We start from the raw sequence: 117,500 nt of genomic DNA on the forward strand, positions 1-117,500 counted from the left end.
CCACCCTGTATCCCACTGATGGCCTCTGAAGCTAAGCAGGGTTGGTCCTGGTCAGTCCCTGGATGGGAGACCACCCTGTATCCCACTGATGGCCTCTGAAGCTAAGCAGGGTTGGTCCTGGTCGGTCCCTGGATGGGAGACCACCCTGTATCCCACTGATGGCCTCTGAAGCTAAGCAGGGTTGGTCCTGGTCGGTCCCTGGATGGGAGACCACCCTGTATCCCACTGATGGCCTCTGAAGCTAAGCAGGGTTGGTCCTGGTCAGTCCCTGGATGGCAGACCACCCTGTATCCCACTGATGGCCTCTGAAGCTAAGCAGGGTTGGTCCTGGTCAGTCCCTGTATGGGAGACCACCCTGTATCCCACTGATGGCCTCTGAAGCTAAGCAGGGTTGGTCCTGGTCAGTCCCTGGATGGGAGACCACCCTGTATCCCACTGATGGCCTCTGAAGCTAAGCAGGGTTGGTCCTGGTCAGTCCCTGGATGGGAGACCACCCTGTATCCCACTGATGGCCTCTGAAGCTAAGCAGGGTTGGTCCTGGTCGGTCCCTGGATGGGAGACCACCCTGTATCCCACTGATGGCTGGCCTCTGAAGCTAAGCAGGGTTGGTCCTGGTCAGTCCCTGGATGGGAGACCACCCTGTATCCCACTGATGGCCTCTGAAGCTAAGCAGGGTTGGTCCTGGTCAGTCCCTGGATGGGAGACCACCCTGTATCCCACTGATGGCCTCTGAAGCTAAGCAGGGTTGGTCCTGGTCAGTCCCTGGATGGGAGACCACCCTGTATCCCACTGATGGCCTCTGAAGCTAAGCAGGGTTGGTCCTGGTCAGTCCCTGGATGGGAGACCACCCTGTTTCCCACTGATTGCCTCTGAAGCTAAGCAGGGTTGGTCCTGGTCAGTCCCTGGATGGGAGACCAGATGCTGCTGGGAGTGTTGTTGAAGGACCAGTAGGAGGCGCTCTTTCCTCTGGTAAGGAGTAAAAATTACATTATTTTCTTTGTGAATATATTGAAGTAAAACTAAAAGTTGTCAACAATATAAATAATAAAGTAAAGTACAGAAACCCCAAAACAACTACTTAAGTAGTACTTTAAAGTATTTTTTACTTTTAAGTACTTTAAACCACTGTGGCCACCTCATCATCCGCAGCTTCCAATTGATCTCCTCTTCCCTGTAACTATTCCCCAGGTCATTGAACGTGTTCTCAGTCAATTTACCTGATCAAATAAATAGCATTTTACTGGTTGAAGTGTTTAAAAAAAAAAGTATCATTCAATCAATAATGACAAAATAATTATATTAAGCAAATTACGTTCCCCAGTTTCTGTGTTGTGGTTTAGTATGTGTGTGTTTCAGGGTGGCTTCTTGAAATTCCCCGAAACAGCTGATTGGTCGGTCCCATTGCTAATTGGAGCTGACCCCGCCCTCTCGTAGAGGATACATGTGTATATAATGACAGACTCCTTCTCTAGCTGTATATAATGACAGACTCCTTCTCCAGCTGTATATAATGACAGACTCCTTCTCCAGCTGTATATAATGACAGACTCCTTCTCCAACTGTATATAATGACAGACTCCTTCTCCAGCTGTATATAATGTTAGACTCCTTCTCCAGCTGTATATAATGTTAGACTCCTTCTCCAGCTGTATATAATGTTAGACTCCTTCTCCAGCTGTATATAATGACAGACTCCTTCTCCAGCTGTATATAATGACAGACTCCTTCTCCAACTGTATATAATGACAGACTCCTTCTCCAGCTGTATATAATGACACCTACAGTCCCATACCTCTTAACCTCTTAACCTCCACCTACAGTCCCATACCTCTTTACCTCCACCTACAGTCACATACCTCTTTACCTCCACCTACAGTCACATACCTCTTTACCTCCACCTACAGTCACATACCTCTTTACCTCCACCTACAGTCACATACCTCTATACCTCCACCTACAGTCCCATACCTCTTTACCTCCACCTACAATCACATACCTCTTTACCTCCACCTACAGTCCCATACCTCTTTACCTCCACCTACAGTCACATACCTCTTTACCTCCACCTACAGTCCCATACCTCTATACCTCCACCTACAGTCACATACCTCTTTACCTCCACCCACAGTCACATACCTCTTTACCTCCACCCACAGTCCCATACCTCTTTACCTCCACCTACAGTCACATACCTCTTTACCTCCACCCACAGTCACATACCTCTTTACCTCCACCCACAGTCACATACCTCTTTACCTCCACCCACAGTCACATACCTCTATACCTCCACCTACAGTCACATACCTCTTTACCTCCACCTACAGTCACATACCTCTTTACCTCCACCTACAGTCCCATACCTCTATACCTCCACCTACAGTCACATACCTCTTTACCTCCACCTACAGTCACATACCTCTATACCTCCACCTACAGTCAGATACCTCTATACCTCCACCTACAGTCACATACCTCTATACCTCCACCTACAGTCACATACCTCTATACCTCCACCTACAGTCACATACCTCTTTACCGCCACCTACAGTCACATACCTCTATACCTCCACCTACAGTCACATACCTCTATAACTCCACCTCCACCTACAGTCACATACCTCTATACCTCCACCTCCACCTACAGACCCATACCTCTTTACCTCCACCTACAGTCACATACCTCTATACCTCCACCTACAGTCACATACCTCTATACCTCCACCTACAGTCACATACCTCTTTACCTCCACCTACAGTCACATACTTCCACCTACAGACCCATACCTCTTTACCTCCACCTACAGTCACATACCTCTTTACCTCCACCTACAGTCACATACCTCTATACCTCCTCCTACAGTCACATACCTCTTTACCTCCACCTACAGTCCCTTACCTCTATACCTCCACCTACAGTCACATACCTCTTTACCTCCACCTACAGTCGCATACCTCTATACCTCCTCCTACAGTCCCATACCTCTATACCTCCACCTACAGTCCCATACCTCTATACCTCCACCTTCAGTCCCATACCTCTATACCTCCACCTTCAGTCCCATACCTCTATACCTCCACCTACAGTCACATACCTCCACCTTCAGTCCCATACCTCTATACCTCCACCTACAGTCCCATACCTCTTTACCTCCACCTACAGCCACATACCTAATACCTCTTTTTGCAAGGTGTTGCGTTCCCTCTTCCTAGAGGTGTTCATAACAAGCAGGACGTTCATACCAGCCTTACACTACATTAAGCAGGACGTTCATACCAGCCTTACACTACATTAAGCAGGACGTTCATACCAGCCTTACACTACATTAAGCAGGACGTTCATACCAGCCTTACACTACATTAAGCAGGACGTTCATACCAGCCTTACACTACATTAAGCAGGACGTTCATACCAGCCTTACAGTCCATTTGTAACCCAGTAGTAGTGTGAGCTGCTCTCATAAAGCGACATGGAGGCTGTTTCTACAGTCTGAAGTCCCCTGTGTTTTCCCACGCGGTGGAGGAATTGTGCGCACCGACACGGAGTGTGTGTGTGTGTGTGTTTTTTTTGTTGTTGTTGTGAATGTGTGTGTTCTGTGTGTGTGTCTTTGTGTGTGTGTGTGTGTGTTTGTATGTGTCCTTAAGGTATCCCTCCATACCTCAGAAGGCTCCCTGAGTAACATACCTCACATTCCTGGCAACAATGGCTCTGTTTTCACTAGCCTGTTTTATAGAGGGTCTTCAGAGCTGTTTTCACTAGCCTGTTTTATAGAGGGTCTTCAGAGCTGTTTTCACTAGCCTGTTATATAGAGGGTCTTCAGAGCTGTTTTCACTAGCCTGTTTTATAGAGGGTCTTCAGAGCTGTTTTCACTAGCCTGTTATATAGAGGGTCTTCAGAGCTGTTTTCACTAGCCTGTTTTATAGAGGGTCTTCAGAGCTGTTTTCACTAGCCTGTTTTATAGAGGGTCTTCAGAGCTGTTTTCACTAGCCTGTTATATAGAGGGTCTTCAGAGCTGTTTTCACTAGCCTGTTTTATAGAGGGTCTTCAGAGCTGTTTTCACTAGCCTGTTATATAGAGGGTCTTCAGAGCTGTTTTCACTAGCCTGTTTTATAGAGGGTCTTCAGAGCTGTTTTCACTAGCCTGTTTTATAGAGGGTCTTCAGAGATGTTTTCACTAGCCTGTTTTATAGAGGGTCTTCAGAGCTGTTTTCAATGGACACTAGTTTTACATTGAGTTGTATTGACAGTGAGTTTGTGTGTTTGAAGTCAAAGTTAACTTTAAAGACATGATTCTAAAATTGTTTCAGTAGTTATTTATTAACTGTAAAAATGTCAGATAAAATGGAATGGAATGGAATCAAATGGAACACTAAACCCTATTCTCCATGGGCCCTGTGGTCTAAAGTAGTGCACCCTATTCTCCATGGGCCCTGTGATCAAAAGTTGTGCACCCTATTCCCTATGGGCCCTGTGGTCTAAAGTAGTGCACCCTATTCCCTATGGGCCCTGTGGTCAAAAGTAGTGCACCCTATTCCCTATGGGCCCTGTGGTCAAAAGTAGTGCACCCTATTCCCTATGGGCCCTGTGGTCTAAAGTTGTGCACCCTATTCCCTATGGGCCCTGTGGTCTAAAGTAGTGCATCCTATTCCCTATGGGCCCTTTGGTCAAAAGTAGTGCACCCTATTCCCTATGGGCCCTGTGGTCAAAAGTAGTGCACCCTATTCCCTATGGGCCCTGTGGTCTAAAGTTGTGCACCCTATTCCCTATGGGCCCTGTGGTCTAAAGTAGTGCACCCTATTCCCTATGGGCCCTGTGGTATAAAGTAGTGCACCCTATTCTCTATGGGCCCTGGTCAAAAGGAGTGCACCCTATTCCCTATGGGCCCTGTGGTCTAAAGTAGTGCACCCTATTCCCTATGGGCCTGTGGTCTAAAGTAGTGCACCCTATTCTCTATGGGCCCTGGTCAAAATTACTGCACCCTATTCCCTATGGGCCCTGGCCAAAAGTAGTGCACCCTATTAGACCAACAAGGTATCACGGTCCCACTTCAGAGTCAAACGTTTCAGATGGGGGGAGGGAGGCTAAACGTTTCTGTGTGAAATGAAACTAAACATAGATTTAAGTTTTAGTCATTAAATTCAGAGTGTTTAAAACTTCTTCGGGACGGTTGAGCTAACGTAGGCTAATGCGATTAGCATGAGGTTGAGCTAACGTAGGCTAATGCGATTAGCATGAGGTTGAGCTAATGTAGGCTAATGCGATTAGCATGAGGTTGAGATAACGTAGGCTAATGCGATTAGCATGAGGTTGAGATAATGTAGGCTAATGCGGTTAGCATGAGGTTGAGCTAACGTAGACTAATGCGATTAGCATGAGGTTGAGCTAACGTAGGCTAATGCGATTAGCATGAGGTTGAGCTAACGTAGGCTAATGCGATTAGCATGAGATTGAGCTAACGTAGGCTAATGCGATTAGCATGAGGTTGAGCTAACGTAGGCTAATGCGATTAGCATGAGATTGAGCTAACGTAGGCTAATGCGATTAGCATGAGATTGAGCTTACGTAGGCTAATACGATTAGCAGGAGGTTGAAAGTAACATGAAAATGAAGAGGCTAAAAGTTTTGTTTTTATTTAATATTTTATTTAACCTGGCTGGTAGTGTCATTGGGGGATGCAGGGACAGACTGCCATTGTGGCTTTCCATTTTTAGTACCGCTGTCTCCTGGACAACCTTACTGGGACTAAATACACTGCCAAGATTCTTGAGATACACACATACACACCATGCAAACACACACACACAAACACAGACCTGAAATTCCTCAGACAGCTTCCAGTAATAAGAGAGACTTCTCTCTGACGTCACAAACTATAAACCAAGAGGTCTTTACATTTAATCCACCCGTTCAACACACACGGTAGGACATGTTCCTCTTTTGTCTTCCCGCCAACACACACACACACACACACACACACACACACACACACACACACACACACACACACACACACACACACACACACACACACACACACTGGATGTCTTCTGTAATATGATCTACTGGAAGAGTATTCTCCTGATTTTCCTGGCTGTGGGGGTTCAGGGAGAGAGACGGAGAGAAGAAACGTTTTTCAACTGTGAGGTAGGAGAGAGAGTGACAGAGAGACAGAGAGAGAGAGACAGGGGAGAGGGAGAACTTTAGAGAACTTTTTAATCTGTGGGAGGTAGGAGAGAGAGACAGGGGAGAGGGAGAGAGAGAGACGGAGAGAAGAAACGTTTTTCAACTGTGAGGTAGGAGAGAGAGTGACAGACAGAGAGACGGAGAGAGAGAGACAGGGGAGAGGGAGAACTTTAGAGAACTTTTTAATCTGTGGGAGGTAGGAGAGAGAGACAGGGGAGAGGGAGAGAGAGAGACGGAGAGAAGAAACGTTTTTCAACTGTGAGGTAGGAGAGAGAGAGACGGAGAGAGAGAGACGGAGAGAAGAAACGTTTTTCAACTGTGGGAGTTAGGAGAGAGAGAGACAGAGAGAGAGAGACAGAGAGAGAGAGACAGGGGAGAGGGAGAAAAAACATTTTCATCTGTGGAAGGTAGATTAGAGAGAACTTTTTAATCTGTGGGAGGTAGGAGAGAGAGACTGAGGAATTTAATCTGTGGATGGTAGGAGAGAGAGACAGGGGAGAGAGAGAGAGAGAGAGGGGGGAGAGAGAGACCGAGGAATTTAATCTGTGGAAGGTAGGAGAGAGACAGGGGAGAGGGAGAGAGAGGGGGGAGAGAGAGACCGAGGAATTGAATCTGTGGGAGGTAGTGTAGTGTAACTACAGAGTGTATAGCAGACCTGCTCCACTCCGTACCAAGCCTGCCACATCACCATGGACACAACGGAATATAAGACATGCTTAACCGTTTTTACCCTCTTCGGTGTCCTGTTGATATGCTGGTGTGCCCCTCAACGGTTCTGCGAGCCTGGAGGCGACAATTCGGGTAAGGTACCACTTGTATTCATTCATCATCCTCATGGCTGGTTACGCATCACGGAGCTGTTGAAGGAAGTTACGAGTTTCTGAGACGATTTTCTTTTTTTCTTTTTTTTCATGTGATTTTATAAAAGCGTTTAGTGTTTGTTTGCTACAGCCTCGCGGTCCATCCAGATTAGCTACTCAGTGCTTCTACATCTGCATGGCTTCTTGGGGTTTTAAGCTTTAGGTTTCTGTATAGAAACGTTAAGGTGCACTGTCCCTTTAAAAATATAACATTTACTCAAACTCCGTATGAGTATTTCAAGTCAGGTTACTGGTATTTCAAGTCAGGTTACTGGTATTTCAAGTCAGGTGACTGGTATTTCAAGTCAGGTGACTGGTATTTCAAGTCAGGTGACTGGTATTTCAAGTCAGGTGACTGGTATTTCAAGTCAGGTGACTGGTATTTCAAGTCAGGTGACTGGTATTTCAAGTCAGGTGACTGGTATTTCAAGTCAGGTTACTGGTATTTCAAGTCAGGTTACTGGTATTTCAAGTCAGGTTACTGGTATTTCAAGTCAGGTTACTGGTATTTCAAGTCAGGTTACTGGTATTTCAAGTCAGGTTACTGGTATTTCAAGTCAGGTTACTGGTATTTCAAGTCAGGTTACTGGTATTTCAAGTCAGGTTACTGGTATTTCAAGTCAGGTTACTGGTATTTCAAGTCAGGTTACTGGTATTTCAAGTCAGGTTACTGGTATTTCAAGTCAGGTTACTGGTATTTCAAGTCAGGTTACTGGTATTTCAAGTCAGGTTACTGGTATTTCAAGTCAGGTTACTGGTATTTCAAGTCAGGTTACTGGTATTTCAAGTCAGGTTACTGGTATTTCAAGTCAGGTTACTGGTATTTCAAGTCAGGTTACTGGTATTTCAAGTCAGGTTACTGGTATTTCAAGTCAGGTTACTGGTATTTCAAGTCAGGTTACTGGTATTTCAAGTCAGGTTACTGGTATTTCAAGTCAGGTTACTGGTATTTCAAGTCAGGTAACTGGTATTTCAAGTCAGGTAACTACTATTTCAAGTCAGGTTACTGGTATTTCAAGTCAGGTAACTGGTATTTCAAGTCAGGTAACTACTATTTCAAGTCAGGTTACTGGTATTTCAAGTCAGGTTACTAAAAAATTTAAGTCCAAACCACAGTATCCGTTTATAAGAGCAATGTAATTTTAGAAAAAATGTCAAAGTAAATGTCATCACAGATGTTGATTCTTCGTCTGTGTTGGTGTCTGACGTTCTACAGTGGCTTGCGAAAGTATTCACACCCTTGGCATTTTTCCTATTTAAGTTGCCTTTACAACCTGGAATTAAAATAGTTTTTAGGGGGGGGGTAATTAATAATTAGTAATTAATAATTAGTAATTAATAATTTGATTTTACACAACATACCTACCGCTTTGAAGATGCAACATCTTTTTTTTTTTTATTGGGAAACAAACAAGAAATAAGACCAAAAAAACTGAAATTTAGCATAACTATTCAGCCCCCCAAAGTCAGTACTTTGTAGAGCCACGTTTTGCAGCGATTACAGCTGCAAGTCTCTTGGAGTATGTCTCTGTAAGCTTGGCACATCCAGCCACTGGGACTTTTGCCCATTCTTCAAGGCAAAACTGCTCCAGCTCCTTCAAGTTGGATGGGTTTTGCTGGTGCACAGCAATCTTTAACACATATCACAGATTCTCAATTGGATTGAGGTCTGGGCTTTGACTAGGCCATTCCAAGACATTTAAATGTTTCCCCTTACACCACTTGAGTGTTGATTTAGTAGTATACTTAGGGTCATTGTCCTGCTGGAAGGTGAACCTCCGTCCCAGTCTCAAATCTCTGGAAGACTGAAACAGGTTTCCGTCAAGAATTTCCTTGGATTTAGTGCCATCCATCATTCATTCAATTCTGACCAGTTTCCCAGTCCCTGCAGATGAAAAACATCCCCACAGCATGATGCTGCTGCCACCACCATGCTTCACTGTGGGGATGGTATTCTCGTAGTGTTTTCTTAGATGGCCAAATAGCTCAATTTTAGTCTCATCTGACCAGAGTACCTTCTTCCATATGTTTGGGGAGTCTCCCACATGCCTTTTGGTGAACACCAAACGTCTTTGCTTATTTTTTTCTTTAAGCAATGGCTTTTTTCTGTCCACTCTTCCGCAAAGCCCAGCTTTGTGTAGTGTACAGCTTAAAGTGGTCCCATGGACAGATACTACAATCTCTGATGTGGAGCTTTGCAGATCCTTCGGGATTATCTTTGGTCTCTTTGTTGCCTCTCTGATTAATGCCCTACTTTCTTGGTCCATGAGTTTTGATGGGCGGCCCTCTCTTGGCAGGTTTGTTATGGTGCCATTTAAATAATAATAATAGATGTAATGGTGCTCCGTGGGATGTTCAAAGTTTCTGATATTTTTTTATAACCCAACCCTGATCTGTACTTCTCCACAATTTTGTCCCTGACCTGTTTGGAGAGCTCCTTGGTCTACATGGTGCCGCTTGCTTGATGGTGCCCCTTGCTTAGTGGTGTTGCAGACTCTGGGGCTTTTCAGAACAGGTGTGTATATATACTGAGAAGATCAAGAAGATACACAAATGATTGAATACCACTGAGCACTGTCAGGGTAATTATAAAAAAAAATCCAAAAGATATGGAACAGTTGAAAACCTCATGGGTAGAGGACACAAAGGCATTTTGCCCCCCAGGAGAGAGAGGAGGATGGTGAGAGAAGTAACAAAAATCCCAAGAATCACAGTGAAAGAATTGCAGGCCTTGGTGGTGTCTTGAGGTCACCAGGTTTAAAAAAGCACCATCAGACACCACCTCCACATCCACAGGTTCTTTGGAAGGGTTGCCAGAAGAAAGCCCCATCAGACACCACCTCCACAACCACAGGCTCTTTGGAAGGGTTGCCAGAAGAAAGCCCCATTAGACACCACCTCCACATCCACAGGTTCTTTGGAAGGGTTGCCAGAAGAAAGCCCCATCAGACACCACCTCCACAACCACAGGCTCTTTGGAAGGGTTGCCAGAAGAAAGCCCCATCAGACACCACCTCCACATCCACAGGTTCTTTGGAAGGGTTGCCAGAAGAAAGCCCCATCAGACACCACCTCCACAACCACAGGCTCTTTGGAAGGGTTGCCAGAAGAAAGCCCCATTAGACACCACCTCCACAACCACAGGCTCTTTGGAAGGGTTGCCAGAAGAAAGCCCCATCAGACACCACCTCCACATCCACAGGCTCTTTGGAAGGGTTGCCAGAGAAAGCCCCATCAGACTCCACCTCCACAACCACAGGCTCTTTGGAAGGGTTGCCAGAAGAAAGCCCCATCAGACACCACCTCCACAACCACAGGCTCTTTGGAAGGGTTGCCAGAAGAAAGCCCCATTAGACACCACCTCCACAACCACAGGCTCTTTGGAAGGGTTGCCAGAAGAAAGCCCTTTCTGACCCCAAGACAGAGACGCAAACGCTTGGAGTTTACCAAAAGTGATTTAAATTATGACTGGAAGAAGGTGCTCTGGTCAGATGAGACCAAATTTGAACGTTTTGGTCAGATACAGCATCGGCATGTTTGGCGTCGAAACAGAGATACAAGGAGAGGCACCTCATACCCACGGTGAAATATGGAGGGGGGTCAGTGATGTTTTGGGGCTGTTTTAATTCCAGAGGTCCAGGGGCACCTAATACCCACAGTGAAATATGGAGGGGGGTCAGTGATGTTTTGGGGCTGTTTTAATTCCAGAGGTCCAGGGGCACCTAATACCCACAGTGAAATATGGAGGGGGGTCAGTGATGTTTTGGGGCTGTTTTAATTCCAGAGGTCCAGTGGCACCTAATACCCACAGTGAAATATGGAGGGGGTCAGTGATGTTTTGGGGCTGTTTTAATTCCAGAGGTCCAGGGGCACTGGTTAAAGATTGATGGCATAATGAATTCCACCAAGTATCAGGCAATTTTGGCTGACAATCTGGTTGCCTCTGCCAGAAGGCTGGGACTTGGCCGTAGGTGGACTTTCCAACAAGACAATGACCCAAAACATAACTCAAGATCCACACAGAAATGGTTCTGTGACAACAAAATCAATGTTCTGCCATGGCCATGTCAGTCACCGGACCTCTATCCAATCCAAAACCTGTGGGCTGAGTTGAAGAGGGCAGTTGATAAGCACAAACCCAAGAATGTGAAGGATCTTGAAAGGATTTGCATAGAGGAGTGGTCCAAAATCCCTCCAAATATATGTTCCTTAATCTTGTCAAACATTACAGGAAATGACCATGCTGTTATCCTTGCCAGAGGTGGTTGCACTAAGTGCTAAATGAGTGCCAAGAATTATGAAACCTTGATTTTAGTTACATTTATTTTGTATCAAATAATTATGATTTCGGTTGGTTCCATTGAAACATTAATAAAGTCCAGCATTTCTCACACGCTGGTATTTTGAGTTTATCTCTATAATTATATTGTTTATATTTTTTTAAGTATTGTTTGTGCATTGCCAGTCAGGAGCGGCAGTAATTTTGAAGACCACTGTACATGGTAGGTCTATGGGTTCTCAAGGAGATGTTGGAGAAGCACTGCAGTAGGCTACATAGAGCCTGGGGGTTCTCCAGGAGAGGTTAGAGAACCACCGCAGTAGGTTACATAGTCTGGGGGTTCTCCAGGAGAGGTAGAGAACCACCGCAGTAGGTTACATAGTCTGGGGATTCTCCAGGAGAGGTTAGAGAACCACTGCAGTAGGTTACATAGAGTCTGAGGGTTCTCCAGGAGAGGTTAGAGAACCACTGCATTAGGTTACATAGAGTCTGGGGGTTCTCCAGGAGAGGTTATAGAACCACTGCAGTAGGTTACATAGAGTATGGGGGTTCTCCAGGAGAGGATAGAGAACACTGCATTAGGCTACATAGAGCCTGGGGGTTCTCCAGGAGAGGTTAGAGAACCACTGCAGGAGGTTACATAAAGTCTGGGGGTTCTCCAGGAGAGGTAGAGAACCACTGCAGTAGGTTACTTAGAGTCTGGGGGTTCTCCAGGAGAGATTAGAGAACCACCGCAGTAGGTTACATAGTCTGGGGGTTCTCCAGGAGAGGTTATAGAATCACTGCAGGAGGTTACATACAGTCTGGGGATTCTCCAGGAGAGGTTAGAGAACCACTGCAGTAGGTTACATAGAGTCTGAGGGTTCTCCAGGAGAGGTTAGAGAACCACTGCATTAGGTTACATAGAGTCTGGGGGTTCTCCAGGAGAGGTTATAGAACCACTGCAGTAGGTTACATAGTCTGGGGGTTCTCCAGGAGAGGTAGAGAACCACCGCAGTAGGTTACATAGTCTGGGGATTCTCCAGGAGAGGTTAGAGAACCACTGCAGTAGGTTACATAGAGTCTGAGGGTTCTCCAGGAGAGGTTAGAGAACCACTGCATTAGGTTACATAGAGTCTGGGGGTTCTCCAGGAGAGGTTATAGAACCACTGCAGTAGGTTACATAGAGTATGGGGGTTCTCCAGGAGAGGATAGAGAACACTGCAGTAGGCTACATAGAGCCTGGGGGTTCTCCAGGAGAGGTTAGAGAACCACTGCAGGAGGTTACATAAAGTCTGGGGTTCTCCAGGAGAGGTAGAGAACCACTGCAGTAGGTTACTTAGAGTCTGGGGGTTCTCCAGGAGAGATTAGAGAACCACCGCAGTAGGTTACATAGTCTGGGGGTTCTCCAGGAGAGGTTATAGAATCACTGCAGGAGGTTACATACAGTCTGGGGGTTCTCCAGGAGAGGTTAGAGAACCACTGCAGTAGGTTACATAAAGTCTGGGGGTTCTCCAGGAGAGGATAGAGAACACTGCAGTAGGCTACATAGAGCCTGGGGGTTCTCCAGGAGAGGTTAGAGAACCACTGCAGGAGATTACATAAAGTATGGGGGTTCTCCAGGAGAGGTAGAGAACCACTGCAGTATGTTACATAGAGTCTGGGGGTTCTCCAGGAGAGATTAGAGAACCACCGCAGTAGGTTACATAGAGTCTGGGGGTTCTCCAGGAGAGATTAGAGAACACTGCAGTAGGTTACATACAGTCTGGGGGTTCTCCAGGAGAGGTTAGAGAACCACCACAGTAGGTTACATAGAGTCTGGGGGTTCTCCAGGAGAGATTAGAGAACACTGCAGTAGGTTACATACAGTCTGGGGGTTCTCCAGGAGAGATTAGAGAACACTGCAGTAGGTTACATACACTCTGGGGGTTCTCCAGGAGAGGTTAGAGAACCACTGCAGGAGGTTACATAAAGTATGGGGGTTCTCCAGGAGAGGTAGAGAACCACCACAGTAGGTTACATAGAGTCTGGGGGTTCTCCAGGAGAGGTAGATAACCACTGCAGGAGGTTGCATAAAGTCTGGGGGTTCTCCAGGAGAGGTTATAGAACCACTGCAGGAGGTTACATAGAGTCTGGGGGTTCTCCAGGAGAGGTTAGAGAACCACCGCAGTAGGTTACATACAGTCTGGGGTTCTCCAGGTGAGGTTAGAGAACCACCACAGTAGGTTACATAGAGTCTGGGGGTTCTCCAGGAGTGGTTAGAGAACCACCGCAGTAGGTTACATAGAGTCTGGGGGTTCTACAGGAAGAGATTATATATCCACTGCAGTAGGCTACATACAGTCTGGGGGTTCTCCAGGAGAGGTTAGAGAACCACCGCAGTAGGTTACATAGAGTCTGGGGGTTCTCCGGGAGAGGTTAGAGAACCACCGCAGTAGGTTACATACAGTCTGGGGTTCTCCAGGAGAGGTTAGAGAACCACTGCAGTAGGCTACACATACTTCTATTGTGATGTGTTTTGTGTTTTGCAGGAAGATGCAACAACGGTCCAGATGAAGAAAAACGTAAGTTGTTTCACTGAACCTATTTTATTCTTATAAGACAATAAATTCAACGTAAATATGAATTGTAAAATATATCTTAGGTATGATCGTCCATGTCAACCGTATAGCAGTGCACTGGATCTTAGTGTTTATAGTGTACATACCACACTAGATCTTAGTGTTTATAGTGTACATACCACACTGGATCTTAGTGTTTATAGTGTACATACCACACTGGATCTTAGTGTTTATAGTGTACATACCACACTGGATCTTAGTGTTTATAGTGTACATACCACACTGGATCTTAGTGTTTATAGTGTACATACCACACTGGATCTTACAGTGTTTATAGTGTACATACCACACTGGATCTTAGTGTTTATAGTGTACATACCACACTGGATCTTACAGTGTTTATAGTGTACATACCACACTGGATCTTACAGTTTTTATAGTGTACATACCACACTGGATCTTAGTGTTTATGGTGTACATACCACACTGGATCTGACAGTGTTTATAGTGTACATATCACACTGGATCTGACAGTGTTTATAGTGTACATACCACACTGGATCTGACAGTGTTTATAGTGTACATACCACACTGGATCTTAGTGTTTATAGTGTACATACCACACTGGATCTTACAGTTTTTATAGTGTACATACCACACTGGATCTTAGTGTTTATAGTGTACATACCACACTGGATCTTACAGTGTTTATAGTGTACATACCACACTGGATCTTAGTGTTTATAGTGTACATACCACACTGGATCTTAGTGTTTATAGTGTACATACCACACTGGATCTTAGTGTTTATAGTGTACATACCACACTGGATCTTAGTGTTTATAGTGTACATACCACACTGGATCTTACAGTGTTTATAGTGTACATACCACATGTGGATTTGTGTCAATACAGCTACAGTTGAAGTCGGTAGTTTCACATGCACTGTTGTGCTCAACATATATCTTCATTATTAAAAAGCCACAGGGCCAAACCAATGTGCAAAATATAAAGTACTCAGGAAATAGTAGGAGATATTCCTGTCAGGAAAACAATGTAAGGCAAAGGGGATCCCGTCATATATACAGTTGGAGTCGGAAGTTTACATACACTGAGGTTGTAGCCTAGTGGTTCGAGCGTTGGACTAGTAACCGGAAGGTTGCGAGTTCAAACCCCCGAGCTGACAAGGTACAAATCTGTCGTTCTGCCCCTGAACAGGCAGTTAACCCACTGTTCCCAGGCCGTCATTGAAAATAAGAATGTGTTCTTAACTGACTTGCCTGGTTAAATAAAGGTAAAAGTTTTAAATTAAAATTACAACTCGTTTTTCAACCACTCCACACATTTCTTGTTAACTAACTATAGTCTTGGTAAGTCGGTTAGGATACCTACTTTGTGCATGACACAAGTCATTTTTCCAACAATTGTTTACAGACAGTCTGTTTCACTTATAATTCAATGTATCACAATTTCAGTGGGTCAGACATTTACATACACTAAGTTGACTGAGCCTTTAAACAGAACATTTCAGAAAATTATGTCATGGCTTTAGAAGCTTCTGATAGGCTAATTGCCATACTTTGAGTCAATTGGAGGTGTACCTGTGGATGTATTTCAAGGCCTACCTTCAAACTCAGTGCCTCTTTGCTTGAAATCAAGGGAAAATCAAAATAAATCAGCCAAGTCCTCAGAAATACAATTGCAGACCTCCGCAAGTCTGGTTCATCCTTGGGAGCAATTTCCAAATGCCTGAAGGTACCACGTTCATCTGTATAAACAATAGTACGCAAGTATAAACACCATGGGACCACGCAACCGTCATACTGCTCAGGAAGGAGACGCATTCTGTCTCCTAGAGATGAACGTACTTTGGTGTGAAAAGTGCAAATCAATCCCAGAACAACAGCAAAGGACCTTGTGAAGATGCTGGAGGAAACAGGTAAAAAAGTATCTATATCCACAGTAAAACGAGTCCTATATCGACATAACCTGAAAGGCCGCTCAGCAAGGAAGAAGCCACTGCTCCAAAACCGCCATAAACAAGCCAGACTTCGGTTTGCAACTGCACATGGGGACAAAGATCATACCTTTTGGAGAAATGTCCTCTGGTCTGATGAAACAAAAATATAACTGTTTGGCCATAATGTCCATCGTTATGTTTGGAGGAAAAATGGGCAGGCTTGTAAGCTGAAGGAAACCATCCCCACCGTGAAGCATGGGGGTGGCAACATCATGTTGTGGGGGTGCTATGCGCCAGGAGAGACTGGTGCACTTCACCAAATAGATGGTATCATGAGAAGTAAAATTATGTGGATATATTGATCTAACATCTCGAGACATCAGTTGAAGCTTGGTCGCAAGTGGGTCCTCCAAATGGACAATGACAACAAGCATACTTCCAAAGTTGTGGCAAAATGGCTTAAGGACGACAAAGTCAAGGTATTGGAGTGGCCATCACAAAGCCCTGACCTTAATCCTATAGAGGGTGTGTTGGCAGAACTGAAAAAGCGTGTGCGAGCAAGGAGTCCTACAAACCTGACTCAGTTACACCAGCTCTGTCAGGAGGATTGGGCCAAAATTCACCCAACTGTGGGAAGCTTGTGGAAGGCTACCCAAAACATTTGACCCAAGTTTTAAACAATTTAAAGGCAATGCTACCAAATACTAATTGAGTGTATGTAAACTTCTGACCCACTGGTAATGTGATGGAAGAAATAAAGCTGAAATAAATTATTCTCTCTACTATTATTCTGACATTTCACATTCTTAAAATAATGTGGTGATCCTAACTGACCTAAGACAGGGGGAATAGTGACTCTGATTAAATGCCAGGAATTGTGAAAACTGAGTGTAAAGGTATTTGGCTAAGGTGTATGTAAACTTCCGACTTCAACTGTATATGTCTGTATATTCTGATAATTGTCTGTATATTCTGTCTGTTGTCTGTATATTCTGATAATTGTCTGTCTGTATATTCTGTTTATTGTCAGTAGATTCTGTTTATTGTCAGTAGATTCTGTTTATTGTCAGTAGATTCTGTTTATTGTCTGTAGATTCTGTTTGTCTGAAGATTCTGTTTGTCTGTAGATTCTGTTTGTCTGTAGATTCTGTTTGTCTGTAGATTCTGTTTGTCTGAAGATTCTGTTTGTCTGTAGATTCTGTTTGTCTGTAGATTCTGTTTGTCTGAAGATTCTGTTTGTCTGTAGATTCTGCTTGTCTGTAGATTCTGTTTGTCTGAAGATTCTGTTTGTCTGTAGATTCTGTTTGTCTGTAGATTCTGTTTGTCTGTAGATTCTGTTTGTCTGAAGATTCTGTTTGTCTGAAGATTCTGTTTGTCTGTAGATTCTGTTTGTCTGTAGATTCTGTTTGTCTGTAGATTCTGTTTGTCTGTAGATTCTGTTTGTCTGTAGATTCTGTTTGTCTGAAGATTCTGTTTGTCTGTAGATTATGTTTATTGCCTGTGTATTCTGTTGATTGCCTGTGTACTCAGCTTGTTGTCTGTATATTATTTTAATTGGCTGTCTGTATATTCTGTTTATTGTCTGTGTATTCTGTTTATTGTCTCTATATTCTGTTTATCGTCTATATATTCTGTGTGTTGTTTTTTGGCAGTGACCTTTAACAGGTTCAAATTCCTTTACATGCAAATGTAGCAGGATGGAACAAGCCTGTACATAGATGCCTGTACATAGATGCCTGTACATAGATGCCTGTACAGAGATGCCTGTACAGAGATGCCTGTACAGAGATGCCTGTACAGAGATGCCTGTACATAGATGCCTGTACAGAGATGCCTGTACAGAGATGCCTGCACAGAGATGTCTGTACATAGATGTCTGTACATAGATGCCTGTACATAGATGTCTGTGTGCATCCCAAATGGCAGACTGTTCACTATATAGTGCACTACTTCTGCCCAGGGGCCATGGGGAGTAGGATCCCAAATGGCAGACTGTTCACTATATAGTGCACTGCTTCTGCCCAGGGGCCATAGGGACTAGGATCCCAAATGGCAGACTCTTCACTATATAGTGCACAGCTTCTGCCCCGGGGCCATAGGGACTAGGATCCCAAATGGCAGACTGTTCACTATATAGTGCACTACTTCTGCCCAGGGGCCATAGGGACTAGGATCCCAAATGGCAGACTGTTCACTATATAGTGCACAGCTTCTGCCCCGGGGCCATAGGGACTAGGATCCCAAATGGCAGACTGTTCACTATATAGTGCACTACTTCTGCCCAGGGGCCATAGGGACTAGGATCCCAAATGGCAGACTGTTCACTATATAGTGCACTACTTCTGCCCCGGGGCCATAGGGACTAGGATCCCAAATGGCAGACTGTTCACTATATAGTGCACAGCTTCTGCCCCGGGGCCATAGGGACTAGGATCCCAAATGGCAGACTGTTCACTATATAGTGCACTACTTCTGCCCCGGGGCCATAGGGAGTAGGATGCCGTTTGGAACACCTCCGTGGTCTCAGAGAGGGCAGGAACATTAGTTCGGACCCTGTAGGGGGATGTTCTGTACTGTCATCTGTCTGTCTGGGAAGGTGTAAAATACAGCTATATAGATATCACTTCAAGACATAACAAAGATATCTATTGTTGATTAAAAAAACAACAACTTTGTAACGTTCAGAGAACATTAATTAAAAACATACATTCTAGGCAGAGTTGCAAATAAAAAGCCATATCTCAGACTGGCCAATAAAAATAAAACATTAAGATGGGCAAAAGAACGCAGACACTGGACAGAGGAACTCTGCCTAGAAGGCCAGCATCCCGGAGTCTCCTCTTCACTGTTGACGTTGAGACTGGACAGAGGAACTCTGCCTAGAAGGCCAGCATCCCGGAGTCGCCTCTCACTGTTGACGTTGAGACTGGACAGAGGAACTCTGCCTAGAAGGCCAGCATCCCAGAGTCTCCTCTTCACTGTTGACGTTGAGACTGGACAGAGGAACTCTGCCTAGAAGGCCAGCATCCCAGAGTCTCCTCTTCACTGTTGACGTTGAGACTGGACAGAGGAACTCTGTCTAGAAGGCCAGCATCCTGGAGTCTCCTATTCACTGTTGATGTTGAGACTGGACAGAGGAACTCTGTCTAGAAGGCCAGCATCCCAGAGACGCCTCTTCACTGTTGACGTTGAGACTGGACAGAGGAACTCTGCCTAGAAGGCCAGCATCCCAGAGTCGCCTCTTCACTGTTGACGTTGAAACGGGTGTTTTGCATGTTTAATGAAGCTGCCAGTTGAGGACCTGTGAGGTGTCTGCTTCTCAAACTAGACACTAATGTATTTGTCCTCTTGCTCAGTTGTGCACCGGGCCTCCCACTCCTCTCTCTATTCTGTTTAGAACCAGTTTGCGATTTTCTGTGAAGGGAGTAGTACACAGCGTTGTAAGATCTTGAGTTTCTTGGCAATTTCCCGCATGGAATAGCCTTAATTTCTCAGAACAAGAATAGACCGACGAGTTTCAGAAGAAAGTTCTTTGTTTCTGGCCATTTTGAGCCTGTAATCGAACCCACTAATGCTGATGCTCCAGATACCCAATGAGTTTAAAGAAGGCTAGTTTTATTGCTTCTTTAATCAGGACAACAGTTTTCAGCTGTGCTAACATAATTTTTTTCTAAAGGTTTTCTAATGATCAATCAGCCTTTTAAAATGAACCTCCCTGCAACGTTCCCAGGACCTTCCTGCAACCTAAAAATGTACGTTCCAAGAACAGGCAAAACTTTCCATTTTAAATGTCAGGAAACTTATGTCTTCGTTCCCAGAACGAATGAGAAACCAAAAACATACTTTCCCACAACTTCCAAGGATCCAAATGTGCTGCAAGCTGGGTAAAGTCCCTTAAGTCTTGAGTAAGTCCTATATCATAGTAACATCAACAAAGTAGACAATAAAGTGTGACCAGGCTCAGTTGTCAAACGTCCAACAATGCAGATAGAAATGCCATGACTACAGCCGACATGACTCCTTGTTCGACATGTCAGAGAGGCATGTTTGTTCTACATAACATATTTCTATCTGAATGTTCCACAGCAGCAGTGTGTTCAGAGATTAACCTGGGTTACTCCTCTTACTCCTAACCCTCCTCCTTCCTCACTCCACAGCAGCAGTGTGTTCAGAGATTAACCTGGGTTACTCCTCTTACTCCTAACCCTCCTCCTTCCTCACTCCACAGCAGCAGTGTGTTCAGAGATTAACCTGGGTTACTCCTCTTACTCCTAACCCTCCTCCTTCCTCACTCCACAGCAGCCGTGTGTTCAGAGATTAACCTGGGTTACTCCTCTTACTCCTAACCCTCCTCCTTCCTCACTCCACAGCAGCAGTGTGTTCAGAGATTAACCTGGGTTACTCCTCTTACTCCTAACCCTCCTCCTTCCTCACTCCACAGCAGCAGTGTGTTCAGAGATTAACCTGGGTTACTCCTCTTACTCCTAACCCTCCTCCTTCCTCACTCCACAGCAGCCGTGTGTTCAGAGATTAACCTGGGTTACTCCTCTTACTCCTAACCCTCCTCCTTCCTCACTCCACAGCAGCAGTGTGTTCAGAGATTAACCTGGGTTACTCCTCTTACTCCTAACCCTCCTCCTTCCTCACTCCACAGCAGCAGTGTGTTCAGAGATTAACCTGGGTTACTCCTCTTACTCCTAACCCTCCTCCTTCCTCACTCCACAGCAGCCGTGTGTTCAGAGATTAACCTGGGTTACTCCTCTTACTCCTAACCCTCCTCCTTCCTCACTCCACAGCAGCAGTGTGTTCAGAGATTAACCTGGGTTACTGCAACGACCTGGACTACTCCAGGTGAGTCTTCAGGTTACCCTCCCTTACTATAGACAGAAATGTGCATCCCAAATGCCACACTATTTAGTGCAGTACTTTTGACCAGGGCCCATAGGGGGTTCCCTCCCTTACCCTAGGGTGAAGATATTTCCCACATGGAAATGGAAGAGAAGAACTTTGTTTGAGAAAAAACATTACCAATATGTTCTCATTTACCTGACCGATTGATTCACTGACTCATCGACAGACCGATTCACAGACTGACTGACTAACTAATTGATTGATTGATTTACCTACTGACTAACTGTTCAACAGACTGATCGTCAGATTGACCAATCAACCAATTGATCCTCTCTCCCCAGGACCATCTTCCCTAACATCCTGGGTCAACAGTCTCGTCACGAGGTGGAGTCTGGACCTGAGTACCTCCTCCTCTCTGTGATCCACGGTCTCCTCAATGGGGAGTGTTCCCCCGACATCCGTCTGCTGGGGTGCTCCGTACTCGCCCCGCGCTGCCAAGAACTACCCAGCCCCGCACCCGTCAAGGTGTGTCCCAGCTAGCACGTTTAGTTCCAGCCCAGCACCCGTCAAGGTGTGTCCCAGCTAGCACGTTTAGTTCCAGCCCAGCACCCGTCAAGGTGTGTCCCAGCTAGCACGTTTAGTTCCAGCCCAGCACCAGTCAAGGTGTGTCCCAGCTAGCACATTTAGTTCCATCCCCACAACAGTCAAGATGTGTCCCAGCTAGCACATTTAGTTCCATCCCCACAACAGTCAAGATGTGTCCCAGCTAGCACATTTAGTTCCAGCCCAGCACCAATCAAGGTGTGTCTCAGTTATCACATTTAGTTCCAGCCCCACAACAGTCAAGGTGTGTTCCAGTTAGCACATTTAGTTCCAGCCCCACAACAGTCAAGGTGTGTTCCAGTTAGCACATTTAGTTCCAGTCCAGCACCCATCAAGGTGTGTTCCAGTTAGCACATTTAGTTCCAGCCCCACAACAGTCAAGGTGTGTTCCAGTTAGCACATTTAGTTCCAGCCCCACAACAGTCAAGGTGTGTTCCAGTTAGCACATTTAGTTCCAGCCCCACAACAGTCAAGGTGTGTTCCAGTTAGCACATTTAGTTCCAGCCCCACAACAGTTAAGGTGTGTTCCAGTTAGCACATTTAGTTCCAGCCCCACAACAGTTAAGGTGTATGTGCTGGAGGGGTTGGATACATGATGGGTGTCCATCTCATATGGATTAATACAGTATTCTTCTTCTCCTCATATTCCAACTTCTTCTTCTTCCCCCTTCTTCTTCTTCTTCTTCTTCTTCTTCTTCTTCTTCCCCCTTCTTCTTCTTCTTCTTCTTCTTCTTCTTCCCCCTTCTTCTTCTTCTTCTTCTTCTTCTTCTTCTTCTTCCCTCTTCTTCTTCCCCTTCTTCTCCCTTCTTCAACTTCTTGCCCTTCTTCTTCTAAAGTCATGCCGCAGTGCATGTGAGGCAGTGAGGAAGGGGTGTGGCCACGCGTTCGAGGGCATCGACATGGCGTGGCCTTACTTCCTAGACTGTGACCGATTCTTCGCCGGGGAACAGGAAGGCTGTCACGACCCGTTGGCCCCGTTAAGAGGTAGCCCTCCCGGAATTGTACATGTTAAAAATAACTTGTTGAATATACATTAAGTACACAATAAGAGTTTTTACTGTACTGTAACACAAATTACATTTTTAAAAGCACTGAGCTACGTTAGTGTCCCACCTGTCCAATATCCGTTGAAATTGTTGAGCGCGAAATTCAAAATACAAAATTCGTAATATTAAACATTCATGAAAATACAATTGTCTTACATCGTTTAAAAGCTTAACCTCTTGTTTATCCAGCCGCTTTGTCAGATTTCAAAAAGGCGTTACGGCGAAAGCATACTATGCGATTATTATCTGAGGACAGCCGGCTCGCATACGGGTCGTGACGCCAGGACAGCAGAGTCAATCACCACCTTCCGGAGACACCTGAAACCCCACCTCTTTAAGGAATACCTAGGATAGGATAAAGTAATCCTTCTCACCCCCCCTTAAATGATTTAGATGCACTATTGTAAAGTGGCTGTTCCACTGGATGTCATAAGGTGAATTCACCAATTTGTAAGTCGCTCTGGATAAGAGCGTCTGCCAAATGACTTAAATGTAAATGTAAATGCATACAAAAGCATTACCAACATTTTCCAAACAAGCAAAGGCATCACGAAAGTCAGAAATAGCGATAAAACAAATCACTTACCTTTGAAGATCTTCCTCTGTTTGCAATCACACGGGTCCCAGCTACATAACAAATGGTCCTTTTGTTCGATAAAGTCCTTTCTAATATCCAAAAAAATGTCAGTTTAGTTGGCGCGCTTGACTCAGTAATCCACCAGTTACCCTCATTCAAAATGCATACAAATTAACCCAAAATTTCGTCCAAACAGGTCAAACAACGTTTCTAATAAATCCTCAGGTACCCTAATATGTAAATAAATGATACAATTTAAGACGGAGAATAGTATGTTCATCACCGGAGATAAATAACAAAATGCTTTCCCTCACCGACGCGCGCCACAACTCCACAGCCAAAATGGGAGCCAACTCAAAAAACTACAAATTCTAGCTCATTTTTCAAAAAACACGCCTGAATCTCTTTCTAAAAACTGTTGACATCTACTGGAAGCCCTAGGAACTGCAATCTGGGAGGTATTCCATTGTTTTCCCCATAGACAGCCATTTTAAATGATGTCATCATCCCCCCAAAATAAATTCCAGATGGATTCTCCTCGGGTTTTCGCCTTTAACAGTTTCTGAAACTTTAGAGTGTTTTCTATCCAATACCACCAATTATATCCATATCCTAGCTTCTGGGCCTGAGTAACAGGCAGTTTACTTTGGGTACCTCATTCATCCAAACTTCCGAATACTGCCCACTAAAATACTGCCCCCTGGAATACTGCCCCCGAGAATACTGCCCCCGAGAATACTGCCCCCGAGAATACTGCCCCCTAGAATACTGCCCCTAGAATACTGCCCCCTAGAATACTGCCCCCTAGAATACTGGCCCCTAGCCCAAGGAAGTTTTAACACGTTGAACATGCATTCTACCCTGTCTTACAAAATAAGAGTTTGTAATGTACTGTTACACAAATAGAATTTTAACATGTTAAACACGCATTCTACCCTGTCTTACAAAATAAGAGTTTTTAATGTACTGTTACACAAATATAATTTTAACATGTTAAACACGCATTCTACCCTGTCTTACAAAATAAGAGTTTTTACTGTACAGTAACACAAATAGAATTTTAACACGTCAAACATACATTCTACCTTGTCTTAGCATTCACAAATACCTGAAAAGCTAGTTAGGACGGAGTGCATTTTTAGTTCCTAAATACATTACAAATGTATTTGAAAGAGCTTACCATGTAATTTAACATGACAATCTCAATGTGTGTCCGCCCCCCCCCCTTTTTTTTGCCTAAAACATCCCCAAATCTAACTGCTTGTAACTCAGGCCTGAAACAAGGATATGCATGTTCTTGGTATCATTTGAAAGGAAACACTTTCAAGTTTATGGAAATGTGAAAGGAATGTCATTCAATACAACACAGTAGATCTGGTAAAAGACAATACAAAGAAAAAAACAACAATTTTTTTGTACCATCATCTTTGAATTGCAAGAGAAAGGCCATAATGTATTATTCCAGCCCGGCTGCAATTTAGATTTTGGCCACGAGATGGCATTAGTGTATGTGCAAAGTTTAGACTGATCCAATGAATGTATTATTTTTTTTATTTTACCTTTATTTAACCAGGCAAGTCAGTTAAGAACAAATTCTTATTTTCAATGACGGCCTGGGGACAGTGGGTTAACTGCCTGTTCAGGGGCAGAATGACAGATTTGTACCTTGTCAGCTTGGGGGTTTGAACTCGCAACCTTCCGGTTACTAGTCCAACGCTCTAACCACTAGGATATCCTGCCACCCTGAAAATTGCATTTCTGTTCAAAATGTATCAAGACTGCCCAAATGTGCCTAATTTGTTTATTAATAAAAACTTTTCATTATCAAAATTGTGCACTCTCTTCAAACAATAGCATGGTATTATTTCACTGTATTAGCTCATGTAAATTGGACAGTGCAGTAAGCTTAAATTCTTGTTAATCTTTCTGCCAATATCAGATGTCTATGTCCTGGGAAATGTTCTTAGTTATTTACAACCTCATGCTAGTCGCATTAGTCTACGTTAGCTCAACCGTCCCGTGGATGGAACACAAGTTTTAAAATGTGTTTCAGAAAACCAATTATGATCAATTCAGCTAATCCCCCCCCCCCCTCCTCCTTTGCCCTCTCAGCCAGACAGGAAGTGGTTTTCTCCAACCTGTCTCCAGACGAACCCTCCACCATCATTCAGTTCACGTACCACTCCAACGCCCAGATGTACAGCGTTCTGAAGAGGACTGCGGCCAAGTGCTCTCACATCTCCCGCACCTACAGGTACTGGCTGTTGTCTGCTGCTGTTTACTTGGACAGGAAATACAACCTCAGGGATGAATAAACTACTGATCTGTGTATCTGTGTACCTATATATCTACAGTACCGATCTGTGTATCTATATATCTACAGTACTGATCTGTGTATCTATATATCTACAGTACGGATCTGTGTATCTATATATCTACAGTACGGATCTGTGTATCTATATATCTACAGTACGGATCTGTGTATCTATATATCTACAGTACGGATCTGTGTATCTATATATCTACAGTACAGATCTGTGTATCTATATATCTACAGTACGGATCTGTGTATCTATATATCTACAGTACGGATCTGTGTATCTATATATCTACAGTACGGATCTGTGTATCTATATATCTACAGTACGGATCTGTGTATCTATATATCTACAGTACTGATCTGTGTATCTATATATCTACAGTACCGATCTGTGTATCAATATATCTACAGTACGGATCTGTGTATCTATATATCTACAGTACGGATCTGTGTTTCTATATATCTACAGTACTGATCTGTGTATCTATATATCTACAGTACTGATCTGTGTATCTATATATCTACAGTACTGATCTGTGTATCTATATATCTACAGTACGGATCTGTGTATCTATATATCTACAGTACGGATCTGTGTTTCTATATATCTACAGTACCGATCTGTGTATCTATATATCTACAGTACGGATCTGTGTATCTATATATCTACAGTACCGATCTGTGTATCTATATATCTACAGTACGGATCTGTGTATCTATATATCTACAGTACTGATCTGTGTATCTATATATCTACAGTACGGATCTGTGTATCAATATATCTACAGTACGGATCTGTGTATCTATATATCTACAGTACTGATCTGTGTATCTATATATCTACAGTACTGATCTGTGTATCTATATATCTACAGTACTGATCTGTGTATCTATATATCTACAGTACCGATCTGTGTATCTATATATCTACAGTACTGATCTGTGTATCTATATATCTACATTACTGATCTGTGTATCTATATATCTACAGTACGGATCTGTGTATCTATATATCTACAGTATCGGACGCAGCACAGAGGGGAAAGACCTCCTGGCCATAGAGTTCACAGACAACCCCGGAGGCCATGAACTGTGTGAGTGTCTAACCATTTAAGAAGGAGTGATTTCTGGGGTTTGAACTGCAACAGCAATGGGGCTAGTGAGCTAGGGAGCCCATTGGTACAGGGCTAGTTGAGGACCTCCTGTGTCTTAAAGCCTATTGGTACAGGGCTAGTTGAGGACCTCCCGTGTCTTAAAGCCTATTGGTACAGGGCTAGTTGAGGACCTCCTGTGTATTAAAGCCTATTGGTACAGGACTAGTTGAGGACCTCCTTTGTATTAAAGCCTATTGGTACAGGGCTAGTTGAGGACCTCCTTTGTATTAAAGCCTATTGGTACAGGGCTAGTTGAGGACCTCCTGTGTCTTAAAGCCCATTGGTACAGGGCTAGTTGAGGACCTCCTGTGTATTAAAGCCTATTGGTACAGGGCTAGTTGAGGACCTCCTGTTTATTAAAGCCTATTGGTACAGGGCTAGTTGAGGACCTCCTGTTTATTAAAGCCTATTGGTACAGGGCTAGTTGAGGACCTCCTTTGTATTAAAGCCTATTGGTACAGGGCTAGTTGAGGACCTCCTTTGTCTTAAAGCCTATTGGTACAGGGCTAGTTGAGGACCTCCTGTGTATTAAAGCCTATTGGTACAGGGCTAGTTGAGGACCTCCTGTTTATTAAACCCTATTGGTACAGGGCTAGTTGAGGACCTCCTGTGTCTTAAAGCCTATTGGTACAGGGCTAGTTGAGGACCTCCTGTGTCTTAAAGCCTATTGGTACAGGACTAGTTGAGGACCTCCTGTGTCTTAAAGCCTATTGGTACAGGGCTAGTTGAGGACCTCCCGTGTCTTAAAGCCTATTGGTACAGGGCTAGTTGAGGACCTCCTGTGTATTAAAGCCTATTGGTACAGGGCTAGTTGGGGACCTCCTGTTTATTAAAGCCTATTGGTACAGGGCTAGTTGAGGACCTCCTGTGTATTAAAGCCTATTGGTACAGGGCTAGTTGAGGACCTCCCTTTTATTAAAGCCTATTGGTACAGGGCTAGTTGAGGACCTCCTGTGTATTAAAGCCTATTGGTACAGGGCTAGTTGAGGACCTCCAGTGTCTTAAAGCCTATTGGTACAGGGCTAGTTGAGGACCTCCTGTGTATTAAAGCCTATTGGTACAGGGCTAGTTGAGGACCTCCCGTGTCTTAAAGCCTATTGGTACAGGGCTAGTTGAGGACCTCCAGTGTCTTAAAGCCTATTGGTACAGGGCTAGTTGAGGACCTCCTGTGTATTAAAGCCTATTGGTACAGGGCTAGTTGAGGACCTCCAGTGTCTTAAAGCCTATTGGTACAGGGCTAGTTGAGGACCTCCTGTGTATTAAAGCCTATTGGTACAGGGCTAGTTGAGGACCTCCTGTTTATTAAAGCCTATTGGTACAGGGCTAGTTGAGGACCTCCTGTGTATTAAAGCCTATTGGTACAGGGCTAGTTGAGGACCTCCTGTTTATTAAAGCCTATTGGTACAGGGCTAGTTGAGGACCTCCTGTGTATTAAAGCCTATTGGTACAGGGCTAGTTGGGGACCTCCTGTTTATTAAAGCCTATTGGTACAGGGCTAGTTGAGGACCTCCTGTGTATTAAAGCCTATTGGTACAGGGCTAGTTGAGGACCTCCTGTTTATTAAAGCCTATTGGTACAGGGCTAGTTGAGGACCTCCTGTGTATTAAAGCCTATTGGTACAGGGCTAGTTGAGGACCTCCTGTGTCTTAAAGCCTATTGGTACAGGGCTAGTTGAGGACCTCCCGTGTCTTAAAGCCTATTGGTACAGGGCTAGTTGAGGACCTCCTGTGTATTAAAGCCTATTGGTACAGGGCTAGTTGAGGACCTCCTGTGTATTAAAGCCTATTGGTACAGGGCTAGTTGAGGACCTCCTGTGTCTTAAAGCCTATTGGTACAGGGCTAGTTGAGGACCTCCTGTGTATTAAAGCCTATTGGTACAGGGCTAGTTGAGGACCTCCTGTGTATTAAAGCCTATTGGTACAGGGCTAGTTGAGGACCTCCTGTGTCTTAAAGCCTATTGGTACAGGGCTAGTTGAGGACCTCCTGTGTCTTAAAGCCTATTGGTACAGGGCTAGTTGAGGACCTCCTGTGTATTAAAGCCCATTGGTACAGGGCTAGTTGAGGACCTCCTGTGTATTAAAGCCTATTGGTACAGGGCTAGTTGACATCTTCTAAAATGAACTTTGACACAGGTTTTGTCTTGAGCAATTCCTTTCCTGTCTCTCCCTCTCCCTCCCCCGTCTCTCCCTCTCCCTCCCCCGTCTCTCCCTCTCCCTCCCCCGTCTCTCCCTCTCCCTCCCCCGTCTCTCCCTCTCCCTCCCCCGTCTCTCCCTCCCCCGTCTCTCCCTCTCCCTCCCCCGTCTCTCCCTCCCCCGTCTCTCCCTCTCCCTCCCCCGTCTCTCCCTCTCCCTCCCCCGTCTCTCCCTCTCCCTCCCCCGTCTCTCCCTCCCCCGTCTCTCCCTCTCCCTCCCCCGTCTCTCCCTCTCCCTCCCCGTCTCTCCCTCTCCCTCCCCCTTCTCTCCCTCTCCCATCTCCCCCTCCTCAGTGGAACCGGAGATCAAGCTGGTTGGCAACATGCATGGCAACGAGGTCCTGGGTCGTCAGTTGCTGCTCTACCTGGCCCAGTACCTGTGTTCCGAGTATCTCCTTGGCAACCAGCGTATCCAGACGCTCGTGAACACCACGCGCATCCACATCCTGGCATCCATGAACCCCGACGGTTATGAGCTGGCGGCCGCCGAGGTAGAGGATAGCAACGACCCGGAACAACAACCACACCACAACCAGGAAGTAAATCATGAATAAAAAAACATGGAAGCCGGGACCAACCAATCAGCCGCGTAGAGATAGAAAGAATATAAAAATAAAGAAGCCACGCCTCCTATCTTCTCCATTATATAGAAATTCTGTGAGAGCATGTGTTGGGCCACTCTCTTTCTAAGCCTTGCCCCTTTTCCAACTGCCTATCATCTACCTGAGCTCTCCTATTGGTTCAGCCCCTCCCACTACCAGAGAGACAGAGTGAAAGTGTCCTTAACCAATCAGCAAGAGCAGTCGATTAGACTGTTGTCATGGAAACGCGGTGCCATTTTATTTTTTAGTAACTGTGTTTAAGGTCGAAGAAGTAACACTGCTCGGAATCTCAAAACGTTTTTCTTAAAATAACAAATAATATATATATATATTTTTTAAAGATAGAACGTCTAGTTATTGTTTTCCCCAACAGCTGGCAGTGGGAAGCTCTATTGTCTTTATCATCATGTTTTCAAACTACCGAGGGATTTCTTCTTCACACAAACAGCATGTCCTGTCACTACACACACCCTGGTTCGATATCCAGGCTGTATCACAACCGGCCGGCTGTGATGAGGAATCCCATAGGGCGGCGCACAATTGGCCCAGCGTCGTCCGGGTTCGGACGGTGTAGGCCGTCGTTTTAAATAAGAATTTGTTCGTCACTGACTTGCCTAGTAAAATAAAGGTTTTAATAAAAAAAATATATGTTTAATGGACAGCTTGTTCTCTCCAGGCGGATTACATAGTCTGTCCCTAAACTACTCCCTGTATAGGGAACGATCATGTGACGTGACTGGGAAAATCTCTGGGCCCTCTTCTGGGTCACATGGTCAACAAAACACTCCTGACCTCTGATAGTCATCCTATCCAATCACATTCTTCTAACCGACATGACTTCCCATGTCTTCCCATTACCCATGATGCTTCACTCTTCACTCCTCCCGTCACGCTCCTGCAGGGTCGTGGGGTGTTGAACCATGTCTAGGGTCATGACCTTTATCCTCTGTGTGTGTTTCTACATCTGTGTGTTTGTGTAGGGTCACGACCTTTACCCTCTGTGTGTGTTTCTACATCTGTGTGTTTGTGTAGGGTCACGACCTTTACCCTCTGTGTGTGTTGGTGTAGGGTCACGAGCTCAACGGTTGGACGGTGGGTCGCACCAACGCTCAGAACCTAGACTTGAACCGGAACTTTCCTGACCTTACGTCTATCCTCTACCGGAATCGCAGGATCAAACGCTTCCGCACAGACCACATCCCCATCCCAGACTCTTACTGGTTTGGTAAGGTATGTAATATCAACATCTCGCTACACTGGTGTCGGTAGCGGGATGGCGCCAGTGAGGACATCGGAGAGGTGTGTACACATGAGTGATGTCACTAGCGTCTCGATAGCAAGTCCCTCAGGTGGAGGTACCTCTCCGATGGTATGGGAACTTAGCCTTCTGTTGATGTGGGAAAGTACAGGACATTCCTACTGTTTTGGTGAGGTACAGGACATTCCTACTGTTTTGGTGAGGTACAGGACATTCCTACTGTTTTGGTGAGGTACAGGACATTCCTACTGTTTTGGTGAGGTACAGGGCATTCCTACTGTTTTGGTGAGGTACAGGACATTCCTACTGTTTTGGTGAGGTATAGGACATTCCTACTGTTTTGGTGAGGTACTGGACATTCCTACTGTTTTGGTGAGGTACAGGACATTCCTACTGTTTTGGTGAGGTACAGGGCATTCCTACTGTTTTGGTGAGGTATAGGGCATTCCTACTGTTTTGGTGAGGTACAGGACATTCCTACTGTTTTGGTGAGGTACAGGGCATTCCTACTGTTTTGGTATGGTACAGGGCATTCCTACTGTACAGGATATTCCTACTGTTTTGGTGAGGTACAGGACATTCCTACTGTTTTGGTGAGGTACAGGGCATTCCTACTGTTTTGGTGAGGTACAGGGCATTCCTACTGTTTTGGTATGGTACAGCACATTCCTACTGTTTTGGTGAGGTACAGGGCATTCCTACTGTACAGGGCATTCCTACTGTTTTGGTATGGTACAGCACATTCCTACTGTTTTGGTGAGGTACAGGGCATTCCTACTGTTTTAGTATGGTACAGGGCATTCCTACTGTACAGGATATTCCTACTGTTTTGGTGAGGTACAGCACATTCCTACTGTTTTGGTGAGGTACAGGGCATTCCTACTGTTTTGGTATGGTACAGGGCATTCCTACTGTTTTGGTGAGGTACAGGACATTCCTACTGTTTTGGTGAGGTACAGCACATTCCTACTGTTTTGGTGAGGTACAGGGCATTCCTACTGTTTTGGTATGGTACAGCACATTCCTACTGTTTTGGTGAGGTACAGGGCATTCCTACTGTACAGGACAGTCCTACTGTTTTGGTGAGGTACAGGGCATTCCTACTGTACAGGGCATTCCTACTGTACAGGGCATTCCTACTGTTTTGGTATGGTACAGCACATTCCTACTGTTTTGGTGAGGTACAGGGCATTCCTACTGTTTTGGTGAGGTACAGGACATTCCTACTGTTTTGGTGAGGTACAGGACATTCCTACTGTTTTGGTAAGGTACAGGGCATTCCTACTGTTTTGGTGAGGTACAGCACATTCCTACTGTTTTGGTGAGGTACAGGACATTCCTACTGTTTTGGTGAGGTACAGGGCATTCCTACTGTTTTGGTGAGGTACAGGACATTCCTACTGTACAGCACATTCCTACTGTTTTGGTGAGGTACAGGGCATTCCTACTGTTTTGGTGAGGTACAAGACATTCCTACTGTTTTGGTGAGGTACAGGACATTCCTACTGTTTTGGTGAGGTACAGCACATTCCTACTGTTTTGGTAAGGTATAGGACATTCCTACTGTTTTGGTGAGGTACAGGACATTCCTACTGTTTTGGTGAGGTACAGCACATTCCTACTGTTTTGGTGAGGTACAGGACATTCCTACTGTTTTGGTGAGGTACAGGACATTCCTACTGTTTTGGTGAGGTACAGGACATTCCTACTGTTTTGGTGAGGTACAGGACATTCCTACTGTTTTGGTGAGGTACAGGACATTCCTACTGTTTTGGTATGGTACAGGGCATTCCTACTGTTTTGGTGAGGTACAGGGCATTCCTACTGTTTTGGTAAGGTACAGGACATTCCTACTGTTTTGGTGAGGTATAGGACATTCCTACTGTTTTGGTAAGATATGTTCTAGGGGTGTCCAGAGTTTTAGACAAAACCAGTTTTGTAAGGGATATGTGTAATTCTCCTCTCCTCTCCTCTCCTCTCCTCTCCTCTCCTCTCCTCTCCTCTCCTCTCCTCTCCTCTCCTCTCCTCTCCTCTCCTCTCCTCTCCTCCTCTCCTCTCCTCCTCCCCCCTCTCCTCTCTCAGATAGCTTCAGAGACCTATGCAGTGATGAAGTGGATCAGGTCTGTGCCGTTTGTCCAGTCTGCGAGCCTCCATGGCGGAGAGCTGGTGATCTCTTATCCCTTTGACTTCTCTAGACACCTCCATGAAGAGAGGATGTTCTCCCCTACACCTGATGAACAGGTACCCTGTTCTCCCCTACACCTGATGAACAGGTACCCTGTCCTGTAATACACCTGATGAACAGGTACCCTGTCCTGTCCTACACCTGACCAACAGGTACACTGTCCTACACCTAATGAACAGGTACCCTGTCCTGTCCTCCACCTGACCAACAGGTACACTGTCCTACACCTGATGAACAGGTACCCTGTCCTGTCCTCCACCTGACCAACAGGTACACTGTCCTGTAATACACCTGACCAACATGTACCCTGTCCTACACCTGACCAACAGGTACCCTGTCCTGTAATACACCGGACCAACAGGTACTCTGTCCTGTCCAAAACCTGATGAACAGGTACCCTGTCCTGTCCTACACCTGACCAACAGGTACTCTGTCCTGTAATACACCGGACCAACAGGTACTCTGTCCTGTAATACACCGGACCAACAGGTACTCTGTCCTGTAATACACCGGACCAACAGGTACCCTGTCCTGTAATACACCGGACCAACAGGTACCCTGTCCTACACCTGACCAACAGGTACCCTGTCCTGTAATACACCGGACCAACAGGTACTCTGTCCTGTCCAAAACCTGATGAACAGGTACCCTGTCCTGTCCTACACCTGATGGACAGGTACCTTGTCCTGTCCTACACCTGACCAACAGGTGCCCTGTCCTGTCCTACACCGGACAAACAGGTGCCCTGTCCTGTCCTACACCGGACCAACAGGTACCCTGTCCTGTAGTACACCTGACCAACAGGTACCCTGTCCTACACTTGATGAACAGGTGTCCTGTCCTAAACCTGAAAAACAGGTAACCTGTCCTTTCCTCCACCTGACCAACATGTACCTGTCCTACACCTGACCAACAGGTACCTTTCGTAAACCTGACCAACAGGTACCCTGTCCTACACCTGACCAACAGGTACCCTGTCCTGTAATACACCGGACCAACAGGTACTCTGTCCTGTCCAAAACCTGATGAACAGGTACCCTGTCCTGTCCTACACCTGACCAACAGGTACTCTGTCCTGTAATACACCGGACCAACAGGTACTCTGTCCTGTAATACACCGGACCAACAGGTACTCTGTCCTGTAATACACCGGACCAACAGGTACCCTGTCATGTAATACACTGGACCAACAGGTACTCTGTCCTGTAATACACCGGACCAACAGGTACTCTGTCCTGTAATACACCGGACCAACAGGTACTCTGTCCTGTCCAAAACCTGATGAACAGGTAACCTGTCCTGTCCTACACCTGACCAACAGGTACTCTGTCCTGTAATACACCGGACCAACAGGTACTCTGTCCTGTAATACACCGGACCAACAGGTACTCTGTCCTGTAATACACCGGACCAACAGGTACCCTGTCCTGTAATACACCGGACCAACAGGTACCCTGTCCTGTAATACACCGGACCAACAGGTACTCTGTCCTGTAATACACTGGACCAACAGGTACTCTGTCCTGTAATACACCGGACCAACAGGTACTCTGTCCTGTAATACACCGGACCAACAGGTACTCTGTCCTGTAATACACCGGACCAACAGGTACTCTGTCCTGTAATACACCGGACCAACAGGTACCCTGTCCTGTAATACACCGGACCAACAGGTACCCTGTCCTGTAATACACCGGACCAACAGGTACTCTGTCCTGTAATACACTGGACCAACAGGTACTCTGTCCTGTAATACACCGGACCAACAGGTACTCTGTCCTGTAATACACCTGACCAACATGTACCCTGTCCTGTAATACACCTGACCAACATGTACCCTGTCCTACACCTGACCAACAGGTACCCTGTCGTGTAATACACCGGACCAACAGGTACTCTGTCCTGTCCAAAACCTGATGAACAGGTACCCTGTCCTGTCCTACACCTGATGGACAGGTACCTTGTCCTGTCCTACACCTGACCAACAGGTGCCCTGTCCTGTCCTACACCGGACAAACAGGTGCCCTGTCCTGTCCTACACCGGACCAACAGGTACCCTGTCCTGTAGTACACCTGACCAACAGGTACCCTGTCCTACACTTGATGAACAGGTGTCCTGTCCTAAACCTGAAAAACAGGTACCCTGTCCTGTCCTCAACCTGACCAACAGGTAACCTGTCCTTTCCTCCACCTGACCAACATGTACCTGTCCTACACCTGACCAACAGGTACCTTTCGTAAACCTGACCAACAGGTACCCTGTCCTACACCTGACCAACAGGTACCCTGTCCTGTAATACACCGGACCAACAGGTACTCTGTCCTGTCCAAAACCTGATGAACAGGTACCCTGTCCTGTCCTACACCTGACCAACAGGTACTCTGTCCTGTAATACACCGGACCAACAGGTACTCTGTCCTGTAATACACCGGACCAACAGGTACTCTGTCCTGTAATACACCGGACCAACAGGTACCCTGTCCTGTAATACACCGGACCAACAGGTACTCTGTCCTGTAATACACCGGACCAACAGGTACTCTGTCCTGTCCAAAACCTGATGAACAGGTACCCTGTCCTGTCCTACACCTGACCAACAGGTACTCTGTCCTGTAATACACCGGACCAACAGGTACTCTGTCCTGTAATACACCGGACCAACAGGTACTCTGTCCTGTAATACACCGGACCAACAGGTACCCTGTCCTGTAATACACTGGACCAACAGGTACTCTGTCCTGTAATACACCGGACCAACAGGTACTCTGTCCTGTAATACACCGGACCAACAGGTACTCTGTCCTGTCCAAAACCTGATGAACAGGTACCCTGTCCTGTCCTACACCTGATGGACAGGTACCTTGTCCTGTCCTACACCTGACCAACAGGTGCCCTGTCCTGTCCTACACCGGACAAACAGGTGCCCTGTCCTGTAGTACACCTGACCAACAGGTACCCTGTCCTACACTTGATGAACAGGTGTCCTGTCCTGTCCTCAACCTGACCAACAGGTAACCTGTCCTTTCCTCCACCTGACCAACATGTACCTGTCCTACACCTGACCAACAGGTACCTTTCCTAAACCTGACCAACAGGTACCCTGTTCTACACCTGACCAACAGGTACCCTGTTCTACACCTGACCAACAGGTACGTGTTCTACACCTGACCACAAGTACCTGTCCTAAACCTGACCAACAGGTACCCTGTTCCACACCTGACCAACAAGTACCTGTCCTAAACCTGACCAACAGGTACCCTGTCCTGTCCTACACCTGATGAACAGGTACCCTGTCCTGTCCTCAACCTGACCAACAGGTAACCTGTCCTTTCCTCCACCTGACCAACATGTACCTGTCCTACACCTGACCAACAGGTACCTTTCCTAAACCTGACCAACAGGTACCCTGTTCTACACCTGACCAACAGGTACCCTGTTCTACACCTGACCAACAGGTACGTGTTCTACACCTGACCACAAGTACCTGTCCTAAACCTGACCAACAGGTACCCTGTTCCACACCTGACCAACAAGTACCTGTCCTAAACCTGACCAACAGGTACCCTGTTCTAAACCTGACCAACAGGTACCCTGTTCCACACCTGACCAACAAGTACTTGTCCAAAACGTGACCAACAGGTACCCTGTTCTACACCTAGTTTATGTCATTGGTGAAAACTTCTTCTGTTCCCAGGCCAGAAAATGCCATGTTGAAGAGTGTGACTGTGTTCCTCTCTACAGGCATTTAAGCAGCTGGCACGGACATACGCAGACTCTCACGCCAGCATGGCCGACAACAACACAGAGAGGTGATTATATTCCTGGCTATAATTATGAACGATTATATTACCCCCTGTTACATGGCCTATATATTGTATATTCTAGGTGTGGAGCGTCCTTCATCCGGAGTGGAGGCATCATCAATGGAGCTCTGTGGTACAGCTTCCCAGGGGGTACGGAACCTTCTATATCTTCTCCTCGTGTCATTCTGTCTCTCCTCCTCTTGTCATTCTGTCTCTCCTCTTCTCCTCGTGTCATTCTGTCTCTGCTCCTCTTGTCATTCTGTCTCTCCTCTCCTCCTCTTGTCATTCTGTCTCTCCTCTCCTCCTCTTGTCATTCTGTCTCTCCTCTCCTCCTCGTGTCATTCTGTCTCTCCTCCTCTTGTCATTCTGTCTCTCCTCTTCTCCTCGTGTCATTCTGTCTCTCCTCCTCTTGTCATTCTGTCTCTCCTCTTCTCCTCGTGTCATTCTGTCTCTCCTCCTCTTGTCATTCTGTCTCTCCTCTCCTCCTCTTGTCATTCTGTCTCTCCTCTCCTCCTCGTGTCATTCTGTCTCTCCTCCTCTTGTCATTCTGTCTCTCCTCTTCTCCTCGTGTCATTCTGTCTCTTCTCCTCGTGTCATTCTGTCTCTCCTCCTCGTGTCATTCTGTCTCTCCTCTTCTCCTCGTGTCATTCTGTCTCTCCTCTCCTCCTCGTGTCATTCTGTCTCTCCTCTCCTCCTCTTGTCATTCTGTCTCTCCTCTTCTCCTCGTGTCATTCTGTCTCTCCTCCTCGTGTCATTCTGTCTCTCCTCTCCTCCTCGTGTCATTCTGTCTCTCCTCTCCTCCTCTTGTCATTCTGTCTCTCCTCTCCTCCTCGTGTCATTCTGTCTCTCCTCTCCTCCTCGTGTCATTCTGTCTCTCCTCTCCTCCTCTTGTCATTCTGTCTCTCCTCTCCTCCTCGTGTCATTCTGTCTCTCCTCTCCTCCTCGTGTCATTCTGTCTCTCCTCTCCTCCTCTTGTCATTCTGTCTCTCCTCCTCGTGTCATTCTGTCTCTCCTCCTCGTGTCATTCTGTCTCTCCTCTCCTCTTCGTGTCATTCTGTCTCTCCTCTCCTCTTCGTGTCATTCTGTCTCTCCTCTCCTCTTCGTGTCATTCTGTCTCTCCTCTCCTCTTCGTGTCATTCTGTCTCTCCTCTCCTCCTCGTGTCATTCTGTCTCTCCTCCTCGTGTCATTCTGTCTCTCCTCTCCTCTCCTCGTGTCATTCTGTCTCTCCTCTCCTCTTCGTGTCATTCTGTCTCTCCTCCTCGTGTCATTCTGTCTCTCCTCTCCTCCTCGTGTCATTCTGTCTCTCCTCCTCGTGTCATTCTGTCTCTCCTCCTCGTGTCATTCTGTCTCTCCTCTCCTCTCCTCGTGTCATTCTGTCTCTCCTCTTCGTGTCATTCTGTCTCTCCTCCTCGTGTCATTCTGTCTCTCCTCTCCTCCTCGTGTCATTCTGTCTCTCCTCTCCTCCTCGTGTCATTCTGTCTCTCCTCTCCTCCTCGTGTCATTCTGTCTCTCCTCTCCTCCTCGTGTCATTCTGTCTCTCCTCCTCGTGTCATTCTGTCTCTCCTCTCCTCCTCGTGTCATTCTGTCTCTCCTCCTCGTGTCATTCTGTCTCTCCTCTCCTCCTCGTGTCATTCTGTCTCTCCTCCTCGTGTCATTCTGTCTCTCCTCTCCTCCTCTTGTCATTCTGTCTCTCCTCTCCTCCTCGTGTCATTCTGTCTCTCCTCCTCGTGTCATTCTGTCTCTCCTCTCCTCTACGTGTCATTCTGTCTCTCCTCTCCTCTTCGTGTCATTCTGTCTCTCCTCCTCTTGTCATTCTGTCTCTCCTCCTCGTGTCATTCTGTCTCTCCTCCTCGTGTCATTCTGTCTCTCCTCTCCTCTTCGTGTCATTCTGTCTCTCCTCTCCTCTTCGTGTCATTCTGTCTCTCCTCTCCTCCTCGTGTCATTCTGTCTCTCCTCCTCGTGTCATTCTGTCTCTCCTCTTCTCCTCGTGTCATTCTGTCTCTCCTCTCCTCCTCGTGTCATTCTGTCTCTCCTCTCCTCCTCTTGTCATTCTGTCTCTCCTCTCCTCCTCTTGTCATTCTGTCTCTCCTCTTCTCCTCGTGTCATTCTGTCTCTGCTCCTCTTGTCATTCTGTCTCTCCTCTCCTCCTCGTGTCATTCTGTCTCTCCTCTCCTCCTCGTGTCATTCTGTCTCTCCTCCTCTTGTCATTCTGTCTCTCCTCTTCTCCTCGTGTCATTCTGTCTCTTCTCCTCGTGTCATTCTGTCTCTCCTCTCCTCCTCGTGTCATTCTGTCTCTCCTCTCCTCTTCGTGTCATTCTGTCTCTCCTCCTCGTGTCATTCTGTCTCTCCTCCTCTTGTCATTCTGTCTCTCCTCTCCTCCTCGTGTCATTCTGTCTCTCCTCTCCTCGTGTCATTCTGTCTCTCCTCTCCTCCTCGTGTCATTCTGTCTCTCCTCTCCTCCTCGTGTCATTCTGTCTCTCCTCTCCTCCTCGTGTCATTCTGTCTCTCCTCTCCTCGTGTCATTCTGTCTCTCCTCCTCGTGTCATTCTGTTTCTCCTCCTCGTGTCATTCTGTCTCTCCTCCTCGTGTCATTCTGTCTCTCCTCCTCGTGTCATTCTGTCTCTCCTCTTCTCCTCGTGTCATTCTGTCTCTCCTCTCCTCCTCGTGTCATTCTGTCTCTCCTCTCCTCCTCGTGTCATTCTGTCTCTCCTCCTCTTGTCATTCTGTCTCTCCTCTCCTCCTCGTGTCATTCTGTCTCTCCTCTCCTCCTCTTGTCATTCTGTCTCTCCTCTCCTCCTCTTGTCATTCTGTCTCTCCTTTCCTCCTCGTGTCATTCTGTCTCTCCTCTCCTCCTCGTGTCATTCTGTCTCTCCTCCTCGTGTCATTCTGTCTCTCCTCTCCTCCTCTTGTCATTCTGTCTCTCCTCTCCTCCTCGTGTCATTCTGTCTCTCCTCCTCGTGTCATTCTGTCTCTCCTCTCCTCCTCGTGTCATTCTGTCTCTCCTCCTCGTGTCATTCTGTCTCTCCTCTCCTCCTCGTGTCATTCTGTCTCTCCTCCTCGTGTCATTCTGTCTCTCCTCTCCTCCTCGTGTCATTCTGTCTCTCCTCTCCTCCTCGTGTCATTCTGTCTCTCCTCTCCTCCTCGTGTCATTCTGTCTCTCCTCCTCGTGTCATTCTGTCTCTCCTCCTCGTGTCATTCTGTCTCTCCTCTCCTCCTCGTGTCATTCTGTCTCTCCTCCTCGTGTCATTCTGTCTCTCCTCTCCTCCTCGTGTCATTCTGTCTCTCCTCCTCGTGTCATTCTGTCTCTCCTCTCCTCCTCTTGTCATTCTGTCTCTCCTCTCCTCCTCGTGTCATTCTGTCTCTCCTCTCCTCTTCGTGTCATTCTGTCTCTCCTCTCCTCTTCGTGTCATTCTGTCTCTCCTCCTCTTGTCATTCTGTCTCTCCTCCTCGTGTCATTCTGTCTCTCCTCCTCGTGTCATTCTGTCTCTCCTCTCCTCTTCGTGTCATTCTGTCTCTCCTCTCCTCCTCGTGTCATTCTGTCTCTCCTCCTCGTGTCATTCTGTCTCTCCTCTTCTCCTCGTGTCATTCTGTCTCTCCTCTCCTCCTCGTGTCATTCTGTCTCTCCTCTCCTCCTCTTGTCATTCTGTCTCTCCTCTCCTCCTCTTGTCATTCTGTCTCTCCTCTTCTCCTCGTGTCATTCTGTCTCTGCTCCTCTTGTCATTCTGTCTCTCCTCTCCTCCTCGTGTCATTCTGTCTCTCCTCTCCTCCTCGTGTCATTCTGTCTCTCCTCCTCTTGTCATTCTGTCTCTCCTCTTCTCCTCGTGTCATTCTGTCTCTTCTCCTCGTGTCATTCTGTCTCTCCTCTCCTCCTCGTGTCATTCTGTCTCTCCTCTCCTCTTCGTGTCATTCTGTCTCTCCTCCTCGTGTCTTTCTGTCTCTCCTCCTCGTGTCATTCTGTCTCTCCTCTCCTCCTCTTGTCATTCTGTCTCTCCTCTCCTCCTCGTGTCATTCTGTCTCTCCTCTCCTCGTGTCATTCTGTCTCTCCTCTCCTCCTCGTGTCATTCTGTCTCTCCTCTCCTCCTCGTGTCATTCTGTCTCTCCTCTCCTCGTGTCATTCTGTCTCTCCTCCTCGTGTCATTCTGTTTCTCCTCCTCGTGTCATTCTGTCTCTCCTCCTCGTGTCATTCTGTCTCTCCTCCTCGTGTCATTCTGTCTCTCCTCTTCTCCTCGTGTCATTCTGTCTCTCCTCTCCTCCTCGTGTCATTCTGTCTCTCCTCTCCTCCTCGTGTCATTCTGTCTCTCCTCCTCTTGTCATTCTGTCTCTCCTCTCCTCCTCGTGTCATTCTGTCTCTCCTCTCCTCCTCTTGTCATTCTGTCTCTCCTCTCCTCCTCTTGTCATTCTGTCTCTCCTCTCCTCCTCGTGTCATTCTGTCTCTCCTCTCCTCCTCGTGTCATTCTGTCTCTCCTCCTCGTGTCATTCTGTCTCTCCTCTCCTCCTCTTGTCATTCTGTCTCTCCTCTCCTCCTCGTGTCATTCTGTCTCTCCTCCTCGTGTCATTCTGTCTCTCCTCTACTCCTCGTGTCATTCTGTCTCTCCTCTCCTCCTCGTGTCATTCTGTCTCTCCTCCTCGTGTCATTCTGTCTCTCCTCCTCGTGTCATTCTGTCTCTCCTCTCCTCCTCGTGTCATTCTGTCTCTCCTCCTCGTGTCATTCTGTCTCTCCTCTCCTCCTCGTGTCATTCTGTCTCTCCTCCTCGTGTCATTCTGTCTCTCCTCTCCTCCTCGTGTCATTCTGTCTCTCCTCTCCTCCTCGTGTCATTCTGTCTCTCCTCCTCGTGTCATTCTGTCTCTCCTCTCCTCCTCGTGTCATTCTGTCTCTCCTCTCCTCCTCGTGTCATTCTGTCTCTCCTCTCCTCCTCGTGTCATTCTGTCTCTCCTCTCCTCCTCGTGTCATTCTGTCTCTCCTCTCCTCCTCGTGTCATTCTGTCTCTCCTCCTCGTGTCATTCTGTCTCTCCTCTCCTCCTCTTGTCATTCTGTCTCTCCTCTTCTCCTCGTGTCATTCTGTCTCTCCTCCTCGTGTCATTCTGTCTCTCCTCTCCTCCTCGTGTCATTCTGTCTCTCCTCTTCTCCTCGTGTCATTCTGTCTCTCCTCCTCGTGTCATTCTGTCTCTCCTCTCCTCCTCGTGTCATTCTGTCTCTCCTCTCCTCCTCGTGTCATTCTGTCTCTCCTCCTCGTGTCATTCTGTCTCTCCTCTCCTCCTCGTGTCATTCTGTCTCTCCTCCTCGTGTCATTCTGTCTCTCCTCTCCTCCTCGTGTCATTCTGTCTCTCCTCCTCGTGTCATTCTGTCTCTCCTCTCCTCCTCGTGTCATTCTGTCTCTCCTCCTCTTGTCATTCTGTCTCTCCTCCTCGTGTCATTCTGTCTCTCCTCCTCGTGTCATTCTGTCTCTCCTCTCCTCCTCGTGTCATTCTGTCTCTCCTCCTCGTGTCATTCTGTCTCTCCTCTCCTCGTGTCATTCTGTCTCTCCTCTCCTCCTCTTGTCATTCTGTCTCTCCTCTCCTCCTCGTGTCATTCTGTCTCTCCTCCTCGTGTCATTCTGTCTCTCCTCTCCTCCTCGTGTCATTCTGTCTCTCCTCCTCGTGTCATTCTGTCTTTCCTCTCCTCCTCGTGTCATTCTGTCTCTCCTCCTCTTGTCATTCTGTCTCTCCTCCTCGTGTCATTCTGTCTCTCCTCCTCGTGTCATTCTGTCTCTCCTCCTCGTGTCATTCTGTCTCTCCTCCTCGTGTCATTCTGTCTCTCCTCTCCTCCTCGTGTCATTCTGTCTCTCCTCCTCGTGTCATTCTGTCTCTCCTCTCCTCCTCGTGTCATTCTGTCTCTCCTCTCCTCCTCTTGTCATTCTGTCTCTCCTCTTCTCCTCGTGTCATTCTGTCTCTCCTCCTCTTGTCATTCTGTCTCTCCTCTCCTCCTCGTGTCATTCTGTCTCTCCTCTCCTCCTCTTGTCATTCTGTCTCTCCTCTCCTCCTCGTGTCATTCTGTCTCTCCTCCTCTTGTCATTCTGTCTCTCCTCTTCTCCTCGTGTCATTCTGTCTCTCCTCCTCGTGTCATTCTGTCTCTCCTCTTCTCCTCGTGTCATTCTGTCTCTCCTCCTCTTGTCATTCTGTCTCTCCTCTCCTCCTCGTGTCATTCTGTCTCTCCTCTCCTCCTCGTGTCATTCTGTCTCTCCTCTCCTCCTCGTGTCATTCTGTCTCTCCTCTCCTCCTCTTGTCATTCTGTCTCTCCTCTCCTCCTCTTGTCATTCTGTCTCTCCTCTCCTCTTCGTGTCATTCTGTCTCTCCTCTCCTCCTCGTGTCATTCTGTCTCTCCTCCTCGTGTCATTCTGTCTCTCCTCCTCTTGTCATTCTGTCTCTCCTCTTCTCCTCGTGTCATTCTGTCTCTCCTCCTCGTGTCATTCTGTCTCTCCTCTCCTCCTCTTGTCATTCTGTCTCTCCTCTCCTCTTCGTGTCATTCTGTCTCTCCTCTCCTCCTCGTGTCATTCTGTCTCTCCTCCTCGTGTCATTCTGTCTCTCCTCCTCTTGTCATTCTGTCTCTCCTCTTCTCCTCGTGTCATTCTGTCTCTCCTCCTCTTGTCATTCTGTCTCTCCTCCTCGTGTCATTCTGTCTCTCCTCCTCGTGTCATTCTGTCTCTCCTCTCCTCCTCGTGTCATTCTGTCTCTCCTCTCCTCGTGTCATTCTGTCTCTCCTCTTCTCCTCGTGTCATTCTGTCTCTCCTCTTCTCCTCGTGTCATTCTGTCTCTCCTCCTCTTGTCATTCTGTCTCTCCTCCTCGTGTCATTCTGTCTCTCCTCCTCGTGTCATTCTGTCTCTCCTCTGCTCCTCTTGTCATTCTGTCTCTCCTCTCCTCCTCGTGTCATTCTGTCTCTCCTCTCCTCCTCGTGTCATTCTGTCTCTCCTCTCCTCCTCGTGTCATTCTGTCTCTCCTCTCCTCCTCGTGTCATTCTGTCTCTCCTCTCCTCCTCGTGTCATTCTGTCTCTCCTCCTCGTGTCATTCTGTCTCTCCTCTCCTCCTCTTGTCATTCTGTCTCTCCTCTTCTCCTCGTGTCATTCTGTCTCTCCTCCTCGTGTCATTCTGTCTCTCCTCTCCTCCTCGTGTCATTCTGTCTCTCCTCTTCTCCTCGTGTCATTCTGTCTCTCCTCCTCGTGTCATTCTGTCTCTCCTCTCCTCCTCGTGTCATTCTGTCTCTCCTCTCCTCCTCGTGTCATTCTGTCTCTCCTCCTCGTGTCATTCTGTCTCTCCTCTCCTCCTCGTGTCATTCTGTCTCTCCTCCTCGTGTCATTCTGTCTCTCCTCTCCTCCTCGTGTCATTCTGTCTCTCCTCCTCGTGTCATTCTGTCTCTCCTCTCCTCCTCGTGTCATTCTGTCTCTCCTCCTCTTGTCATTCTGTCTCTCCTCCTCGTGTCATTCTGTCTCTCCTCCTCGTGTCATTCTGTCTCTCCTCTCCTCCTCGTGTCATTCTGTCTCTCCTCCTCGTGTCATTCTGTCTCTCCTCTCCTCCTCGTGTCATTCTGTCTCTCCTCTCCTCCTCTTGTCATTCTGTCTCTCCTCTCCTCCTCGTGTCATTCTGTCTCTCCTCCTCGTGTCATTCTGTCTCTCCTCTCCTCCTCGTGTCATTCTGTCTCTCCTCCTCGTGTCATTCTGTCTCTCCTCTCCTCCTCGTGTCATTCTGTCTCTCCTCCTCTTGTCATTCTGTCTCTCCTCCTCGTGTCATTCTGTCTCTCCTCCTCGTGTCATTCTGTCTCTCCTCCTCGTGTCATTCTGTCTCTCCTCCTCGTGTCATTCTGTCTCTCCTCTCCTCCTCGTGTCATTCTGTCTCTCCTCCTCGTGTCATTCTGTCTCTCCTCCTCGTGTCATTCTGTCTCTCCTCTCCTCCTCTTGTCATTCTGTCTCTCCTCTTCTCCTCGTGTCATTCTGTCTCTCCTCCTCTTGTCATTCTGTCTCTCCTCTCCTCCTCGTGTCATTCTGTCTCTCCTCTCCTCCTCTTGTCATTCTGTCTCTCCTCTCCTCCTCGTGTCATTCTGTCTCTCCTCCTCGTGTCATTCTGTCTCTCCTCCTCGTGTCATTCTGTCTCTCCTCTTCTCCTCGTGTCATTCTGTCTCTCCTCCTCTTGTCATTCTGTCTCTCCTCTCCTCCTCGTGTCTTTCTGTCTCTCCTCTCCTCCTCGTGTCATTCTGTCTCTCCTCTCCTCCTCGTGTCATTCTGTCTCTCCTCTCCTCCTCTTGTCATTCTGTCTCTCCTCTCCTCCTCTTGTCATTCTGTCTCTCCTCTCCTCTTCGTGTCATTCTGTCTCTCCTCTCCTCCTCGTGTCATTCTGTCTCTCCTCCTCGTGTCATTCTGTCTCTCCTCCTCTTGTCATTCTGTCTCTCCTCTTCTCCTCGTGTCATTCTGTCTCTCCTCCTCGTGTCATTCTGTCTCTCCTCTCCTCCTCTTGTCATTCTGTCTCTCCTCTCCTCTTCGTGTCATTCTGTCTCTCCTCTCCTCCTCGTGTCATTCTGTCTCTCCTCCTCGTGTCATTCTGTCTCTCCTCCTCTTGTCATTCTGTCTCTCCTCTTCTCCTCGTGTCATTCTGTCTCTCCTCCTCTTGTCATTCTGTCTCTCCTCCTCGTGTCATTCTGTCTCTCCTCCTCGTGTCATTCTGTCTCTCCTCTCCTCCTCGTGTCATTCTGTCTCTCCTCTCCTCGTGTCATTCTGTCTCTCCTCTTCTCCTCGTGTCATTCTGTCTCTCCTCTTCTCCTCGTGTCATTCTGTCTCTCCTCCTCTTGTCATTCTGTCTCTCCTCCTCGTGTCATTCTGTCTCTCCTCCTCGTGTCATTCTGTCTCTCCTCCTCGTGTCATTCTGTCTCTCCTCTGCTCCTCTTGTCATTCTGTCTCTCCTCTCCTCCTCGTGTCATTCTGTCTCTCCTCTTCTCCTCGTGTCATTCTGTCTCTCCTCTCCTCCTCTTGTCATTCTGTCTCTCCTCTCCTCCTCTTGTCATTCTGTCTCTCCTCCTCGTGTCATTCTGTCTCTCCTCCTCGTGTCATTCTGTCTCTCCTCTCCTCCTCTTGTCATTCTGTCTCTCCTCTCCTCCTCGTGTCATTCTGTCTCTCCTCTCCTCCTCGTGTCATTCTGTCTCTCCTCTCCTCCTCGTGTCATTCTGTCTCTCCTCCTCGTGTCATTCTGTCTCTCCTCTCCTCCTCTTGTCATTCTGTCTCTCCTCCTCGTGTCATTCTGTCTCTCCTCTCCTCCTCTTGTCATTCTGTCTCTCCTCTCCTCCTCGTGTCATTCTGTCTCTCCTCTCCTCTTCGTGTCATTCTGTCTCTCCTCCTCTTGTCATTCTGTCTCTCCTCTTCTCCTCGTGTCATTCTGTCTCTCCTCCTCGTGTCATTCTGTCTCTCCTCTCCTCCTCGTGTCATTCTGTCTCTCCTCTCCTCCTCGTGTCATTCTGTCTCTCCTCTCCTCCTCTTGTCATTCTGTCTCTCCTCTCCTCCTCTTGTCATTCTGTCTCTCCTCTTCTCCTCGTGTCATTCTGTCTCTCCTCTCCTCCTCGTGTCATTCTGTCTCTCCTCTCCTCCTCTTGTCATTCTGTCTCTCCTCTTCTCCTCGTGTCATTCTGTCTCTCCTCTCCTCCTCGTGTCATTCTGTCTCTCCTCCTCTTGTCATTCTGTCTCTCCTCTCCTCCTCGTGTCATTCTGTCTCTCCTCTCCTCCTCGTGTCATTCTGTCTCTCCTCTCCTCCTCGTGTCATTCTGTCTCTCCTCTCCTCTTGTCATTCTGTCTCTCCTCTCCTCCTTGTGTCATTCTGTCTCTCCTCTTCGTGTCATTCTGTCTCTCCTCCTCGTGTCATTCTGTCTCTCCTCTCCTCCTCGTGTCATTCTGTCTCTCCTCTCCTCTTGTCATTCTGTCTCTCCTCTCCTCCTCGTGTCATTCTGTCTCTCCTCTTCTCCTCGTGTCATTCTGTCTCTTCTCCTCGTGTCATTCTGTCTCTCCTCCTCGTGTCATTCTGTCTCTCCTCTCCTCTTCGTGTCATTCTGTCTCTCCTCTCCTCCTCGTGTCATTCTGTCTCTCCTCTCCTCCTCGTGTCATTCTGTCTCTCCTCTCCTCCTCGTGTCATTCTGTCTCTCCTCTCCTCTTCTTGTCATTCTGTCTCTCCTCTCCTCCTCTTGTCATTCTGTCTCTCCTCTCCTCCTCGTGTCATTCTGTCTCTCCTCCTCGTGTCATTCTGTCTCTCCTCTCCTCCTCGTGTCATTCTGTCTCTCCTCTCCTCCTCGTGTCATTCTGTCTCTCCTCTCCTCCTCGTGTCATTCTGTCTCTCCTCCTCGTGTCATTCTGTCTCTCCTATCCTCCTCGTGTCATTCTGTCTCTCCTCTCCTCCTCTTGTCATTCTGTCTCTCCTCTCCTCTTCGTGTCATTCTGTCTCTCCTCCTCGTGTCATTCTGTCTCTCCTCCTCGTGTCATTCTGTCTCTCCTCTCCTCCTCTTGTCATTCTGTCTCTCCTCTTCTCCTCGTGTCATTCTGTCTCTCCTCCTCGTGTCATTCTGTCTCTCCTCCTCTTGTCATTCTGTCTCTCCTCTTCTCCTCGTGTCATTCTGTCTCTCCTCCTCTTGTCATTCTGTCTCTCCTCTTCTCCTCGTGTCATTCTGTCTCTCCTCTCCTCCTCGTGTCATTCTGTCTCTCCTCTCCTCCTCGTGTCATTCTGTCTCTCCTCTCCTCCTCGTGTCATTCTGTCTCTCCTCTCCTCCTCGTGTCATTCTGTCTCTCCTCCTCTTGTCATTCTGTCTCTCCTCCTCTTGTCATTCTGTCTCTCCTCCTCGTGTCATTCTGTCTCTCCTCCTCGTGTCATTCTGTCTCTCCTCTCCTCCTCGTGTCATTCTGTCTCTCCTCTCCTCCTCGTGTCATTCTGTCTCTCCTCTCCTCCTCGTGTCATTCTGTCTCTCCTCTCCTCCTCGTGTCATTCTGTCTCTCCTCCTCGTGTCATTCTGTCTCTCCTCTCCTCCTCGTGTCATTCTGTCTCTCCTCTCCTCCTCGTGTCATTCTGTCTCTCCTCCTCGTGTCATTCTGTCTCTCCTCTCCTCCTCGTGTCATTCTGTCTCTCCTCTCCTCCTCTTGTCATTCTGTCTCTCCTCTCCTCTTCGTGTCATTCTGTCTCTCCTCCTCGTGTCATTCTGTCTCTCCTCCTCGTGTCATTCTGTCTCTCCTCTCCTCCTCTTGTCATTCTGTCTCTCCTCTTCTCCTCGTGTCATTCTGTCTCTCCTCCTCGTGTCATTCTGTCTCTCCTCCTCTTGTCATTCTGTCTCTCCTCTTCTCCTCGTGTCATTCTGTCTCTCCTCCTCTTGTCATTCTGTCTCTCCTCTTCTCCTCGTGTCATTCTGTCTCTCCTCTCCTCCTCGTGTCATTCTGTCTCTCCTCTCCTCCTCGTGTCATTCTGTCTCTCCTCTCCTCCTCGTGTCATTCTGTCTCTCCTCTCCTCCTCGTGTCATTCTGTCTCTCCTCTCCTCCTCGTGTCATTCTGTCTCTCCTCTCCTCCTCGTGTCATTCTGTCTCTCCTCTCCTCCTCGTGTCATTCTGTCTCTCCTCTTCTCCTCGTGTCATTCTGTCTCTCCTCTCCTCGTGTCATTCTGTCTCTCCTCTCCTCCTCTTATTCTGTCTCTCCTCTCCTCCTCTTGTCATTCTGTCTCTCCTCCTCGTGTCATTCTGTCTCTCCTCCTCGTGTCATTCTGTCTCTCCTCTCCTCCTCGTGTCATTCTGTCTCTCCTCTCCTCCTCGTGTCATTCTGTCTCTCCTCTCCTCGTGTCATTCTGTCTCTCCTCCTCGTGTCATTCTGTCTCTCCTCCTCGTGTCATTCTGTCTCTCCTCTCCTCCTCGTGTCATTCTGTCTCTCCTCTCCTCCTCGTGTCATTCTGTCTCTCCTCTCCTCCTCTTGTCATTCTGTCTCTCCTCTCCTCCTCGTGTCATTCTGTCTCTCCTCTCCTCCTCGTGTCATTCTGTCTCTCCTCTCCTCCTCGTGTCATTCTGTCTCTCCTCTTCTCCTCGTGTCATTCTGTCTCTCCTCTCCTCGTGTCATTCTGTCTCTCCTCTCCTCCTCGTGTCATTCTGTCTCTCCTCTCCTCCTCGTGTCATTCTGTCTCTCCTCCTCGTGTCATTCTGTCTCTCCTCTCCTCCTCGTGTCATTCTGTCTCTCCTCTCCTCCTCGTGTCATTCTGTCTCTCCTCTCCTCGTGTCATTCTGTCTCTCCTCTCCTCGTGTCATTCTGTCTCTCCTCTCCTCCTCTTGTCATTCTGTCTCTCCTCTCCTCCTCTTGTCATTCTGTCTCTCCTCTCCTCCTCTTGTCATTCTGTCTCTCCTCTCCTCGTGTCATTCTGTCTCTCCTCCTCTTGTCATTCTGTCTCTCCTCTCCTCGTGTCATTCTGTCTCTCCTCTCCTCCTCTTGTCATTCTGTCTCTCCTCTCCTCCTCGTGTCATTCTGTCTCTCCTCTCCTCCTCTTGTCATTCTGTCTCTCCTCTCCTCGTGTCATTCTGTCTCTCCTCCTCGTGTCATTCTGTCTCTCCTCCTCTTGTCATTCTGTCTGTCCTCTCCTCCTCTTGTCATTCTGTCTCTCCTCTCCTCGTGTCATTCTGTCTCTCCTCCTCGTGTCATTCTGTCTCTCCTCTCCTCCTCTTGTCATTCTGTCTCTCCTCCTCTTGTCATTCTGTCTCTCCTCTCCTCGTGTCATTCTGTCTCTCCTCCTCGTGTCATTCTGTCTCTCCTCTCCTCCTCGTGTCATTCTGTCTCTCCTCTCCTCCTCGTGTCATTCTGTCTCTCCTCTCCTCCTCGTGTCATTCTGTCTCTCCTCCTCGTGTCATTCTGTCTCTCCTCCTCGTGTCATTCTGTCTCTCCTCTCCTCCTCGTGTCATTCTGTCTCTCCTCCTCGTGTCATTCTGTCTCTCCTCTCCTCCTCGTGTCATTCTGTCTCTCCTCTCCTCCTCGTGTCATTCTGTCTCTCCTCTCCTCCTCGTGTCATTCTGTCTCTCCTCCTCGTGTCATTCTGTCTCTCCTCTCCTCCTCGTGTCATTCTGTCTCTCCTCTCCTCCTCTTGTCATTCTGTCTCTCCTCTCCTCTTCGTGTCATTCTGTCTCTCCTCCTCGTGTCATTCTGTCTCTCCTCCTCGTGTCATTCTGTCTCTCCTCTCCTCCTCTTGTCATTCTGTCTCTCCTCTTCTCCTCGTGTCATTCTGTCTCTCCTCCTCGTGTCATTCTGTCTCTCCTCCTCTTGTCATTCTGTCTCTCCTCTTCTCCTCGTGTCATTCTGTCTCTCCTCCTCTTGTCATTCTGTCTCTCCTCTTCTCCTCGTGTCATTCTGTCTCTCCTCTCCTCCTCGTGTCATTCTGTCTCTCCTCTCCTCCTCGTGTCATTCTGTCTCTCCTCTCCTCCTCGTGTCATTCTGTCTCTCCTCTCCTCCTCGTGTCATTCTGTCTCTCCTCTCCTCCTCGTGTCATTCTGTCTCTCCTCTCCTCCTCGTGTCATTCTGTCTCTCCTCTCCTCCTCGTGTCATTCTGTCTCTCCTCTTCTCCTCGTGTCATTCTGTCTCTCCTCTCCTCGTGTCATTCTGTCTCTCCTCTCCTCCTCTTATTCTGTCTCTCCTCTCCTCCTCTTGTCATTCTGTCTCTCCTCCTCGTGTCATTCTGTCTCTCCTCCTCGTGTCATTCTGTCTCTCCTCTCCTCCTCGTGTCATTCTGTCTCTCCTCTCCTCCTCGTGTCATTCTGTCTCTCCTCTCCTCGTGTCATTCTGTCTCTCCTCCTCGTGTCATTCTGTCTCTCCTCCTCGTGTCATTCTGTCTCTCCTCTCCTCCTCGTGTCATTCTGTCTCTCCTCTCCTCCTCGTGTCATTCTGTCTCTCCTCTCCTCCTCTTGTCATTCTGTCTCTCCTCTCCTCCTCGTGTCATTCTGTCTCTCCTCTCCTCCTCGTGTCATTCTGTCTCTCCTCTCCTCCTCGTGTCATTCTGTCTCTCCTCTTCTCCTCGTGTCATTCTGTCTCTCCTCTCCTCGTGTCATTCTGTCTCTCCTCTCCTCCTCGTGTCATTCTGTCTCTCCTCTCCTCCTCGTGTCATTCTGTCTCTCCTCCTCGTGTCATTCTGTCTCTCCTCCTCGTGTCATTCTGTCTCTCCTCTCCTCCTCTAGTCATTCTGTCTCTCCTCTCCTCCTCGTGTCATTCTGTCTCTCCTCTCCTCGTGTCATTCTGTCTCTCCTCTCCTCCTCTTGTCATTCTGTCTCTCCTCTCCTCCTCTTGTCATTCTGTCTCTCCTCTCCTCCTCTTGTCATTCTGTCTCTCCTCTCCTCGTGTCATTCTGTCTCTCCTCCTCTTGTCATTCTGTCTCTCCTCTCCTCCTCTTGTCATTCTGTCTCTCCTCTCCTCCTCTTGTCATTCTGTCTCTCCTCTCCTCCTCGTGTCATTCTGTCTCTCCTCTCCTCCTCTTGTCATTCTGTCTCTCCTCTCCTCGTGTCATTCTGTCTCTCCTCCTCGTGTCATTCTGTCTCTCCTCCTCTTGTCATTCTGTCTGTCCTCTCCTCCTCTTGTCATTCTGTCTCTCCTCTCCTCGTGTCATTCTGTCTCTCCTCCTCGTGTCATTCTGTCTCTCCTCTCCTCCTCTTGTCATTCTGTCTCTCCTCCTCTTGTCATTCTGTCTCTCCTCTCCTCGTGTCATTCTGTCTCTCCTCCTCGTGTCATTCTGTCTCTCCTCTCCTCCTCGTGTCATTCTGTCTCTCCTCTCCTCCTCGTGTCATTCTGTCTCTCCTCTCCTCCTCGTGTCATTCTGTCTCTCCTCCTCGTGTCATTCTGTCTCTCCTCCTCGTGTCATTCTGTCTCTCCTCTCCTCCTCGTGTCATTCTGTCTCTCCTCCTCGTGTCATTCTGTCTCTCCTCTCCTCCTCGTGTCATTCTGTCTCTCCTCCTCGTGTCATTCTGTCTCTCCTCTCCTCCTCTTGTCATTCTGTCTCTCCTCTCCTCCTCGTGTCATTCTGTCTCTCCTCTCCTCTTCGTGTCATTCTGTCTCTCCTCTCCTCTTCGTGTCATTCTGTCTCTCCTCCTCTTGTCATTCTGTCTCTCCTCCTCGTGTCATTCTGTCTCTCCTCCTCGTGTCATTCTGTCTCTCCTCTCCTCTTCGTGTCATTCTGTCTCTCCTCTCCTCCTCGTGTCATTCTGTCTCTCCTCCTCGTGTCATTCTGTCTCTCCTCTTCTCCTCGTGTCATTCTGTCTCTCCTCTCCTCCTCGTGTCATTCTGTCTCTCCTCTCCTCCTCTTGTCATTCTGTCTCTCCTCTCCTCCTCTTGTCATTCTGTCTCTCCTCTCCTCCTCTTGTCATTCTGTCTCTCCTCTTCTCCTCGTGTCATTCTGTCTCTGCTCCTCTTGTCATTCTGTCTCTCCTCTCCTCCTCGTGTCATTCTGTCTCTCCTCTCCTCCTCGTGTCATTCTGTCTCTCCTCCTCTTGTCATTCTGTCTCTCCTCTTCTCCTCGTGTCATTCTGTCTCTTCTCCTCGTGTCATTCTGTCTCTCCTCTCCTCCTCGTGTCATTCTGTCTCTCCTCTCCTCTTCGTGTCATTCTGTCTCTCCTCCTCGTGTCATTCTGTCTCTCCTCCTCGTGTCATTCTGTCTCTCCTCTCCTCCTCTTGTCATTCTGTCTCTCCTCTCCTCCTCGTGTCATTCTGTCTCTCCTCTCCTCGTGTCATTCTGTCTCTCCTCTCCTCCTCGTGTCATTCTGTCTCTCCTCTCCTCCTCGTGTCATTCTGTCTCTCCTCTCCTCCTCGTGTCATTCTGTCTCTCCTCCTCGTGTCATTCTGTTTCTCCTCCTCGTGTCATTCTGTCTCTCCTCCTCGTGTCATTCTGTCTCTCCTCGTGTCATTCTGTCTCTCCTCTTCTCCTCGTGTCATTCTGTCTCTCCTCTCCTCCTCGTGTCATTCTGTCTCTCCTCTCCTCCTCGTGTCATTCTGTCTCTCCTCCTCTTGTCATTCTGTCTCTCCTCTCCTCCTCGTGTCATTCTGTCTCTCCTCTCCTCCTCTTGTCATTCTGTCTCTCCTCTCCTCCTCTTGTCATTCTGTCTCTCCTCTCCTCCTCGTGTCATTCTGTCTCTCCTCTCCTCCTCGTGTCATTCTGTCTCTCCTCCTCGTGTCATTCTGTCTCTCCTCTCCTCCTCTTGTCATTCTGTCTCTCCTCTCCTCCTCGTGTCATTCTGTCTCTCCTCCTCGTGTCATTCTGTCTCTCCTCTCCTCCTCGTGTCATTCTGTCTCTCCTCTCCTCCTCGTGTCATTCTGTCTCTCCTCCTCGTGTCATTCTGTCTCTCCTCCTCGTGTCATTCTGTCTCTCCTCTCCTCCTCGTGTCATTCTGTCTCTCCTCCTCGTGTCATTCTGTCTCTCCTCTCCTCCTCGTGTCATTCTGTCTCTCCTCCTCGTGTCATTCTGTCTCTCCTCTCCTCCTCGTGTCATTCTGTCTCTCCTCTCCTCCTCGTGTCATTCTGTCTCTCCTCCTCGTGTCATTCTGTCTCTCCTCTCCTCGTGTCATTCTGTCTCTCCTCTCCTCGTGTCATTCTGTCTCTCCTCTCCTCCTCGTGTCATTCTGTCTCTCCTCTCCTCCTCGTGTCATTCTGTCTCTCCTCTCCTCCTCTGTGTCATTCTGTCTCTCCTCTCCTCCTCTTGTCATTCTGTCTCTCCTCTCCTCCTCGTGTCATTCTGTCTCTCCTCCTCGTGTCATTCTGTCTCTCCTCTCCTCCTCGTGTCATTCTGTCTCTCCTCTTCTCCTCGTGTCATTCTGTCTCTCCTCCTCGTGTCATTCTGTCTCTCTCTCCTCCTCGTGTCATTCTGTCTCTCCTCCTCGTGTCATTCTGTCTCTCCTCTCCTCCTCGTGTCATTCTGTCTCTCCTCCTCTGTCATTCTGTCTCTCCTCTCCTCCTCGTGTCATTCTGTCTCTCCTCTCTCCTCCTCGTGTCATTCTGTCTCTCCTCTCCTCCTCGTGTCATTCTGTCTCTCCTCCTCTTGTCATTCTGTCTCTCCTCTCCTCCTCGTGTCATTCTGTCTCTCCTCCTCGTGTCATTCTGTCTCTCCTCTCCTCCTCGTGTCATTCTGTCTCTCCTCCTCGTGTCATTCTGTCTTTCCTCTCCTCCTCGTGTCATTCTGTCTCTCCTCCTCTTGTCATTCTGTCTCCTCTCGTGTCATTCTGTCTCTCCTCCTCGTGTCATTCTGTCTCTCCTCCTCGTGTCATTCTGTCTCTCCTCCTCGTGTCATTCTGTCTCTCCTCTCCTCCTCGTGTCATTCTGTCTCTCCTCCTCGTGTCATTCTGTCTCTCCTCTCCTCCTCGTGTCATTCTGTCTCTCCTCTCCTCCTCTTGTCATTCTGTCTCTCCTCTTCTCCTCGTGTCATTCTGTCTCTCCTCCTCTTGTCATTCTGTCTCTCCTCTCCTCCTCGTGTCATTCTGTCTCCTCCTCTTGTCATTCTGTCTCTCCTCTCCTCCTCGTGTCATTCTGTCTCTCCTCCTCTTGTCATTCTGTCTCTCCTCTTCTCCTCGTGTCATTCTGTCTCTCCCTCCCGTGTCATTCTGTCTCTCCTCTTCTCCTCGTGTCATTCTGTCTCTCCTCCTCTTGTCATTCTGTCTCTCCTCTCCTCCTCGTGTCATTCTGTCTCTCCTCTCCTCCTCGTGTCATTCTGTCTCTCCTCTCCTCCTCGTGTCATTCTGTCTCTCCTCTCCTCCTCTTGTCATTCTGTCTCTCCTCTCCTCCTCTTGTCATTCTGTCTCTCCTCTCCTCTTCGTGTCATTCTGTCTCTCCTCTCCTCCTCGTGTCATTCTGTCTCTCCTCCTCGTGTCATTCTGTCTCTCCTCCTCTTGTCATTCTGTCTCTCCTCTTCTCCTCGTGTCATTCTGTCTCTCCTCCTCGTGTCATTCTGTCTCTCCTCTCCTCCTCTTGTCATTCTGTCTCTCCTCTCCTCGTGTCGTGTCATTCTGTCTCTCCTCTCCTCCTCGTGTCATTCTGTCTCTCCTCCTCTTGTCATTCTGTCTCTCCTCCTCCTTGTCATTCTGTCTCTCCTCCTCCTCGTGTCATTCTGTCATTCTGTCTCTCCTCCTCGTGTCATTCTGTCTCTCCTCCTCGTGTCATTCTGTCTCTCCTCTCCTCCTCGTGTCATTCTGTCTCTCCTCTCCTCGTGTCATTCTGTCTCTCCTCTTCTCCTCGTGTCATTCTGTCTCTCCTCTTCTCCTCGTGTCATTCTGTCTCTCCTCCACTGGTCATTCAGTCTCTCCTCCTCGTGTCATTCTGTCTCTCCTCCTCGCGTCATTCTGTCTCTCCTCTGCTCCTCTTGTCATTCTGTCTCTCCTCTCCTCCTCTCGTCATTCTGTCTCTCCTCTCCTCCTCGTGTCATTCTGTCTCTCCTCTCCTCCTCGTGTCATTCTGTCTCTCCTCTCCTCCTCGTGTCATTCTGTCTCTCCTCTCCTCCTCGTGTCATTCTGTCTCTCCTCCTCGTGTCATTCTGTCTCTCCTCTCCTCCTCTTGTCATTCTGTCTCTCCTCTTCTCCTCGTGTCATTCTGTCTCTCCTCCTCGTGTCATTCTGTCTCTCCTCTCCTCCTCGTGTCATTCTGTCTCTCCTCTTCTCCTCGTGTCATTCTGTCTCTCCTCCTCGTGTCATTCTGTCTCTCCTCTCCTCCTCGTGTCATTCTGTCTCTCCTCTCCTCCTCGTGTCATTCTGTCTCTCCTCCTCGTGTCATTCTGTCTCTCCTCTCCTCCTCGTGTCATTCTGTCTCTCCTCCTCGTGTCATTCTGTCTCTCCTCTCCTCCTCGTGTCATTCTGTCTCTCCTCCTCGTGTCATTCTGTCTCTCCTCTCCTCCTCGTGTCATTCTGTCTCTCCTCCTCTTGTCATTCTGTCTCTCCTCCTCGTGTCATTCTGTCTCTCCTCCTCGTGTCATTCTGTCTCTCCTCTCCTCCTCGTGTCATTCTGTCTCTCCTCCTCGTGTCATTCTGTCTCTCCTCTCCTCCTCGTGTCATTCTGTCTCTCCTCTCCTCCTCTTGTCATTCTGTCTCTCCTCTCCTCCTCGTGTCATTCTGTCTCTCCTCCTCGTGTCATTCTGTCTCTCCTCTCCTCCTCGTGTCATTCTGTCTCTCCTCCTCGTGTCATTCTGTCTCTCTCTCCTCCTCGTGTCATTCTGTCTCTCCTCCTCTTGTCATTCTGTCTCTCCTCCTCGTGTCATTCTGTCTCTCCTCCTCGTGTCATTCTGTCTCTCCTCCTCGTGTCATTCTGTCTCTCCTCCTCGTGTCATTCTGTCTCTCCTCTCCTCCTCGTGTCATTCTGTCTCTCCTCCTCGTGTCATTCTGTCTCTCCTCTCCTCCTCGTGTCATTCTGTCTCTCCTCTCCTCCTCTTGTCATTCTGTCTCTCCTCTTCTCCTCGTGTCATTCTGTCTCTCCTCCTCTTGTCATTCTGTCTCTCCTCTCCTCCTCGTGTCATTCTGTCTCTCCTCTCCTCCTCTTGTCATTCTGTCTCTCCTCTCCTCCTCGTGTCATTCTGTCTCTCCTCCTCTTGTCATTCTGTCTCTCCTCTTCTCCTCGTGTCATTCTGTCTCTCCTCCTCGTGTCATTCTGTCTCTCCTCTTCTCCTCGTGTCATTCTGTCTCTCCTCCTCTTGTCATTCTGTCTCTCCTCTCCTCCTCGTGTCATTCTGTCTCTCCTCTCCTCCTCGTGTCATTCTGTCTCTCCTCTCCTCCTCGTGTCATTCTGTCTCTCCTCTCCTCCTCTTGTCATTCTGTCTCTCCTCTCCTCCTCTTGTCATTCTGTCTCTCCTCTCCTCTTCGTGTCATTCTGTCTCTCCTCTCCTCCTCGTGTCATTCTGTCTCTCCTCCTCGTGTCATTCTGTCTCTCCTCCTCTTGTCATTCTGTCTCTCCTCTTCTCCTCGTGTCATTCTGTCTCTCCTCCTCGTGTCATTCTGTCTCTCCTCTCCTCCTCTTGTCATTCTGTCTCTCCTCTCCTCTTTGTGTCATTCTGTCTCTCCTCTCCTCCTCGTGTCATTCTGTCTCTCCTCCTCGTGTCATTCTGTCTCTCCTCCTCTTGTCATTCTGTCTCTCCTCTTCTCCTCGTGTCATTCTGTCTCTCCTCCTCTTGTCATTCTGTCTCTCCTCCTCGTGTCATTCTGTCTCTCCTCCTCGTGTCATTCTGTCTCTCCTCTCCTCCTCGTGTCATTCTGTCTCTCCTCTCCTCGTGTCATTCTGTCTCTCCTCTTCTCCTCGTGTCATTCTGTCTCTCCTCTTCTCCTCGTGTCATTCTGTCTCTCCTCCTCTTGTCATTCTGTCTCTCCTCCTCGTGTCATTCTGTCTCTCCTCCTCGTGTCATTCTGTCTCTCCTCTGCTCCTCTTGTCATTCTGTCTCTCCTCTCCTCCTCGTGTCATTCTGTCTCTCCTCTTCTCCTCGTGTCATTCTGTCTCTCCTCTCCTCCTCTTGTCATTCTGTCTCTCCTCTCCTCCTCTTGTCATTCTGTCTCTCCTCCTCGTGTCATTCTGTCTCTCCTCCTCGTGTCATTCTGTCTCTCCTCTCCTCCTCTTGTCATTCTGTCTCTCCTCTCCTCCTCGTGTCATTCTGTCTCTCCTCTCCTCCTCGTGTCATTCTGTCTCTCCTCTCCTCCTCGTGTCATTCTGTCTCTCCTCCTCGTGTCATTCTGTCTCTCCTCTCCTCCTCTTGTCATTCTGTCTCTCCTCCTCGTGTCATTCTGTCTCTCCTCTCCTCCTCTTGTCATTCTGTCTCTCCTCTCCTCCTCGTGTCATTCTGTCTCTCCTCTCCTCTTCGTGTCATTCTGTCTCTCCTCCTCTTGTCATTCTGTCTCTCCTCTTCTCCTCGTGTCATTCTGTCTCTCCTCCTCGTGTCATTCTGTCTCTCCTCTCCTCCTCGTGTCATTCTGTCTCTCCTCTCCTCCTCGTGTCATTCTGTCTCTCCTCTCCTCCTCTTGTCATTCTGTCTCTCCTCTCCTCCTCTTGTCATTCTGTCTCTCCTCTTCTCCTCGTGTCATTCTGTCTCTCCTCTCCTCCTCGTGTCATTCTGTCTCTCCTCTCCTCCTCTTGTCATTCTGTCTCTCCTCTTCTCCTCGTGTCATTCTGTCTCTCCTCTCCTCCTCGTGTCATTCTGTCTCTCCTCCTCTTGTCATTCTGTCTCTCCTCTCCTCCTCGTGTCATTCTGTCTCTCCTCTCCTCCTCGTGTCATTCTGTCTCTCCTCTCCTCCTCGTGTCATTCTGTCTCTCCTCTCCTCTTGTCATTCTGTCTCTCCTCTCCTCCTTGTGTCATTCTGTCTCTCCTCTTCGTGTCATTCTGTCTCTCCTCCTCGTGTCATTCTGTCTCTCCTCTCCTCCTCGTGTCATTCTGTCTCTCCTCTCCTCTTGTCATTCTGTCTCTCCTCTCCTCCTCGTGTCATTCTGTCTCTCCTCTTCTCCTCGTGTCATTCTGTCTCTTCTCCTCGTGTCATTCTGTCTCTCCTCTCCTCCTCGTGTCATTCTGTCTCTCCTCTCCTCTTCGTGTCATTCTGTCTCTCCTCTCCTCCTCGTGTCATTCTGTCTCTCCTCTCCTCCTCGTGTCATTCTGTCTCTCCTCTCCTCCTCGTGTCATTCTGTCTCTCCTCTCCTCTTCGTGTCATTCTGTCTCTCCTCTCCTCCTCTTGTCATTCTGTCTCTCCTCTCCTCCTCGTGTCATTCTGTCTCTCCTCCTCGTGTCATTCTGTCTCTCCTCTCCTCCTCGTGTCATTCTGTCTCTCCTCTCCTCCTCGTGTCATTCTGTCTCTCCTCCTCGTGTCATTCTGTCTCTCCTCCTCGTGTCATTCTGTCTCTCCTCTCCTCCTCTTGTCATTCTGTCTCTCCTCTCCTCTTCGTGTCATTCTGTCTCTCCTCCTCGTGTCATTCTGTCTCTCCTCCTCGTGTCATTCTGTCTCTCCTCTCCTCCTCTTGTCATTCTGTCTCTCCTCTTCTCCTCGTGTCATTCTGTCTCTCCTCCTCGTGTCATTCTGTCTCTCCTCCTCTTGTCATTCTGTCTCTCCTCTTCTCCTCGTGTCATTCTGTCTCTCCTCCTCTTGTCATTCTGTCTCTCCTCTTCTCCTCGTGTCATTCTGTCTCTCCTCTCCTCCTCGTGTCATTCTGTCTCTCCTCTCCTCCTCGTGTCATTCTGTCTCTCCTCTCCTCCTCGTGTCATTCTGTCTCTCCTCTCCTCCTCGTGTCATTCTGTCTCTCCTCCTCTTGTCATTCTGTCTCTCCTCCTCTTGTCATTCTGTCTCTCCTCCTCGTGTCATTCTGTCTCTCCTCCTCGTGTCATTCTGTCTCTCCTCTCCTCCTCGTGTCATTCTGTCTCTCCTCTCCTCCTCGTGTCATTCTGTCTCTCCTCTCCTCCTCGTGTCATTCTGTCTCTCCTCTCCTCCTCGTGTCATTCTGTCTCTCCTCCTCGTGTCATTCTGTCTCTCCTCTCCTCCTCGTGTCATTCTGTCTCTCCTCTCCTCCTCGTGTCATTCTGTCTCTCCTCCTCGTGTCATTCTGTCTCTCCTCTCCTCCTCGTGTCATTCTGTCTCTCCTCTCCTCCTCTTGTCATTCTGTCTCTCCTCTCCTCTTCGTGTCATTCTGTCTCTCCTCCTCGTGTCATTCTGTCTCTCCTCCTCGTGTCATTCTGTCTCTCCTCTCCTCCTCTTGTCATTCTGTCTCTCCTCTTCTCCTCGTGTCATTCTGTCTCTCCTCCTCGTGTCATTCTGTCTCTCCTCCTCTTGTCATTCTGTCTCTCCTCTTCTCCTCGTGTCATTCTGTCTCTCCTCCTCTTGTCATTCTGTCTCTCCTCTTCTCCTCGTGTCATTCTGTCTCTCCTCTCCTCCTCGTGTCATTCTGTCTCTCCTCTCCTCCTCGTGTCATTCTGTCTCTCCTCTCCTCCTCGTGTCATTCTGTCTCTCCTCTCCTCCTCGTGTCATTCTGTCTCTCCTCTCCTCCTCGTGTCATTCTGTCTCTCCTCTCCTCCTCGTGTCATTCTGTCTCTCCTCTCCTCCTCGTGTCATTCTGTCTCTCCTCTTCTCCTCGTGTCATTCTGTCTCTCCTCTCCTCGTGTCATTCTGTCTCTCCTCTCCTCCTCTTATTCTGTCTCTCCTCTCCTCCTCTTGTCATTCTGTCTCTCCTCCTCGTGTCATTCTGTCTCTCCTCCTCGTGTCATTCTGTCTCTCCTCTCCTCCTCGTGTCATTCTGTCTCTCCTCTCCTCCTCGTGTCATTCTGTCTCTCCTCTCCTCGTGTCATTCTGTCTCTCCTCCTCGTGTCATTCTGTCTCTCCTCCTCGTGTCATTCTGTCTCTCCTCTCCTCCTCGTGTCATTCTGTCTCTCCTCTCCTCCTCGTGTCATTCTGTCTCTCCTCTCCTCCTCTTGTCATTCTGTCTCTCCTCTCCTCCTCGTGTCATTCTGTCTCTCCTCTCCTCCTCGTGTCATTCTGTCTCTCCTCTCCTCCTCGTGTCATTCTGTCTCTCCTCTTCTCCTCGTGTCATTCTGTCTCTCCTCTCCTCGTGTCATTCTGTCTCTCCTCTCCTCCTCGTGTCATTCTGTCTCTCCTCTCCTCCTCGTGTCATTCTGTCTCTCCTCCTCGTGTCATTCTGTCTCTCCTCCTCGTGTCATTCTGTCTCTCCTCTCCTCCTCGTGTCATTCTGTCTCTCCTCTCCTCCTCGTGTCATTCTGTCTCTCCTCTCCTCGTGTCATTCTGTCTCTCCTCTCCTCCTCTTGTCATTCTGTCTCTCCTCTCCTCCTCTTGTCATTCTGTCTCTCCTCTCCTCCTCTTGTCATTCTGTCTCTCCTCTCCTCGTGTCATTCTGTCTCTCCTCCTCTTGTCATTCTGTCTCTCCTCTCCTCGTGTCATTCTGTCTCTCCTCTCCTCCTCTTGTCATTCTGTCTCTCCTCTCCTCCTCGTGTCATTCTGTCTCTCCTCTCCTCCTCTTGTCATTCTGTCTCTCCTCTCCTCGTGTCATTCTGTCTCTCCTCCTCGTGTCATTCTGTCTCTCCTCCTCTTGTCATTCTGTCTGTCCTCTCCTCCTCTTGTCATTCTGTCTCTCCTCTCCTCGTGTCATTCTGTCTCTCCTCCTCGTGTCATTCTGTCTCTCCTCTCCTCCTCTTGTCATTCTGTCTCTCCTCCTCTTGTCATTCTGTCTCTCCTCTCCTCCTCTTGTCATTCTGTCTCTCCTCTCCTCCTCTTGTCATTCTGTCTCTCCTCTCATCCTCTTGTCATTCTGTCTCTCCTCTCCTCGTGTCATTCTGTCTCTCCTCTCCTCCTCTTGTCATTCTGTCTCTCCTCTCCTCCTCTTGTCATTCTGTCTCTCCTCTCCTCGTGTCATTCTGTCTCTCCTCCTCATGTCATTCTCTCTCCTCCTCCTCTCCTCCTCTCTTCCTTTCCGCCTCTCCTACTCCTCTTCTCTCTCCTCCTCTCTTCCTTCTCTCTTCCTTTTCTCTCCTCCTCTCTTCCTCTTTTACTCTCCTCCTCTCCTGCTCTCCTCCTCCTCTTCCTCTTCCTCCTTCTCTCTTCCTCTTCTCTCTCTCCTCCTCCTCTTCTCTCTCCTCCTCTCCTCCTCTCTTCCTCCTCTTTTCTCTCCTCCTCTCCTTAACCTCCGCCTCTTATTCCCGTCTCTGTCTGTTAATTCGCAGTACTGGTGTGTCTTAGTGTATATATCTACGGTGTGACTCTCTATTTCTCCGGTACCGTAGGCATGTCAGACTTTAACTACCTCCACACAAACTGTCTGGAGATTACGGTGGAGCTGGGCTGTGACAAGTTCCCTTCTGAAGAGGAGCTCTACCCAGAGTGGCTCAGGAACAAGGAGGCCCTGCTCAGTTTCATGGAGTCGGTGGGTCTGTCTCTCTATAGCCCAGCGACCAGGCAGCCATTTTGTGCCGTAGTTACACCGTAGAAGGCCTATGTGCTGTCTCGTCATTTTCTGACCATCTTTAATGTCCTTATCAGTGGTGGCTGGTGGGCAGAGATATAGGAGGACAGCTGGCTCTTTGTAATGGCTGGAATGGAATACATGGAGCTGTATATTGAACACATGGAAAACATGTGTTTGATGTGTCTGATACCGTTCCATTCATTCCAATACAGCCATGTTAAAACCTCTTAAGGCTCCACCCCCTTTTTTTCCAAATGTTCGCCTAAAATGACATACCCAAATCTAACTGCCTGTAGCTCAGGCCGTGAACCAAGGATATTCATATTCTTGACACCATTTGAAAGGAAACACTTTCAAGTTTGTGGAAATGTGAAACGAATGTAGGAGAATATAACACAGTAGATCTGGTAAAAGATAATGCAAAGAAAAAACCTGTTCTTTTGTATTTTTTTGTACCATCATCTTTGAAACGCAAGAGAAAGGTCATAATGTATTATTCCAGCCCAGGAGCAATTTAGATTTTGGCCACTAGAGTGCAGCAGTGCATGTGCAAAGTTTTAGACTGATCCAATGAACCATTGCATTTCTGTTCAAAATGTTGTATCAAGACTGCCCAAATGTGCCTAACTTGTTTATTAATAACTTTTCATGTTCAAAACTCTAATAGCTACTGTAAATTGGACAGTGTTATTAGATTAACAAGAATTTAAGCTTTCTGCCAATATCAGATATGTCTATGTCCTGGGAAATGTTCTTAGTTACTTACAACCTCATGCTAATCGCATTAGCCTACATTAGCTCAACCTCATGTTAATCACATTAGCCTACATTAGCTCAACCTCATGTTAATCGCATCAGCCTACATTAGCTCAACCTCATGCTAATCGCATTAGCCTACATTAGCTCAACCTCATGCTAATCGCATTAGCTCAACCGTCCCGTGGACGGGACACCGATCACGAAGAAGTTTTAAGCTGCCGTCCTACTATATATTTCTCCCGCCCACCAGCCCCCACTGACCTTAGCATTCCCTGCCATTCACTGATAGGTTTGCAAATTCCGGAAACTTCCCCCCCCCCCCCCAAATTTACTGGGTTTCCAGGAATCCTGGTTGGGAGAATCCTGGAATGAGGGGGAATAAACAGTATATCCAGGAATCCGACAACTGAGATTTCTGGAAAACCAGGGAATTTTGTTAAAATAACCCTATGTCATTCCCTAAGCCTGATATTCCCTGTTGTTAGTCCCTGTCGTTCCTTCTCTTCTCCAGGTCCACAGAGGTATTAAGGGAGGTGACTTGATGTTAGTCCCTGTTCCTTCTCTTGTCCAGGTCCACAGAGGTATTAAGGAGGTGACTTGATGTTAGTCCCTGTTCCTTCTCTTCTCCAGGTCCACAGAGGTATTAAGGGAGGTGACTTGATGTTAGTCCCTGTTCCTTCTCTTCTCCAGGTCCACAGAGGTATTAAGGGAGGTGACTTGATGTTAGTCCCTGTTCCTTCTCTTCTCCAGGTCCACAGAGGTATTAAGGGAGGTGACTTGATGTTAGTCCCTGTTCCTTCTCTTCTCCAGGTCCACAGAGGTATTAAGGGAGGTGACTTGATGTTAGTCCCTGTTCCTTCTCTTCTCCAGGTCCACAGAGGTATTAAGGGAGGTGACTTGATGTTAGTCCCTGTTCCTTCTCTTCTCCAGGTCCACAGAGGTATTAAGGGAGGTGACTTGATGTTAGTCCCTGTTCCTTCTCTTCTCCAGGTCCACAGAGGTATTAAGGGAGGTGACTTGATGTTAGTCCCTGTTCCTTCTCTTCTCCAGGTCCACAGAGGTATTAAGGGAGGTGACTTGATGTTAGTCCCTGTTCCTTCTCTTCTCCAGGTCCACAGAGGTATTAAGGGAGGTGACTTGATGTTAGTCCCTGTTCCTTCTCTTCTCCAGGTCCACATAGGTATTAAGGAGGTGACTTGATGTTAGTCCCTGTTCCTTCTCTTCTCCAGGTCCACAGAGGTATTAAGGGAGGTGACTTGATGTTAGTCCCTGTTCCTTCTCTTCTCCAGGTCCACAGAGGTATTAAGGGAGGTGACTTGATGTTAGTCCCTGTTCCTTCTCTTCTCCAGGTCCACAGAGGTATTAAGGGAGGTGACTTGATGTTCGTCCCTGTTCCTTCTCTTCTCCAGGTCCACAGAGGTATTAAGGGAGGTGACTTGATGTTCGTCCCTGTTCCTTCTCTTCTCCAGGTCCACAGAGGTATTAAGGGAGGTGACTTGATGTTCGTCCCTGTTCCTTCTCTTCTCCAGGTCCACAGAGGTATTAAGGAGGTGACTTGATGTTAGTCCCTGTTCCTTCTCTTCTCCAGGTCCACAGAGGTATTAAGGGAGATGACTTGATGTTAGTCCCTATTGTTCCTTCTCTTCTCCAGGTCCACAGAGGTATTAAGGGAGGTGACTTGATGTTAGTCCCTGTTCCTTCTCTTCTCCAGGTCCACAGAGGTATTAAGGGAGATGACTTGATGTTAGTCCCTATTCCTTCTCTTCTCCAGGTCCACAGAGGTATTAAGGGAGGTGACTTGATGTTCGTCCCTGTTCCTTCTCTTATCCAGGTCCACAGAGGTATTAAGGGAGGTGACTTGATGTTAGTCCCTGTCGTTCCTTCTCTTCTCCAGGTCCACAGAGGTATTAAGGGAGGTGACTTGATGTTAGTCCCTGTCGTTCCTTCTCTTCTCCAGGTCCACAGAGGTATTAAGGGAGGTGACTTGATGTTAGTCCCTGTTCCTTCTCTTCTCCAGGTCCACAGAGGTATTAAGGGAGGTGACTTGATGTTAGTCCCTGTTCCTTCTCTTCTCCAGGTCCACAGAGGTATTAAGGGAGTGGTGAAGGATGAAGAGGGCTATGGAATAAAGGGAGCGTCCGTATCTGTCAGGGGAATAAGGAAAGATGTCACCACAGGTAACCACCGTCATAACTGACAGCCATAGTTCCGGATAATGTCTGCAGCCCAGATGGCTGCTTCTGAGCAGGGTCCTCTATTAGAGCTCTATGGAGGGAGAAAGGAGCCAAAATGGCTACTTCTGAGAAGGGTCCTCTATTAGAGCTCTATGGAGGGAGAAAGGAGCCAAAATGGCTGCTTCTGAGCAGGGACCTCTATTAGAGCTCTATGGGGGGAGAAAGGAGCCCAAAATGGCTAATTCTGAGCAAGTGGCTACTTCAGAGCGGGGTCCTCTGTTAGAGCTCTATGGGGGGAGAAAAGAGCCCAAATGGCTACTTCTGAGAAGGGTCCTCTATTAGAGCTCTATGGAGGGAGAAAGGAGCCCAAATGGCTACTTCTGAGCAGGGTCCTCTATTAGAGCTCTATGGGGGAGAAAGGAGCCCAAATGGCTAATTCTGAGCAGGTGGCTACTTCTGAGCAGGGTCCTCTGTTAGAGCTCTATGGGGGAGAAAGGAGCCCAAATGGCTAATTCTGAGCAAGTGGCTACTTCTGAGCGGGGTCCTCTGTTAGAGCTCTATGGGGGAGAAAGGAGCCCAAATGGCTAATTCTGAGCAAGTGGCTACTTCTGAGCAGGGTCCTCTGTTAGAGCTCTATGGGGGGAGAAATGAGCCCAAATGGCTGCTTCTGAGCAGGGTCCTCTATTAGAGCTCTATGGAGGGTGAAAGGAGCCCAAATGGCTGCTTCTGAGCAGGGTCCTCTATTAGAGCTCTATGGAGGGAGAAATGAGCTCAAATAGCTACTGGATTGGATTGGGGTGATCAGTCCTTGTTTTTATTTTATTTTATCTTTATTTTACTAGGCAAGTTAGTTAAGAACAAATTCTTATTTTCAATGACGGCCTAGGAACAGTGGGTTGCCTGTTCAGGGGCAGAACCTTGTCAGCTTGGGGATTTGAACATGAAACCTTTCAGTTACTAGTTCAAAGCTCTAACCACCAGGCTACCTACCTCCTCTACACTCTAACCACCAGGCTACCTACCTCCTCTACACTCTAACCACCAGGCTACCTACCTCCTCTACACTCTAACCACTAGGCTACCTACCTCCTCTACACTCTAACCACTAGGCTACCCACCTCCTCTACACTCTAACCACTAGGCTACCTACCTCCTCTACACTCTAACCGCTAGGCTACCCTGCCTCCAGGTTCAAAATACTGTGGAAGATGCCAGAGCTATGTATGATGTTAAAGAGTTTTAGTTTAGCCAATTGAATTTGTTGTCTGTATATTTGATCATTTCATTGAGGATACCATCAACACCACAGGCCCGTTTGGGTTGGACGGTTTGTCATTTGTACTGTAAATCATTCAATGTAATTGGAGAATCCAGTGGGTTCTGGCTGTCTATAATAGCTGATTCTAAGATTTGTATTTGATATCTCTCTCTCCCTCCCTCCCTGTCTCCTTCCCTGTCCCCTCCCTCCCTCCCTGTCTCCTTCCCTGTCCCCTCCCTCCCTCCCTGTCTCCTTCCCTGTCCCCTCCCTCCATCCCTGTCTCCTTCCCTGTCCCCTCCCTCCATCCCTGTCTCCTTCCTTGTCCCCTCCCTCCCTCCCTGTCTCCTTCCCTGTCCCCTCCCTCCATCCCTGTCTCCCTCCCTGTCTCCTTCCCCCTCCCTGTCTCCCTCCCTGTCTCCTTCCCTGTCCCCTCCCTCCCTCCGTCTCCTTCCCTGTCCCCTCCCTCAATCCCTCCCTCCCTGTCTCCTTACCTGTCCCCTCCCTCCCTCCCTCCGTCTCCTTCCCTGTCCCCTCCCTCCCTCCCTCCCTGTCTCCTTCCCTGTCCCCTCCCTCCCTCCCTCCCTCCCTGTCTCCTTCCCTGTCCCCTCCCTCCCTCCCTCCCTCCCTCCCTCCCTCCCTGTCCCCCTACCTCCCTGTCTCCCTCCAATCCATGTCTCCCTCCCTCCCTGTCTCCATCCCTGTCTCCTTCCCTCCTTCCCTGTCTCCTTCCCTCCCTGTCTCCTTCCCTGTCCCCTCCCTCCATCCCTGTCTCCTTCCCTGTCCCCTCCCTCCCTCCCTGTCTCCTTCCCTGTCCCCTCCCTCCCTTCCTGTCTCCTTCCCTGTCCCCTCCCTCCATCCCTGTCTCCTTCCCTGTCCCCTCCCTCCCTCCCTGTCTCCTTCCCTGTCCCCTCCCTCCCTCCCTGTCTCCTTCCCTGTCCCCTCCCTCCCTCCCTGTCTCCTTCCCTGTCCCCTCCCTCCCTCCCTCCCTCCCTCCCTCCCTCCCTCCCTCCCTCCCTCCCTCCCTCCCTCCCTCCCTCCCTCCCTCCCCCTCCCTCCCTCCCTCCCTCCCTCCCTCCCTCCCTCCCCCTCCCTCCCTCCCTCCCTCCATCCCTCCCTCCCTCCCTCCCTCCCTCCCTCCCTCCCTCCCTCCCTCCCCCCCCTCCCTCCCTCCCTCCCCTCCCCCCCTCCCTCCCTCCCTGTCTCCTTCCCTGTCCCCTCCATCCCTGTCTCCTTCCCTGTCCCCTCCATCCCTGTCTCCTTCCCTGTCCCCTCCATCCCTGTCTCCCTCCCTGTCTCCTTCCCCCTCCCTGTCTCCCTCCCTGTCTCCTTCCCTGTCCCCTCCCTCCCTCCGTCTCCTTCCCTGTCCCCTCCCTCAATCCCTCCCTCCCTGTCTCCTTACCTGTCCCCTCCCCTCAATCCCTCCCTCCCTGTCTCCTTACCTGTCCCCTCCCTCCCTCCCTCCGTCTCCTTCCCTGTCCCCTCCCTCCCTCCCTCCCTGTCTCCTTCCCTGTCCCCTCCCTCCCTCCCTCCCTCCGTCTCCTTCCCTGTCCCCTCCCTCCCTCCCTCCCTGTCTCCTTCCCTGTCCCCTCCCTCCCTCCCTCCCTCCGTCTCCTTCCCTGTCCCCTCCCTCCCTCCCTCCCTGTCTCCTTCCCTGTCCCCTCCCTCCCTCCCTCCCTCCAATCCATGTCTCCCTCCCTCCCTGTCTCCATCCCTGTCTCCTTCCCTCCCTCCCTGTCTCCTTCCCTCCCTGTCTCCTTCCCTGTCCCCTCCCTCCATCCCTGTCTCCTTCCCTGTCCCCTCCCTCCCTCCCTGTCTCCTTCCCTGTCCCCTCCCTCCCTTCCTGTCTCCTTCCCTGTCCCCTCCCTCCATCCCTGTCTCCTTCCCTGTCCCCTCCCCTCCCTCCCTGTCTCCTTCCCTGTCCCCTCCCTCCCTTCCTGTCTCCTTCCCCTGTCCCCTCCCCCTCCCTCCCTCCCTCCCTCCCCCTCCCTCCCTCCCTCCCTCCCCCCTCCCTCCCTCCCTCCCTCCCCCTCCCCTCCCCTCTCTCTCTCTCTCTCCCCTCCCTCCCTCCCTCCCTCCCTCCCCTCCCTCCCTCCCTCCCTCCCTCCCTCCCCCCTCCCCTCCCTCCCTCCCTCCCTCCCTCCCTCCCTCCCCTCCCTCCCTCCCTCCCTCCCTCCCTCCCTCCCTCCCTCCCTCCCTCCCTCCCTCCCTCCCTCCCTCCCTCCCTCCCTCCCCTCCCTCCCTCCCTCCCTCCCTCCCCCCCTCCCTCCCCTCCCTCCCCCTCCCTCCCTCCCTCCCTCCCTCCCTCCCTCCCCCCCTCCCTCCCTCCCTCCCTCCCCCCTCCCTCCCCCCCTCCCTCCCCTCCCTCCCCCTCCCTCCCCCCCCCCCCTCCCTCCCTCCCTCCCCCCCCCTCCCTCCCTCCCTCCCTCCCTCCCTCCCCCTCCCTCCCTCCCTCCCTCCCCCTCCCTCCCTCCCTCCCCCTCCCTCCCTCCCTCCCTCCCTCCCCCTCCCTCCCTCCCTCCCCTCCCTCCCTCCCCCTCCATCCCTCCCTCCCTCCCCCCCTCCCTCCCTCCCTCCCTCCCTCCCTCCCTCCCTCCCTCCCCCTCCCTCCCCTCCCTCCCTCCCTCCCTCCCTCCCTCCCTCCCTCCCCTCCCTCCCTCCCTCCCTCCCCCTCCCTCCCCTCCCTCCCTCCCCTCCCTCCCCCCCTCCCTCCCCCCTCCCTCCCTCCCCTCCCTCCCTCCCTCCTCCCTCCCTCCCCTCCCTCCCTCCCTCCCTCCCCTCCCTCCCCTCCCTCCCTCCCTGTCTCCTTCCCTGTCCCCACCCTCCCTCCCTCCCTCCATCCCTCCCTCCCCCACCCTCCCTCCCTCCCTCCCTCCCTCCCTCCCCCCCCTCCCTCCCTCCCTCCCTCCCTCCTCCTGCCTCTCTCTCTGTAGCGGAGGAAGGTGATTACTGGAGGTTAATGAACTCAGGAACTCACATCATATCAGCATCAGCTAAAGGTTACTCCAAAGTCAGCAAGAGGATTTACCTGCCTGCTCACATGGAGAAGGCTTGGCGGGTCAACTTCGTGCTCAAAAAGGTACAAAGTTATTTATATATATATATTATTTATTTAGTTATTATATACTTTATCTGTGATCTGTGATGTTTCTGTGCCAGGATCAGTGTTTTGAGAAATATGATGTTGTTGTTGTCAGGGTCATGATATCTGAGGGGTTGATGTCAGGGTCATGATGTCAGGGTCATGATATCTGAGGGGTTGATGTCAGGTTCATGATATCTGAGGGGTTGATGTCAGGGTCATGATATCTGAGGGGTTGATGTCAGGGTCATGATATCTGAGGGGTTGTTGTCAGGGTCATGATATCTGAGGTGTTGATGTCAGGGTCATGATGTCTGAGGGGTTAATGTCAGGGTCATGATAACTGAGGTGTTGATGTCAGGGTCATGATATCTGAGGGGTTGATGTCAGGGTCATGATATCTGAGGTGTTGATGTCAGGGTCATGATACCTGAGGGGTTGATGTCAGGGTCATGATATCTGAGGGGTTGATGTCAGGGTCATGATATCTGAGGGGTTGATGTCAGGGTCATGATATCTGAGGGGTTGATGTCAGGGTCATGATATCTGAGGGGTTGATGTCAGGGTCATGATATCTGAGGGGTTGTTGTCAGGGTCATGATATCTGAGGGGTTGATGTCAGGGTCATGATGTCAGGGTCATGATATCTGAGGGGTTGATGTCAGGGTCATGATATCTGAGGGGTTGATGTCAGGGTCATGATATCTGAGGTGTTGTTGTCAGGGTCATGATATCTGAGGGGTTGATGTCAGGGTCATGATGTCAGGGTCATGATATCTGAGGGGTTGTTGTCAGGGTCATGATATCTGAGGTGTTGTTGTCAGGGTTTTGATATCTGAGGGGTTGATGTCAGGGTCATGATATCTGAGGGGTTGATGTCAGGGTCATGATATCTGAGGTGTTGATGTCAGGGTCATGATATCTGAGGTGTTGATGTCAGGGTCATGATATCTGAGGTGTTGTCAGGGTCATGATATCTGAGGTGTTGTTGTCAGGGTCATGATATCTGAGATGTTAATGTCAGGGTCATGATATCTGAGGGGTTGATGTCAGGGTCATGATACCTGAGGGGTTGTTGTCAGGGTCATGATATCTGAGGTGTTGGTGTCAGGGTCATGATATCTGAGGGGTTGATGTCAGGGTCATGATATCTGAGTTGTTGATGTCATGGTCATGATATCTGAGGGGTTGTTGTCAGGGTCATGATATCTGAGGTGTTGATGTCAGGGTCATGATATCTGAGGGGTTGATGTCATGGTCATGATATCTGAGGGGTTGTTGTCAGGGTCATGATATCTGAGGTGTTGATGTCAGGGTCATGATATCTGAGGGGTTGATGTCAGGGTCATGATACCTGAGGTGTTGATGTCAGGGTCATGATATCTGAGGGGTTGATGTCAGGGTCATGATATCTGAGGGGTTGATGTCAGGGTCATGATATCTGAGGGGTTGATGTCAGGGTCATGATATCTGAGGGGTTGATGTCAGGGTCATGATATCTGAGGTGTTGATGTCAGGGTCATGATATCTGAGGTGTTGTTGTCAGGGTCATGATATCTGAGGTGTTGTTGTCAGGGTCATGATATCTGAGGGGTTGATGTCAGGGTCATGATATCTGAGGTGTTGATGTCAGGGTCATGATATCTGAGGGGTTGATGTCAGGGTCATGATATCTGAGGGGTTGATGTCAGGGTCATGATATCTGAGGGGTTGATGTCAGGGTCATGATATCTGTGGTGTTGTCAGGGTCATGATATCTGAGGTGTTGTTGTCAGGGTCATGATATCTGAGATGTTAATGTCAGGGTCATGATGTCTGAGGGGTTGATGTCAGGGTCATGATACCTGAGGGGTTGTTGTCAGGGTCATGATATCTGAGGTGTTGTTGTCAGGGTCATGATATCTGAGGGGTTGATGTCAGGGTCATGATATCTGAGGGGTTGATGTCAGGGTCATGATATCTGAGGGGTTAATGTCAGGGTCATGATGTCAGGGTCATGATATCTGAGGGGTTGATGTCAGGGTCATGATGTCAGGGTCATGATATCTGAGGGGTTAATGTCAGGGTCATGATATCTGAGGTGTTGGTGTCAGGGTCATGATATCTGAGGGGTTGATGTCAGGGTCATGATATCTGAGGTGTTGGTGTCAGGGTCATGATATCTGAGGGGTTAATGTCAGGGTCATGATATCTGAGGTGTTAATGTCAGGGTCATGATATCTGAGGGGTTGATGTCAGGGTCATGATATCTGAGGTGTTAATGTCAGGGTCATGATATCTGAGGGGTTGATGTCAGGGTCATGATATCTGAGGGGTTAATGTCAGGGTCATGATATCTGAGGGGTTGATGTCAGGGTCATGATATCTGAGGGGTTGATGTCAGGGTCATGATGTCAGGGTCATGATATCTGAGGGGTTGATGTCAGGGTCATGATATCTGAGGTGTTGGTGGCAGGGTCATGATATCTGAGGTGTTGTCATAGTCATGATATCTGAGGGGTTAATGTCAGGGTCATGATATCTGAGGGGTTGATGTCAGGGTCATGATATCTGAGGGGTTGATGTCAGGGTCATGATGTCAGGGTCATGATATCTGAGGTGTTGTTGTCAGGGGCATGATATCTGAGGTGTTGATGTCAGGGTCATGATATCTGAGGGGTTGATGTCAGGGTCATGATATCTGAGGGGTTGTTGTCAGGGTCATGATATCTGAGGGGTTGATGTCAGGGTCATGATATCTGAGGGGTTGATGTCAGGGTCATGATATCTGAGGGGTTGATGTCAGGGTCATGATATCTGAGGGGTCGATGTCAGGGTCATGATATCTGAGGTGTTGTTGTCAGGGTCATGATATCTGAGGGGTTGATGTCAGGGTCATGATATCTGAGGTGTTGTTGTCAGGGTCATGATATCTGAGGGGTTGATGTCAGGGTCATGATATCTGAGGTGTTGGTGGCAGGGTCATGATATCTGAGGTGTTGTCATAGTCATGATATCTGAGGGGTTAATGTCAGGGTCATGATATCTGAGGGGTTGATGTCAGGGTCATGATATCTGAGGGGTTGATGTCAGGGTCATGATGTCAGGGTCATGATATCTGAGGTGTTGTTGTCAGGGGCATGATATCTGAGGTGTTGATGTCAGGGTCATGATATCTGAGGGTTGATGTCAGGGTCATGATATCTGAGGGGTTGTTGTCAGGGTCATGATATCTGAGGGGTTGATGTCAGGGTCATGATATCTGAGGGGTTGATGTCAGGGTCATGATATCTGACGGGTTGATGTCAGGGTCATGATATCTGAGGGGTTGATGTCTGTGTCATGATATCTGAGGGGTTGATGTCAGGGTCATGTTATCTGAGGGGTTGATGTCAGGGTCATGATATCTGAGGGGTTGATGTCAGGGTCATGATGTCAGGGTCATGATATCTGAGGGGTTGATGTCAGGGTCATGATATCTGAGGGGTTGATGTCAGGGTCATGATATCTGAGTTGTTGATGTCAAGGTCATGATATCTGAGGTGTTGTTGTCAGGGTCATGATATCTGAGGTGTTGTTGTCAGGGTCATGATATCTGAGGTGTTGTTGTCAGGGTCATGATATCTGAGGGGTTGATGTCAGGGTCATGATATCTGAGGGGTTGATGTCAGGGTCATGATATCTGAGGGGTTCATGTCAGGGTCATGATATCTGAGGTGTTGATGTCAGGGTCATGATATCTGAGGGGTTGATGTCAGGGTCATGATATCTGAGGTGTTGTCATAGTCATGATATCTGAGGGGTTAATGTCAGGGTCATGATATCTGAGGGGTTGATGTCAGGGTCATGATATCTGAGGGGTTGATGTCAGGGTCATGATGTCAGGGTCATGATATCTGAGGTGTTGTTGTCAGGGGCATGATATCTGAGGTGTTGATGTCAGGGTCATGATATCTGAGGGGTTGATGTCAGGGTCATGATATCTGAGGGGTTGTTGTCAGGGTCATGATATCTGAGGGGTTGTTGTCAGGGTCATGATATCTGAGGGGTTGATGTCAGGTTCATGATATCTGAGGGGTTGTTGTCAGGGTCATGATATCTGAGGGGTTGATGTCAGGGTCATGATATCTGAGGGGATGATGTCAGGGTCATGATATCTGAGGGGTTGATGTCAGGGTCATGATATCTGAGGTGTTGTCATAGTCATGATATCTGAGGGGTTAATGTCAGGGTCATGATATCTGAGATATATCATGTTGATGTCAGGGTCATGATATCTGAGATATATCATGTTGATGTCAGGGTCATGATATCTGAGGTGTTGATGTCAGGGTCATGATATCTGAGGGGTTGATGTCAGGGTCATGATATCTGAGGGGTTGATGTCAGGGTCATGATATCTGAGGGGTTGATGTCAGGGTCATGATATCTGAGGGGTTGATGTCAGGGTCATGATATCTGAGGGGTTGATGTCAGGGTCATGATATCTGAGGGGTTGATGTCAGGGTCATGATATCTGAGGGGTTGATGTCAGGGTCATGATATCTGAGGTGTTGATGTCAGGGTCATGATATCTGAGGTGTTGATGTCAGGGTCATGATATCTGTGGTGTTGTCAGGGTCATGATATCTGAGGTGTTGTTGTCAGGGTCATGATATCTGAGATGTTAATGTCAGGGTCATGATGTCTGAGGGGTTGATGTCAGGGTCATGATACCTGAGGGGTTGTTGTCAGGGTCATGATATCTGAGGTGTTGTTGTCAGGGTCATGATATCTGAGGGGTTGATGTCAGGGTCATGATATCTGAGGGGTTGATGTCAGGGTCATGATATCTGAGGGGTTAATGTCAGGGTCATGATGTCAGGGTCATGATATCTGAGGGGTTGATGTCAGGGTCATGATGTCAGGGTCATGATATCTGAGGGGTTAATGTCAGGGTCATGATATCTGAGGTGTTGGTGTCAGGGTCATGATATCTGAGGGGTTGATGTCAGGGTCATGATATCTGAGGGGTTGATGTCTGGGTCATGATATCTGAGGGGTTGATGTCAGGGTCATGATGTCAGGGTCATGATATCTGAGGGGTTGATGTCAGGGTCATGATGTCAGGGTCATGATATCTGAGGGGTTGATGTCTGGGTCATGATATCTGAGGGGTTGATGTCAGGGTCATGATATCTGAGGGGTTGATGTCTGGGTCATGATATCTGAGGGGTTGATGTCAGGGTCATGATGTCAGGGTCATGATATCTGAGGGGTTGATGTCAGGGTCATGATATCTGAGGGGTTGATGTCAGGGTCATGATATCTGAGGGGTTGATGTCAGGGTCATGATATCTGAGGTGTTGTTGTCAGGGTCATGATATCTGAGGGGTTGATGTCAGGGTCATGATGTCAGGGTCATGATATCTGAGGAGTTGTTGTCAGGGTCATGATATCTGAGGTGTTGTTGTCAGGGTTTTGATATCTGAGGGGTTGATGTCAGGGTCATGATATCTGAGGGGTTGATGTCAGGGTCATGATGTCTGAGGGGTTGATGTCAGGGTCATGATATCTGAGGTGTTGTTGTCAGGGTCATGATATCTGAGGGGTTGATGTCAGGGTCATGATATCTGAGGGGTTAATGTCAGGGTCATGATATCTGAGGGGTTGATGTCAGGGTCATGATATCTGAGGTGTTGATGTCAGGGTCACGATGTCAGGGTCATGATATCTGAGGGGTTGATGTCAGGGTCATGATGTCTGAGGGGTTGATGTCAGGGTCATGATATCTGAGGGGTTGATGTCAGGGTCATGATGTCTGAGGGGTTGATGTCAGGGTCATGATATCTGAGGGGTTGATGTCTGGGTCATGATATCTGAGGGGTTGATGTCAGGGTCATGATATCTGAGGGGTTGATGTCTGGGTCATGATATCTGAGGGGTTGATGTCAGGGTCATGATGTCAGGGTCATGATATCTGAGGGGTTGATGTCAGGGTCATGATATCTGAGGGGTTGATGTCAGGGTCATGATATCTGAGGGGTTGATGTCAGGGTCATGATATCTGAGGTGTTGTTGTCAGGGTCATGATATCTGAGGGGTTGATGTCAGGGTCATGATGTCAGGGTCATGATATCTGAGGAGTTGTTGTCAGGGTCATGATATCTGAGGTGTTGATGTCAGGGTCATGATGTCAGGGTCATGATATCTGAGGGGTTGATGTCAGGGTCATGATGTCTGAGGGGTTGATGTCAGGGTCATGATATCTGAGGGGTTGATGTCTGGGTCATGATATCTGAGGGGTTGATGTCAGGGTCATGATATCTGAGGGGTTGATGTCTGGGTCATGATATCTGAGGGGTTGATGTCAGGGTCATGATGTCAGGGTCATGATATCTGAGGGGTTGATGTCAGGGTCATGATATCTGAGGGGTTGATGTCAGGGTCATGATATCTGAGGGGTTGATGTCAGGGTCATGATATCTGAGGTGTTGTTGTCAGGGTCATGATATCTGAGGGGTTGATGTCAGGGTCATGATGTCAGGGTCATGATATCTGAGGAGTTGTTGTCAGGGTCATGATATCTGAGGTGTTGTTGTCAGGGTTTTGATATCTGAGGGGTTGATGTCAGGGTCATGATATCTGAGGGGTTGATGTCAGGGTCATGATGTCTGAGGGGTTGATGTCAGGGTCATGATATCTGAGGGGTTGATGTCAGGGTCATGATATCTGAGGTGTTGTTGTCAGGGTCATGATATCTGAGGGGTTGATGTCAGGGTCATGATATCTGAGGGGTTAATGTCAGGGTCATGATATCTGAGGGGTTGATGTCAGGGTCATGATATCTGAGGTGTTGATGTCAGGGTCATGATGTCAGGGTCATGATATCTGAGGGGTTGATGTCAGGGTCATGATGTCTGAGGGGTTGATGTCAGGGTCATGATATCTGAGGGGTTGATGTCAGGGTCATGATATCTGAGGGGTTGATGTCAGGGTCATGATATCTGAGGGGTTGATATCAGGGTCATGATATCTGAGGGGTTGTTGTCAGGGTCATTATATCTGAGGGGTTGATGTCAGTGTCATGATATCTGAGGGGTTGATGTCAGGGTCATGATATCTGAGGGGTTGATGTCATGGTCATGATATCTGAGGGGTTGTTGTCAGGGTCATGATATCTGAGGTGTTGATGTCATGGTCATGATATCTGAGGGGTTGATGTCAGGGTCATGATATCTGAGGGGTTGTTGTCAGGGTCATGATATCTGAGGTGTTGAAGTCAGGGTCATGATATCTGAGGGGTTGATGTCAGGGTCATGATATCTGAGGGGTTGATGTCAGGGTCATGATATCTGAGGGGTTGATGTCAGGGTCATGATATCTGAGGGTTGTTGTCAGGGTCATTATATCTGAGGGGTTGATGTCAGTGTCATGATATCTGAGGGGTTGATGTCAGGGTCATGATATCTGAGGGGTTGATGTCAGGGTCATGATATCTGAGGGGTTGTTGTCAGGGTCATGATATCTGAGGTGTTGATGTCATGGTCATGATATCTGAGGGGTTGATGTCAGGGTCATGATATCTGAGGGGTTGTTGTCAGGGTCATGATATCTGAGGTGTTGAAGTCAGGGTCATGATATCTGAGGGGTTGATGTCAGGGTCATGATATCTGAGGGGTTGATGTCAGGGTCATGATATCTGAGGTGTTAATGTCAGGGTCATGATATCTGAGGGGTTGATGTCAGGGTCATGATATCTGAGGGGTTAATGTCAGGGTCATGATATCTGAGGGTTGATGTCAGGGTCATGATATCTGAGGGGTTGATGTCAGGGTCATGATGTCAGGGTCATGATATCTGAGGGGTTGATGTCAGGGTCATGATATCTGAGGGGTTGATGTCAGGGTCATGATGTCAGGGTCATGATATCTGAGGGGTTGATGTCTGGGTCATGATATCTGAGGGGTTGATGTCAGGGTCATGATGTCAGGGTCATGATATCTGAGGGGTTGATGTCAGGGTCATGATGTCAGGGTCATGATATCTGAGGGGTTGATGTCTGGGTCATGATATCTGAGGGGTTGATGTCAGGGTCATGATATCTGAGGGGTTGATGTCTGGGTCATGATATCTGAGGGGTTGATGTCAGGGTCATGATGTCAGGGTCATGATATCTGAGGGGTTGATGTCAGGGTCATGATATCTGAGGGGTTGATGTCAGGGTCATGATATCTGAGGGGTTGATGTCAGGGTCATGATATCTGAGGGGTTGATGTCAGGGTCATGATATCTGAGGTGTTGTTGTCAGGGTCATGATGTCAGGGTCATGATATCTGAGGTGTTGTTGTCAGGGTTTTGATATCTGAGGGGTTGATGTCAGGGTCATGATATCTGAGGGGTTGATGTCAGGGTCATGATGTCTGAGGGGTTGATGTCAGGGTCATGATATCTGAGGGGTTGATGTCAGGGTCATGATATCTGAGGTGTTGTTGTCAGGGTCATGATATCTGAGGGTTTGATGTCAGGGTTATGATATCTGAGGGGTTAATGTCAGGGTCATGATATCTGAGGGGTTGATGTCAGGGTCATGATATCTGAGGTGTTGATGTCAGGGTCATGATGTCAGGGTCATGATATCTGAGGGGTTGATGTCAGGGTCATGATGTCTGAGGGGTTGATGTCAGGGTCATGATATCTGAGGGGTTGATGTCAGGGTCATGATATCTGAGGGGTTGATGTCAGGGTCATGATATCTGAGGGGTTGATGTCAGGGTCATGATATCTGAGGGGTTGTTGTCAGGGTCATTATATCTGAGGGGTTGATGTCAGTGTCATGATATCTGAGGGGTTGATGTCAGGGTCATGATATCTGAGGGGTTGATGTCATGGTCATGATATCTGAGGGGTTGATGTCAGGGTCATGATATCTGAGGGGTTGTTGTCAGGGTCATGATATCTGAGGTGTTGATGTCAGGGTCATGATATCTGAGGGGTTGATGTCAGGGTCATGATATCTGAGGGGTTGTTGTCAGGGTCATGATATCTGAGGGGTTGATGTCATGGTCATGATATCTGAGGTGTTGATGTCAGGGTCATGATATCTGAGGGATTGATGTCATGGTCATGATTTCTGAGGGGTTGATGTCAGGGTCATGATATCTGAGGGGTTGATGTCATGGTCATGATATCTGAGGGGTTGATGTCATGGTCATGATATCTGAGGGGTTGTTGTCAGGGTCATGATATCTGAGGTGTTGATGTCAGGGTCATGATATCTGAGGGGTTGATGTCAGGGTCATGATATCTGAGGGGTTGATGTCAGGGTCATGATATCTGAGGGGTTGATGTCAGGGTCATGATATCTGAGGGGTTGATGTCAGGGTCATGATATCTGAGGGGTTGATGTCAGGGTCATGATATCTGAGGGGTTGATGTCAGGGTCATGATGTCAGGGTCATGATATCTGAGGTGTTGTTGTCAGGGGCATGATATCTGAGGTGTTGATGTCAGGGTCATGATATCTGAGGGGTTGATGTCAGGGTCATGATATCTGAGGGGTTGTTGTCAGGGTCATGATATCTGAGGGGTTGATGTCAGGGTCATGATATCTGAGGGGTTGATGTCAGGGTCATGATATCTGAGGGGTTGATGTCAGGGTCATGATATCTGAGGGGTTGATGTCTGTGTCATGATATCTGAGGTGTTGATGTCAGGGTCATGATATCTGAGGTGTTGATGTCAGGGTCATGATATCTGAGGGGTTGTTGTCAGGGTCATGATATCTGAGGGGTTGATGTCAGGGTCATGATATCTGAGGTGTTGATGTCAGGGTCATGATATCTGAGGGGTTGATGTCAGGGTCATGATATGTGAGGGGTTGATGTCAGGGTCATGATATCTGAGGGGTTGATGTCAGGGTCATGATATCTGAGGGGTTGATGTCAGGGTCATGATATCTGAGGTGTTGTTGTCAGGGTCATGATATCTGAGGGGTTGATGTCAGGGTCATGATATCTGAGGGGTTGATGTCAGGGTCATGATATCTGAGGGGTTGATGTCAGGGTCATGATATCTGAGGGGTTGATGTCAGGGTCATGATGTCAGGGTCATGATATCTGAGGGGTTGATGTCAGGGTCATGATATCTGAGGGGTTGATGTCAGGGTCATGATATCTGAGGTGTTGTTGTCAGGGTCATGATATCTGAGGGGTTGATGTCAGGGTCATGATATCTGAGGTGTTGTTGTCAGGGTCATGATATCTGAGGGGTTGATGTCAGGGTCATGATATCTGAGGTGTTGGTGGCAGGGTCATGATATCTGAGGTGTTGTCATAGTCATGATATCTGAGGGGTTAATGTCAGGGTCATGATATCTGAGGGGTTGATGTCAGGGTCATGATATCTGAGGGGTTGATGTCAGGGTCATGATGTCAGGGTCATGATATCTGAGGTGTTGTTGTCAGGGGCATGATATCTGAGGTGTTGATGTCAGGGTCATGATATCTGAGGGGTTGATGTCAGGGTCATGATATCTGAGGGGTTGTTGTCAGGGTCATGATATCTGAGGGGTTGATGTCAGGGTCATGATATCTGAGGGGTTGATGTCAGGGTCATGATATCTGAGGGGTTGATGTCAGGGTCATGATATCTGAGGGGTTGATGTCTGTGTCATGATATCTGAGGGGTTGATGTCAGGGTCATGATATCTGAGGGGTTGATGTCAGGGTCATGATATCTGAGGGGTTGATGTCAGGGTCATGATGTCAGGGTCATGATATCTCAGGGTCATGGAGGGGTTGATGTCAGGGTCATGATATCTGAGGGGTTGATGTCAGGGTCATGATATCTGAGGGTTGGTTGATGTCAGGTCATGATATCTGAGGGGTTGATGTCAGGGTCATGATATCTGATCTGAGGGTTGATGTCAGGGTCATGATATCTGAGGGTTGATGTCAGGGTCATGATATCTGAGGGGTTGATGTCAGGGTCATGATATCTGAGGGGTTGATGAGGGTTGATGTCAGGGTCATGATATCTGAGGTGTTGATGTCAGGGTCATGATATCTGAGGGTTGATGTCAGGGTCATGATATCTGAGGGGTTGATGTCAGGGTCATGATATCTGAGGGTTGATGTCAGGGTCATGATATCTGAGGGGGGGTTGATGTCAGGGTCATGATATCTGAGGGTTGATGTCAGGGTCATGATATCTGAGGGTTGATGTCAGGGTCATGATATCTGAGGGTTGATGTCAGGGTCATGATATCTGAGGTGTTGTTGTCAGGGTCATGATGAGGGGTTGATGTCAGGGTCATGATATCTGAGGTGTTGATGTCAGGGTCATGATATCTGAGGGGTTGATGTCAGGGTCATGATATCTGAGGTGTTGGTTGATGTCAGGGTCATGATATCTGGTCATGATATCTGAGGGGTTAATGTCAGGGTCATGATATCTGAGGGGTTGATGTCAGGGTCATGATATCTGAGGGGTTGATGTCAGGGTCAGGGATGTCAGGGGTTGATGGTCATGATATCTGAGGTGTTGATGTCAGGGTCATGATATCTGAGGTGTTGATGTCAGGGTCATGATATCTGAGGGGTTGATGTCAGGGTCATGATATCTGAGGGGTTGATGTCAGGGTCATGATATCTGAGGGGTTGATGTCAGGGTCATGATATCTGAGGGGTTGATGTCAGGGTCATGATATCTGTCAGGGTCATGATATCTGAGGGGTTGATGTCAGGGTCATGATATCTGAGGGGTTGATGTCAGGGTCATGATATCTGAGGGGTTGTGTCAGGGTCATGATATCTGAGGGGTTGATGTCAGGGTCATGATATCTGAGGGGTTGTCATGTCAGTCTGATGTCTGGTCATGATATCTGAGGGGTTGATGTCAGGGATGATATCTGAGGTGTTGATGTCAGGGTCATGATATCTGAGGGGTTGATGTCAGGGTCATGATATCTGAGGGGTTGATGTCAGGGTCATGATATCTGAGGTTGATGTTGGATGTCAGGGTCATGATATCTGAGGGTTGATGTCAGGGTCATGATATCTGAGGGGTTGATGTCAGGGTCATGATATCTGAGGGGTTGGGTTGATGTCAGGGTCATGATATCTGAGGGGTTGTTGTCAGGGTCATGATATCTGAGGGGTTGATGTCAGGGTCATGATATCTGAGGGGTTGATGTCAGGGTCATGATATCTGAGGGGTTGATGTCAGGGTCATGATATCTGATCTGGAGGTGTTGATGGGTTGATGTCAGGGTCATGATATCTGAGGGGTTGATGTCAGGGTCATGATATCTGAGGGTTGATGTCAGGGTCATGATATCTGAGGGGTTGTTGTCAGGGTCATGATATCTGAGGTGTTGATGTCAGGGTCATGATATCTGAGGGGTTGATGTCAGGGTCATGATATCTGAGGGGTTGATGTCAGGGTCATGATATCTGAGGGTTGATGTCAGGGTCATGATATCTGAGGGTTGATGTCAGGGTCATGATATCTGAGGGGTTGATGTCAGGGTCATGATATCTGAGGGGTTGATGTCAGGGTCATGATATCTGAGGGTTGATGTCAGGGTCATGATATCTGATGTGTCAGGGTCATGATATCTGAGGGGTTGATGTCAGGGTCATGATATCTGAGGGGTTGATGTCAGGGTCATGATATCTGAGGGGTTGATGTCAGGGTCATGATATCTGAGGGGTTGATGTCAGGGTCATGATATCTGAGGGGTTGATGTCAGGGTCATGATATCTGAGGGGTTGATGTCAGGGTCATGATATCTGAGGGTTGTTCAGGGTCATGTCATGTCAGGGGATATCATGATATCTGAGGGGTTGATGTCAGGGTCATGATATCTGAGGGTTGATGTCAGGGTCATGATATCTGAGGGGTTGATGTCAGGGTCATGATATCTGAGGGGTTGATGTCAGGGTCATGATATCTGAGGGGTTGATGTCAGGGTCATGATATCTGAGGGGTTGATGTCAGGGTCATGATATCTGAGGGGTTGATGTCAGGGTCATGATATCTGAGGGGTTGATGTCAGGGTCATGATATCTGAGGTGTTGATGTCAGGGTCATGATATCTGAGGGTTGATGTCAGGGTCATGATATCTGAGGTGTTGATGTCAGGGTCATGATATCTGAGGGGTTGATGTCAGGGTCATGATATCTGAGGGGTTGATGTCAGGGTCATGTCATGATATCTGAGGGGTCAGGGTCATGATATGATGTCAGGGTCATGATATCTGATGGGGTTGATGTCAGGGTCATGATATCTGAGGGTTGTGTGATGTCTGAGGTGTTGATGTCAGGGTCATGATATCTGAGGGTTGATGTCAGGGTCATGATATCTGAGGGGTTGATGTCAGGGTCATGATATCTGAGGGTTGATGTCAGGGTCATGATATCTGAGGGGTTGATGTCAGGGTCATGATATCTGAGGGTTGATGTCAGGGTCATGATATCTGAGGGTTGATGTCAGGGTCATGATATCTGAGGGGTTGATGTCAGGGTCATGATATCTGAGGGGTTGTTGTCAGGGTCATGATATCTGAGGGGTTGATGTCAGGGTCATGATATCTGAGGGGTTGATGTCAGGGTCATGATATCTGAGGTGTTGTTGATGTCAGGGTCATGATATCTGAGGGGTTGATGTCAGGGTCATGATATCTGAGGGGGTGTGATGTCAGGGTCATGATATCTGAGGGGTTGATGTCAGGGTCATGATATCTGAGGGGTTGATGTCAGGGTCATGATATCTGAGGGGTTGATGTCAGGGTCATGATATCTGATGATGTCAGGGTCATGATATCTGAGGGTTGATGTCAGGGTCATGTGAGGGGTTGATGTCAGGGTCATGATATCTGAGGGTTGATGTCAGGGTCATGATATCTGATGTCAGGGTCATGATATCTGAGGGTTGATGTCAGGGTCATGATATCTGATGGGGTCTGAGGTGTTGATGTTGATGTCAGGGTCATGATATCTGAGGGGTTGATGTCAGGGTCATGATATCAGGGGTTGATGTCAGGGTCATGATATCTGAGGGGTTGATGTCAGGGTCATGATATCTGAGGGTTGATGTGTTGGGTCATGATATCTGAGGTGTTGATGTCAGGGTCATGATATCTGAGGGGTTGATGTCAGGGTCATGATATCTGAGGGGTTGATGTCAGGGTCATGATATCTGATGTCAGGGTTGATGTCAGGGTCATGATATCTGATATCTGAGGGGTTGATGTCAGGGTCATGATATCTGAGGTGTTGATGTCAGGGTCATGATATCTGAGGGGTTGATGTCAGGGTCATGATATCTGAGGGTTGATGTCAGGGTCATGATATCTGAGGGGTTGATGTCAGGGTCATGATATCTGAGGGGTTGATGTCAGGGTCATGATATCTGAGGGGTTGATGTCAGGGTCATGATATCTGAGGGGTTGATGTCAGGGTCATGATATCTGAGGTGTTGATGTCAGGGTCATGATATCTGAGGTGTTGATGTCGGGTCATGATATCTGAGGTGTTGATGTCAGGGTCATGTTATCTGAGGGGTTGATGTCAGGGTCATGATATCTGAGGGGTCGATGTCAGGGTCATGATATCTGAGGTGTTGTTGTCAGGGTCATGATATCTGAGGGGTTGATGTCAGGGTCATGATATCTGAGGTGTTGTTGTCAGGGTCATGATATCTGAGGGGTTGATGTCAGGGTCAGGATATCTGAGGTGTTGGTGGCAGGGTCATGATATCTGAGGTGTTGTCATAGTCATGATATCTGAGGGGTTAATGTCAGGGTCATGATATCTGAGGTGTTGTTGTCATGATATCAGGTGTTGGGTCATGATATCTGAGGGGTTGATGTCAGGGTCATGATATCTGAGGGTTGTCAGGGTCATGATATCTGAGGTGTTGATGTCAGGGTCATGATATCTGAGGTGTTGATGTCAGGGTCATGATATCTGAGGTGTTGATGTCAGGGTCATGATATCTGAGGGGTTGATGTCAGGGTCATGATATCTGAGGGGTTGTTGTCAGGGTCATGATATCTGAGGGTTGATGTCAGGGTCATGATATCTGAGGGGTTGATGTCAGGGTCATGATATCTGTGGGGTTGATGTCAGGGTCATGATATCTGAGGGGTTGATGTCAGGGTCATGATATCTGACGTGTTGATGTCAGGGTCATGATATCTGATGTCAGGGGTTGAGGTGTTTATGTCAGGGTCATGATATCTGAGGGGTTGATGTGTCATGTGAGGGGTTGATGTCAGGGTCATGATATCTGAGGGGTTGATGTCAGGGTCATGATATCTGAGGGTTGATGTCAGGGTCATGATATCTGAAGGGTTGATGTCAGGGTCATGATATCTGAGGGTTGTTGTCAGGGTCATGATATCTGAGGTGTTGATGTCAGGGTCATGATATCTGAGGTGTTGATGTCAGGGTCATGATATCTGAGGTGTTGATGTCAGGGTCATGATATCTGAGGGGTTGATGTCAGGGTCATGATATCTGAGGGGTTGATGTCAGGGTCATGATATCTGAGGGGTTGATGTCAGGGTCATGATATCTGAGGGGTTGATGTCAGGGTCATGATATCTGAGGTGTTGTTGTCAGGGTCATGATATCTGAGGGTTGATGTCAGGGTCATGATATCTGAGGGGTTGATGTCAGGGTCATGATATCTGATGGGTCATGTTGATGTCAGGGTCATGATATCTGAGGGGTTGATGTCAGGGTCATGATATCTGAGGGGTTGATGTCAGGGTCATGATATCTGAGGGGTTGATGTCAGGGTCATGATATCTGAGGTGTTGATGTCAGGGTCATGATATCTGAGGGGTTGATGTCAGGGTCATGATATCTGAGGGTTAATGTCAGGGTCATGATATCTGAGGGGTTGATGTCAGGGTCATGATATCTGAGGTGTTGATGTCAGGGTCATGATATCTGAGGTGTTGTCATGTCATGATATCATGATATCTGAGGGTTGATGTCAGGGTCATGATATCATGATATCTGAGGGTCAGGGTCATGATATCTGAGGGGTTGATGTCAGGGTCATGATATCTGAGGGGTTGATGTCAGGGTCATGATATCTGAGGGTTGATGTCAGGGTCATGATATCTGAGGGGTTGATGTCAGGGTCATGATATCTGAGGGGTTGATGTCAGGGTCATGATATCTGAGGGGTTGATGTCAGGGTCATGATATCTGAGGGGTTGATGTCAGGGTCATGATATCTGAGGGGTTGATGTCAGGGTCATGATATCTGAGGGGTTGATGTCAGGGTCATGATATCTGATGTCAGGGTCATGATGTCAGGGTCATGATATCTGAGGGGTTGATGTCAGGGTCATGATATCTGAGGGTTGATGTCAGGGTCATGATATCTGAGGTGTTGATGTCAGGGTCATGATATCTGAGGGGTTGATGTCAGGGTCATGATATCTGAGGGGTTGATGTCAGGGTCATGATATCTGAGGTGTTGATGTCAGGGTCATGATATCTGAGGTGTTGATGTCAGGGTCATGATATCTGAGGGGTTGATGTCAGGGTCATGATATTGTCTGAGGTGATGTCAGGGTCATGATATCTGAGGGGTTGATGTCAGGGTCATGATATCTGAGGTGTTGTCATGTCAGGGTCATGATATCTGAGGGGTTGATGTCAGGGTCATGATATCTGAGGTGTTGGTGGCAGGGTCATGATATCTGAGGTGTTGTCATAGTCATGATATCTGAGGGGTTAATGTCAGGGTCATGATATCTGAGGGGTTGATGTCAGGGTCATGATATCTGAGGGGTTGATGTCAGGGTCATGATGTAGGGTCATGATATCTGAGGTGTTGTTGTCAGGGGCATGATATCTGAGGTGTTGATGTCAGGGTCATGATATCTGAGGGGTTGATGTCAGGGTCATGATATCTGAGGGGTTGTTGTCAGGGTCATGATATCTGAGGGGTTGATGTCAGGGTCATGATATCTGAGGGGTTGATGTCAGGGTCATGATATCTGAGGGGTTGATGTCAGGGTCATGATATCTGAGGGGTTGATGTCTGTGTAATGATATCTGAGGTGTTGATGTCAGGGTCATTATATCTGAGGGGTTGTTGTCAGGGTCATGATATCTGAGGGGTTAATGTCAGGGTCATGATATCTGAGGGGTTGATGTCAGGGTCATGATATCTGAGGTGTTGATGTCAGGGTCATGATATCTGAGGGGTTGATGTCAGGGTCATGATATCTGAGGGGTTGATGTCAGGGTCATGATGTCAGGGTCATGATATCTGAGGTGTTGTTGTCAGGGGCATGATATCTGAGGTGTTGATGTCAGGGTCATGATATCTGAGGGTTGATGTCAGGGTCATGATATCTGAGGGGTTGTTGTCAGGGTCATGATATCTGAGGGGTTGATGTCAGGGTCATGATATCTGAGGGGTTGATGTCAGGGTCATGATATCTGAGGTGTTAATGTCAGGGTCATGATATCTGAGGGGTTGATGTCAGGGTCATGATATCTGAGGGGTTGATGTCAGGGTCATGATATCTGAGGGGTTGATGTCAGGGTCATGATATCTGAGGTGTTGTTGTCAGGGTCATGATATCTGAGGTGTTGTTGTCAGGGTCATGATATCTGAGGTGTTGATGTCAAGGTCATGATATCTGAGGGGTTGATGTCAGGGTCATGATATCTGAGGGGTTGATGTCAGGGTCATGATATCTGAGGGGTTGATGTCAGGGTCATGATATCTGAGGGGTTGATGTCAGGGTCATGATATCTGAGGTGTTGTTGTCAGGGTCATGATATCTGAGGAGTTGATGTCAGGGTCATGATATCTGAGGGGTTGATGTCAGGGTCATGATATCTGAGGGGTTGATGTCAGGGTCATGATATCTGAGGGGTTGATGTCAGGGTCATGATGTCAGGGTCATGATATCTGAGGGGTTGATGTCAGGGTCATGATATCTGAGGGGTTGATGTCAGGGTCATGATATCTGAGGGGTCGATGTCAGGGTCATGATATCTGAGGTGTTGTTGTCAGGGTCATGATATCTGAGGGGTTGATGTCAGGGTCATGATATCTGAGGTGTTGTTGTCAGGGTCATGATATCTGAGGGGTTGATGTCAGGGTCATGATATCTGAGGTGTTGGTGGCAGGGTCATGATATCTGAGGTGTTGTCATAGTCATGATATCTGAGGGGTTAATGTCAGGGTCATGATATCTGAGGGGTTGATGTCAGGGTCATGATATCTGAGGGGTTGATGTCAGGGTCATGATGTCAGGGTCATGATATCTGAGGTGTTGTTGTCAGGGGCATGATATCTGAGGTGTTGATGTCAGGGTCATGATATCTGAGGGGTTGATGTCAGGGTCATGATATCTGAGGGGTTGTTGTCAGGGTCATGATATCTGAGGGGTTGATGTCAGGGTCATGATATCTGAGGGGTTGATGTCAGGGTCATGATATCTGAGGGGTTGATGTCAGGGTCATGATATCTGAGGGGTTGATGTCTGTGTCATGATATCTGAGGGGTTGATGTCAGGGTCATGATATCTGAGGGGTTGATGTCAGGGTCATGATATCTGAGGGGTTGATGTCAGGGTCATGATGTCAGGGTCATGATATCTGAGGGGTTGATGTCAGGGTCATGATATCTGAGGGGTTGATGTCAGGGTCATGATATCTGAGGTGTTGATGTCAGGGTCATGATATCTGAGGGGTTGATGTCAGGGTCATGATATCTGAGGGGTTGATGTCAGGGTCATGATATCTGAGGTGTTGATGTCAGGGTCATGATATCTGAGGTGTTGATGTCAGGGTCATGATATCTGAGGGGTTGATGTCAGGGTCATGATATCTGAGGGGTCGATGTCAGGGTCATGATATCTGAGGTGTTGTTGTCAGGGTCATGATATCTGAGGGGTTGATGTCAGGGTCATGATATCTGAGGTGTTGTTGTCAGGGTCATGATATCTGAGGGGTTGATGTCAGGGTCATGATATCTGAGGTGTTGGTGGCAGGGTCATGATATCTGAGGTGTTGTCATAGTCATGATATCTGAGGGGTTAATGTCAGGGTCATGATATCTGAGGGGTTGATGTCAGGGTCATGATATCTGAGGGGTTGATGTCAGGGTCATGATGTCAGGGTCATGATGTCAGGGTCATGATATCTGAGGTGTTGTTGTCAGGGGCATGATATCTGAGGTGTTGATGTCAGGGTCATGATATCTGAGGGGTTGATGTCAGGGTCATGATATCTGAGGGGTTGTTGTCAGGGTCATGATATCTGAGGGGTTGATGTCAGGGTCATGATATCTGAGGGGTTGATGTCAGGGTCATGATATCTGAGGGTTGATGTCAGGGTCATGATATCTGAGGGGTTGATGTCTGTGTAATGATATCTGAGGTGTTGATGTCAGGGTCATTATATCTGAGGGGTTGTTGTCAGGGTCATGATATCTGAGGGGTTAATGTCAGGGTCATGATATCTGAGGGGTTGATGTCAGGGTCATGATATCTGAGGTGTTGATGTCAGGGTCATGATATCTGAGGGGTTGATGTCAGGGTCATGATATCTGAGGGGTTGATGTCAGGGTCATGATGTCAGGGTCATGATATCTGAGGTGTTGTTGTCAGGGGCATGATATCTGAGGTGTTGATGTCAGGGTCATGATATCTGAGGGGTTGATGTCAGGGTCATGATATCTGAGGGGTTGTTGTCAGGGTCATGATATCTGAGGGGTTGATGTCAGGGTCATGATATCTGAGGGGTTGATGTCAGGGTCATGATATCTGAGGGGTTGATGTCAGGGTCATGATATCTGAGGGGTTGATGTCTGTGTCATGATATCTGAGGTGTTGATGTCAGGGTCATTATATCTGAGGGGTTGTTGTCAGGGTCATGATATCTGAGGGGTTAATGTCAGGGTCATGATATCTGAGGGGTTGATGTCAGGGTCATGATATCTGAGGTGTTGATGTCAGGGTCATGATATCTGAGGGGTTGATGTCAGGGTCATGATATCTGAGGGGTTGATGTCAGGGTCATGATATCTGAGGGGTTGATGTCAGGGTCATGATATCTGAGGGGTTGATGTCAGGGTCATGATATCTGAGGTGTTGTTGTCAGGGTCATGATATCTGAGGGGTTGATGTCAGGGTCATGATATCTGAGGGGTTGATGTCAGGGTCATGATATCTGAGGGGTTGATGTCAGGGTCATGATGTCAGGGTCATGATATCTGAGGGGTTGATGTCAGGGTCATGATATCTGAGGGGTTGATGTCAGGGTCATGATATCTGAGGTGTTGATGTCAAGGTCATGATATCTGAGGGGTTGATGTCAGGGTCATGATATCTGAGGGGTTGATGTCAGGGTCATGATATCTGAGGGGTTGATGTCAGGGTCATGATATCTGAGGGGTTGATGTCAGGGTCATGATATCTGAGGGGTTGATGTCAGGGTCATGATATCTGAGGGGTTGTTGTCAGGGCGATGATATCTGAGGGGTTGTTGTCAGGGTCATGATATCTGAGGTGTTGATGTCAGGGTCATGATATCTGAGGTGTTGATGTCAGGGTCATGATATCTGAGGTGTTGATGTCAGGGTCATGATATCTGAGGGGTTGATGTCAGGGGTCATGATATCTGAGGGGTCGATGTCAGGGTCATGATATCTGAGGTGTTGTTGTCAGGGTCATGATATCTGAGGGGTTGATGTCAGGGTCATGATATCTGAGGTGTTGTTGTCAGGGTCATGATATCTGAGGGGTTGATGTCAGGGTCATGATATCTGAGGTGTTGGTGGCAGGGTCATGATATCTGAGGTGTTGTCATAGTCATGATATCTGAGGGGTTAATGTCAGGGTCATGATATCTGAGGTGTTGTCATAGTCATGATATCTGAGGTGTTGTCATAGTCATGATATCTGAGGGGATGATGTCAGGGTCATGATATCTGAGGGGTTGATGTCAGGGTCATGATATCTGAGGTGTTGTTGTCAGGGTCATGATATCTGAGGTGTTGATGTCAGGGTCATGATATCTGAGGTGTTGTTGTCAGGGTCATGATATCTGAGGTGTTGATGTCAGGGTCATGATATCTGAGGGGTTGTTGTCAGGGTCATGATATCTGAGGGGTTGTTGTCTGGGTCATGATATCTGAGGTGTTGTTGTCAGGGTCATGATATCTGAGGGGTTGTTTTCAGGGTCATGATATCTGTGGGGTTGATGTCAGGGTCATGATATCTGAGGGGTTGATGTCAGGGTCATGATATCTGACGTGTTGATGTCAGGGTCATGATATCTGAGGGGTTAATGTCAGGGTCATGATATCTGAGGTGTTAATGTCAGGGTCATGATATCTGAGGGGTTGATGTCAGGGTCATGATATCTGAGGGGTTGATGTCAGGGTCATGATATCTGAGGGGTTGATGTCAGGGTCATGATATCTGAGGTGTTGTTGTCAGGGTCATGATATCTGAAGGGTTGATGTCAGGGTCATGATATCTGAGGTGTTGTTGTCAGGGTCATGATATCTGAGGTGTTGATGTCAGGGTCATGATATCTGAGGTGTTGTTGTCAGGGTCATGATATCTGAGGTGTTGTTGTCAGGGTCATGATATCTGAGGTGTTGATGTCAAGGTCATGATATCTGAGGGGTTGATGTCAGGGTCATGATATCTGAGGGGTTGATGTCAGGGTCATGATATCTGAGGGGTTGTTGTCAGGGTCATGATATCTGAGGGGTTGATGTCAGGGTCATGATATCTGAGGTGTTGTTGTCAGGGTCATGATATCTGAGGAGTTGATGTCAGGGTCATGATATCTGAGGGGTTGATGTCAGGGTCATGATATCTGAGGTGTTGTTGTCAGGGTCATGATATCTGAGGGGTTGATGTCAGGGTCATGATATCTGAGGGGTTGATGTCAGGGTCATGATGTCAGGGTCATGTTGTCAGGGTCATGATATCTGAGGGGTTGATGTCAGGGTCATGATATCTGAGGGGTTGTTGTCTGGGTCATGATATCTGAGGGGTTGTTGTCAGGGTCATGATATCTGAGGTGTTGTTGTCAGGGTCATGATATCTGAGGTGTTGATGTCAAGGTCATGATATCTGAGGGGTTGTTGTCTGGGTCATGATATCTGAGGGGTTGATGTCAGGGTCATGATATCTGAGGGGTTGATATCAGGGTCATGATATCTGAGGGGTTGATGTCAGGGTCATGATATCTGAGGTGTTAATGTCATGGTCATGATATCTGAGGTGTTGTTGACAGGGTCATGATATCTGAGGGGTTGATGTCAGGGTCATGATATCTGAGGGGTTGATGTCAGGGTCATGATATCTGAGGTGTTGTTGTCAGGGTCATGATATCTGAGGGGTTGATGTCAGGGTCATGATATCTGAGGTGTTGTTGTCAGGGTCATGATATCTGAGGTGTTGATGTCAGGGTCATGATATCTGAGGTGTTGTTGTCAGGGTCATGATATCTGAGGTGTTGTTGTCAGGGTCATGATATCTGAGGTGTTGATGTCAAGGTCATGATATCTGAGGGGTTGATGTCAGGGTCATGATATCTGAGGGGTTGATGTCAGGGTCATGATATCTGAGGGGTTGATGTCAGGGTCATGATATCTGAGGGGTTGATGTCAGGGTCATGATATCTGAGGTGTTGTTGTCAGGGTCATGATATCTGAGGGGTTGATGTCAGGGTCATGATATCTGAGGGGTTGATGTCAGGGTCATGATATCTGAGGTGTTGTTGTCAGGGTCATGATATCTGAGGGGTTGATGTCAGGGTCATGATATCTGAGGGGTTGATGTCAGGGTCATGATATCTGAGGTGTTGATGTCAGGGTCATGATATCTGAGGTTTTGATGTCAGGGTCATGATGTCTGAGGGGTTGATGTCAGGGTCATGATATCTGAGGGGTTGATGTCAGGGTCATGATATCTGGGTGGTTGATGTCAGGGTCATGATATCTGAGGTGTTGATGTCAGGGTCATGATATCTGAGGTGTTGATGTCAGGGTCATGATGTCTGAGGGGTTGATGTCAGGGTCATGATGTCAGGGTCATGATGTCAGGGTCATGATATCTGAGGGGTTAATGTCATGGTCATGATATCTGAGGGGTTGATGTCAGGGTCATGATATCTGAGGGGTTGATGTCAGGGTCATGATATCTGAGGGGTTGATGTCAGGGTCATGATATCTGAGGGGTTGATGTCAGGGTCATGATGTCAGGGTCATGATGTCAGGGTCATGATGTCAGGGTCATGATGTCAGGGTCATGATATCTGAGGTATAAGGCTTGGCGTCCCTTGAGCCAGAAACCTGTCACCATATCCGGTGAAATTGGAGGGTAAGTAAATCAAATAAATAATCGTAAGATGAAACATTTATGAACATACAAGTATCTTATATCGGTTAAAAGCTGACATTCTCGTTAATCTAACTGCATTTTCAGATTGCCAAAAAGCTTTACGGTGAAAGCGTACCGCGCCATTGTTTGAGGACGGCGCCCCACAACACATTTTTCAATCACAAACAGCGATTAAATAAATCACCTACTTCTGAAAATCTTCCTCTGTTTGCAATCCAAAGGGTCCCAGCTACAACAGGTCATTTTGTTAGATTAAAATCCCTCTTTTATCCCAAAAAGTCAGTTTACGTTTCAGTTTAATCCTCAGGTTCCCTAAAATGTAAATAAACGATAATATTTCATACGGAAAGAAGTATGTTCTATAGGCAAAATAAGATAATAAAAAATAAATAAAAATAATAACAAAATAAGCCATTGCGCGTCCTCTTTATGGCCCCAAGACTGATTTTCAAAGCTGACTGTCTCTTTTCAAAGTCATATATTCTTTCTTCAACATTCATGTTTACAAGCCTGAAACCGTGGACAAAGACTGTTGCCATCTAGTGGAAGCCATAGGAATTGCAATTTGGGAGCTGGAATCACATAGGACCCATAGCTATTCATCGAAAGAGCATGGGATCTCAAAAAAAAATAATTCTGGTTGGTTTTTCTTCGGATTTTCGGCTACCATAACACTTGTGTTATACTCTCGTGTGTTATTTTAACAGTTTTAGAAACTTTAAAGTGTTTTCTATCCAGTACTACCAATTATATGCACATCCTGGCTTCTGGGCCTGAGTGACCTCCCCTCCCTCTCCCCTCTCCTCCCTCCTCCCCTACCTCTCATTAAAGATATGTATTTCTCTCCTCTCCTCCAGGTCCCTGTTCAGCCAGTAGGACCAGACTACCACCTGTTCCTCAGATCCTCCCTGGACACTTATGACCGCTTCGACCCTTACAACCACTTCCAGAGCTACGGCCGCTCCGAGCCGGGAGAACCGAGGGAACCCAGGGAACCCAGGGAACCGGGGATGGGAGGAGAACCGGGGATGGGAGGAGAGTGGCAGGAGAAGGAGAAGCCTTGGTGGTGGAACTACTTTACTCAGGCAGGAGTCTCTGCTCCCACCTGGCTGCTACGGAACTAGAAGACTGGACAGGATAAAGACTGAAACGGCACCCTATTCCCTTATTCCCTATTACCTTATTCCCTATTCCCTTATTACCTCACACTATTCCCTTGTTCCCTATTCCCTTATTCTCTCACACTATTTCCTTGTTCCCTTTTCCCTTATTCCCTCACACTATTCCCTTATTCCCTATTCCCTTATTCCCTATTCCCTTATTCCCTCACACTATTCCCTTGTTCCCTTTTCCCTTATTCCCTCACACTATTCCCTTATTCCCTATTCCCCCACACTATTCCCTTATTCCCTATGCCCTCAAACTATTCCCTCACACTCTTCCCTTGTTCCCTATTCCCTTATTCTCTCACACTATTCCCTTATTCCCTATGCCCTCACACTATTCCCTTGTTCCATATTCCCGTATTCTCTCACACTATTCCCTTATTCCCTATGCCCTCACACTATTCCCTCACACTATTCCCTTATTCCCTATTCCCTCACACTATTCCCTTATTCCCTATTCCCTTATTCCCTATTCCCTTATTCCCTCACACTATTCCCTTATTTGGTGAACTACATTTGACCAAAGCCCAAGTGCATTGTGGGGCGGCAGGGTAGCCTAGTGGTTAGAGCGTTGGACTAGTAACCGAAAGTTTGCAAGTTCAAATCCCCGAGCTGACATCTGTCGTTCTGCCCCTGAACAGGCAGTTAACCCACTGTTCCTGGGACGTCATTGAAAATAAGAATTTGTTCTTAAACTGACTTGCCTAGTTAGGTAAAATAAAAATTATTTGTAGTTTGCATTCCAAATGGCACCCTAATAATATAGTGCACCCTGTTCCATATATAGTCAAAAGTAGTGCACTTTAAAGGGAATGGGTGCTATGTGGAATGTCTCCTACAAGCAGACGCATGAATTGGTTCTTAATCTTTTTTTGGTTTCTGTCCCCATCACATTTAGCTCTGGCCGACGTTCCCCTCATGTTCCCAGAAGGCCTTATGTTCTGTTTAGTCTTCCTGTGTAGATAGGCCAGGTACCCTGTCCACCAGGGGAACAGCTACCTCCACTATGGACAGGAATCTGATCATGTGTTGTGTCCTGAGCAGGAATGATTCTGGGCCCCCATTAACATATTGGGTGTTCTATTGTGTTTCATTAAAACATTCTAGTTCTGTCTTCCTCTGTGTTCTATTGTGTTTCATTAAGACATTCTGTCTTCCTCAGTGTTCTATTGTGTTTCATTAAGACATTCTCTCTTCCTCTGTGTTCTATTGTGTTTCATTAAGACATTCTAGTTCTGTCTTCCTCTGTGTTCTATTGTGTTTCATTAAGACATTCTAGTTCTGTCTTCCTCTGTGTTCTATTGTGTTTCATTAAGACATTCTGTCTTCCTCGGTGTTCTATTGTGTTTCATTAAGACATTCTGTCTTCCTCAGTGTTCTATTATGTTTCATTAAGACATTCTGTCTTCCTCTGTGTTCTATTGTGTTTCATTAAGACATTCTGTCTTCCTCAGTGTTCTATTATGTTTCATTAAGACATTCTGTCTTCCTCAGTGTTCTATTATGTTTCATTAAGACATTCTGTCTTCCTCTGTGTTCTATTGTGTTTCATTAAGACATTCTGTCTCCCTCAGTGTTCTATTTTGTTTCATTAAGACATTCTGTCTCCCTCAGTGTTCTATTTTGTTTCATTAAGACATTCTAATCACAACATTCCTCCTCTGAGTTCTGTCTTCCTCAGGGTTCTAACAATGCTTCTGTTTCAATGTCTTTCTGTTACAACAAGTGGACTTGTGGATCTGACAGGTTGGAACACACACACACACCCTAGCACTTACACACCACACACACACACACACACACACACACACACACACACACACACACACACACACACACACACACACACACACACACACGTCATTTTAAAGGATTGGGGGCAAATTCTAAACACACAGGCAGCTTGTGATGACTTACTGCCTTCAAGACTCAGCATGTCTAAAGATACTCTCCTCCCCTCTCTCCTCTCCCCTCCTCTCTCCTCTCCCCTCCTCTCCCCTCTCTCCTCTCCCCTCCTCTCCCCTCTCTCCTCCCCTACTCTCCACTCCTCCTTCTCTCCTCCCCCCTACTCTCCACTCCTCCTTCTCTCCTCCCCCCACTCTCCTCCCCCTACTCTCCTCTCCCCCTACTCTCCTCTCCCCCTCTCTCCTCCCCCCTCCTCTCCCCTCTCTCCTCCCCCTACTCTCCACTCCTCTTTCTCTCCTCCCCCCTACTCTCCACTCCTCCTTCTCTCCTCCCCCCTACTCTCCACTCCTCCTTCTCTCCTCCCCCCTACTCTCCTCCCCCTACTCTCCCCCACGACTCTCCCCCATACTCTCCCCCCTACTCTCCTCCCCCTCCTCTCCTCTCCCCCTCCTCTCCCTCTCCCCCTCTCTCCTCCCCCTACTCTCCTCTCCCCTCTCTCCTCCCCCTACTCTCCTCTCCCCCTCCTCTCCTCTCCTCCTTCTCTCCTCCCCCTACTCTCCTCTCCCCCCTACTCTCTCCTCCCCATACTCTCCTCTCCCTCTCCCCCTACTCTCCTCCTTCTCTCCTCTCCTCTCCTCTCCCCTCTCTCCTCCCCCTACTCCCCCTCTCTCCTCCCCCTACTCTCCTCTCTCCTCCCCCTACTCTCCTCTCCCTCCTCTCCTCTCCCCTGCCCCTTCTTTCCTTTCCTCTCTCCTCCCCTCCTACCCCTCTCCCCTCCTCCTCTCCTCTCCCACTCCCCCTCGCATACTCTCCTCTCTCTTGTTCAAACTTTCTATGGCCCCTATCTATTTCCTGCACTAATGTTGACCAGGGCCCATAGGTCCTGACAGAGATGTTGACCAGGCCCTGACAGAGATGTTGACCAGGCCCTGACAGAGATGTTGACCAGGCCCTGACAGAGATGTTTGTGTATTATATTAAACAAGTCATCAGAAGAGTTAGTCAGCTGTGTCAGTGTATAGCTGTGTCAGTGTATAGCTGTGTCAGTGTATAGCTGTGTCAGTGTATAGCTGTGTCAGTGTATAGCTGTGTCAGTGTATAGCTGTGTCAGTGTATAGCTGTGTCAGTGTATAGCCTACCAGAATCACAACCCTCTTCATAAAACACTATTACATGTTTTGTCCGTCAGATTCTTTTCATTTCAGATTGGATTAAAAATGGATAAAGGGATGAAGAATCCATTGGTCTTGCTATTTTCATGATTTAGGGTGACATTAACACTACTGGCCACTAGATGGCTCCACAGTACACAAAATTAACCACCAGTCATTCACACTGCTTTGATGGGAGATGTCATGAGTTATTTTAACCACAAGAGGGCGCAACCGTACATTAAATGAAGACCAGGCCACCTTCCACCCACAGGGGTAGAAATTAAACTATTGACGGAGGATGAAAAACAAGAGAGTAGATAGATGATAAATTGTCCAGGCGTTGGGATTTAGAGAGAGAGAGACGTTATTCAGTAATCTCTCCTTCCTCCTGAAGTGTACACTCCTTCACTAGGCCTACTGCCCTCAAGTCATAAAGCATTGGGTTGGTGTTGTGGTGACATGGGCGAGAGAGAGTTTCCACATACCCAGTCATTCCCTTTCAAATCCACGATAGGGAAGTGAACAAGCGCTCACTTGGAGAGATAATTGTGCCAAAGTCAAAGGGGCGGCAGGGTAGCCTAGTGGTTAGAGCGTTGGACTAGTAACCGAAGGGTTGCAAGTTCAAACCCCCGAGCTGTCCTTCTGCCCCTGAACAGATTCTGGAAAATAAGAATTTGTTCTGAACTGCCTTGCCTGGTTAAATAAAGGTAAAATAAATAAAAAAGGGAGGCAAGATAATTCAAACGCTATAAAGTAGAGAGTAGGCTTCTTCATCTTTTCCTGGCTGTTAAATAACACTGACCACAAATAAATAAAGGGGGGCTCCCGGGTGGGGCAGTGGTCTAAGGCTGTGTCGCTAGAGATTCTGGGATTGAGTCCAGACCCTGTCTCAGTGGTCTAAGGCTGTGCCACTAGAGATTCTGGGATTGAGTCCAGACCCTGTCTCAGTGGTCTAAGGCTGTGCCGCTAGAGATTCTGGGATTGAGTCCAGACCCTGTCTCAGTGGTCTAAGGCTGTGCCACTAGAGATTCTGGGATTGAGTCCAGACCCTGTCTCAGTGGTCTAAGGCTGTGCCACTAGAGATTCTGGGATTGAGTCCAGACCCTGTCTCAGTGGTCTAAGGCTGTGTCGCTAGAGATTCTGGGATTGAGTCCAGGCCCTGTCTCAGTGGTCTAAGGCTGTGCCACTAGAGATTCTGGGATTGAGTCCAGGCCCTGTCTCAGTGGTCTAAGGCTGTGCCACTAGAGATTCTGGGATTGAGTCCAGACCCTGTCTCAGTGGTCTAAGGCTGTGCCACTAGAGATTCTGGGATTGAGTCCAGACCCTGTCTCAGTGGTCTAAGGCTGTGCCACTAGAGATTCTGGGATTGAGTCCAGACCCTGTCTCAGTGGTCTAAGGCTGTGCCACTAGAGATTCTGGGATTGAGTCCAGGCCCTGTCTCAGTGGTCTAAGGCTGTGCCACTAGAGATTCTGGGATTGAGTCCAGGCCCTGTCTCAGTGGTCTAAGGCTGTGCCACTAGAGATTCTGGGATTGAGTCCAGGCCCTGTCTCAGTGGTCTAAGGCTGTGCCACTAGAGATTCTGGGATTGAGTCCAGGCCCTGTCTCAGTGGTCTAAGGCTGTGCCACTAGAGATTCTGGGATTGAGTCCAGGCCCTGTCTCAGTGGTCTAAGGCTGTGTCACTAGAGATTCTGGGATTGAGTCCAGACCCTGTCTCAGTGGTCTAAGGCTGTGTCGCTAGAGATTCTGGGATTGAGTCCAGGCCCTGTCTCAGTGGTCTAAGGCTGTGTCACTAGAGATTCTGGGATGGAGTCCAGGCCCTGTCTCAGTGGTCTAAGGCTGTGCCACTAGAGATTCTGGGATTGAGTCCAGACCCTGTCTCAGTGGTCTAAGGCTGTGTCGCTAGAGATTCTGGGATTGAGTCCAGACCCTGTCTCAGTGGTCTAAAGCTGTGTCGCTAGAGATTCTGGGATTGAGTCCAGGCCCTGTCTCAGTGGTCTAAGGCTGTGCCACTAGAGATTCTGGGATTGAGTCCAGGCCCTGTCTCAGTGGTCTAAGGCTGTGCCGCTAGAGATTCTGGGATGGAGTCCAGGCCCTGTCTCAGTGGGATTGAGGGTTTGGCCAGCAGGGATGTCCTTGTCCCATCATGCACTAGCGGCTCCTGTGGGCGCAGTGCACGCTGACACGGTTGCCAGGTGTACGGTGTTTCCTCCGACACATTGGTGCTGCTGGCTTCAAGGGTTAAGTGGACATTCCCTGCAGTCAGCATGTCAATTACACGCTCCCTCAAAACTTGAGACATTTGTGGCATTGTGTTGTGTGACAAAACTGCACATTTTAAAGTTGCCTTTTATTGTCCATGGCAGAAGGTGCACCTGTGTAATGATCATGCTGTTTAATCAGCTTCTTGAAATGCCACACCTGTCAGGTGGAGGGATTATCTTGACAAAGGAGAAATAAGCTTTATTGGGCGTGAATCACAATACCCCAAAATGACATCACAATACCCCATAATGACATCACAATACCCCATAATGACATCACAATACCCCATAATGACATCACAATACCCCATAATGACATCACAATACCCCATAATGACATCACAATACCCCATAATGACATCACAATACCCCATAATGACATCACAATACCCCATAATGACATCACAATACCCCATAATGACATCACAATACCCCATAATGACATCACAATACCCCATAATGACATCAGGAACATTTCAGGGATGTTTTATTTCAGCTCATGAAACATATTGAAAATGTTGCGTTTATATTTCTGTTGGGTGTATTTTAGACCTAGGCCTACTCCACTACACTTCCACTGTGAACACACACACTAAACTAAAAGATACTAAACTACAGCTGTACATTGTTAAAAGGGTTCCTAGAGGGGATCCTTCAGGGGTTTCATCAAACTGAAACTGGGGGTGGGGTGGGGTGGGGGGACCCATTTTAATTCATCTTAATCTTAATTAATGAATCCTCAAATAACCTTTTGATATGATTAATAATAATCAGCGTAACAATATTATCAATAACAACAACAAAATCCAAATATGAGGTAAACAACAACACATTTTAGGTGTCAGTGTTTATTATAATTTTAGTGGCAAAGCAGAATTCAAAAAATCCAAATTTCGAGGTCAACTCCAAGCAGAGCCCCAAGTCCAATGGGTTTATCCTCTGGCATGTTGATGTTCTCTGTATCCACAGACAGAATGAATTCACACAAGGATGGAAGGTTTCTGTTTCTATTGATCAGAGGTGAAGTCTGTGAGGTACACAGAAATGATATACAGATAATTAACAAATATCCACATGAAAGTTTTCATTCCTTGTGTGAAAACCTTTATTCCCTGGGTAGGTATACCTGGTCCGTACTGAAGAGACCTCCGGGATCGTCATTAAACAGGGAGGAGGAAGATGGCAGCTGTGACTGAGTCCTGGAAGGTTCTAGAGAAACCGTTCATTACAATCAGCTATAGAGGACACTGTCCATGTGATCTGAAATCAAATCAAAGTTTATTTGTCACATGCGCCGAACACAACAGTGAAACGCTTACAAGCCCTTATTAACCAACAATGTTATTATTATTATTTATTAAATGCTTTAATAAAAAAATAAGTGTTAAGTAAAAGAAATAGATAAGTAAAAAAATGTCAAATAAAAGTAACAAATAATTAAAGAGCAGCAGTAAAATAACAATAGTGAGACTATATACAGGGGGTACCAGTACAGAGTCAATGTGGAGGCTATATACAGGGGGTACCGGTACAGAGTCAATGTGGAGGCTATATACAGGGGGTACCGGTACAGAGTCAATGTGGAGGCTATATACAGGGGGTACCGGTACAGAGTCAATGTGGAGGCTATATACAGGGGGTACCGGTACAGAGTCAATGTGGAGGCTATATACAGGGGGTACCGGTACAGAGTCAATGTGGAGGCTATATACAGGGGGTACCGGTACAGAGTCAATGTGGAGGCTATATACAGGGGGTACCGGTACAGAGTCAATGTGGAGGCTATATACAGGGGGTACCGGTACAGAGTCAATGTGGAGACTATATACAGGGGGGCACCGGTTAGTGGAGGTAATTGAGGTGATATGTACATGTAGGTAGAGTTAAAGACCTTCAGAACATTATGAGACAAAACAACCCCCATTTGTTCATAGTATGTGATATTGTACATAGTACAGTACATAGTGGTGTCAGTATACCTGCAGACAGACACACACAGACAGTGATCTGTTCCGTCATCTGGGCCCAAATACAGATAACCTTCGACGCATCTTCGGTGATTCATATCCATTTGAACTGGCTCACCGTTCTGTGTTAGAATCATTTTTAAAAGGGAGAACGTGTTAATTACACAACACAGACATTTGCACAAATATGAAAAGATGGTTGGCATCATTAAACGATGTCAATTTAGATCCCATGACGGAGAAACCTGCTGCTGTCTCAAATTCAAATCCACATTTTTCAGTTTGGCAGTTTTCAGTTTGGCAGCTAGGTTCCTTGAAGAACCCCCACCAATTAAAGAGGTTCCTTGAAGAACTCCCACCAACTAAAGAGGTTCCTTGAAGAACCCCCACCAACTAAAAAGGTTCCTTGAAGAACCCCCACCAACTAAAAAGGTTCCTTGACGAACCCCCACCAACTAAAGAGGTTCCTTGAAGAACCCCCACCAACTAAAGAGGTTCCCCGAAGAACCCCCACCAACTAAAGAGGTTCCTTGAAGAACCCCCACCAACTAAAGAGGTTCCTTGAAGAACCCCCAACAACTAAAGAGGTTCCTTGAAGAACCCCCACCTTGATGAATGACACTTTCCATGGGGTTCTTGGAAGAACCTTTTGGGTGCATTTCTCAGAGAGATTTGGATATCATTTGTCCCCTGAAGTCGTGTAGCTCTAATTAAACCAAGGACTTGACGAACTATATTTCATGTCCCCAATCCTGTTCTGTCCTCCCTGAGTCAGGTCTTAGACGGGGACATGGATGGGATCAATCCTGTTCTGTCCTCCCTGAGTCAGGTCTTAGACGGAGACATGGGTGGGATCAAACCTGTTCTGTCCTCCCTGAGTCAGGTCTTAGACGGAGACATGGATGGGATCAATTCTGTTCTGTCCTCCCTGAGTCAGGTCTTAGACAGGGACATGGGTGGATCAATCCTGTTCTGTCCTCCCTGAGTCAGGTCTTAAAAGAGACATGGGTGGATCAATCGTGTTCTGTCCTCCCTGAGTCAGGTCTTAGACAGGGACATGGGTGGATCAATCCTGTTCTGTCCTCCCTGAGTCAGGTCTTAGACAGAGACATGGGTGGATCAATCCTGTTCTGTCCTCCCTGAGTCAGGTCTTAGACAGGGACATGGGTGGATCAATTCTGTTCTGTCCTCCCTGAGTCCCCCAAAACACTACAGTAAATAAACACTACTGTAAATCCCCCAAAACTACAGTAAATACTACAGTTTTCTTATACTACAGTATTTTTTTCCAGGTCTGTCTCTCTCTCTCTCTCTCTCTCTCTGTCTCTCTCTCTCTGTCTCTCTCTCTCTGTCTCTCTCTCTCTGTCTCTCTCTGTCTCTCTCTCTGTCTCTCTCTCTCTGTCTCTCTCTCTCTCTCTCTCTGAGAGGGGAGACCTGCTCAAGAGATCATTTGTTTGCTTTGTAATTATTGATTAATTCGGTACAAAAACACAGTGTGTTTCACAGACAGGGAGAGAGTCCGAGAAAGTGGGAGGGAGAGAGAGCGAGCCAGACGGCGAGAGAGAGAGATACAGAGGGAGAGAGAGGGGGAGGGAGAGAGAGAGATACAGAGCGAGAGAGAAAGAGGGAGAAACAGATGGCGAGATGGAGAGAGAGACAGAGGGAGAGAGAGGGGGGGGAGAGAGAGAGATACAGAGCGAGAGAGAAAGAGGGAGAAACAGATGGCGAGATGGAGAGAGAGACAGAGGTATGGGTGTGTTAGACCAGGACCAGTCTCATTCTGTCTGGTTGACACCTCCTCAGTGTGTTAGACAAGGACCAGTCTCATTCTGTCTGGTTAACACCTCCTCAGTGTGTTAGACCAGGACCAGTCTCATTCTGTCTGGTTAACACCTCCTGTTAGACCAGGACCAGTCTCATTCTGTCTGGTTAACACCTCCTCAGTGTGTTAGACCAGGACCAGTCTCATTCTGTCTGGTTAACACCTCCTGTTAGACCAGGACCAGTCTCATTCTGTCTGGTTAACACATCCTCAGTGTGTTAGACCAGTCTCATTCTGTCTGGTTAACACCTCCTGTTAGACCAGGACCAGTCTCATTCTGTCTGGTTAACACCTCCTCAGTGTGTTAGACCAGGACCAGTCTCATTCTGTCTGGTTAACACCTCCTGTTAGACCAGGACCACTCTCATTCTGTCTGGTTAACACCTCCTCAGTGTGTTAGACCAGGACCACTCTCATTCTGTCTGGTTAACACCTCCTGTTAGACCAGGACCAGTCTCATTCTGTCTGGTTAACACCTCCTCAGTGTGTTAGACCAGGACCAGTCTCATTCTGTCTGGTTAACACCTCCTGTTAGACCAGGACCAGTCTCATTCTGTCTGGTTAACACCTCCCCAGTGTGTTAGACCAGGACCAGTCTCATTCTGTCTGGTTAACACCTCCTCAGTGTGTTAGACCAGGACCAGTCTCATTCTGTCTGGTTAACACCTCCTGTTAGACCAGGACCAGTCTCATTCTGTCTGGTTAACACCTCCCCAGTGTGTTAGACCAGGACCAGTCTCATTCTGTCTGGTTAACACCTCCTCAGTGTGTTAGACCAGGACCAGTCTCATTCTGTCTAGTTAACACCTCCTCAGTGTGTTAGACCAGGACCAGTCTCATTCTGTCTGGTTAACACCTCCTCAGTGTGTTAGACCAGGACCAGTCTCATTCTGTCTGGTTAACACCTCCTGTTAGACCAGGACCAGTCTCATTCTGTCTGGTTAACACCTCCTCAGTGTGTTAGACCAGGACCAGTCTCATTCTGTCTGGTTAACACCTCCTGTTAGACCAGGACCAGTCTCATTCTGTCTGGTTAACACCTCCTCAGTGTGTTAGACCAGGACCAGTCTCATTCTGTCTGGTTAACACCTCCTCAGTGTGTTAGACCAGGACCAGTCTCATTCTGTCTGGTTAACACCTCCTCAGTGTGTTAGACCAGGACCAGTCTCATTCTGTCTGGTTAACACCTCCTCAGTGTGTTAGACCAGGACCAGTCTCATTCTGTCTGGTTAACACCTCCTCAGTGTGTTAGACCAGGACCAGTCTCATTCTGTCTGGTTAACACCTCCTCAGTGTGTTAGACCAGGACCAGTCTCATTCTGTCTGGTTAACACCTCCTGTTAGACCAGGACCAGTCTCATTCTGTCTGGTTAACACCTCCTGTTAGACCAGGACCAGTCTCATTCTGTCTGGTTAACACCTCCTGTTAGACCAGGACCAGTCTCATTCTGTCTGGTTAACACCTCCTGTTAAACCAGGACCAGTCTCATTCTGTCTGGTTAACACCTCCTCAGTGTGTTAGACCAGGACCAGTCTCATTCTGTCTGGTTAACACCTCCTCAGTGTGTTAGACCAGGACCAGTCTCATTCTGTCTAGTTAACACCTCCTCAGTGTGTTAGACCAGGACCAGTCTCATTCTGTCTGGTTAACACCTCCTGTTAGACCAGGACCAGTCTCATTCTGTCTGGTTAACACCTCCTCTGTGTTAGACCAGGACCAGTCTCATTCTGTCTGGTTAACACCTCCTCAGTGTGTTAGACCAGGACCAGTCTCATTCTGTCTGGTTAACACCTCCTGTTAGACCAGGACCAGTCTCATTCTGTCTGGTTAACACCTCCTCAGTGTGTTAGACCAGGACCAGTCTCATTCTGTCTAGTTAACACCTCCTCAGTGTGTTAGACCAGGACCAGTCTCATTCTGTCTGGTTAACACCTCCTGTTAGACCAGGACCAGTCTCATTCTGTCTGGTTAACACCTCCTCAGTCTGTTAGACCAGGACCAGTCTCATTCTGTCTGGTTAACACCTCCTGTTAGACCAGGACCAGTCTCATTCTGTCTGGTTAACACCTCCTCAGTGTGTTAGACCAGTCTCATTCTGTCTGGTTAACACCTCCTGTTAGACCAGGACCAGTCTCATTCTGTCTGGTTGACACCTCCTCAGTGTGTTAGACCAGGACCAGTCTCATTCTGTCTGGTTAACACCTCCTGTTAGACCAGGACCAGTCTCATTCTGTCTGGTTAACACCTCCTCAGTGTGTTAGACCAGGACCAGTCTCATTCTGTCTGGTTAACACCTCCTCAGTGTGTTAGACCAGGACCAGTCTCATTCTGTCTGGTTAACACCTCCTCAGTGTGTTAGACCAGGACCAGTCTCATTCTGTCTGGTTAACACCTCCTCAGTGTGTTAGACCAGGACCAGTCTCATTCTGTCTGGTTAACACCTCCTCAGTGTGTTAGACCAGGACCAGTCTCATTCTGTCTGGTTAATACCTCCTCAGTGTGTTAGACCAGGACCAGTCTCATTCTGTCTGGTTAACACCTCCTGTTAGACCAGGACCAGTCTCATTCTGTCTGGTTAACACCTCCTGTTAGACCAGGACCAGTCTCATTCTGTCTGGTTAACACCTCCTGTTAGACCAGGACCAGTCTCATTCTGTCTGGTTAACACCTCCTCAGTGTGTTAGACCAGGACCAGTCTCATTCTGTCTGGTTAACACCTCCTCAGTGTGTTAGACCAGGACCAGTCTCATTCTGTCTGGTTAACACCTCCTGTTAGACCAGGACCAGTCTCATTCTGTCTGGTTAACACCTCAGTGTGTTAGACCAGGACCAGTCTCATTCTGTCTGGTTAACACCTCCTCAGTGTGTTAGACCAGGACCAGTCTCATTCTGTCTGGTTAACACCTCCTCAGTGTGTTAGACCAGGACCAGTCTCATTCTGTCTGGTTAACACCTCCTGTTAGACCAGGACCAGTCTCATTCTGTCTGGTTAACACCTCCTCAGTGTGTTAGACCAGGACCAGTCTCATTCTGTCTGTTTAACACCTCCTCAGTGTGTTAGACCAGGACCAGTCTCATTCTGTCTGGTTAACACCTCCTGTTAGACCAGGACCAGTCTCATTCTGTCTGGTTAACACCTCCTCAGTGTGTTAGACCAGGACCAGTCTCATTCTGTCTGGTTAACACCTCCTCAGTGTGTTAGACCAGGACCAGTCTCATTCTGTCTGGTTAACACCTCCTCAGTGTGTTAGACCAGGACCAGTCTCATTCTGTCTAGTTAACACCTCCTCAGTGTGTTAGACCAGGACCAGTCTCATTCTGTCTGGTTAACACCTCCTGTTAGACCAGGACCAGTCTCATTCTGTCTGGTTAACACCTCCTCAGTCTGTTAGACCAGGACCAGTCTCATTCTGTCTGGTTAACACCTCCTGTTAGACCAGGACCAGTCTCATTCTGTCTGGTTAACACCTCCTCAGTGTGTTAGACCAGTCTCATTCTGTCTGGTTAACACCTCCTGTTAGACCAGGACCAGTCTCATTCTGTCTGGTTAACACCTCCTGTTAGACCAGGACCAGTCTCATTCTGTCTGGTTAACACCTCCTCAGTGTGTTAGACCAGTCTCATTCTGTCTGGTTAACACCTCCTGTTAGACCAGGACCAGTCTCATTCTGTCTGGTTAACACCTCCTCAGTGTGTTAGACCAGGACCAGTCTCATTCTGTCTGGTTAACACCTCCTGTTAGACCAGGACCAGTCTCATTCTGTCTGGTTAACACCTCCTCTGTGTTAGACCAGGACCAGTCTCATTCTGTCTGGTTAACACCTCCTCAGTGTGTTAGACCAGGACCAGTCTCATTCTGTCTGGTTAACACCTCCTGTTAGACCAGGACCAGTCTCATTCTGTCTGGTTAACACCTCCTCAGTGTGTTAGACCAGGACCAGTCTCATTCTGTCTAGTTAACACCTCCTCAGTGTGTTAGACCAGGACCAGTCTCATTCTGTCTGGTTAACACCTCCTGTTAGACCAGGACCAGTCTCATTCTGTCTGGTTAACACCTCCTCAGTCTGTTAGACCAGGACCAGTCTCATTCTGTCTGGTTAACACCTCCTGTTAGACCAGGACCAGTCTCATTCTGTCTGGTTAACACCTCCTCAGTGTGTTAGACCAGTCTCATTCTGTCTGGTTAACACCTCCTGTTAGACCAGGACCAGTCTCATTCTGTCTGGTTGACACCTCCTCAGTGTGTTAGACCAGGACCAGTCTCATTCTGTCTGGTTAACACCTCCTGTTAGACCAGGACCAGTCTCATTCTGTCTGGTTAACACCTCCTCAGTGTGTTAGACCAGTCTCATTCTGTCTGGTTAACACCTCCTGTTAGACCAGGACCAGTCTCATTCTGTCTGGTTAACACCTCCTCAGTGTGTTAGACCAGGACCAGTCTCATTCTGTCTGGTTAACACCTCCTGTTAGACCAGGACCAGTCTCATTCTGTCTGGTTAACACCTCCTCAGTGTGTTAGACCAGGACCAGTCTCATTCTGTCTGGTTAACACCTCCTCAGTGTGTTAGACCAGGACCAGTCTCATTCTGTCTGGTTAACACCTCCTCAGTGTGTTAGACCAGGACCAGTCTCATTCTGTCTGGTTAACACCTCCTCAGTGTGTTAGACCAGGACCAGTCTCATTCTGTCTGGTTAACACCTCCTCAGTGTGTTAGACCAGGACCAGTCTCATTCTGTCTGGTTAACACCTCCTGTTAGACCAGGACCAGTCTCATTCTGTCTGGTTAACACCTCCTGTTAGACCAGGACCAGTCTCATTCTGTCTGGTTAACACCTCCTGTTAGACCAGGACCAGTCTCATTCTGTCTGGTTAACACCTCCTGTTAGACCAGGACCAGTCTCATTCTGTCTGGTTAACACCTCCTCAGGGTGTTAGACCAGGACCAGTCTCATTCTGTCTGGTTAACACCTCAGTGTGTTAGACCAGGACCAGTCTCATTCTGTCTGGTTAACACCTCCTCAGTGTGTTAGACCAGGACCAGTCTCATTCTGTCTGGTTAACACCTCCTGTTAGACCAGGACCAGTCTCATTCTGTCTGGTTAACACCTCCTGTTAGACCAGGACCAGTCTCATTCTGTCTGGTTAACACCTCCTGTTAGACCAGGACCAGTCTCATTCTGTCTGGTTAACACCTCCTGTTAGACCAGGACCAGTCTCATTCTGTCTGGTTAACACCTCCTGTTAGACCAGGACCAGTCTCATTCTGTCTGGTTAACACCTCCTCAGTGTGTTAGACCAGGACCAGTCTCATTCTGTCTGGTTAACACCTCCTGTTAGACCAGGACCAGTCTCATTCTGTCTGGTTAACACCTCCTCAGTGTGTTAGACCAGGACCAGTCTCATTCTGTCTGTTTAACACCTCCTCAGTGTGTTAGACCAGGACCAGTCTCATTCTGTCTAGTTAACACCTCCTCAGTGTGTTAGACCAGGACCAGTCTCATTCTGTCTGGTTAACACCTCCTGTTAGACCAGGACCAGTCTCATTCTGTCTGGTTAACACCTCCTCAGTGTGTTAGACCAGGACCAGTCTCATTCTGTCTGGTTAACACCTCCTGTTAGACCAGGACCAGTCTCATTCTGTCTGGTTAACACCTCCTCTGTGTTAGACCAGGACCAGTCTCATTCTGTCTGGTTAACACCTCCTCAGTGTGTTAGACCAGGACCAGTCTCATTCTGTCTGGTTAACACCTCCTGTTAGACCAGGACCAGTCTCATTCTGTCTGGTTAACACCTCCTCAGTGTGTTAGACCAGGACCAGTCTCATTCTGTCTAGTTAACACCTCCTCAGTGTGTTAGACCAGGACCAGTCTCATTCTGTCTGGTTAACACCTCCTCAGTCTGTTAGACCAGGACCAGTCTCATTCTGTCTGGTTAACACCTCCTGTTAGACCAGGACCAGTCTCATTCTGTCTGGTTAACACCTCCTCAGTGTGTTAGACCAGTCTCATTCTGTCTGGTTAACACCTCCTGTTAGACCAGGACCAGTCTCATTCTGTCTGGTTAACACCTCCTCAGTGTGTTAGACCAGGACCAGTCTCATTCTGTCTGGTTAACACCTCCTCAGTGTGTTAGACCAGGACCAGTCTCATTCTGTCTGGTTAACACCTCCTCAGTGTGTTAGACCAGGACCAGTCTCATTCTGTCTGGTTGACACCTCCTCAGTGTGTTAGACCAGGACCAGTCTCATTCTGTCTGGTTAACACCTCCTGTTAGACCAGGACCAGTCTCATTCTGTCTGGTTAACACCTCCTCAGTGTGTTAGACCAGGACCAGTCTCATTCTGTCTGGTTAACACCTCCTCAGTGTGTTAGACCAGGACCAGTCTCATTCTGTCTGGTTGACACCTCCTGTTAGACCAGGACCACTCTCATTCTGTCTGGTTGACACCTCCTGTTAGACCAGGACCAGTCTCATTCTGTCTGGTTAACACCTCCTCAGTGTGTTAGACCAGGACCAGTCTCATTCTGTCTGGTTAACACCTCCTGTTAGACCAGGACCAGTCTCATTCTGTCTGGTTAACACCTCCTGTTAGACCAGGACCAGTCTCATTCTGTCTGGTTAACACCTCCTGTTAGACCAGGACCACTCTCATTCTGTCTGGTTAACACCTCCTCAGTGTGTTATCCCCTCCTCCTGCAGAGCTCTGTCAATGAACCCTCTCTCTTTACCTCTCTGTCCTCTGTGTTTGTGTGTCTTTGTATGTGCGTATAGAGGGGTGTGTGCTTGTGCGTTGTCCCTTCCTGAAAGTCACTTCCTTCCAAACAAAACACACACAAACTTACCCATCTGTCCCCCTCCCTCCCTCCCTCAACCATCCACCTCCCTCCCTCCCTCCCTCCCTCCCTCCCTCCCTCCCTCCCTCCCTCCCTCCCTCCCTCCCTCCCTCCCTCAACTATCCACCTCCCTCCCTCCTCCCCCTCAACCATCCACCTCCCTCCCTCAACCATCCACCTCCCTCCCTCAACCATCCACCTCCCTCCCTCCCTCAACCATCCACCTTGGAGGGCCAGTAGGAGGCACTCTTTCCTCTGGTCTAAAAAAAAAATCCCAATGTCCCAGGGCAGTGATTGGGGACATTGCCCTGTGCAGGGTGTCATCGTACGGATGGGACGTTTAACAGGTGTCCTGACTCCCTGAGGTCATTACAGATCCCTTGGTACTCATCGTAAGAGTAAGGGGGTGTTAACCCCGGTGTCCTGGCTCCCTGAGGTCATTAAAGATCCCTTGGTACTCATCGTAAGAGTAAGGGGGTGTTAACCCCGGTGTCCTGGCTCCCTGAGGTCATTAAAGATCCCTTGGTACTCATCGTAAGAGTAAGGGGGTGTTAACCCCGGTGTCCAGGCTCCCTGAGGTCATTAAAGATCCCTTGGTACTCATCATAAGAGTAAGGGGTGTTAACCCCGGTGTCCTGGCTCCCTGAGGTCATTAAAGATCCCTTGGTACTCATCGTAAGAGTAAGGGGGTGTTAACCCCGGTGTCCTGGCTCCCTGAGGTCATTAAAGATCCCTTGGTACTCATCGTAAGAGTAAGGGGGTGTTAACCCCGGTGTCCTGGCTCCCTGAGGTCATTAAAGATCCCTTGGTACTCATCGTAAGAGTAAGGGGGTGTTAACCCCGGTGTCCAGGCTCCCTGAGGTCATTAAAGATCCATTGGTACTCATCGTAAGAGTAAGGGGGTGTTAACCCCGGTGTCCTGGCTCCCTGAGGTCATTAAAGATCCCTTGGTACTCATCGTAAGAGTAAGGGGGTGTTAACCCCGGTGTCCTGGCTAAATTCCCAATCCGGCCCTCAGACCATCACGGTCACCTAATCATCCTCAGCGTCCTATTGGCTGGTTCATTCCCCTCCTCTCCCCTGTGACTATTCCCCAGGTCGTTTACTGCGAATGAGAAGGTGTTCTCAGTCAAGTAACCTGGTAAAATAACAGTCAAATACCAATGTATGACCATCGCAGGAGCTTATTGAAAATGTCCTGTGATCTCTCTGTCCTTGGTATTGTTTTAAAGGGCCTCGTCCACAAATGAAAACCTATTCCATTCATAGTGCACTACATTATTCCCAGGGCACAAAGGGATTGGGATTGCAAGGTTTCAGAGGGCTCTGGTCAAACGTAGGGCACTATATAGGGAATAGGGCTCTGGTCTAATGTAGTGCACTATATAGGGAATAGGGCTCTGGTCTAAAGTAGTGCACTATATAGGGAATAGGGCTCTGGTCTAAAGTATTGCACTATATAGGGAATAGGGCTCTGGTCTAATGTAGTGCACTATATAGGGAATAGGGCTCTGGTCTAATGTAGTGCACTATATAGGGAATAGGGCTCTGGTCTAAAGTAGTGCACTATATAGGGAATAGGGCTCTGGTCTATAGTAGTGCACTATATAGGGAATAGGGCTCTGGTCTAATGTAGTGCACTATATAGGGAATAGGGCTCTGGTCACTAGTAGTTCACTATATAGGGAATAGGGCTCTGGTCTATAGTAGTGCACTATATAGGGAATAGGGCTCTGGTCTAATGTAGTGCACTATATAGGGAATAGGGCTCTGGTCACTAGTAGTTCACTATATAGGGAATAGGGCTCTGGTCTATAGTAGTTCACTATATAGGGAATAGGGCTCTGGTCTAATGTAGTGCACTATATAGGGAATAGGGCTCTGGTCTAAAGTAGTGCACTATATAGGGAATAGGGCTCTGGTCTAAAGTAGTGCACTATATAGGGAATAGGGCTCTGGTCTAAAGTAGTACACTATATAGGGAATAGGGCTCTGGTCTAATGTAGTGCACTATATAGGGAATAGGGCTCTGGTCTAAAGTAGGGCACTATATAGGGAATAGGGCTCTGGTCTAAAGTAGTGCACTATATAGGGAATAGGACTCTGGTCTAAAGTAGTGCACTATATAGGGAATAGGGCTCTGGTCTAAAGTAGTGCACTATATAGGGAATAGGACTCTGGTCTAAAGTAGTGCACTATATAGGGAATAGGGCTCTGGTCTAAAGTAGTGCACTATATAGGGAATAGGACTCTGGTCTAAAGTAGTGCACTATATAGGGAATAGGGCTCTGGTCTAAAGTAGTGAACTATATAGGGAATAGGGCTCTGGTCTAATGTAGTGCACTATATAGGGAATAGGGCTCTGGTCTAAAGTAGTGCACTATATAGGGAATAGGGCTCTGGTCTAAAGTAGTGCACTATATAGGGAATAGGGCTCTGGTCTAATGTAGTGCACTATATAGGGTAGGGCTCTGGTCTAATGTAGTGCACTATATAGGGAATAGGGCTCTGGTCTAATGTAGTGCACTATATAGGGAATAGGGCTCTGGTCTAAAGTAGTGCACTATATAGGGAATAGGGCTCTGGTCAAACGTAGGGCACTATATAGGGGATAGGGTTGGGGGTCGGGCTGGGGGTCGCGCTGGGGTCGCGCTGGGGGTCACGTCGAATAAAGCAGGTAGCATCAGCTGACCCTGAAACTAATTCATTCATAATTAGAGCTACCCTTAAAAAGCACAGAGTTGAATGACTCCAAAATGGCACGCTATTCCCTGTATAGTGCACTACTTTAGACCAGGACCCTATATAGTGCACTACTTTAGACCAGTTCCCTATATAGTGCACTACTTTAGACCAGTTCCCTATATAGTGCACTACTTTAGACCAGGGACCTATATAGTGCACTACTTTAGACCAGGACCCTATATAGTGCACTACCTTAGACCAGGGCCCTATATAGTGCTCTACTTTAGACCAGGGCCTATATAGTGCACTACTTTAGACCAGGGCCCTATATAGTGCACTACTCTAGATACAATATATACCAATACATCTAATATAGAGACAGCTGTTGAGGTAATGACAAGGCTATGGTCCCTGTTACACATCAATACATCTAATATAGAGACAGCTGTTGAGGTAATAACTAGGCTATGGTCCCTGTTACACATCAATACATCTAATATAGAGACAGCTGTTGAGGTAATAACTAGGCTATGGTCCCTGTTACACATCAATACATCTAATATAGAGACAGCTGTTGAGGTAATAACTAGGCTATGGTCCCTGTTACATATCAATACATCTAATATAGAGACAGCTGTTGAGGTAATGACTAGGCTATGGTCACTGTTGCACATCAATACATCTAATATAGAGACAGCTGTTGAGGTAATGACTAGGCTATGGTCCCTGTTACACATCAATACATCTAATATAGAGACAGCTGTTGAGGTAATAACTAGGCAGACTTAGTGGGCAGACTTTAAATATTTAGAGATCAATGGGTCCTGGTCAACAGTAGAGCTCAATGGAACCTGGTCAACAGTAGAGCTCAATGGGTCCTGGTCAACAGTAGAGCTCTATGGGTCTTGGTCAACAGTAGAGCTCAATTGGTCCTGGTCAACAGTAGAGATCAATTGGTCCTGGTCAACAGTAGAGATCAATTGGTCCTGGTCAACAGTAGAGCTCAATTGGTCCTGGTCAACAGTAGAGATCAATTGGTCCTGGTCAACAGTAGAGCTCTATGGGTCTTGGTCAACAGTAGAGCTCAATTGGTCCTGGTCAACAGTAGAGATGAATCGGTCCTGGTCAACATTAGAGATGAATGGGTCCTGGTCAACATTAGAGATCAATGGGTCCTGGTCAACATTAGAGATCAATGGGTCCTGGTCAACAGTAGAGATCAATGGGTCCTGGTCAACAGTAGAGATCAATGGGTCCTGGACAACAGTAGAGCACTATGGGTCCTGGTCAACAGTAGAGATCAATGGGTCCTGGTCAACAGTAGAGATCAATGGGTCCTGGTCAACAGTAGAGATCAATGGGTCCTGGTCAACAGTAGAGATCAATGGGTCCTGGTCAACAGTAGAGATCAATTGGTCCTGGTCAACAGTAGAGCTCTAGGGGTCTTGGTCAACAGTAGAAATCAATGGGTCCTGGTCAACAGTAGTGCACTATGGGTCCTGGTCAACAGTAGTCCACTATGGGTCCTGGTCAACAGTAGTGCACTATGGGTCCTGGTCAACAGTAGAGCACTATGGGTCCTGGTCAACAGTAGTGCACTATGGGTCCTGGTCAACAGTAGTCCACTATGGGTCCTGGTCAACGATAGTGCACTATGGGTCCTGGTCAACAGTAGTCCACTATGGGTCCTGGTCAACAGTAGAAATCAATGGGTCCTGGTCAACAGTAGAAATCAATGGGTCCTGGTCAACAGTAGAGCTCAATTGGTCCTGGTCAACAGTAGAAATCAATTGGTCCTGGTCAACAGTAGAAATCAATGGGTCCTGGTCAACAGTAGTCCACTATGGGTCCTGGTCAACAGTAGTGCACTATGGGTCCTGGTCAACAGTAGAGCACTATGGGTCCTGGTCAACAGTAGTGCACTATGGGTCCTGGTCAACAGTAGTCCACTATGGGTCCTGGTCAACAGTAGTCCACTATGGGTCCTGGTCAACAGTAGTGCACTATGGGTCCTGGTCAACAGTAGTGCACTATGGGTCCTGGTCAACAGTAGAGCACTATGGGTCCTGGTCAACAGTAGAGCACTATGGGTCCTGGTCAACAGTAGTGCACTATGGGTCCTGGTCAACAGTAGAGATCAATGGGTCCTGGTCAACAGTAGAGATCAATGGGTCCTGGTCAACAGTAGTCCACTATGGGTCCTGGTCAACAGTAGTCCACTATGGGTCCTGGTCAACAGTAGTGCACTATGGGTCCTGGTCAACAGTAGAGCACTATGGGTCCTGGTCAACAGTAGTCCACTATGGGTCTTGGTCAACAGTAGAAATCAATGGGTCCTGGTCAACAGTAGAAATCAATGGGTCCTGGTCAACAGTAGTGCACTATGGGTCCTGGTCAACAGTAGTGCACTATGGGTCCTGGTCAACAGTAGAGATCAATGGGTCCTGGTCAACAGTAGAGATCAATGGGTCCTGGTCAACAGTAGAGATCAATGGGTCCTGGTCAACAGTAGAGATCAATGGGTCCTGGTCAACAGTAGTCCTGGTCAACAGTAGTCCACTATGGGTCCTGGTCAACAGTAGAGAACAATGGGTCCTGGTCAACAGTAGTGCACTATGGGTCCTGGTCAACAGTAGTCCACTATGGGTCCTGGTCAACAGTAGTCCACTATGGGTCCTGGTCAACAGTAGTGCACTATAGGTCCTGGTCAACAGTAGTCCACTATGGGTCCTGGTCAACAGTAGTGCACTATGGGTCCTGGTCAACAGTAGTCCACTATGGGTCCTGGTCAACAGTAGAGCTCAATGGGTCCTGGTCAACAGTAGAGCTCAATGGGTCCTGGTCAACAGTAGAGCTCAATGGGTCCTGGTCAACAGTAGAGTTCTATGTGTCCTGGTCAACAGTAGAGCACTATGGGTCCTGGTCAACAGTAGAGCACTATGGGTCCTGGTCAACAGTAGAGCACTATGGGTCCTGGTCAACAGTAGTCCACTATGGGTCCTGGTCAACAGTAGAGATCAATGGGTCCTGGTCAACAGTAGTGCACTATGGGTCCTGGTCAACAGTAGTCCACTATGGGTCCTGGTCAACAGTAGTCCACTATGGGTCCTGGTCAACAGTAGTGCACTATAGGTCCTGGTCAACAGTAGTCCACTATGGGTCCTGGTCAACAGTAGTGCACTATGGGTCCTGGTCAACAGTAGTCCACTATGGGTCCTGGTCAACAGTAGAGCTCAATGGGTCCTGGTCAACAGTAGAGCTCAATGGGTCCTGGTCAACAGTAGAGCTCAATGGGTCCTGGTCAACAGTAGAGTTCTATGTGTCCTGGTCAACAGTAGAGCACTATGGGTCCTGGTCAACAGTAGAGCACTATGGGTCCTGGTCAACAGTAGAGCACTATGGGTCCTGGTCAACAGTAGAGCGCTATGGGTCCTGGTCAACAGTAGAGCTCTATGGGTCCTGGTCAACAGTAGAGATCAATGGGTCCTGGTCAACAGTAGTGCACTATGGGTCCTGGTCAACAGTAGTCCACTATGGGTCCTGGTCAACAGTAGTCCACTATGGGTCCTGGTCAACAGTAGTGCACTATAGGTCCTGGTCAACAGTAGTCCACTATGGGTCCTGGTCAACAGTAGTGCACTATGGGTCCTGGTCAACAGTAGTCCACTATGGGTCCTGGTCAACAGTAGAGCTCAATGGGTCCTGGTCAACAGTAGAGCTCAATGGGTCCTGGTCAACAGTAGAGCTCAATGGGTCCTGGTCAACAGTAGAGTTCTATGTGTCCTGGTCAACAGTAGAGCACTATGGGTCCTGGTCAACAGTAGAGCACTATGGGTCCTGGTCAACAGTAGAGCACTATGGGTCCTGGTCAACAGTAGTCCACTATGGGTCCTGGTCAACAGTAGAGATCAATGGGTCCTGGTCAACAGTAGTGCACTATGGGTCCTGGTCAACAGTAGTCCACTATGGGTCCTGGTCAACAGTAGTCCACTATGGGTCCTGGTCAACAGTAGTGCACTATAGGTCCTGGTCAACAGTAGTCCACTATGGGTCCTGGTCAACAGTAGTGCACTATGGGTCCTGGTCAACAGTAGTCCACTATGGGTCCTGGTCAACAGTAGAGCTCAATGGGTCCTGGTCAACAGTAGAGCTCAATGGGTCCTGGTCAACAGTAGAGCTCAATGGGTCCTGGTCAACAGTAGTGCACTATGTGTCCTGGTCAACAGTAGTCCTGGTCAACAGTAGTCCACCACAGGTCCTGGTCAACAGTAGTCCACTATGGGTCCTGGTCAACAGTAGTCCACTATGGGTCCTGGTCAACAGTAGTCCACTATGGGTCCAAGTCAACAGTAGTGCACTATGGGTCCTGGTCAACAGTAGAGCACTATGGGTCCTGGTCAACAGTAGTGCACTATGGGTCCTGGTCAACAGTAGTCCACTATGGGCCCTGGTCAACAGTAGTCCACTATGGGTCCTGGTCAACAGTAGTGCACTCTGGGTCCTGGTCAACAGTAGTGCACTATGGGTCCTGGTCAACAGTAGTGCACTATGGGTCCTGGTCAACAGTAGTGCACTATGGGTCCTGGTCAACAGTAGAGATCAATGGGTCCTGGTCAACAGTAGAGCACTATGGGTCCTGGTCAACAGTAGAGCACTATGGGTCCTGGTCAACAGTAGTGCACTATGGGTCCTGGTCAACAGTAGTCCACTATGGGTCCTGGTCAACAGTAGTGCACTATGGGTCCTGGTCAACAGTAGAGCACTATGGGTCCTGGTCAACAGTAGAGCTCTGTGGGTCAATTAAGGTGAACACATTCCAGAGAATTAAAGAATCCTATTGGCCCTTTAAATCTCACATTGTTGGGCTGAACCACCAGTGTGATCCAGGTCACTGAGACAGTAGACAGTACCTGTCTTACTTCCTCTAGTCTAAAGTAGTGCATTATAGGAAATAAGATGCCACTCATTCTGTCCCAATAATATCTCCTGTCTCCTTGATGTGTGCCCTCGTTCACTACTCCCCCACTGACTTAAAAACTGGACTGGTCGTGGAACGGGTTAAAGGGGACTTTCCATGTACCAATAGGTTCCTTTCCTTTCCATGTACCAATAGGTTCCTTTCCTTTCCATGTACCAATAGGTTCCTTTCCTTTCCATGTACCAATAGGTTCCTTTCCTTTCCATGTACCAATTGTTTCGTTTCCTTTCCATGTACCAATAGGTTCCTTTCCTTTCCATGTACCAATAGGTTCCTTTCCTTTCCATGTACCAATTGTTTCGTTTCCTTTCCATGTACCAATAGGTTCCTTTCCTTTCCATGTACCAATTGTTTCGTTTCCTTTCCATGTACCAATAGGTTCCTTTCCTTTCCAGGTACCAATAGGTTCCTTTCCTTTCCATGTACCAATTGTTTCGTTTCCTTTCCATGTACCAATAGGTTCCTTTCCTTTCCATGTACCAATTGTTTCGTTTCCTTTCCATGTACCAATAGGTTCCTTTCTGTTCCATGCACCAATCGTTTCCTTTCCTTTCCATGTACCAATAGGTTCCTTTCTGTTCCATGCACCAATCGTTTCCTTTCTGTTCCATGTACCAATCGTTTCCTTTCTGTTCCATGCACCAATCGTTTCCTTTCCTTTCCATGTACCAATAGGTTCCTTTCCTTTCCATGTACCAATTGTTTCGTTTCCTTTCCATGTACCAATAGGTTCCTTTCCTTTTCATGCACCAATCGTTTCCTTTCCTTTCCATG

The 117,500-nt window shown here is 48.1% G+C and overlaps 1 protein-coding gene across 3 annotated transcripts; it reads left to right on the forward strand.

Moving 5' to 3' along the window:
• The first annotated feature begins 5,973 nt into the window (after nucleotides 1-5,973).
• Nucleotides 5,974-94,231, forward strand: LOC135507210 (carboxypeptidase Z-like). 3 transcript variants are annotated; one of them, XM_064926800.1, is made up of 16 exons: nucleotides 5,974-6,981; nucleotides 13,830-13,862; nucleotides 20,619-20,670; nucleotides 21,012-21,195; nucleotides 22,110-22,257; nucleotides 25,009-25,150; nucleotides 26,237-26,310; nucleotides 28,856-29,100; nucleotides 30,232-30,393; nucleotides 32,504-32,662; nucleotides 36,349-36,416; nucleotides 36,493-36,560; nucleotides 61,131-61,270; nucleotides 64,149-64,248; nucleotides 68,434-68,579; nucleotides 92,809-94,231. In XM_064926800.1, exons 1-16 carry the CDS (start codon nucleotides 6,870-6,872, stop codon nucleotides 93,073-93,075), a joined length of 2,100 nt encoding a protein of 699 aa, XP_064782872.1. In that variant the 5' UTR covers nucleotides 5,974-6,869; the 3' UTR covers nucleotides 93,076-94,231. The 3 variants fall into 3 exon arrangements, with proteins under 3 accessions (XP_064782872.1, XP_064782871.1, XP_064782873.1); XM_064926799.1 differs by having other exon boundaries at nucleotides 5,975-6,981; nucleotides 20,616-20,670; XM_064926801.1 differs by having other exon boundaries at nucleotides 5,975-6,981; nucleotides 20,616-20,670; nucleotides 28,856-29,052.
• Nucleotides 94,232-117,500: the final 23,269 nt, after the last annotated feature.

Source organism: Oncorhynchus masou, chromosome 20 (genome assembly GCF_036934945.1).
Source record: "Oncorhynchus masou masou isolate Uvic2021 chromosome 20, UVic_Omas_1.1, whole genome shotgun sequence".
In the NCBI taxonomy this organism is placed as follows: domain Eukaryota; kingdom Metazoa; phylum Chordata; class Actinopteri; order Salmoniformes; family Salmonidae; genus Oncorhynchus; species Oncorhynchus masou.

Coding starts and splice junctions, on each gene's coding strand:
- LOC135507210 (XM_064926799.1), top strand. CDS start 6,870: ATGGACACAACGGAATATAAGACATGCTTAACCGTTTTTACCCTCTTC. Junction 21,196..22,109: donor CCAGCCCCGCACCCGTCAAG/GTGTGTCCCAGC, acceptor CTTCTTCTAAAG/TCATGCCGCAGTGCATGTGA. Junction 64,249..68,433: donor AAGGAAAGATGTCACCACAG/GTAACCACCGTC, acceptor CTCTCTCTGTAG/CGGAGGAAGGTGATTACTGG.